The sequence below is a fragment of the Crotalus tigris genome, unplaced genomic scaffold (genome assembly GCF_016545835.1).
Source record: "Crotalus tigris isolate CLP2741 ecotype Arizona unplaced genomic scaffold, ASM1654583v1 scf7180000018124.1459596, whole genome shotgun sequence".
Classification (NCBI taxonomy): Eukaryota; Metazoa; Chordata; class Lepidosauria; order Squamata; family Viperidae; genus Crotalus; species Crotalus tigris.
In genome coordinates this window covers 368,978-475,286 of record NW_024096836.1, presented here as the reverse complement: position 1 = coordinate 475,286, position 106,309 = coordinate 368,978, and the positions used below count along the sequence as shown (strand labels likewise).

The window sequence follows — 106,309 nt, the reverse complement described above, 5'->3', positions numbered from 1 at the left end:
AAAGATAAAATTGAATTAGAAAATCAAGGAGTATACGAAATCCCATGCACCACTTGTCCCACCACATACATCGGACAAACCAACAGAAGAATAAGTGCACGCATTGAAGAACATAAGAACTCAGTCAAAAAAGAGGAACCAACATCTTCCCTGGTCCAACACCTTAAAGCCACAGGACATGAAATTGACTTTAAAAATACCAGAACCATTGCCAAAAGTGAACATTTTAATAACAGAATAATCAGAGAAGCCATCGAGATAGAAAAACGCCCACACAGCATGAACAAGCGAGATGATACCTCCCGCCTACCAGCCATTTGGACACCTGCCCTTATTGACACACGACTCCCCTAACCCCAAATCTTAACCCCTCTGCAACTCATACTAAACCTGAGCACAACAAACAGAACACTACAGCGTGCCCCAGCCAATCAGAGCACAGCCAAGCCCCTAACCAATCAGAACACACCTCCACCCAATTAGAACACAGCCAAGCTCCCACCCAATCAGTTCATACCCCCACTGGCAGTTAAAAGGAAGAAACAGCGAAGACCACACATTGCTGCTCGAAGCACGAAGCTGAAAACACCAGCCTGAAGATGACGAATGGGACTTCGTCGAAACGTCGCCAAGACACTTCCAATTTTACGCGGGAGAAAACCCTAACAACCAAAGACCTACATACAAATACCCGCGAAAACCTCAGAAAACATATATATATATATATATATATATATTAGGCTTTGGTTGTTCGGTTTTTTCCCACGTAAAATTTGGAAGTTTCTTGCGCGTTTTCAGACGAAGGCCCCCATTCGTCATCTTCGGCTTTGGGACAAATCCAAACAACTCGCCGTCTGGAGACCGAAACACAGACCACCCTCAAGACAGATACACACATCAACAAACTCCGAAGACTACAAGAACGCCAGAAACAAACCCCTCCTCCCTCACAGCCACACATGAAACAAACAGTGCATAACATCTCAGATAGGATCCTCACCAAAGCTGAAACCAATGTCCTTTCCAAAGGATTCAACTTTGCAGTCGCTCCCAAACACATCCCCACTGAAACCATTACATGTGGAATTGAAACCAGTCTGACCAAAATCAACCCCGACGACGCTAACAGAATCAGACTCAAAATCACCAACATCCTCTGCACCAGCAAGCCACCCAAAAGCAACTTACCCAAAGAGGAACAGATAGCACTACGTAACCTGAAAGAAGACACCAGCATAATAATCCTACCAGCAGACAAGGGCAACGCCACGGTGGTTATGAACACATCTGACTACCAAACCAAATTAACTCCACATACAAACTCCTAAATACAGATCCCACCACCTACCTAGAAAAAAACACCAGATCCAAAATAAAAGCCTCCCCCATTAGCGAAGAGATCCAGCAAAGAATCATTCCCAGAGAAAATCATTCAGATGCCCGAAACTCTATGGTCTCCCCAAGATACACAAGGGAGGAACCCCACTCAGACCTATAGTCAGCTCCATAGGCTCACCTCTACAAAACCTAGCCAAATTTCTCGCCAAACAACTACAGCCCTATGCAGAATCTATCACCTCACACGTAAAAAACTCATTCCAGTTTATAGAGATCATAAAGAAACAAAACTTACAGCCCAGCGACCTACTAGTGAGCTTCGATGTCATATCCCTCTTCACCCAAGTGCCTATCAAAGAAGCCTTGACAGCTATCAAAACAAATATAACCCCCCCAAACACATCTTAGATCTGACCAACCACTGCCTATCCAACACATACTTCATCTATAATGGACAAAAATACAAACAAACAGAAGGAGCACCCATGGGATCACCCCTCTCACCTGTCATTGCCACCCTCTACATGGAACACTTTGAAACCCAAGCTCTAGAAAAATCGGATCACAAACCCAAACTCTGGCTCAGATACGTAGACGACACCTTCATAATCTGGCCACATGGGAAAGAAACACTGGACAACTTCCTCACACACCTCAACAGCCTACACCCCAAAATACAGTTCACCATGGAAACAGAAGCTAACAACCAACTTCCCTTCCTGGATGTCTTAGTCTACAAGAAATCCAATGGCTCCCTAGGACACACCATCTACCAGAAGAAAACACACACCAACCGCTATCTGCACGCTCTCTCACACCACCCCCCAGCACAGATCAACTCTGTAGCCAAGACACTCATCTCCAGAACAAAACGCTTAGCTGACGAACAACACCTAAAACCCGAACTACACACTCTCACCAATGTACTAACATCCAATGGATTCCATAGAAATAATATTACAAACCTAATCCAAAAAGAAACCCCCACTAAAATCCAAGACAAAGAACAAGAAAACGGCAAAGCCATCCTCCCATACATAAAAGGCATCACAGACAGAATCAGTAAGATCCTCCATAAACACAACATCAAAACAGCATTCTGCACACACAGAAAAATATCCACCATCCTTAGAAACCCCAAAGATAAAATTGAATTAGAAAATCAATGAGTATACGAAATCCCATGCACCACTTGTCCCACCACATACATCGGACAAACCAACAGAAGAATAAGTGCACGCATTGAAGAACATAAGAACTCAATCAAAAATGAGGAACCAACATCTTCCCTGGTCCAACACCTTAAAGCTACAGGACATGAAATTGACTTTAAAAATACCAGAACCATTGCCAAAAGTGAACATTTTAATAACAGAATAATCAGAGAAGCCATCGAGATAGAAAAACGCCCACACAGCATGAACAAGCGAGATGATACCTCCCGCCTACCAGCCATTTGGAAACCCGCCCTCATTGACAAACGACTCCCTAACACAAAAAATGATACCAGACCCACACTCACAAAAACCACACAGGAGGTCACCACCACACATCCACGCAAAAAACAAACCCAAAGCCACACCGATGACGAGGCACGACCACAAACCAGAAGCCAGACCACAGCTGCATCATTAGCCACTTTAAACCCCTCCAATCCATACATGAAGCAAACTGACACCCTCCATGAAGAGGAAGCACGACCACGAACGCGAAGCCAAAAAATAGCAAGGCAGCCCAAAATCTTAAACCCCTCTGCAACTCAGACTAACCTGAGCACAACCAAACAGAACACTCCCCCAGCCAATCAGAGCACAGCCAACCCCCCAGCCAATCAGAGCACAGCCAACCCCCCAGCCAATCAGAGCACAGCCAAGCCCCTAACCAATCAGACACACCTCCACCCAATCAGAACACAGCCAAGCTCCCACCCAATCAGTTCATACCCCCACTGGCAGTTAAAAGGAAGAAACAGCTAAGACCACACATTGCTGCTCGAAACACGAAGCTGAAAACACCAGCCTGAAGATGACAAATGGGACTTCGTCGAAACGTCGCCAAGACACTTCCAATTTTACGCGGGAGAAAACCCGAACAACCAAGACCTACATATATATATATATATATATATATATATATATATATATATATATATATATATATGAGGAAAGGAAGGGGAAACCAGTTAGGTTTGGAGGATTCTGTTACAAAAAAACCCAACTTTGTAAAGTACAGTTCTTATTTTCTTATTGGGTTTGCTTCCTGAACTGATCAACTTTGAAGGGCTGACATCAATAAAAATAACTTGCACCACATGTGATAATAGGTCCCTATTGCTATTTTACATTTCCAACATATAGGTGAAAGATTTGGGCCTATTTTGGCTAACCTCATGGGTGGGAAATGCCATCTGTAAAACATCTTATAAAGATTTTCCTTATAAGAAGTAGCTAAGGTGAGTTTCCTGTTTCTTTCCCACAATTCTTGCCAAATATGTAAATCAATATTAAAGCCGAAATCCTAAAGCCCATGATTATTGGAATAGGATAAGAAAATGGTTGAAAGAAATATTAATGTTGGAGATAGAGCTAAAACCTGAACTCTTTTTATTGGGTATAACCACAGATAAATATGATAAGGGAATAGTCTATTTGATGTTGCACATCTTGACTGCTGCTAGACTGGCTTCTGCACAAAAATGGAAGAACAAAGAAACTCCCACAGATGAAGAGATACTGCATAAAATACTATCTTGTGCTGAAATGGACAGGCTTACGATGGAATTGAAAAATAAAAGCAGATCAGAATATTTTGAAATCTGGGATAAATTGTACCATTGGTGGGAATCGAGGGGGACTGTTGGGGTTATAGATTAGCGATAAGATGGAAATATATGTATTCTTAGATTAGCAAATTAAGAAAATGTATTTAGTATTGTATAAAAAGTTTATATATATTTATAGAGATAAAGAATTGAATTTAAGAGGAGAAATAATTTGATAGAAATGTTCAGACTGGAATGTTACATCATGTCCAATGTTTTCTTTTTTAAAAAATTGTATTATAACTAAAAAAACTTTTTAAAAAATAAAATAAAAATAACTTGCAACCACAACTGGGGCCAGAATTCCCATTTTACCATCTTTTTTTAATTCTTAAGCAAATCACCGCAATTGTTAAGTGAATCACACGGTCATTAAGTGAACCTGGCTCCCCTCCCCCCACTGACTTTGCTTGTCTTGAGCTAGCTGGGAAGGTTGCAAAGGATGAACACGTGTCCCCCCCCCCCCGAACACTGCAACCGTCATAAATACATGCCAGTTGCCAAGATTCCAAATTTTGATCATTTGATCACAAGGATGCAAGTATGAGGACCAGTCATAATCTCTTTTTTTTTCAGTGACTCTGTAACTTTGCTAAATTAATTAAATGGTTGCTAAATTAATAGTTGTAAGTTGAGAACTACCTCTAATCAATGTGTGCCTGAATAATGGCTTACAGAAACAAAGTGACTCCCAAAATATGAACACTCCATATTCTGTCTCACTCTCTAGAACAGGGGTAGGCAACCTTGGCTCTTTTATGACTTGTGGACTTCAACTCCCAGAATTCCTGAGCCAGCACTGCTGGCTCAGGAATTCTGGGAGTTGAAGTCCACGAGTCATAAAAGAGCCAAGGTTGCCTACCCCTGCTCTAGAAATTCAACCAGAAAAAAAATCCTTTCCTGCCTTTTTAGAATCAGCTCTGCAATCCAGCTTCTATGCCTATTCAGACAGTTCTTCTGCATTACTGGACCCGTGGTATTTTTTCATACATTGTACTAATAAAATATTTGCTGCCATATAGAGAGTGCTAAAAAGAAACGGAATGACTCAAAATAGTTTCCTCATACCTGCTCGTGTGTAATCCATTACCGGTTTTGGGGGAAAAAATGAAGCAGCATCACAGCAAGATAGCAAATTCTGTCTTGCAGTATGAGAACAAGAAAAAACAGCGGATGGCTCAAATCACAATGGGGTTCATGGAAAAAGCTGAAATATTAATTATTTTGAACTGTTGTATTTTTAACAGAACTGGCAACAGCAGTAGAAATAATGACTGCAAGGTAGAAATCAATGCTGCTGTATCATTAGTAAACAAAACTGGAGTGGATTTCTATCAAAACCTTGCCTGTAGGATTCTTGACTTTTCCACACTGATAAACTTCATTAGCATTTACAAAGACTGAATTTGTAACCTGATCAAAATTTGATATAAGCATTTCAGTTAATTAAAAAAAGAATACTTAAATCTTTTTAACTTGGGGCTTCATACTACTGCAAGCAGCGGCAGTGGCATGATGTACCATATGGCATGAGGCTGCAATTGACCACAGAAGAACTCAAGCCGCGGTGTGACAGGTGTCAGGGCATGCGAGGCCTGGATGCGGCAGTCCTAAGGTAAGCAGGTAAGACATCCCCCCAAAATAAGACTTGGTGCCTCTTTTGGAGGAAAAAAAAATATATAAGACCGGGTCTTATTTTTGGGGAAACATAGTGGTATGGCTGTATTACTTTTATTCTTCTTATCCGTTCCACTACCTTCTCTTATTGGTATTAAAGTATTATTACTTTAATATTATGGTTATTATTACTTTATTTTGCACGGGATACAAATTCCTTGTGTGTCCAATCATACTTGGCCAATAAAGAATATTCTATGCTATGCTAGGCCACGCCACACCACGCCATGTCATTCCATTCCATTCCATGAGAAGCTAAAAAGAAAGCGCTAGGAGTTTCTTATTTGTCTCGTAGTTTTCAAAAAACTGGGAAAGTTGAGGAAAAAATACAAGATTTCTAAGTTTAAAATCATATATAAGATGGTTACTATGTGAAAGAAATTGGTCATGAATAATAACATAAATGAAGAAATGGACATGAGAAAGTTAAAGATGCTTGTCTCAGTTTTTTGTAAACCAGAACATACCAATTAAAAAATCAAGAGAAATAGAATTTCTGGAAATGAAAATATTTCTGATTCACAAAATAGTATTGTAGGGAGTCAGCATCCCACTCCCAGAGAATGAAATATTTTGGGGAATATTAAAAAGAGGCAGGATAGAATATTCCCCCTGAAGGAGAAGTGGGGAGAAAAAAAAATCTTAGGCAGAAACAGCCCCAGTCTCCCTTTCCTCAGGCAGAAACCTGAGGAGGCCACTCTTCAGAAATGCAGATTTGGTGATCCATTCAGAAAATATGGGGCACAGTAAACAGCTATGGGATTAAGAATTTACTTTCCCCCACTCAGCTCCAAGGAGAGGATATGACCTCCCAGCCACAATGAGAGTCAGGCAACAATAGTTAGAATACCAAAAGGGCACACTCAAGCTCAGATCAAAGTATTACACAGCAACAGGTACCTCAAAATACAAAGCTCAAAGAAGGTATTAAAAACCCATCTACTCTCAACTCCATTTTGTCAGCTGTCCCAGAACCACATGCTTTTGTTGGTTCTGCTCATCAATACACAAAAACCTTCTTTCAAAAGCAGCCTCTATTTTATTCTCAGCTTGGAACTGAACCTGCTTATTCTTTCAACAGTATCATTAAGACATATTTCATGAGGCAAAATGAATATAGTTCCTTCCCTTCTCTCACACATCTCTCTCATTATTTAATCTGAAAAAAAGTGTTTCATCCAGTTAGGAAAAAGTTCAAGTTAATAGTAAGGTTTGATTAATAGGTAAACATTAAAAGTTGCTACAGTCATGGAGTTTAATATACTTTAAAAACAAGTATAATTGTTTGTTCAAATAATTGTTATTTTTTTTCAAACATATGTTTTTGAGCCACCAAGTTACAATAATAGAATATTTCTCTGATGTATTAGAAATCTTAGATAATGTTTTAAAAGGTCTGGCTGTCAATTTTGTTATGCTGGAAGTGTGATGATTTTGGGAATACTTGACATATAATATAGGTCTGTGCAACTATTGTTCATTTTGGTTAGATAACCATAAGTTTGTCAATGCAGATTTGGGAAGAAGAATAGGGTTAAAGATGTAACATGATTTACTTATGTATAATGCAAAAACTGCCTCATAGTAATTTTTGTGGTTAACGTTTAATGCTAGACAGACTTGATTTTGTAGGGCTAAAAATATGTTCTTCCTCTTCCTTTTCTTTTTCTTTCTTTTTAGATTTTGTTTTTATTCTTTTTCTTTTGTATGTTAAAGCAAATAAACAAACTTTTAAAAATTTCAAAAATTAACCTCCATTACAGTTCTGGAGAAATTAATCAGTGCCTATTAAACAGGCATATTAAGCTATCAAAAATACAGAAATGCAGAAATCATATCCTCTTTTTGGTACAGGCTAGTAAATTGAATAGGCATTTTTTCAGCTTCTATTGCTTGTTAAAAGTAACAGCTCCTATGGCACCTGGTATAAACTGAAAATGAAATCTGACATTACTTGTTAGAAAAGGCTGCTTGACCAAGAGCCGTTACAATAGCAACAAGATAAAAATTTCAAAAATAGATCACATTTTGTGAAATATTGGCAAGGGACTGCAAATTTAGCAGGGAGCTATTTTTTTTTTAATTGAAATTTTTTTAAAATTTTACAAAAACAAAACAATTTTCCCCCAAACCTCCCCAACCCTCCCATTCCCTCCCCCGACCTTCCCAGAGCTGAATATAGGCTTAATTAAAGTTTCTTCGAAAAATCTTAAAAAAGATATAAACCATAAATAAATCTAAATACATTACTTAAAAAAATTATAAGATAATTAACAATAGTGTGTATATAAAAAACATAAATACAAAAAATAAATGTTTAGAAAAGAAAAGAATAAAGAAAAGGAAAAAAGAAGAAAGATAAAAAATATTAAATTTTAAATATAAGTTATTAAAAAAACTAAATAATATTTTTATATCCAACTTGTGTTGTATAAAATCTATCCATTTTTTCCATACCGCAACATACTTCTCTTGCGATTGATCCTTCAAGAAAGCCAAAATCTTTGCCATTTCCGCCAAATAAGAAACTTTAAGAAACCACTCTTGCAAAGTAGGCAAAGATTCCCTCTTCCAACATTGCCCTACTAACAACCTTGCGGCTGTAATTAAATTTAACATCAATGTAATCTCTTTGGTATCACAATCAGTAACAATACCTAACAAGAACAATTGTGGGGTAAATTTTACCCTCTTTCTAAAAATTCTTTGAATATTCCACCATATCTTAATCCAAAAGGCTTTTATATTTTTACACGACCACCAGATATGATAGTAAGTAGCATCCAAACATCCACATCTCCAACATTTAGGCTGTAAGTCAGGATACATACGAGACATTTTTTGTGGATCAAGATGCCATCTGTAAAACATTTTATAAAAGTTCTCCCTTAAGTTCTGGGCTTGTGTAAATTTGACATTCCTCACCCAAATAGTTTCCCAGGTATCTAGTAGAACTGGTTCACCAAAGTTTTGTGCCCATTTAATCATACATTCTTTAACTAATTCCACTTCTGAATCCAATTCTACTAACACCCCATAAATTCTCTTAATGTGAGTTCGTCTTTGATCTTTTAGTTGTTTGAAAAAGTTTTCATCTTCTCTAAGCAAACACACGTTACGATCTATCTTCCATCTATCCACTATTTGTCTATACTGAAACCATGAGTATATAATATTTTCTTGTGCTAAATCTTCCAAAGATTTTAACTGCCAATTTTGACCATCCCATCTAAGTAATTGTGCGTAAGAAACACTATCCATCTTAACTCCTCTCCTTATCCCTTCTATTGCATGCCGTGGTATGGCCCATAATGGAATTTTGGAATCACTTCTGTAATATTTCCTCCATACCCGAAGTAAAGAAATCCTTATAATATGAGATTTAAAAACCCTATCAACCTTTTTATTAAAAATTAAATAGGCATGCCATCCAAAAAGTAAATCCCAACCCTCCAAGAGGAGTATTTCTACATTTGTTAAATTAAGCCAATCACTTATTAATGTTAAAACCACAGCCTCATAATACAATTTCAAGTTCGGTACCTTGAGTCCACCTCTCTCGCGAATATCTTGTATGATTTTAAGTTTTACTCTTGGTTTTTTCCCTGCCCAAATGAATTTATTAATGCCTTTCTGCCTACATTCATTCAGAACTATTAAAATATGGGAAAGATAACTCAGAACCTCTTTTTTTCTTGTTTTCAAGTTCAAAAAGGCATTTCTATTCAATGATTTTGCCGATTTGTTGGAATATATGCATTTTAAAATTTAGGCTTTCATTTTGAAAATAATAGGCAGTGATGTCAATCCAGCTTGTGTGATGCCTGTAAGTTTGTACTGAATGCAGTATTTGAGCTGCTGCTGGATATCAACATAAATGCAGACATATATTTTTAAACATACCAAATAAATATCTCTGTGTCTAAAATCGACAGGGCACCGCCGATGTAAATACTGAACTTTGCCACCACACACTACAGTATAAATTAGTAACTGACGTTTCTTTGAAAGATGATTAAGTGTTATTTGGAAACATAAATATATTACTCATTTGTATTTAGATGTGTTTTCTGCCTTAAAACCGTTTCTTAAGTGTGACATGATACAATTGTGAAACAAAGGATGGAATTTTGCTACAAATCACCAGGCAACCAAGGAATCAGATTAAACTTTGATCCAATTAATCATCCAAGATACGTTCATTGTGTATATGTATAAATAAAACAAACAGAATAACTTATATTACCAGATGTTTTTATAGAGGTGAATCCAGGATACAAAGAAGTTAGTTTATACTTTGTCATAACAGCTCCGTCTGTTATTGTGATTCTGAATATGAAATGATTTGTCCTTGAGCTGACTTAGAATTGTCTGGGTAGAATTCAAACTATCATCTGTTTTTAATTTCAGAGCCTATTTTTCTCTTCCAAAAGTCAGAATTCTTGACTTATTTTTATCATTTGCTAATTACAACTTTGAATTATTTTACAGTTCATATTATTATTATTCCTGAGCCTTTAATCACATTGTGGATAGGAAATTGAGGCTACATTCACTCAGTGCTCTAAAAGAAAAATGTTTTCAGGTGATTTTGGTTTAGTATAATGTGCAAATCCAGGTCACCTGTGGTCTATAAAGATGTGTAACATATTACCAAAGTCCCTAGTGCAGTGATGGCGAACCTTTTAGAGACTGAGTGCCCAAAAACTGGCCCTGCCCCTGCTCCACCCCTGCCCCGCCCCCTCTCTGCGCCACCCTGCCTGCCCGCAGGGCCACTCACTGCCTCCAGGGCCTGCCGCAGATTGCCCAGGCAACCCAGCAGCACCATGGCGGCTACGCCCTCTGCCAACGTCCTGCAGCATCAACTGTGCGAGATGGGGCATGAGGGCAGAGTCTTGTCTATGCTGCCTGGCTGCCAAGTCCTTGGCTGCGCTGCTCTGTGTGGGCCACGCTCGGGGGCAACTCTCCTCCAGGGAGGCTGCTGGTGAGGTGGCAAGGCTGGGGCAACAGCACGTGTGCCCACAGAGAGGGCTCCGAGTGCCGCCTCTGCCATAGGTTCGCCACCACTGCCCAAGGAGGTATAAAGCCCTAGTTTTGGGGTGAGGCACATGCCTAAAAATCAAACTAGGATGGGGGGGTAGAGCTGCCCCACACGCCCCATGCCTACTTACTGTTGTAGCCTGCCTCTTCTTGCCAGCCCACTTCTTCTGCAGAGTCCCCAGCCTGCATTTCGCAGTCAGAGGCCTTTCCGGAAAGCCTCTGCAACCAAGAACCAAGCTATGGATTCAATCCGTAGCTCAGTTCTCGGCTACAGAGGCCTACCAGAAAGGCTTCTGACTGCGAAATGCAGGCTGGCGCTCCATTCTCAGCTGCTGGGGCAACAGCATGTCTGCCCACAGAGAGGGCTCTGAGTGCCGCCTCTGGCACCCGTGCCATAGGTTTGCCACCACTGCTCTAGTGATTAGCTGGTAATGTGTTTTTATGAGGGCTTGTAAGAAAGGTAGGAAAGGTTTTACTCTTTTCCCACTGTGACTCTTATTGATTCAGGTGCTGTAGGAACTAAACTAAATCTTGTCTTCTCTAATCCCAAAGCTGAAACATCTCATTGACATATCTTACCTATGCATTTGGTATTCTCTGCAGCTGTCATTACAGCACTTCTGTTGAGTTCACCTGTAAGCAATTTGCATTGTATCAATAATAATCGTGATCTTATAGCTTTGTCATCCATTTTTTTCTAGATTGTGCCATCATATTGGAGAAAAAAAATGTTATGCACCTGAAAATGGCCAATGAAGCACAAATTTTCAGAGAATTCATGAAGAATATACAGCTGATAAAAAGTTGTGGATATGGAACAGATCATTATTTAGCAGTTTTAAATATAGAGTTGAAGGAAGGTTGGTGAGGATGATAAAGGTGGAAGTGAACCATACAAAAGAATAAAGGTTAGGTTGTATAATGCCTCATGCTTATTTACTGTGTTTATAGATAAATATTTCAGGAATGCTTGTGGTGATGGTAGAAATGGGGTCATAAGATAACCAAAATTATTTTTAGTGAATGTCAATTAGAGTGCATGGTAAGGCAAGGACTAGTCCAGGGGTAGGCAACCTTGGCTCTTTCATGACTCATGGACTTCAACTCCCAGAATTCCTGAGCCAGCCAAGCTGGTTCAGGAATTCTGGGAGTTGAAGTCCACGTGTCATAAAAGAGCCAAGGTTGCTTACCTCTGGACTAGGAGCACATTTCCTGAATTTGACTGGGAAAATGAGAGTTTTGCAAGATATATGCAAATATCGACTTACGACCACAAATGAGCCCAACATTTCTGTCGTTAAGTGAGATGTTTGTTAAGTGAATTTTGTCCCATTTTAGGACCTTTCTTACCACAGTTGTTAAATGAATCACTGCAGTTGTTAATTTAGTAGCACAGTTGTAAAGTGAACCTGGCTTCCCCACTGATTTTGCTTGTCAGAAGGCTGCAGAAGGGGATCACGTGATCCTGGGACACTGCGACCGTCATAAATGTGAGTCAGTTGCCAAGCGTCTGAATTTTGGCACTTGGCAATGCTGCAACAGTTGTGTGAAAAATGATCATAAGTCGCTTCTTTTAGTGCAGTGGTAACTTAGAACAGTTCACTAAACAAACTGTTGTAAGTTGAGAACTACCTGTACTGAAAACCTTAAGCAAGCAGATGAATTTATGTATCTCAGCAAAATATTTTTTAAAGATGGGCAAACAGATGGAGAAATTTGTGAGGTGCGTAAATTCTGTTAAAAAGTTAACAGACAATATGTGGTTTACTGCAAGAAATGCAAGTTTGTCAAAATAAAGAAAAATAGCTGCCTCTCAGAATGCCTTTTCACCCGCTTCATTATACTGGCAAAGATTTTGCTTTCCTGAAGTATAAACTAAATTGGAGAATGCACTGGAGAAGTAGTAGAGATAAACCCTAATGGGGACAAATTTCAACCAGATCATAATAAAGATATTTCAAAGGACCCCCCCACACACAAAAAAAATCAAAGCTGTGCTTTTTATGTATTTTCTTGCTGTGCAAGCAGGACACCGAAGGAAAGATAATGGATGCTTTTGAATTATGCAAGCAGAAACTCAGATACTTTGGACACCTGATGTGAAGGGATGATGGACCCAAAAAATGAATATATTTGGCAAGATAAAGGGAAATAGAAGCTATCTTCACAAGACAACTGACAGCATCAAAGAGATTATTGGAATATCCTGGGAAGAAATGATTTATTGCTAAAGATGAGGGTGAGCTTTAATCCATCAGTCACTATGGAACCTGACTCAGTAGCAGATAATAAATAACTATTAAGTATTTATTTCTATTGAAAATCTCCAACCTCCCATACATCTAAACAAATTAAAAACCTATTATATGGAATTTAAAATTTATAATTATATAATTTATGCATTTGGTTTGAAATAAGGCACATTATCAGGGTATTAGAGCATCTAAAAAGATTAATCTGAAGTGCAGTCAAGTCACACTAAATTACTAGCTTTGTAACACCACTGAGATAAAAGCGGTAAATAGCTTCTAGTAACAAGGCAGGGAGAAACTGAAAATGACATACTGTATATAGGGAGAATGCTTTCTGAAAATGATTTCTTACGGACTTTGATTTCTTTTCAACTGGTATTCTATATCTTCTCTCCTTTTAAAGCAAAAGCAAACATTTGCCCAAATTACTAGAAAAATATAGTACAATACAAACTCGTAGCTTTATTCAGTCTTATCTTCTTCCTGAAGCAAAACATTAGGTTTCTTGTGTTTCTAAATACAATTTCCAAGCACAAATAGAAATATGTGTAAGATGTTCCCTATGTAAAGGTCTTCATCAAGATGTAGAAGGCCCTTCTTTACAAAAAATATGTCTTCTTTCCTATCTCCAAAGTAACTACTACATATTTTTCCCCATCTCATTTAATTTGATCAACTGCCTGGACCAGAACTATGCTGGCTTTTGGTGATATCTCACCCTAAATATCACCTGTTTAAGTCTCCTATCCTACTTGTTCCTTGTTTGTCCTGTTAAATGGCTTCACTCTTTACAGTACGGCCTACAGAATCTGAAATTGCTTCTGAGGTTGCATTCGTACATCTACAGTACCTCTTATTTTCTTTAAATTCCACCTTCAGGACTCAATTTCTCCACTGTCTTTAACACAAAGTTTATCAAAACTATGCCACCCTGAAATTAAACTTAAAGAAATGAAGCCAAAAAGTAAAACAGACATAATGCAAGTAATCAAAAATACTTGTTTACATCTAAACAAGTGTACTTAACCCATAACTTTGATTCTGGAGACAAAGAAAGTCCCAATGCAGAATGTATTCTTGGCAACATCTTAATACAGGTTTAATACTGAAAACTTTTTTCTGAGGTGCAAAGTAAAAGCAACATTTGGGGCTGCAAGAAGCATACATATATGTTTCATTATTAAACAAATGGAGAGTTGCTGGAAGGCAGGCAGCCTATAAGTGGTATAAATAATAAATTAATAAATTTGAGACTGTTAAGTCCTTAGGGAGCTATCTTTAGATCCTTTTTGTAAAGCACATTCACATTCAAGTGACCACAAAAATAATATATATTACATGCAGACTATATACAAATAACTATTAGGTTGCATCCTGAATTATAGTTAAAGTAGAAATTGAGTCATGTTGATTTCAATAGGACTGCTCTAAAATAATTTGTCTAGCGACTCTGACCTAAAAATAACTATAAATTTTCCACAGATCTGCAATATTCCTACAAAATTCCTATAAATATACTTTGAAAGTTAGGCACTGCCTCTTAAAAACACTTTTTACTGATTCAAATGAATATGAGTATTCTGAACTTCAAATATTGATTCAAACTCACCAGTGCACAGTAGTCTCGATAACATGCTGTTTGTTTGGACTCTGATAAATTTGCCATCTTAAAAAAGGTAATTTCAGTGAAAATAATTGCTGAGACCAATGTCAGCACAGCTGGTTATCAGCTACTTAGTAGTTAACCAGAAAGCCTGTGATGTATTGGGTCATTGTTTCAAAGATATTTCCTTACCTAAACAGAGAAACAGAATGACCACAGATGGGCAAAATAAACGAGTGGGAAAGGAGGTACTTGTGATTTCCTGCTGGCTTCCCCATTGAGTTTCCTTGTGAGAAGCTGGTAGGGAACATCCTCCTCCTCCTGGGTTGACTCACAGAACTAATCACTACTTTGCTGGGGGGGAGGGAACAAAAAGAGCTATGAACCATGAGGAAAACTGCATTCCCACTTCTCATCCCAGCATCTTCCCAAGGGCCCTCTCCTTCCAGGAAAGACAAAAGCTCATTGATCAACTGCTGGTTTCCTCCAGCCAGACCTATCATGCCAGCAGGCATCTAAGTAGATCCCTCATCTTTCATTCAGAGCCCACTGTTGTTAAGTTGTTTGAAATTTCAGCTTTGGTTCTAAAGCAACCAATTGCTACTTATCCATCAGACCTTACCACAGCCACTTGGGGCAACAGTAATAGCAACAATGATTTCTGTCTTCCTGCAGGCTTCCCCATTGACTTTACTTGTGAGAAGCTGGTAGGAATCATTGGAAATCACCCCTGCTCTTTCTTGACTAACCCACAGAACTGCCGGTCACTTTGCTGTGGGGAAGGGAAACAAAGGGAGCTGCTGACTACAAGGAAAGCTGCATCCCTGTTTTCCAACCTGGTGTGTCCCCAAGGCCCTCTCCCTCCAAGAAGGAAGAAGATCTTCTCATCAACTGCTAGCACCCTTAGCCACCTCCATTTTGCCACCAGGCTTCCAAGTCATCCATTCATCCTTCCCTTGCTGCCCACCACCATTAAAGAGTTTTCAGATTTCAGTTTCAGTTCCAAAGCAGCCAATTGCTGCTCACCTGTCAGGACTTGGCCCAGACAATTGCCTGTGGGGACCAGAGGAGGCAAGAAAAGAGGCAGGGATAAACCCCTCCCATCTTTCCTTGTACCAAATAACCTACAGATTTCTGGGAAGTCCACAACCTAAGATTTCTGGGAAGGCTTGATGGTGCTGACATGGCTACATCTCAGCCAAGTTTCAATCTCATTGGACTAATGGGTCCCAGATTTTGTTTTGTTTTAAGTTGGCCCATTTGAAGTTGAACTTGTTGAGAGGGGGCGTTGTCTTACCTGAACGCCTTTTCTCAGCACCGAGATGGAGAATCCACCAATGGGTTGAGACTGTATTCCTGCCCAATCAGATCAGTCAGCCAAAGTTGCCATGCCGTCCTGGACCATGAGATCCCAGTCTTGACGCGAGCGAAGCCATTGACTGACAGCAAGACGTTGTGGCTCACCATTAACTAACCCTGGACCTATATGACCTACGAGGGTGGGAGTGGATTCTCCATCTCCGTGCTGAGAAAAGGCATTCAGGTAAGACAACGCCCCTTCTCCAGCACTGGAGATGGAGAATCCACCAATGGGACATACCAAAGCCTACTGTCCCTGAGGGTGGGAAATAGACTGGTCCCGTGTGCTACTTTGGTGTATGACCTGCTGGAGAACCCTTCTACCAAAGGAGGCCTCTGCAGAGGAAAATCTATCAATTTTATAGTGACGGATGAAGGGTGATGGCGAGGCCCATGTGGCCGCTCTGCAAACTTCCTCAATGGAAGCTTGAGTGGCTCATGCCGCGGAGGTGGCTGCACTCCATGTGGAGTGTGCTGTAACCTGTCTGGGAATTGGCAATGCCTCAGCCTGATACGCCCCGGCGATGCATGCTCTGATCCACCTACCAATTGTGGAAGAGGAAGCCTTCCAACCCCTGGAGGAGGAGTGGAAGGATACAAAAAGAGTTTCTGAACTGCGGAATTCCGCTGTTCGTGATATATAGTACCTAAGAGCCCTATGGACATCCAATGTATGCCATTGACGCTCCAGGTCGTGCGCTGGATTCAGACAGAAGTCCGGTAGCACTATCTCCTGTGACCTGTGAAATAAGGAATTGACTTTTGGGATGAAAGTGGGGTCTAGTCACAGAACTACTCGATCCCTGTGGAAGAAACAGAGGTCATCCTGTATCGAGAGTGTCGCTAATTCAGAGATATGTCAAGCTGACGTAATTGCCATTAAAAAGGCTACCTTATGGGACAGGTAGTGGATGTCGCATTCCTTCAGTGGTAAGCGCCCATAAGACCCGTGGTAAATCCCACGAAGGGTACCTGTGCACGATGGAAGGCCTGATATTCACGGCCCCTTTAAGAAAGGAACGGAGTAAAGGATGATGGCTCAGTGACTCCACCGAGTTACAAGAGAGAACCGTGGAGAGGGCGGCGATCTGTCTGCGTAGTGTGCTTGGGGCCAGGCCCCTCTCCAGACCGTCTAATAAGTAATCCAAGATGTTGGGAACCATTAGTTCCCTGATGGACAGGTTCCGGCCGGAACACCAAGATTGAAAGTTTTTCCACATGACCTCGTATATGCAATTTGTGGAAGGGCAGCGAGAAGCCTGAATTACCCTGATGACCCCTTGTGAAGAAGTTCCCTTGTTAAGATCGAGCGCTCAAGTGCCAGACGGCTAATTTTAGCCATTAGGGTTCTGGATGGAGAATCACCCCCTGACTGAGAGAGACCCGGTCCGGAGGGATCCGCCACAGGTCTGTGATGGAGAGGCTCCTCAGGTCGGTGAACCAAGGTCTCCTTGGCCAATACGGGGCCACCAGGAGTATCTTGGCTCGCTCCTGAAGGAGTTTGTGTATTACCGCCAGAAGAAGAGGTAAAGGCGTAAAGCAGACCCTGTGGCCATGCACTCCGGAGCGCATCTGCCTGTTCTGCTCCCGTGGATGGGAACCGGGAGAAGAAGCGAGTCAACTGGGCATTGGACGGTAATGCGAAGAGGTCTACTAGTGGCCGGCTGAAGCGGTGACAGATTTCTTTGAAGACTCTCGGATGGAGGCGCCATTCCAAGTGGTCTATTGTTGTCCTGCTCAGTAAGTCGGCCTGAGTGTTTGCTTCCCCTGAAATATGATCGGGCTTGATTGAGGCCAGGTTCTGTTCCGCCCAGGATCCCAGCAGGAGGGACTCGGACCATAGAGAGCAGGATTGAGTGCCCCCTTGGCGATTTATGTGGGCCTTGGCGGACACATTGTCCATGAGGACTAGTACGTGCCTCCATGCTAACAAGTTGTGGAAGTGTCGTAGGGCTAGGTGGATGGCTTGTAGTTCGAGCCAGTTTATGTTGTGTCGAAGGTCTGATGCGGACCAACAGCCCTGCATCCACTTGGTCCGGAGGTGTGCTCCCCAACTGAACAGACTTGCGTCGGTTGTGAGGACTAACCTGTCTGGCTCTCTGAAGTCTGAGCCTCTGAATGTGGCTGGAGACAGCCACCACGCGAGGGAACGCCGCACCCTTTGTGGCAGTCTTACCCTCTTCTGGGACGCGCTGAGATTCTGCCTCTGGAAGGGAAACATGAACCATTGTAGCTCTTGGGAGTGGAATCTGGACCATGGAACAATTGCTATGGTCGAGATCATCTTCCCCAGCAATTGGGAAAGACTGGCCAACGTTACTGACTGGCACTGGCGTATTTGGAGCACTGACTCCCTTATGCTGTTCCGGTGCTCTTGGGATAGGTATACCCGGCACTCCACTGTGTCTATGATGGCCCCAAAGTGCAACAGTCTTGTTGTGGGTATCAAGTGGCTCTTGGGGAAGTTCACCAAGAACCCGTGATCCTGGAGCAGTTTTATCATTAGTTCTAGGTCCGTCAGGGCGGACCGGGTGGACGATGACTGAATTAATATGTCGTCCAGATAACATTGGACACTGACTGGTATTGTCCTTAAATGAGCTGCCAGAACCGCCAGGATTTTGGTGAACACCCTGGGAGCCGATGACAGACCAAATGGGAGTGCCCTGTATTGGAAGTGGTGTCCCTTGTATGTGAACCGTAGAAAATGGTGGTGGGCCAGAGAGATAGGGATATGAAGATATGCCTCGGTGAGGTCGATAGATGTCAATAGATCCCCTTTTCTTACGCTTCCCAAGATGGAGCGAAGCGTTTGCATTTTGAATTTGCGATATGCCAGATGGAAATTCAGGCCTTTGAGATCTAGAATGGCTCTCCATCCCCCCGATGCCTTGGGGACGACAAAGAGTATGGAGTAAAATCCCTAGCCTCTCTGGTCCAGAAGTACCGGTTCTATGGCCTGTATACTTAGTAGATGTTGAATGGCTTTGTTCATGAGTCCTTTCTTTGTTCGGTTTCAGGGTTAGGGGCAAGAGAGGAACTGGTTTGGGGGTTTGGAGAGGAATTCTAGGGATAGGCCGGGACGTATGGTGTTGATCACCCATACGTCCATGGTGGTGACTTCCCACTGGTGGGCAAACAGGGAAAGTCTGCCCCCTATGGGAAGTGCTGATGGGGAGTCATCTGGAGTGGCGGAATGGCCGGCTGCTCCCGCGAAAGGGCCGCTTGCCCTGCACTTGTTGTCTGGGCCTAGTGGTTTGTCTATCTGCCTGTCTCTTCTGCCTATCTTGTCTAGCCTGGAAGGGTTGCGATGGCTGGGAGAAGCTGAACCTAGCTCCCGCATGAAAGGACTGCTTCCTTGAATAGTGGCCGGGACGTCTGTCCGGCCTCTTCAGGAGGTGATTGAGGACCCTGCGCTTGTCCTTGTTTTCTGTTAGATAAGGATTTAGCGCATCCCCAAATAGCTTGCCTCCCTGGTATGGAGCGGCTGCCAGCTTCCATTTGGATTTTGCATCGGCTTGCCAGTGTTTCAGCCAAAGCATGCGCCGGCCGGTGATGCTGGAGGCTATGGCCCTTGCTGAAAATCTGGCAGCCTGGAGTGTTGTGTCTGCCGCATACTCCGTGGCCGCTACCATCTTACTGAGGTCCTGGTGTGTGCAGATGTCCTCCGCCAGGACCTGGGTCTGTAACTGTCGGAGCCAACGAGTGTGGCTCTGCTAAAGAAGGAAGCGGATGTTGCGGCCCTGATTGCCCATGCGGTTGTTTGGTGTGTTCTGCAGTATGTGGACTCACATGTGCGGTCCTCAGCCTTGAGGGCCTCAGAAAAGTCCCCGAATATGGCGGTGGACGATACTAGGGGCCCTAGGGGCTCGTCCACCTTCGGTACTTCCAAAGCCTCTTCGGGCTCTTTGGCTACGTTATACAACTTCTTGTTGGTGTTACCTGGGAGAGGGAGGGAAGCCAGGGAGGACCATTGTTTCCGGACCGCGTTCAGGAACAATGAGGTGCATGGGATGCGGTGCTGGGCCGTTACCGGTTCGAAGAAGTTCGGGTCCGCCTCCACATCAGGGAGAACAGGAATCGGTTCTGTTAAAGTCCCCGATCCAAGATGAGCGGTGGATGTTGCCTTACATAGTAGGTTGACAAAAAAGGAGGGGTTAAAGAGCCCGCTGAATGAAGGTACTTCAGGAGGGAGGTCCTCCTCCTCAGAAATTTGGCCCTCTTGTTCTATGGTGGCCTGGTCGAGATAAGAATCCTCGGAAACATATGACCCCGATGGAGAAGAGGGATATTGATGGGTCTCTGTCCCCTGTTGTTGAACGAGGTGGGACGTGCTCGTTCCCAGCTTGGGAGCCTGAGTCCTAGCCTCGAGGGCCTGGTCTACTGCTTGTGCGATCAGTATGGCTAAGCGATCCTCCAAGGGTAAGGGGACCGTCTCGCTAGGGCATAGCCCTGCTGCCGTGGGTGTGAAGGTGGCCTCGGGAGCCTCCTGAGACACACATGGGGAAGAGGATTGGGAGAGAGAAGAGAACTCACCTGTCCCGCAGCATGCCGGGGACTGCGAGGATTCCCCCATTGACCAAACTCCCAGGAGGGAAGTTGGGGCCCCCAAGAGAAAGTCGGGGGCTATGATTCCAGCTTGAATCTTTTCTAGTCTGGCCCTCTTCTGTGCCAGAAGAGAACTCCTTTTCTAGGGCCTGATGTCTCCTGCTGGCCAGTTTTTCTGTCTTTCTGGAAGATTTCTTGGTAGACCTGGCCTTAGTGGCCACCGTCTTATCAATGCCTTCTGGATCAGGTAAACCTGATGAGGATGGCAAGGCTCCTGTCGAGGGAAGGATAGCTCCTCCATTCTCCGATAGTACAGGGACCACAGTAGGGGGCCCTCTGGTATCTGGAGAATATAACTCTGGGTAAGGACAGATGTACTACAGGGGACGCCTGGAACCCAAGTACAGCCTCCGCGTGGGTAAGGATAGGCGCACTGTTGGGGGCCACCTGAAAACCACAATGGCTGTGCACGGATAAGGATAGACACACTACTGGGGGTGCCTGGAATCCGGCTTAGTAAGCTGTGGATAAGGACAAGCACACGACTGGGGGTGCCTGGAATCCACGCAGTTGTTAACTGGATAAGGACAGACACACTACAGGGGGTGCCTGGAATCCGGATGGAGCCAATCCGTAGATATTGATGGGATAGGAGCCAAGAGACACCAGGGCCTGAAAGATGGAGTACCAGGGAGTACCTCAATCTAATCGCCCTTGGGGGGGGCTAGGGAGGCCTAGAGTCCTTCTTTGACGGTAGGCCTCTGTTTGCCTTGGTTAGCCCTTATAAAATTGTCAGCAGATGAGGTCGCTTCCCCCCCCCCGTGGTGGAGTTTCAAGCCTAATTGCTTAACCTTTTAATTTAGATAATGTTTTCCGGCACTGTCACCTGGTGAGGCCTTAGCCTCAGAGTTCTCCCCCCGCGGTGGTTGGGAAGCGACTCCCTCGCCAGACTTGTCAGCCTATGTAGGCTGCACGGTAGGCTTAGTTAAGTAGGCCATGCGATGAATAGGTGGCTAAACATGTGCAAAATGGCGGCCGTGCATGTGCAGTGGCTCTCTTGTCCGAGCCTGCGTTCTTTGGCCTATCCAGGCCATGTGCGTCTAACAAAGGGGTCGCGCGTGCGCCGCACCGATTTTAAAATGGTGGCCCGTGTGGAGAGAATGCTCTCCCAGCATCCTGGAAGCTAGTTGCTTAAATGGAGAAAAACGGAACAGTCCTGGTTTCTGGCTTCCCCGCGGCCGCCCGACAGCTGATCCGCACTTGTTCCACGTGATAGCCTGTGCGCGCACCCCTCTTCGCCAGCAGATTCCGCCCCTCCAAAAAAAACGCTTGTGGGTCCGGAATGGCCCCCCGAACGGCCGCTGAGTAAGCTGAGGAACCTTCCCTGTGACTAAACTCTTCGGCGGAGCTGCAGCCACAAGCTTCTCTCCCCGAACGCGTTTCCCGACTGGCTGGACTAACGGCCGTTAGTCCAGACTGTTAGATCAGGGGCTTGCTCCCCCCTTTGGGAATGGTGGGGGGGGAATGTGGGGAGGTGGGGGGGAAGGAAGGAGACTCTTCCTTAACGAAGGTCTGATACCTCCTCAATAATGTGGAGAATCTGCTGTCTCTAGTAATTTAGAATTTGGTAAGTAGATCTAATTTAAAGAAAATAATTCATCTAACTCTGCTGCGGAAAAGGAATCCACCAATGGAGATTCTACTTGCCTAGAGCCAAAATTGCACGTCTGCCAAGTGGGTGAGATCAGTCAAGACTGGGATCTCGTGGTCCAGGACGGGCATGGCAACTTTGGCTGACTGATCTGATTGGGCAGGAATACAGTCTCAATCCATTGGTGGATTCTCCATCTCCAGTGCTGGAGAATATCTTGATTTCTAGTGGTTAAAAAAAAGCAAGCCAAATAAATACCATAAATTTTGAAATAGAAAACATTTAAGACAATAGCGAAGGTTCCAAGATTGCAGCATAAAATTATCCAGGAAATCACTAACAGACCAATTAAAGAACCATCTAGGGATGTACAGGTTTTTCTAGTTTTGTCTAAAATCAGTATTTATGACTGTATATTTAGAAAAAAAAATTGAGTAAAAATGGAATCCATGACAAGTAATAAGATGCTCACCAATAGGAACACCAATATTTGCCTCATGTTCACCAAAAAGCTGGCCTTTCAAAGTTCTGGAGGTCTGTTCAATGGAGACCTAAGTCAGAAGTAGAAATTTTGGCATACATGGGCAGCATTATTATGTTTCACAGAAATATAATGCCATATTTATAACATCAGCTGTCAATAGTGGAGATGGAATCATGGTTTGGGAAGGACCTGGTCAATTGTCAAAAACAGATTGTCAAAAAAACAAATTGTCAAAAACAGATCATGCCAGACAAACCTTATTCTTTGACCAAGTGACAAAATTAGTGGATCAGAGGAATGCTGTGGATATAATTTACCTGGACTTCAGTAAGGCATTTGATAAAGTATCAACCTATTACTCGATAAGATAGAAAAATGTGGGTTAGACAGCATCACCACCAGATGGATTCGTAGTTGGCTGACCAGCCGTATTCAGCGTGTGGTCTTCAATGGAACCGCATTTACATGGAGGGAAGTGTATAGTGGGGTGCCCCAGGTCTCTGTTCTAGGCCCAGTCCTCTTCAACATCTTCATCAACAATTTGGACAAGGGGATAGATGGGGAACTCATCAAATTTGTGGATGACACCAAGCTGGCAGGAATAGCCAACACTCCAGAAGACAGGCTTAAGATATAGTAGGACCTGGACAGACTTGAAGACTGGGCGCTATCTAACAAAATGAAAGTCAATGGTGAAAAAAGTAAGGTTCTACATTTAGGCAAGAAAAATCAAATGTACAGGTATAGTATAGGGGGTACCTTGCTCAATAGTAGTAACTGTGAGAGGGACAATCACTTAAATATGAGCCAGCAGTGTGCTGCAATTGGCAAAAAAGCCAACACAGTGCTGGGCTGCATTAACAGAGGGATAGAATCAAGATCACATGAAGTATTAATACCAGCCATTTGTCCGAAATGGTGTAGGGTTTCCTGCCTGAGCAGCAGGTTGGACTCGATGACATCCAAGGTCCCTTCCAACTTTTATTTTATTTTTTTTTTATTGAAAATTTTTTAAAATTTTTTTACAAAAAGCAAAAAAAAAAAAAAAAAACAACCTTAACCCACCCACCCCAATCCTCCCTCTCCATCCCCCCCCGAGCTTCCCAGAGCTGAGTATAGGCTTAATTAAAATCTTTAAGAATCTTAAAAAAAAATTGAAAAAGTATAAATCATAAATATATCTAAATACCTTACATAAACAACTTATAAAGTAATTAAGAATAAAATATATGTAAAAAAGCATAACTATTAAAAAAAAAAGTACTTGAGAGAAAAAAAGATAATAACAAAAAAGAAGAAAGAAAGAAGAAAAGAGATATATAAAAAAAGAATGCAATCTATAAAATATTAAAATTTATATACAAGTTATTGAAAGGCTAAATGATATTTTTATATCCAATTTATATTGTATAAAATTTATCCATTTTTCCCATACCGCAAAGAATTTCTCTTGCGATTGCTCCTTTAAGAAAGCCGAAATCTTTGCCATTTCTGCCAAATAGGAAACTTTAAAAAACCACTCTTGTAAGGTAGGCAAGGATTCCTTCTTCCAATATTGTCCAACTAGCAGCCTTGCGGCTGTAATCAAATTTAACATCAATATAACTTCCTTAGCATCACAATCAGTAACGATACCTAACAAAAACAATTGTGGGGTAAATTTTACCCTCTTTCTAAAAATTCTTTGAATATTCCACCATATCTTAATCCAAAAGACTTTTATATTTTTACACGACCACCAAATATGATAATAAGTGGCATCCAAACAACCACATCTCCAACATTTAGGCTGTAAGTCAGGATACATAAGAGACATTTTTTTTGGATCAAGGTGCCATCTATAAAACATTTTATAAAAATTCTCCCTTAAGTTCTGGGCTTGTGTAAATTTAACATTCCTCACCCAAATAGTTTCCCAGGTATCCAGTAGAACTGGTTCACCAAAATTTTGTGCCCATTTGATCATACAATCTTTAATTAGTTCTGATTCTGAATCCAGTTCCACTAGAGCCCCATAGATTCTCTTGATATGGGTTCGCCTTTGATCTTTTACTTGTTTAACAAGGTTTTCATCTTCTCTAAGCAAGCCCATATTATGGTCCCTCTTCCATCTATCCACTATTTGTCTATATTGAAACCATGAGTAGGTGATATTTTCATGTGCTAAATCTTCCAAAGATTTTAACTGCCAATTTTGACCATCCCATCTAAGTAATTGTGTATAAGAAACCCTATCCATCTTAACTCCTCTCCTTATCCTCTCTATCGCATGCCAAGGTATAGCCCATAATGGTATTTTAAAATCACTTTTATAATATTTCCTCCAAACCCGGAGTAAAGAAATCCTTATAATATGAGATTTAAAAACCCGGTCCACTTTTTTATTAAAAATTAGATAGGCATGCCATCCAAAAAGTAAATCCCAACCCTCCAGATGGAGTATTTCTACATTTGTTAAATTTACCCAATCACTAATTAATGTTAAAGCCACAGCATCATAATATAATTTCAAATTCGGTACCTTGAGTCCTCCTCTCTCACGGAAGTCTTGCATAATTTTAAGCTTTACCCTTGGTTTTTTCCCTGCCCAAATAAATTTATTAATGCCTTTCTGCCATTCATTTAAATTAACCTCATTTTTTAAAACAGGTAGCATTTGAAATAAAAAGAGAAATTTTGGCAGGACATTCATTTTAATCACTGCAATTCTTCCCATAAGAGATAGCTGTAACTTCTCCCAATTTTTCAAATCTTTCTGTACCCTGACCCACAGCCTTTCATAATTATTTTTATACAATTTTACATTAGAAACAGATAAAGTGACCCCCAAATATTTTATCTTATCAACAACTTCAAAATCTGTCAAATTAACCAAAATCTGCTTGTCCAGATTGGTCATGTTTTTAGATAATATTTTAGTCTTATTATTATTAATTTTAAAACCCGAAACCCGCCCATATTGGTAAATCAGTTGTAATAACTTTACTACAGAATAGGTAGGTTGAGACAAAGTAACCACCAAGTCATCTGCGAAAGCTCTTAATTTATATTCTTTTTTGTTAACTTCTATTCCTTTTATTCCAACTTTTATTATTATTATTATTGATCATCGCACAGTCAGCCAGATGTTCAGACTGGATTTGGCATTTTGTCTACCTATCGAGTCCTTACCCAGGACCTGGGATAGGCAGATGTGGATGTTTGATGGTATTACAGATATCGTCGCAGGATGGAAGCAGTTCCTAATAAGGCCGCCTTTTGCAATTGACTAATAGCGAATTTGTCAATGCCAATTGTGTTCAAGTGGTGCTCCAGTTGTTTTGGGATTGCACCCAAGGAGCCTATGACTATTGGTACTACCCTTGCTTGCTTTTGCCACAGTCTTTCTATTTCTATTTGTAGGTCTTTGTATTTTGTGATCTTCTCCAGTTCTTTCTCTTCTATTCTGCTATCTCCAGGCACTGCCACGTCCACTATCCAGACTTTTTTGTCTTTCTTATCGACAATTATTATTATTATTATTATTATTATTATATCTGATATCACTAAAAGAGATATCTCAAGCAATTAATGTTCATCAGATGAAACTGAAGCACAGATACAAGACGCAAGAAAGAAATATCAAGAAAGATATAGGTTGGCTACTCCATTTTGCCTAAAGGTCTTTGTGGATGTCGTTAACATTTTTCTACACTTGTCACGTAATGCCAACCAGACATTTGAGTTATTGGCAACAAGAAGGCAGGTGATAAAAGGGTTCAGAATAGAGAGATCAAAAACTGGATGAAGCAGCTGCTATCTCTTCAGGAATTAATTTGACAATAAATGTCATGGATCAGCTATAAATATTTCTAACTAACGATTAGCCATTTAATAAAGAGAAAGATTTTTAGGAGGAACTTAATAACAGAAAATATACATAGATGTCTTCAGGAGACTCGTATTCAAAATAACAGCATAAATACGTAGATGTCAAGCTGTGCAAAGTTCAGGAAACAAGAACCGAATTTCTTGAACTATATTTATTTTTAATAAATGAAAGATTCATTCTGTTAATGAAACAGAATCTTGAAAGCCTGTCAAAGCAGTTTTCCAGTTCAACTTTATACCTAGCATCATTAAGGCGGAGTTACTCTGAGTTTCTTCCTCATTCCATTCTCTCCTGGACTAAATAATCTTTTCTGTAATAATCTGACATCCTTCTTAACGGTCTTGCTCCTTCCTCTGTATTTCTCTGCAGTTAAGACTTTTCAAGAAATTTTGATTAAACTATTAACTCTAGTAATGAATAAGATTCAACAATGTCAAATACTTCTTTCTACGTGGTAAGAAGCTTTCATTTTTTTTTATTATATAAGAGGTGAATGACTCAACTGTCCAGAGATATGTGGACTATTTATTTATTTATTTATTTCACGGAGGCAACAATATGGTATTCGCAAAGAAATAAAAAGGCCTTTTAACTCAATTCATCTTAATAAGGACTGGATTTGTTCTGAAAAAATACATGAAGACTAGTAAGACATATACCGTATTATTTTTAATCCTATTGAAAATATAAATTTAAAAAGCAAGAAAAAAAGCCATGACTTTTTTTTTTCTTGATGCGAAATATGTCTTTGAAGATTTGGAATGGCCCTTCCAATTTCAGACTCTGAAGAAGTGAATTGTGGATTGAATTTTCTCATACGGTATACCAAATTAGCCTTGTAAATAGTAAGAGATAATACTTAATGCTTTCCCTCTAGGAAAGAAAAGAAAATTAGCTTGTGGGAATATGCTTTGATGTTCATAACTCTGTAAAATATTTGAAAAATTAATTGGATTCAAAATTCAGCTCAAATTGGAATTCCAATCGTCACAACTTGGTTAACTTAATAAAAACAACACAGATTTTTGTATGTATTTCTTGGCTTAGTTTGTAGCAATACGTGTGTGTATGGCTCTGAAAATATTTGATAAGCTAGCTTTATTGCAGGCACCAGAAGAGCTGTTAACCCAGCAGTTGCAAAGTCTAACATATAAGCCAGTGGTCGCAAACCTATGGCACGCATGCCAGAGGTGGCAGTTGGAGCACTCTCTGTGGGCACATTTATTTATTTATTTATTTATGAGACTTATATACCGCTTTAAGTGCAAGCACTCTCTAAGCGGTGTACACCAGTAAGCAATGTATATATATATTTACATTGCCCCCAACAATCTGGGTCCTCATTTTACCTACCCCGGAAGGATGGAAGGCTGAGTCAACCTTGAGCCGGTGAGATTTGAACCGCTGACCTGCTGAACACAGTCAGCTAAAGTGGCCTGCAGTACTACAGCCCCACCTCCTCCCACAGCCCCCTCCTCACCAGCAGCCCTCCCAGAGGAGAGTCGCCCCTGGGTGCGGCCCATGCAAAGCAGCACAGCCAAGGACATGGTAGCCGGGTAGTGGGGAAAAGACTCCGCCCTTGCGCCCCATCGCACGCAGATGATGCTGCAGGGCACGGGTGGAGGGTGTGGCCACCATGGTGCTACTGGGCTGCCTGGGTGATCTGTGGCGGGCCATGGAGGTGGTGGGTGGCCCAGCGGGCAGGGCAGAGCGGGGACAGGGATGGGGAGGCAGTTTTGGGGCACTCGGTCTCTAAAAGGTTCGCCATCACAAATATAAGCCATATAAATAGAAGAAATAAAATTCATCCCTTTCTCACAGAGTTGTAAGCTGAAAAATGTCAATCTGATGCAGGAAGAGAGGGTTGATCTCTCAGTGTCATAATTTCATAATTGGACCAGTCCAGTCTTACACTATTCGTGTCTGATTTTGCCTGACTTACTTTTCAACTTACTAAAGCAAACACCAGGTTCCAGGGCATGTTTTCATTTCCAGAACTAGGTTGATTTATGGAACAAGGGGAGGTTGGTTTCAAGGACATGGCATCACCAACTGGTCAACAAACAAACAGGTCAACCAGTAAGAAGCCTTGCATGGACACAGTGCAATCACTGTGTATCTTTTTAGAGATGATACCCCTAGAAGACTCTAGAAGATGACAAGACCTATTAACAGCTGATCCCTAAAAAGAAGAGTAGAAAAACCAACACCAGCCATCTCTGGGGCAAAACTGAAACCTTCTTTTCACACACCAGCCCTGCAGATGAGCAATGTAAGTAAAATAGGGCTTAGGATAATTTAAATCCATATGAAATTGGCTCTACATTTTGTTTTCTTATCAATAAAAGTTATATAAGAACTGAGTCAACAAAGTTAGTCAATTTCTATTTTGGAGTAACTTTTATGGAACATTATCAGTTAAGCCTCCCAAGAACCACAGTACTCAATCTTTAAATCCAATTTGCTTCCTTCCTTAGAAATCCACTTTTTCACTGAGAAGATTGGATGATGGAACTGCCAAGAAAATCATGACAATGCAGGATATGTCTTTCCAGTTTATACTTCTGGGAAGTTTACACTTCTAGCCTCCTGAGGTAATCCATACAAGAAGCATACCACACTACTTTTATTGTAAGGCTGCTACACTAATAGACTCTTTCAGGTCTCAAGAACATTGCCTCCCCCTTGTCTCCATAGACAGAAGAAGAAAGATAAAAAAAGAGAGAGGACCAGGAGAAAAGTGTGTAGTGGGTTGCCCAGGGCTTTGTTCTGAGCCCAGTGCTCTTCAACACCTTCATCAATGATTTGGACGAGGGGATAGATAAGGAACTCATCAAATTTGCAGATGACACCAAGCTGGCAGGAATAGCCAACACTCCAGAAAACAGGCTTAGGATACAGGAGGATCTGGACAGACTTAAACACTGGGCGCTATCTAACAAAATGAAATTCAGTGGTGAAAAAAGTAAGTTCTACATTTAGGCAAGAAAAACCAAATGCACAGGTATAGTAATAACTGCTCAATAGTAGTAACTGTGAGAGGGATCTCAGACTCCTAGTGGACAATCACTTAAATATGAGCCAGCAGTGTGCTGCAACTGCCAAAAAAGCCAACACAGTGCTAGGCTGCATTAACAGAGGAATAGAATCAAAGTGGTATTAATACATGAAGTATTAATACCACTTTACAATGCCTTGGTAAGGCCACACTTGGAATACTGCCTCCAGTTTTGGTCACCACGATGTAAAAAAGATGTTGAGACTCTAGAAAGAATACAGAGAAGAGCAACAAAGATGTTTAGGGGACTGGAGGCTAAAACATATAAAGAACGGTTGCTGGAATTGGGCATGTCTATTTTAATGAAGAGAAGGACGAGGGGAGACATGATAGCAGTGTTCCAATATCTCAGGGGCTGCCACAAAGAAGAGGGAGTCAAGCTATTTTCCAAAGCGCCTGAAGGCAGGACAAGAATCAATGGATGGAAACTAACCAAGGAGAGAAGCAACCTAGAACTAAGGAGAAACTTCCTGACAGTTAGAATTAACCAGTGGAACAACCTGCCTCAGAAGCGGTGAATGCTCCAACACTGGAAGTTTTTAAGAAGAAACTGGACAGCCATTTGTCCAAAATGGTATAGGGTTACCTGCCTGAGCAGGGGGTTTGACTTGATGACCTCCAAGGTCCCTTCCAACTTTTTATTATTATCGATCATCGCACAGTCAGCCAGATGTTCAGACTGGATTTGGCATTTTGTCTACCTATCGAGTACCCAGGACCTGGGATAGGCAGATGTGGATGTTTGATGGTATTACAGATATCGTCGCAGGATGGAAGCAGTTCCTAATAAGGCTGCCTTTTGCAATTGACTAATAGCGAATTTGTCAATGCCAATGGTGTTCAAGTGGTGCTCCAGTTGTTTTGGAATTGCACCCAAGGAGCCTATGACTATTGGTACTACCCTTGCTTGCTTTTGCCACAGTCCTTCTATTTCTATTTGTAGATCTTTGTATTTTGTGATCTTCTCCAGCTCTTTCTCTTCTATTCTGCTGTCTCCAGGCACTGCCACATCCACTATCCAGACTTTTTTGTCTTTCTTATCGACAATTGTTAAGTCTGGGGTGTTATGTTGCAGGTGCTTGTCTGTTTGAATTCTGAAGTCCCAGAGCAGTTTAATTTTATCATTTTCTATGACTTTCTCTATTTTATGATCCCACCAGTTTTTGCTTACAGGCAAATGATATTTTTTGCAGATCTTCCAATGCACCATTGTTGCTACTTTGTCATGCCGCTGCTTGTAATCAGTTTGTGCAATCTTCTTGCAACAGCTTACCAAGTGGTCCACTGTTTCTTCAGCTTCTTTGCATAGGCGGCACTTACTGTCTGTTGCTGTCTTCTCAATTTTGACTTTGTATGCATTTGTCCTTAAGGCTTGGTCTTGTGCAGCCAGAATTAGTCCCTCGGTCTCTTTCTTCAATTTTCCTGCTCTTAGCCATTGCCAGGTTTTATTATTATCTGCTTTCCCAGCTATTTTTTTCATGTATTGGCCATGTAGTGCTTTGTCTTCCCATGCCTCTATTCTGTTCTTCATTTGGTCTTTCTTGTAGGCCAGTTTGGTCTCTCCAGTAGTTAGTAAGCCTTCCTGATATACTAATTTCAGTGCATCTTCATCATTGTTCTTCAGATATTCTTCCAAAGCCATTTTTTCTTCTTCAACCATCTGATGTACTTGTAGCATTCCACGCCCACCTATTTGCCTTGGTAGATAAAGTCTGTCAATGTCACTGCGTGGATGAAGGGCATGATTCATTGTCATTATTTTTCTGGTCTGCCTATCCATTGCTTTTAGTTCTGCTTGAGTCCAGTCCACTATTCCAGCTGTGTACCTAATGACTGGGATTGCCCAGGTGTTGATTGCCTTTATGGTATTTCCTCCATTGAGTTTGGATTTTAAGATCTTCTTCACTCTCTTGATGTATTCACCTCTAATCTTTTTCTTGACTTCAGTGTGCTTGATGTTGTCAGCTTGAAGGATACCCAAGTATTTGTAGTACTCTTCCTCATCCAGACTCTTAATGTTATTTTCGTGGGGCATCTTGATTCCTTCAGTTTTCATTATTTTTCCTTGTTTGATAGTAAGTGTGGCACATTTGTCCAAGCCAAACTCCATTACAATATCTTGGCTATATATACGGACAGTGTTGAGCAGCGATTCTATTTCAGATGATGTTTTTCCATACAGCTTCAGATCATCCATATAAAGGAGGTGGGATAGTCTGGCAGATGTTTTTGATGTTTGATAGCCATGTCCTGAGTTATTCAGTATTGTTGACAGAGGAAACAGTGCAATAACAAATAGTAATGGTGATAATGAATCTCCTTGAAATATTCCTCTCTTGATATTAACCTCTCCCAGCCTCTCACCATTGATCTGCAACTGTGTCTTCCATTGTGCCATCGATCTTTGCACAAATTTTCTGATGTTTCTACTGACTCCTGTTATTTCTAGGCACTTTATTATCCAATCATGTGGCAGAGAGTCAAATGCCTTTTTGTAGTCAATCCATGCCACATTCAGGTTGGTCTTCCTTCTCTTGCAGTTTTCCAAGATCATTTTGTCTATTAGGAGTTGATCTTTTGTTCCTCTGCTGTTGGGGCGGTTTCCTTTCTGCTCAGGTGGAAAGAGATTGTTTTCAACTAGATGCTGTTGCACTGCATCAGCTACTACACCAGTTAGTAATTTGAAAGTTGTTAGTAAGCAGGTAATTGGCCTGTAGTTACCTGGTGTTGCCCCTTTTGCTGGATTTTTCATTATTAGATAGGTTTTCCCAGTTGTTAGCCACTTTTCAATTTCTCCTCCTTGTAGTATATTGTTGAACTGCTTGGCAATGAGTGGGTGTATAACAGTTAGATGTTTCAACCAAAACCCATGCAGTTCATCTTCACCTGGTGCTGACCAATTTTTGATTTTCTTTGCTCTTTTTTCTACCATTTTTGTTGTTATTACTAGTTCTTTCATTTCAACTTCTGTTTTATTTGCATCCACCTCTTTTAACCAAGCCGCATCCTTGTTGTATTTCTTTGGGTTATCCCATATCTGCTTCCAGAACTGCACTGTTTCTTCCTTGTCAGGTACTGACTGATTCCTTGCAGTTTCTCCATTGATGGATTGGTAGAAACGTTTCTGATTGGATTGAAATTGGAGGTTCTGCCTATAGTTTGCAATTCGAGCTTCATATCTACTGATTTTCCTGGCTATAGCTGTTATTTGTTGCTTTATTATTTCCAGTGCTTCCTTGATCTTCCTTGTTTCTAAGTGGTATTTCTTGATTAGGTATTCTTTGGTCTTCTTGTTCTTCAGCTTCTTTTCTTTCATCTGTTCTAGCTTGCTTGCATGTGATCTTAACTTGCTGATCTTATTTTCTAGTCTAACCTTCCATTTTTCTGGTGCACTGTTTGTTTGTTTTTCTTCTTTGTTGATTTTGCATCCCAGGTATTCTGTTATAACTGCAGCTGTGCTGTACATTAGTTGGTTTGTTTCTTGCAGTGAATTGGTGCTTATACTTGATATTGCAATATTTGCATCTTTTAATGCTTGTGCTAGCTGTTTCTTTGGAACAAGCTTCAATGCAGGTAGCCTTATTCTGTTGTTTTTGTGCTGTTCTAGATGCTCAGTTATTCTTTGTTTCAATTCTTTTATTTCTTTAGTTAGAGGGTTTTGTTCTTCCTGAGGTAGAGGTGCCTGGTTTCCAAATGAGAACAGTTGTATATCTCTGCTGGATTCCTTCACTGCCAACTCCCCCTGGTTTGCCTCTACATTCTGAATTACTTCTGGTAAGGCTTTGATTTCTTTGCCCTGGGTAAACCTTTGCAGTTCGTCCAATTCTGTTTCTGTGAATACTTTATTTCGTGTTATAAATCGGCGTTGATCTGCTAGTCTCTGTTCTGTTATTTCTGATTCTGGATGTTGTTCTTTCCAGAACTGGTGCATTCGTTTTAGATATCCTCTTCTTGTTGGACTTGATCTGTAGTAACAGATCATTATTTCTTTGTTTTCCATCACTGTGTATCTGCGACGGGTAAACACCTTTTCTTCCAGTAGTTCTGCAGCTGCTGGCCCTGGTTGCTCAGCCAACAGTCCTGAGTCCTGTAACCCATTTTTCACCAGATATCCAGGAACTCCAATATCTAGTGTGGACCTTGTTAACCCGGGCGACGTCCGAGCCGGTATGGCATTCTGCAATTTACTAATAATATTTATTATTATTTATTTATTTATAATTTATTAATAATAATAATAAATTATTTATTAATAAATTATTTATTAATAATTTAATTAATTATAAATTATTTATAATTTATTATAAAATTATTATAATTTATTATTTATAAATTATTATAAAAATAATTATAAATTATTTATTAATAATTTATTAATAATAATAATAAATTTACAATTTATTATTATTATTATTATTATTATTATTATTATTATTATTATTATTATTATTATTATTATTATTATTATTATTATGGATCATTGCATAGTCAGCCAGATGTTCATTTGCCTGTAAGCAAAAAATGGTGGGATCATTACTATTATTATTATTATTATTATTATTAAAAACAAGAAAGAGTCCATAGACAAGAAACAAGACAGTTTTCCTTCTGAAATATTTATCAGACCTCCATTCCTTCTATAGTCTCAGCTGCCTTTTATCTGACCGTTGCTTATTCTTCCTCCTGTCCCCAAATGTCATTCCTACATACTGTTACAGTTGCGAAGAGAGAGAGAGATGGAAGCTCTTGGTGGAAAGACATTTTTGAGACTTGCTTAGGAAACTGTCCAGACACATTATATTTGGAGTCAAGGTAAACAAGTATTGACTCACTACAGATACAGTGCAGCAGCATTTGAACCTATTCATAAGCCATTATTTTTAAAAAGTCCAGGTTTTTTTTTTGTCTTAATGTTTAAAAAGCGACTCTGCTGTTCCATATCTTTCCCCAGTTCCCCTTAGCTTATTTCAGTGGCATGCTGAAATAAAGAAGAAAAAGAAGTTTATTTCCATATCAGAAAAGGGAAGTAATAGCAGCAAAGGAAATAAATCCTAGAGATTTATTTATTTATTTATTTATTGATTGATTGATTGATATTTATAAAATTTATTGGCTGGCCATCTTACTATAGCGTAAGTCTGGGCGGCTTAAACTTACATTTACAATTAAAACATAAAAGTTAAAATTAGACATTAAAACCAAGGACAAGTGGGGAGGGCGGGAGTTGAGGTTACTCAATCAGCTCCAAGCCGACTGGCACAGCCACGTCTTTAGGCCCTTAAGAAAAGACAGGAGGGTTGAAACCAACCTCACATTGTGGGACAAGATATTCCAGAGGGCAGGAGCAACAGCAGAGAAGGCCCGCCTCCTGGACCCCGCCAGCCAGAATAATCGGTCTGACGGGACCCACAACATGCCTCCTCTGTCAGCATGAGTGGTAAGGCCAATCCCAGTGGGATAGCCTGGACTTAATAGGATTCCAGTTAGTTTTAAAGACCAAAAGACGGTAAGAAAAAGACATTCACAGCCAGGGTGGTACATAACATGTATGTCACTAGTCTTTTTGTTCACAGCCTAAGAGAATATATCTCCATCGCTGTACATACATACAAGGGAGCTCTGAGTTGGTGCCCCCTCTATAAAGCCTATGACTGCTTATGTTGAGTTTCAGTCCAAAAATACCAGTCCCCAGAATACCAAGTGAGGAAAATTCTTCTATAGCACAGGAGCAATCAAGAGAACTCTACTCTGCTGAAAAGCTACCCACTGAATTCGGGAATGAGATCACAGCTGCATCTATAGGTAGTCCTCGACTCACGAGCACAATTGGCACCAGAATTTCCATTGCTAAGCAAGGCAGTTGTTAACTGGGTTGTGCTGGATTTTGTCATGGTTGTTAAGTGAATCACATGGTCATTAAGTGAATCCGACTTTCCCCATTGGCTTGCTTGTTGAAAGCGGGAAAGGTCACAAATGATAATCATGTGATCCCGGGATGCTGCAGCACTCATAAATGCATGCTCGTAGCCAACAATCCGAATTTTAATGATGTGACCATGGCAATGCTGTGACGGTTGTAAATACAAGGACCAGTCATAAGTTAGTTTTTTCACTGCTTTCGTAACTTTGAATGTTCCTTAAACAAATGGTAAGTTGAGGACTACCTGTACATTGTTGCTTACCCAGCAATCAGAGTAAGAAAATTTGTTTATTGTGCATGCATGCGCTCACTCTCACCTGGAGATATTAAACATGAATATCAACAGACAGCTTGAAATCCTGATCTGTCCAAGTTACTGACAAGTTTCTTTCCCCCTTTTCTATGTGAATTAATTGGTTGTCACTACTGTCTAACTTTCTGAGACTTCAGAAAGTTATGCTTATATTCAGAAAAACGCCAAGTAAACAGAATAGGAAAAATAAGCACAAAACAAACAGCCACACCTTAATATGTTATTAATGAAGAAAACTGTGTTCCTATTAATAGCCTATCAGAATCTTCTTCCAGCTTGTTTTACTGCAAAACAGAGATTAAATTATCACAGAGAATCATGCTTAAAAATAAAAAGCAATGAACGCTTTGGGGGAAGAGAACAATATCAAATCCCAAAAGTGAGTCAACACAGATATAAAATGTACAGGCAGGTTCCTAATATAAAATCTATCAATATTTAATAGGCTATTGCAACACTCAGGAGAAACAGATTTCAAGCAAATTCCCTTGGCCTCTAAAATGTTTGCATAGCAAATTGATTATCACAAGAATGTTCTGTTATGGTAAAATATGTGCAAACATCTCTGTTCTAACTTTAGGCATACTGCTAAAAAAGAAAAAGAAATGCTTGCTTTATTATTTATTAATTTAAAACATTTATATGTTTCAATGTTTATTGGCTTTTAATGTTTGTTAGCCATCCAGTCACCTCAAGGTGAGATGGACTGCAAACAAGATAGATAGATAGATAGATAGATAGATAGATAGATAGATAGATAGATAGATAGATAGATAGATAGATAGATAGATAACTTTTATTGTCATTTTTTTATTGTGGGCACAACGGCACACATCAAAAATGAAATTTAGTTGCCCACTCTCAAAGTGAAACACATACATGACACACACCTAAACGTACTATATACAACGTATGTATAGACCCATACCCCTACATATACATAACAATAAATATTAAATACTGTCCATTTTGAATATATAATGGAAGGAGGAAGCTTGAAAGTTCACAAGGTTAATGCTGTATGGAATGAAACTATGGCTGAATCTGGATGTTCTGCTACGGATACCACGCAGCCTCCTCCCAAAAGGTAACAAGGAAAACAGGTATGAAGAAGATGTGTAGTGTCCCAGATAATCTTATGGACCCTGCTCAAGCAACTGTGCTATGTCCTGGAAGCGAGGAAGTCAACCACCTATCTTACATTGAACTCCAAATGGCTCCAAAACACAATTAAGACAACGTCAATAATAAATTTATTTATTACTTATTTTATTATTTTATTTATTAAATTCTTATGTCATCCATCTCCCCCACGACTCAGGGTGGCTATAAATCAACATAATTCATATATCTATTAAAGCCATAAACATTAAAAACTTTGTATCAAATTAAAAATCTGCTTTGTCATGAACACTGTTTTATCAGCACCAAAAGTTGCAGCATGATTATTTCAACTTATTCAAATCTGGAGAATTTCCTGTTTTTACTCATTTAAATAGGCCAAGTTGCAAACTTTGTTTCAGGGTTGCACTTGTATATATGCATTGTACAATACATTGAATAAAAATGTACTTCCAATTAAAACTTAAGTAATATTTAATATGACCTTTAGGTCATAATAGGATTAACTCATCACCATCAGAATACTAAAAAGGATATACTCAAAAGCTTAGGTCAAAGTTCATGCCACAGAAATAGGAAACAGCTCCAAACACAAAAGCCCAAGAAGGCATAAAAACCCACCATTTCCAGCTACATGTGGTCAGCTTTCCCAGAGCCACATTTCTGTCTGGCTCTGCTCTTCAATAAACTACAACCTTCTTTCTAAAGCAGTCTCCATTTTGTTTATTCCCGGCTTGGACTGGACCCTGATGAAGAATTTTCTTTCAACAGTATAGTTTCCAACCTCGGTCAAGAACAGCCAGATGCAGCACATCAAGGGAGATTGTTCTTTTAAATAGCAATTTAAATCATGGGAGAAATCTATCATGTTACGTGTGAAAACCATAACATTGGCATGACTTCTGGAATCTGCATGATTAACTGAAAGGTCAAACAATACCTGCCTGCAAAGAAAAAACTACAGACGTTATGACAATGTTAGAGCTTGAGGGCAAAAATCTGTCTGAACAAAGAGACACTTGAATGCACAAGCACATTTTTTTTTTTACCTGTAATCTCATTCTCTTCAAGGTTGATCATTTCAAGAGCCTGCAAAGAAGTCAGCTGGTCAGGAAAAATGTGAAATTTGTTCCTGGACAGGTTGATAATTCTCAGATGTAACAGGGTTCGGACCTCTTCTGGCAAGTGATGAATATAATTCCCTTCCAGATTAAGTTCTGCAATTAGACAAGATGGGCAATCAATAAAAACGCAAATTGATTCTTACAATTACTGTTAGAGAATTTTAATTTCTCTATTGGTGAAAAAATAAATCAGAAGCTCTCACAGTTGACTGCATTTAGCTGATTCAAAATAACCTTTAAATTTATATCAAAATATTTATAATACCATACATTCTTCTTTACAGCAACATAGCTCAATGAAAACTTCTTACAGAGAGATACAGAGACAAACCTGAGACTGAAAATTCAGCTCCTAACTCAATACCTTTTGCACAGACTCAGTAGCACTTTCTTCACATTGGCTGACTGAGTTACCACATGACTCTTCCTGCTCATGAATATTCCAACAATTACTCACCTATTTTTTTTTACTTTATATTCCTATTTTTAATTATAGTGGGAGAAAGAAAATACAGAAAAATAAATATCGATATATGTTTTTGATTCATTTTATCCAGTTTTGGGATGTGTGGAGAACAGATCTCATTTTACGTCATATTTTTGCAGAAATATTGAAAATTCAAAAGGCGTCACAAACACAAGCACCATTATAGAGAAGGCTTGATTTAAAAATGCTTAAAAGACAACCTAGTCCCAAAACCTCTTATAGTAAAGTCTTGAAAGATAACACATTCTCTTTTAATATTCTTTCTAATCAGAAATCATTGCAATGTAGGTCATTTTACACAATAAATACATTGCCTATAATACGATGCTTTAAAGCATTCATAATCAGCCATTACTTCAAAGAATGGAATGTACTCTTCTATACTATTATCTGTCAACCATTTCAGTACAGTGCAATTGATGTAATAAAATAATGGGAGTTTCTTCACATCTGCATATTTGGGAAGCTGCATATTTTTAGATAACAGATAGCGTCTGCCTTTTAGGATCAACCACCAACAGTAATGGATCAAGGAGTCATAAAATATAAAATATGCTGCAGAGTAGCACTTGGTAGAGGAATCATAAAGGGCTTGAAAAGATATTCAGATGCCTACAAAGATCAGAAGACTTCAAGCAAATTCCTTATAACACTGTTGAAGTCAGAATGGACCTTTGAAGAAGCAGAATAGGAACAGCATTAATGTTTTTGAACTTTGGTATTGCGAAAAACTTCTGAGAATATCATGAACAGCCGTGAAAACAAATCAATATAACATTGAACAAATCAACAGAGTTCTCACTAGAGGTACAAATGATCAGGCTCAAATAACTCTACTCCAGACACATTATGTGAAAACCTAATTCTCTGAAAAAGCCTTTAATGCTGGGAAAGGTGGAAGGAAAGAGAAGAAGAGGACAAGCAGCAGCATAGTAGATGGTTACCCACATGGGTACATTATTGGAAGTAAAAGAAACATCAGGTAGGGAGCTTTTGTCATGGGCGAAGGCATCATCACCAAGAGTTGGCATTAATTTGATGGTGCATAATCAAAAATAATTCAAATTGGATTGCAGATGTTTTCATTGTTATGGTCCTTCAAGGATGCCCTGAACTCATGGTGGATAAGAGAACAACTCCATGGAATTTTCAACATTTTTTCTAAAATGGCTTGCTAGTATCTTTTTCCCTCAGCCAGATTTGGCACCATAAGAACTCTATTTTTTTTTTAACAACCTTTTAATCCCTTTATTCAGAGTGAAGTTAGGGCAACTGAATGGAACTGAGCGTTTACTGGCTGGATGCCCATCCTGATGCCTATGCGAAGTTCACAGCAGATATTTTCTCTTTGTGCCCTGATAGAGAAACATCTGCCGCTGCTTAGGATTGAACTCTCAAACCTCACAGGTGGGAGGCAAGTTATCTTCAATTCTAGGCCACCACACCACTCCACCATAAGAACTCATAATTTCCTTAATATCAGTCCAGTACCTTTAACCACCACATCTAAATGGTTCCCTGCTTTTCAGATATACTAGCATTTTACTATGTGGATACCATAACCTCTTTGAAAAGCAAGGGATAAAACTGATTTAGATGTAGGCGCAAGTAGTATTCTTTATAAAAGGTAAACTTCATAAATATTCGTCTACTTTTCTCAGCACTAAAAGCGAAATGCATAGCCATAAAAATATCTTAGAAAAAGAATAAATAGCAAGAACAGTATCAAAATTCTGTAATATGATACAGCTAAACAGCAACAGTGATCCTTTATTAATACCAGTAGTTCAAAGCTTTGACCTCAATTGTAAGTTCATTTTCAACAAGAATCATTTTTTTAAAAGAATATATATATATATATATCCAGCTGTTTCCTCTAGAGTGTTCTTTAGATTCAGCACCCGCAGGAGTTTAATTTACCAGCTGGAATGAACAACAATACACTTGAAGAGTAGACTCAGGATTATATAGAAAAAATATATTGGAAACATTGTAGGAAGCCTGAAATGCTAACATTTTTATTTTCACAACAGATGAGTTCCAAATACACTACGGGTATGTCCAGAGAAGGACCAAATTCTCTTGTATCTGTCCAAAAGAGATTTACAACCGGTCATTTAGGGACCATTACAATGGACCCTCCCCCAAAAGCTATTTATAATCCATTTTTGAAATTATGACTGCTGTACACAATCATGTGGTGACACAATCACATGTTGGGCTTTTGGCAATACGTTTATCTTTATGATCGTTTGCAGCACCCCATGGCCACATGATTGCAATTTGTGACATTTTCTTTGGTCAGTTTTTGGAGTTTACTTCCAGTTTCTGACCAAAAACGCACGCTGGAGAAAGTGGATTCACTTAACAATCATGCATTCACTTGACAACCACCACAAAAAATGTCTCCCCCCCCCAAAAAAAAATCTGGTCTGGTTATGTGAACCCTCGATTTGTAACCACAATGACTTAAAACTGTAATTCTGGGCTCATTTACTGTTGTATGTTGAGAACAATGAGAAACAATGGTTGGAAACTGATCAAAAAGAGAAGCAACCTGAAACTAAGGAGAAACTTCCTCACAGTGAGGACAATCAACCAGTGGAACAGCTTGCCTCCAGAAATTGTGGGCGCCCCATCACTGGAGATTTTCAAGAAGAGACTGAAAAATCACCTGTCTGAGATGGTGCAGGTTCTCGTGCTTGAGCAGGGGGCTGGACTAGAAGACCTCCAAGATCCCTTCCAGCTCTATTCTAACTACCTGTATTGGAAAGTCCTGGAAAGTCCCTGAAAGTCAATGGTCTGCCTGCTGGCAGACCGTAGGAAAGAGGTCCAAGCAAGCCCACTTCTATCATACATGTTGGCTACAACACTGAAGCAGACAGATAATAGAAAGATAAGAGGGAAATGTAATCACTCAGTGCCATTTCCTCCAAAATGCTTTAATGGGTATTCAATTCACATTGTTCCTTTTCACATTTGTGGTATCCTTCCTGATGGTATCAAAATGTACCATAAACACTGATATTTATTTGCATTCAACTTTCTGTTGACCATCTACACTCCAGGGTCACAATTCCAGGTCTTAGGCTAAACATCTACACGATTCTCTCAAAAGCCATCATACCATTTCTCTAGACTTCCATATACTTATTATCATGTGGAATGCTCTATACCAGGGCTTTTCAACCAGTGGTACGGGTACCACCTGTGGTACATTGGCACCTGGCAGGTGGTACACGACCATCCTAGAAAAGTGGTAGCGTGGGAAGAGAATGAGCTGAACCGGTGGCAGCACCGCACAAGCCTGAGCGAGAGATGGCTGGGGCTGCAGGGCTGTCAGGGCTCAGCGGAAGCGCCAGGATCAGCACCAGGCTCCAGCTGGAGCTCAGCACTGATCCTGGTGCTTCTGCTGAGACCAGAAGAAGCACCGATCAGCTGGAATGTTGCAGCATCCCCAGGGTCTTGTGATTTACATTCAGATGCCTGGCAACTGATTCATATTTATGACAATTGCAGTGTCCCAGGGTCATGTGAAGTGACCAAAACTTGCTGCAACCACCCAGCAGACGGGGGGAATAAAAACCAAGCACCCCCCCCCATCCCCGCTGCCAATCCTTAACAGAAATGCTCACAACAATGAAAACCTCGGACAGGAGGAAGAGCGCCACTGGGTGGACAGGCAGGTGTCTTGCTCAGCTGTGGCTTGGGGGCACTTTTTTCAGTGCCATTGTAAGTTCGAACAGTCACTAAGCAAACTGTTGTAAGTCGAGGACTACCTGTATTTTATCACTTTTTTCCTTTTTTTTTTTTTTTTTGGTCATCAAGTTTTTGACATCTTGCTAGGCGACTGGTGATACTCGGATATTGCCATATCCTAAAAGTGGTACAATGGGTGGAAAGGTTGAAAAGCCTTGCTCTACACCACCATATAGACCAGAGATTTGACATTATGTCCTAATATAAAGACTTGTTTGGGCAAGTTAATCTCACTTTTTAAATTCTTCATCTGCCATTTTAAACAGATGATCTCACCAACATTCAGTGCTTTATGTATTGCAAAAAAAGGGGCAGAAATTATGAGTGGTGGTCCTTAAATAAAATTACACTTCATCTCTCTTAAATTCCACTCCAATATCATTCTCTGCTCCTGTTCAAGAGAGATGGCATTACCCTCTGTTCTAAAGGTAAAGCTGAGGTAGCACATGGCAATGACTTAGTGCCGGAGGATGGGACCCAATTTATATCCTGGAATTTCATACGTATACTTAAATGTGATCCGAAGGGCTGTACCAAAAATTTGCTGTTCCCAAAATTGCTGCAGGCTTACAATTTTACCAATGTGGTACATAGGAGTAAATGTATTCTACTAAATGTAATACATGAAAGAGTTGGATCAAAGCACTAGATCCATGCAATCATTCAAGAAAGCTCTTGCTGATAACTGCACACTCTTAATACCGAACAAATCCTCAGATGCTGCTATGTTCTTCAACCTATCAGCCTAAACAAGACTTTAGTACTTTACCAATCCCTGTCAAATACCAACCTTAGAGAACCAAAAATAACTGTTGATGAACCCAGATGACAAATGTTAACTGCTTCAAATACTTGCGAAGCATCATCTCTAGTGATGGTTCTTTGGACAAAAAATTGACTCCAGGATCAGCATGGCCAGCCAGGCTTTAGGGCTGTTGCATACCATGGTGTTCTATCAACACAATGCCCACATTTCCACAAAGCTGAAAGTCTACAGACCTATGGTTATTTCTTCTCTTGTTTATGGATGTGAATGATGACTCATCAAAGAATTGGAGAAATTTCATATGCATGCCATCCGCTCCATCCTTGGCATTCACTGGGAAGATTGTATCTCCAATCATGTCTCTTTGGATTATGTGGAATCCATCAGCACTGAGTCTCTGATTATCAAAGCTCAAATGTTGTGGGTGGGACATGTCATTAGAATGGACAACCATCATATGCTTCATCATATGCTTTGTGGTGAACTAGAAATCAGAAAGACCTTGAGATCATCCACCCAAGCACTACAAAGATGCTATGAAGGAAACGCTACATCACTGTGACAGTCAAACAAGGGAATTAGAAGCTGTGGTTGCTGACACAACCCACTGGCAAGCCTTATGCTATGAAGCTGAAATCAGCTTCAAAGATAGGCACACAAAAAATTGATGGAAAACCATGAGCAGTGGCACAGAATATTGCCCAAAGTTACTGTAACAATGGACTTCCAGTGTCCCCATTGTGCTAGTCTCTGCATTTCCAGACTGGGACTGAAGAGTCACTTTGGTGTTCATAGAGGAACTATACAACAATGCGTCTTCTTCAAATCCAAAAGACTACCTATTATTACATGCAATGAAGTGGAATGGAATGAAATGAAATATACTTTAGGCTTTGTGCTTTCTCCTTTTCAGAGTTTAACCCTTGGTTTTAATATAGTTTAGACCAGGGGTGTCAAGCTGCCAGCCCATAGGAAATGAGGAAAAAATTCTAATGTCATGAGGAAAAAATTCTAATACGTCGCGCAACATCACGTGACGTCACGAGTTGACATGTCTGGTTTAGACCAAGAACATCATGGATGCCATCTTGACTTTTTTAACCACTGCCTGCTCCTAGGTATTTTTGTTTCAATACTTTTAGCATTCTTTATTTTTTCTGTTGTCCCTGGACTATCAAGCCTATTTGCTACTTTTGTCTACATGTACCAATTTTCCAACTTTTAAATTCTACTATTACAGGATGCTTGTTTTCCCTTTGGATGCTTTTTGTCAAAAGTAGTTAGGAGCCAAGACTGAGAAAAGAGACAAGAACTCATCCATCTCTTCAATAGCTTCAGAATTAATTGACAGGGATCCCCTAAATTTTGGAAGGAGAGTTTAGGAATAACTGAAGCAGAAAAGAATTTCAGAAAATGGCAACTTCTGAAAAGATAAATACTATATCTTTTAGTCAGAAATATTGCGTAAGATTATTATTATTTTTTTGTCTCATGTTGAATATTTTGTCTCTGGTATTTAAATCCTCTATACAAATTCAGTAATTGTATGGCTTGTACAATCTGGCACTTTTCCACAGCAGAGCTGCCTTTAAATCTTACATTTTCCTTTATATTTTTTCTAGGGAAGATTATTTGAAGTAGTTCTCTGGGATTTGACCCACTCTGTTCTTTATATCCTTTGCTATTAAGTGGTTTCGTGTGATTGCTTAAAACTAAAGAGGGATTTTTACATTCTTTCATTTCTTTTTTTTAAAATACAGCTTGATTGTATTTACCTCTTGGGAGATTAGCCTATCTCCTAAAAAGATGAGAAAGGAAAGGGCTGATTTCCCTAGCCATGTGCCTTAACACTGCAGAGCCAGGAAAGCTCCTATATAATTTATTTCATTTTTTTTAACCTTTACCATTTTTTTTACCAGAGAGTAGCACAGGCCTTTTTCTCTCATATGCCTGGTTCAAAAGAGGACATTAGATGAAGTACTCCCTAATAAGACAGGTGTTTGCAGCAAGAACTAGCAAGACACCTAGGGCAGAAGGTACAGTGAGAAGAAGGTTGACATCTTCAACCTTCTCCCCTCCAGGCACAGCTTTGATGCTGCAGTTCCTGATGCTGCAGGATGCTTGTTGCTGTGGAGGTTATTGACAAACAACAATGTGGATGACATTGGTGCACTTTGGGTGACAAATCATCCAATCTTGATTTAGAACCAGAATAAAGCAGTAAACATTACACAAAGGATGAAAATTGGAAACTTTCTGCCTGGTTATAAAATATATTCTTATCTAGCTTTAAATACGAAGAATCATTCTGGGTTATATAAAAGGCAAAAGGATTTTACAGAAGCCAACCAGATGCCTTTAGAAAACTGATCATCAGAGCATCAGCCCTTTTTCATATTGTGGCTTTATATATCGCTATTCAAAGCACGGGCCTCTAATTCAAGAGGTAACATTTAATTATTAACCATTACTGTCTTCCTCTTCCTTTCATCTAATGTCTTCTTCTAATCCAGGGGTGTCAAACTGCCGGCCCGCTGGCCAGTTTCATCATACCGAAGCCCACCCCATTGCCAGCAATGCAAAAAGAATCGCGATATATCGCGACACGTCACGTAACATGGCGAGTTTGACACCCGTTTTCTAATCCAAAGTAATCTGAACTGGTGGCCTCCACCACTTCTTTAACTTGTGCTCTGTGAAGAAATAATTCCTTTTCTTTAACTTGGATCTTTTACCCTTCGGCTTTCATCTGAGCTGAACTTATTTCTACTTCTTTCACCGTACATACTTTTACACACCCCTATTATATTTCCCTGAGTCATTTTTTTTCCTAAGATAAAACATCCTGATCCTTCCATCAGCTCTTTCATTATCTGAGTTGCTTCTTTTTGCATTTTATTCTAGTTCCATGATATCTTACATTAAGCCAGTGGTTCTCAACCTGTGGGTCAGGACCCCATTTGGGGTCAAACGACCATTTCACGGGGGTCGCCAAACAAGGCTGTCCGCCATTTTTCCCCCTTTTCTTTGGCCATGCCCCTGGCACCCGGTGATGTATAAGTGGTTGGGGGGTCACACAACATGGGGAACTGTATTATGGGGTCGCGGCATTAGAAAGGTTGAGAACCACTGGATTAAGCAAATACACAACTACTGTTTCTTTCCTCTGCATAAAACTACGTGCAGCAATTTGCTCATTCTTCCGATGAAGAAAAACTTTCTGTGCTTGCTTCCTACAATAGGGATTGACACAGCTACAAATTGGAAGATTCTAAAAATGGCTTTTTGAAGGGCCACACAGCCAGAAGTATCTAACAGAATCCTGGGCTACATTTACCAACATGAGCCATGCTTTAAACAGGTAAGGTGATAAATCCATACACTCAGCTATTTTCGACAAAATGTACATTAACCATCACTACTTCATCAGAACTCAAGATTATTTCATTTTCATTTTATTTATTTGTATCTCACCTTTATTTTTTACAAATAATTCAAGGCAGTGAACATATCCAACACATCGTCTCCTATTTTTCCCACAACAACAACCTTGCAAGTTGAATTGTGCTGAAAGAAGGAATGGCTCAAGGTCACCCAGCTTGCTTTCGGGCCTAAGGTGGGACTAGAACTCATAGCTTTCTGCTTTCTGGCTTGGTACCTTAACCACAAGACCAAAATGGTTCATGGTAGAACTTTACCAGATGAAACATTTACCAGATGAAGCAGGACACGAAGCAGCGGATGGAAACTAACCAAGGAGAGAAGCAACCTAGAACTAAGGAGAAACCTCCTGACAGTTAGAACAATTAATCAGTGAATAACCTGCCTCCAGAAGCTGTGAATGCTCCAACACTGGAAGTCTTTAAGAAGAGACTGGACAGCCATTTGTCTGAAATGGTATAGGGTTTCCTGCCTGAGCAGGGGGTTGGACTAGATGACCTCCAAGGTCCCTTCCAACTATTATTATTGTTGTTGTTGTTGTTGATCATTGCACAGTCAGCCAGATGTTCAAACTGGATTTGGCATTTTTGTCTACCTATTGAGTCCTTACCAAGGACCTGGGATAGGCAGATGTACTACTACTACTACTACTACTACTACTACTACTACTACTACTACTATTATTATTATTGAGCATCGCACAGTCAGCCAGATGTTCAGACTGGATTTGGCATTTTGTCTACCTATCGGGTCCTTACCCAGGACCTGGGATAGGCAGATGTGGATGTTTGATGGTATTACAGATATCGTCGCAGGATGGAAGCAGTTCCTAGTAAGGCCGCCTTTTGCAATTGACTAATAGCGAATTTGTCAATGCCAATGATGTTCATATTATTATTATTATTATTATTATTATTATTATTATTATTATTATTTTAATAGTGATAGTGATGTTAAGGTTCCTGGGGCTTCACAACAATATTTCCCTTCTCATTTTAAATAGGCAAAATCTCTATATCCCACAAAACCAGAAAGAGGAAACTGTCACCTTGTTGTTCACGAGAAAGTACCTACAAAACCAACTTTTGCTTCTTAGTTCTAAAAATCTATCACACAAATAATGAAGAAACAGTATTTGATTGAATTTAAATAGGAGCGCTGGTGACACAGTGGTTAAAGTGTAGTACTGAAAGCTAACTCTGCCCATGGCCTGGAGTTTGATCCTGACGGAGCTCAAGGTTGATTTAACCTTCCATCCTTCTGAGGTCAATAAAATGAGGATCCAGATTGTTGGGGGCAATATGCAAATGCTTACATTGTAAACCATCAGAGAGCACTGTAAAGCACTATGGGGCAGTAGTTAACAGCAAAGTCAATACTGGTAGTTGACAGTGAATGTAAGTGCCTGTTTTGTCTTAAAGCATCTGGCTACAAACCAGAACTATGGTATTGGAGAAGACTCCTGCAAGTCCCCTGGACTGCAAGGCGATCAACCCTGACTGCTCTTTAGAAGGCCAGATCCTGAAGTTGAAACTCAAGTACTTTGGCCACCTAATGAGAAGGAAGGACTCACTGGAGAAAAGCCTAACGCTGGGAAAGATTGAGGGCAATAGAAGAAGGGGACGACAGAGAATGAGGTGGCTGGATGGAGTCACTGAAGCAGTAGGTGTGAGCTTAAATGGACTCCAGAAGATGGTAGAGGACAGGAAGACCTGGAGGAACGTTGTCCATGGGGTCGCAATGGGTCGAACATGACTTTGCAACTAACAACAACAAGAAACCAGAAGGCCATGAATTCTAATTCTGACTTAGACACAAACCAGCTGGGACACCTTGGACTAGTCACTTTCTCTCAGCCCTAAGAAAAGAGTCAACAGTAAATCCAGTAGAAGAAAGTATATGTAGTTCAGGGTTGATCTGTAGAATCCTTGGGTGCTTTCTGAGCTTGGTTGTTTTCTTGCAGATATTTTATTACTCAACTAGATAACATCAATAGCCCTGATGTTGTTATCTAGTTGGGTAGTGAAAACAACCAAGCTCAGAGAGCATCAAAGACTCCCACAATGGCAAATTATTTCTGAAAAAAACCTTGCCAAGAATACCAAAAGGTCTCATCCAGGCAGTCCTAAACTGACTCAAAGGTATTGTAGTCTGGATTCCCAGGAGGGAAGGGCTGCATTCCAGAGGAACAAGAGATAGAAAAGTTTAGATAGTTTGGCTGGGAGGAAGAGGGCCAAGACAGCTCCTCTCTAGAGGTTCTTACAGCACACTCAAGTAGTTTGCTTTAGTTTGGCAAGATTTCTGTCGATGGATGAGGGACAATAAAAGATAAATAATTCAGCTTGCCTTTCATGGTTTTTGGAGCCTGCGGGTACACACACAAAGGATTTCTTCTTCAGCTTGGCAGGCTGACTAAACAGAAGGAAGGGCCAGGTGTGTTGGCAAAATACCTTTTTTGTTATCCTGAAATAATAGCAGTGATTGTCATAGTCAAGGCATATTGTAATTTTAGAATCTGCATGATCAATAAATTCTAGGTTTTGAGCCAGAGACAAAGAGGCGATAGAACAAGAATTTTATGGCTCTTACATGTAGTCACTTCCTCTCTCTGAATATTTAATAATAATAATAATAATAATAATAATAATAATAATAATAATAATAATAATAATAATAATAATAGTAAAGTTGGAAGGTACCTTGGAGGTCATCTAGTCCAACCCCCTGCTCAGGCAGGAAGGCAGTCTGAAATAAATGAAATCCCCTGTCTTGATAATAATGATTCATCTATAAAATGTGTAATAGATGCCCACTCCAGTAAACCCCGTGTGGCTTACAAAGTCCAAAGGCAATAAAAACAGTTAAAACATGCAACACTGCAGAAAGCTAGAACAACCGTATCAATAACAAAAACCACATCAGATCCGGCTAAGGAATTCTGGGAGTTGAAGTCCATAAATCTTGGAAATCCCTGATGTAACAAACTGAAATGACAACAAAGACTTTGCATCCATTTGATCCTCATCAATATAAAAACCACCTATCACCTTCTTCTTATAAACATTTGAGAAGAGAAAGTTACATTTATTTTTACGGTATGATCATAATCATTTTATCTCCTTTCTCAATTACTGGGCTCCAAATCTACTGAGCATGGCTGGCTCAGGAATTCTGAGAGTTGAAGTCCATGAGTCATAAAAGAGCTAAGGTTGCCTATCCCTGGACTAGGGCATCCTCATGTGTGTCATTTTGGGAAAGGTAGTAGTGTTGGGGCAGGGCAGGCGGGAGAGAGAACACTCCAAAAAGCAAAACTGGCCGTCACACTTACATTGTACAAGTGTTACCATCCTAAGCATGTAAAAAGAGGTGGGGCTTTGATTGCACAGTTGCAACTGCAACTTTTCTGTTTCCTCCCTCTCACAGTTGCTGTTGTCTTTCCCAAAATGAATGATGCCCTACAGTGTATAGCAGTGCACCACAAAGCTAACACCACTTGCACTTCAATGATATTCTGGACAAAATCCACACCCAGCTCAATTGTTACACAGGACTTTATTGCGCACATTTTCATTCTGCAAGCTGTTTTATTCCCATTTTGGAGAAGAAAAATAGGGCTGATGGATTTTAATCTTTGGGTTGTTAAAACATAAGGCCCCAAAATATTACTAAATGGGACAATGGTAATCTTCAACTTACATCCATTCGTTTAGTCACCATTTAAAGTTACGATAGTGCTGAAAAGTGACTTATGAGTTATAACTGTCATAGTATCCTCATGGTTACCAGCATGTATTTATGATGGATGCAGCATCCTGGGATCATATGATTTGTGATCTTCTCAGCCAGCTTTCTACAAACAAAAACAATGGTAAAAGGTGGATTTGCTGAAAGACCTTGTGATTCACTTAAAGACTGTAGTGATTCATTTAAACCATAGCAAATTGGGTTGTAAAACTAGGCATGCCTCACCTAACAACTGCCTTGCTTAGTGAAAGAATTTGTAGCTGCAGTTGTTGTGGTAAGACCCACCAAATGTACAACAGCACCATAGTTCTAGTGAACAGAATCAACCTTGCTTAAAATATGCTATATCACAGTAAAAGTAAGGGCACAAATGTCTCTGTCCATGAGTATTTGCACAGTTAGTCCTTGATTACAACCATTTGTTCAGCAACTGTTCAAAATTACAACAGTGCTGTACAAAGGGACTTATGACTAGTTCCTGAAAGTACAGCCATTGCAGTGCACTCACAGTCACATCACTGTAATCTGGGCTTTCCATTTGCATTTCCACCTGGTTGCCAAGTGCCCCGGGATCATGTTATTACCATTTGCAATCTTTCCTGCTGGCTTCCCCAGAAAGTCAGTGGGGAAGCCAGCAGGGAACGGTCACATGGCTTTGCCACCTGCCAAGAGGACTGCCTCTCATCTCTGTGGGCTAAGAAAGCCCCAGAATGAGGAGCCTTCAGAAATTCTAAGGCTTTTGTGCACCCTCCCACACACCTCCACACCTCCACCAGCTCTATCCCCCACGCTGCAGGGTCTGGAGCTTGCAACTTCCATCTCAATTAATTTGATTGTGGGAAGCCAGCAGGAAGTTGCCTAACAACTGGGGCACTCACAAAACACCAGCCATCAGGACTGCCTGGATTGCCGTTGCTAAACAAAGTGGTCACACTTTATATCCGCCTCACTTAGAGATGACAATCCCAGTCCTAACTGCCACTGTAGGTTAAGGATTACCTGTACATTCATAGCCCAAAGGCTTAAAATATATAAAGTTGGTGGACACTAAGCTATTAAGCTAAGCTTTTTTGTAATTCCTGCAACAATTTTATCAAACTAATGCCCTTTAGATATGTTCCCATCATTCCTAGCAGGGCTTCCAAAACTTATTTAGGCTTGGAATGATGGTAGATGGATTGGGTTAAAAGTAGAGTATTCTGAGAGCTCATCCATCCTTGCTCCTTTGGTAGATTATTACAGTATGAAGGTTAATGGCTTTCATAACATTACAGCTTTTCCATCCCATTTGCTATAATGTTTCCAGGCACTGACTAAAAATCTCTATTATGTCTGCAGAATGAAGTCTCAAAGATTAGTGCACTTCTATAATGTAAAATTTTGGAAGAGCTACATTATTTTAATTGCAGAAGCTTCCCCCCAAAAAATTCTGAGAAGTGTCAGTTAACTATTAATGACTGTAATTGTTCAAACAGTAAGTCATGAAATTGATTCAAGAAAGGATAAGGAAGTTATTGGTTTGATGGTTCTGTACTCCACCTCATGCCTTTGAATGCCAGGATGTATGTCTGTGGATCCCCTAACTTTAAAACACACACATACACACACACACAAGCTAAGTATCCACATTGTTGTTCAACAGCACACAATGGCTTCTAAAAATTGCTCTTTTCTGCTAAATGCCCTTTGCCCTGAAGAAGTAATATAGACAATTAGATAAAACAAGGAGCATGTCAAGTTGTAATGTATTACTAAGATCTGGCTGGGCCCAGGGGCTCTGTGTGTGTGTGTGTGTGTGTGTGTGTGTGTGTGTGTGTGTGTGTGTGTGCCAAGCTTAGGGTTTAGCACCAAACAAAACCCTATGGCAAGGGAGGAAGGGATAGCAGTTATCATTCGGGAATTTCTGGTAGCCCTCAGAGGGGTGCTGTTCCACAAGTTGCCAGTTATGCCGGGGTCCTCAACCTTGCCAACTTTAAGACTTGTGGACTTCAACTCCCAGAATTCCTCAGCCTCAAAGCTGGCTGAGGAATTCTGGGAGTTGAAGTCCACAAGTCTTAAAGTTGTCAAGGTTGAGGACACCTGAGTTATGCAACTCTGTTCCTGAAGTTAAGCCCATAGGGACAATTGCAATTGTTGCTACTGTACCAGCTTCCCTGCTGTGTAGCAACTTCCCTGCCTGAGCTGCAGGAGGCCATCTCAGGGTTGGCTGTGGACATGTATGGTTCTGAGGGACACTTCAATTTGCCATCCCTGGAGAGGACCTCTGAGGAAGCTCAGGAGTTTATGACTTCCATGACAGCCCCAGGCCTCTCCCAAGCCATTCATGGCCCAAGTCAGGACTGTGGCCTCACCCTGGAGATGTTTTTCTGGTAGAAGTGGCAATGTGATCTGAGAGAACTGGTTTTGAGCTCTTTTCTTTCTTGGTCAGATCACACACTGATGACCATGAAATTCTCTTATTCTATGTCCTCCACAGGGAGGTTGGACCCATTTGATTGGCCTACCCCTGGGATTGATGGACCCAATTGGGTTCCAAAGGGAGCTGGGAGAAATACCCGATTCACTCCATGATCCTGTGGAAGTCTTAATGGCTGCCAGGAATAGGAAAATGGTCAGGGCCTTGGAAGGATCATGTCTGTGTGGCCTCTCTTGGCCCATCAGTCCCGTTACTTCTTGTCTTTCACAGGTGAATTGACAGAACTGAAAAGGATCAAGAGACGCTTATAGCGCTGCTGGAGGAAAACAATGAATTTCATCAAACATGAGTTAGAGACACTATTAAGATCTACCTTGTGGTGATAAGAGTGGCAAAGAGTCCATACTTCTCCATTCTTACTGCATCCACAGAGGCCCAGTAGCCCTGTTTAGGGTCACTCGGACTCTCCTTGGGAACAGGAGCCTGGATGCCTATTTGCAGAGCCAAGCAGAGGAATTTTCTATTCATCTAAAGCAGGGGTAGGCAACCTCGGCTCTTTTATGACTCGTGGACTTCAACTCCCAGAATTCATGAGCCAGCTATGCTGGCTCATAGCTGGCTCATGAATTCTGGGAGTTGAAGTCCACGAGTCATAAAAGAGCCGAGGTTGCCTACCCCTGATCTAAAGGATAAAATCACCTAGATCAGTGGTTCTCAACCTGTGGGTCGGGACCCCATTTGGGGTCGAACAACCATTTCACGGGGGTCGCCAAACAACGTAGTCTGCCATTTTTTTCCCCTTTTCCTTAGCTGTGCTACTCCCTTTTATTCTATTGGCTTTTTTTTTTATTGAAAATTTTTTACATTTTACAAAAACAAATCCCCTTCCCATACCCCCCCAACCCTACCTCACCCCCCCCTTCCCAACCTCCCAAACCCTCCCCTGGACTTCCCAGAGCTGAGTACAGGCTTAATTAAAAAAAAAAAAAACTTAAAACACTTTTAAAACCTAAACAAATTTAAATACAATCATCATTCTATATAAACTCCCTCCAAAAACACAAATTTAAACATTACTTTCTTTGAATATCTATATCTATAGTGTAAAATCTAATTTCTCCCTCTTTCTTTATCCTAAAACGAAAAAATAAACATATAAACCTTTGTTATACCATTAAAACTAAATACTCTTAAAAAACTTAAAGTAAATACATATTTCCTTCAATCTTCATAATCTTCTCTCCTATCCAAAAAGAAAAAACTTAAAAAACCTATAAGTCCTAAACAAATCTAAGCACATTTAATTAAACAAATTATTTTCTCTTAAAAATATTAATAATAATATTTAAAAACTAGAAACACTTTTAAATCCTAAAAAAATCTAAATACAATCATCATTCTATATAAACTCCCTCCAAAAACACAAATTTAAACATTACTTTCTTTCCTAAACAAATCTAGACATTTAATTAAACAAATTATTTTCTCTTAAAAATATTAATAATATTTAAAAACCAAATTTAAGCATACTTAAAACTTGAACAAGTTATACTCCCTTCAAAACACAAATTTAAACATTACTTAAAATTTAAAACATTAGAATCCCCTCACTAAAATAAGCAAATTATAATCCCTTCAAAACACAAATTTAAACAATATTATCATTAAAGGTTCAAAACTTAAAACAACATTCCCTTATACGCCTATCCATAATAAACACATTAAACATTTCAATCTTCACCAATAACAAATTCCATCCGTAAGAAACTGCATCCTTATCAGTCTCAATTATATTAGTATTATTATTAATTATTCACATTCCAGTTTTTTCCATTCTCCATTCTTCCATTCTTCCATTTCCCTTCTCCATTCTTGTATCAAACTCGTAAGAAATGCTGCAAGTTCTGCCTTAGGAGACTGCTCCAAAATTCCTGAATCTCCCATCGACTCCGAAGCCAATACAGGTAAGGGTTCCTTGAATTCCTCCTTGTATTGGTCTTTACAATTGTAAGTTGTACAAGTTATCCTCTGCCCATTCCTCTCTTGTTGATGCCCCTCAAACTGAGATTTCCCAATTTCCATTTCAGGCAGCAATTCCACCCTTGAAGATTGCTCCAAAGACTTTGTAGGTCTAACATCTCCCAGAGATTCAGAGACCACTGAATATGAAACTTCCTCAACCTTCTTCTGTTGCTGCTTTTCTTTGGAATTGTATACTGCACAAGTTGTCTTCTGCTCCTCAACCTGGACTTGTTGAGGCCTCTCACACAAAGATTCGCCAGTTTTCATAAATATAGGCTCTTCAAACTGTAATTCTACATTCTTTTCTTCCAAAGCTTTAAACTTAGTAGATGGCGATGCACATACCCCCAGGACCGAAGTATAAAAATCTTTTGCTTGAGAAACAGTATTAAGTCTATAACATGTCCCCAGGTAATTCACCACCATTCCAGTCGGAACATCCCATCTGAATAAAATTTTTCTCTTTTTAAGTTCATTTGCTAGAAAAGCAAACTCCTTTCTTCTTCTTAAAATTTTAGATGGGATCTCCTTAAAAATTATAACATCTTGTGAAGCAATTTGAAATCTCTTCTTATAATAGGCTTGCACAATTTCATTGCGTAAAGATCTTTTACCAAAGTAAATTACCACATCTCTTGGCAGATTCTTCTGTGCTGCCACCACAGAGTTAACCCTAAATAATTTTTCAATTTCACTAAGTATTCCCTCTTTTTCTTTATTCAAAATCAATGCAAAGTCCTTTGCAACCATCTCTTTCAGATCTCCTTGCAAAGACTCTCCCAGGCCTCTAATTCTTAAGGCATATTCCATTTGTCCATATTGAAGCATAAGAATCTCATTTTCCATTTCTTTTTCCATACTTTCAATTTTCCCCTCCATTATGTCCACTTTTTCAGCTACCTCTTCCACATGGGAGTTCACCTTTTCAAGAACAGAAGCAACTCCTTCTAAAGCCAAAACAAAATCTTGTCTCAAGATCTTATTATTTTCCTCTAAAATCTTTTTCATTTCTGCCCTAATTTGAATTATAACATCTCCCATCATGTCTTGCAAATCCTTCATAGTTATTAGCTGACCCCCAGAAGAGGGTGAAACTGTTGATTTAGAAGCTGTAGAAATCCCTGGACGCTTTGGAGCCATCTTAAAGAAAAACCTTTAGTCCTTCTTAAAAAATTATAAAAATTCCTTCAAAAATCATAACTCCCTCCAAAGAAGGTCATTATAATAAAAAGAAAAAAGGGAAAAAAAAAGAAGAGAAAAGGAATTTAAAAAAAGCTTTACTCCTTCTTAAAAATTGCAAAAATTAAACAGAAAAAAGTCCTTCAAAAAAGGGTCATTACAATAAAAAGAAGGGAGTTCAAAGAAAAGAAGAAAAAAAAAGGGAGAAGAAAAAAAAATAATTAAATAGAAAAAGTCCGTTCCAAAAAAATACTTAGAAATACCAAAAACAACCATTCCAATCATAAGAAAATAAAAAGGGAAAGGGAAAGGAAAGAAAGAGAAACACCAAAAAGCCTGCCGGTCAGCATTCTAACTTCCAGAAAAAAAACACAGAGAGATTTGCCGATCGCCATTTTACTTTCCCTTTCAACAAAGAAAGAAAAATAAAAAGAGAGAATAAAAATAGAAACAAGTCTTAAAACTTAAAATCCAAATAAGTCAAAGAAAGCAAAAACTAAATCCTCTACTCAGCTCTGTCCGTTTAAAAAAAAAAAACTCACCAGTTCTCTTTAAGCACGGAGGTGTTTGCAGCGGCTCGTTTTGTCCCTGAGGACAAAAACAGCTGGGAAGCGGAGACAAGTCTGAACTCCGTGGGAGCACTCCTTTCACCCCCCCCAAAAAAACTTGGGGGGTGCAAAAGAGGCTCTACCACTATTCAGACACTCTACCCCCCCCCTTTGCCCGGGAGGGGGATTTTGAACCGCTGAACAGCTGATGTCTGCTGTTCATAGCGGTTCTTACACTTACCCAGGAGGACGGCTACAAAGTAGCCGCCATCGCGCGCGCAAAATCCACCGGAAGTCCATTCTATTGGCTTTTGAAAGCCAATAGAATAGACTCTCTTCAATAGAGTCTAATTCTATTGGCTTTCAAAATAGGAATTGTCCAGGCTGTCTCTGCCCTGCTGAGCCCACCAAAAGTCCCATTCTGCAAACGGTGCTGCACCAGTTGAGTAGTCCTTGACTTATGACCAGTTGAGTAGTTCTCGACTTACGACCGGTTGGGGGTCGTGGCATTAAAAAGGATGAGAACCACTGACCTAGATCTATTCCCAGTTGGATGCCAAGTGTGAGGGAAGTCCTGTGGAGATGCCCAGGGAGCGGACTTTGAATCTGTTGGAACTGAAGAACTGGGCAGGGTCCACCTGTGTGCTAGATCCATGCCCCTCCTGGCTGGCAAAGACTACCCAGGAGGGATCAGGAAGCTGGGCCCAAATGATGGTGAATTCATCCTTGTTACAGGGGATGTTCCTGGATGGATTTAAAGAGGCTCTGGTACATCGCCTCCTCAAGAAGCCATCAGTGGACCACATCATTTTGGACAATTTTCATCCAGCCTTTCAACTTTCCTTTTTAGGGAAGGTGGTTCACAAAGTGGTGATGTTACAACGTCCAAAGATTCTGGAGGGAACAGATTATCTGAACCCTTTTCAGTCAGGTTTCAGGCCAAATATGGGACAGAAACAGTATTGGTATTACTATGGATGATCTCTGATGGGAGCAGGATGGAAGTGGCAGTTTTTAAATAAAATAAATAATAATAATAATAAAATATTTTATTTACTTAGCTGTTTAATTTCTCAATAAAAATACACTTGTTGAATTCCAATGTCTCTAAAACATCTATGCTATAAAATAATCAAATCTAAAGAAAGAATCTTAAAAATAACACAACTACCATCTAATAAAAAATCTGTAAAAAAAAATCACAAAAATTAAGCAAAATATACAATTGATACATTGATATTGACATTCATACTTCAAAACCTCTCCTAACTGGCTGTGTTTTCAATAATTTCTGATAACCGGGTAAGTCAGAAGCTTATTGTGAAGGTCAGAAAGGAAGAGCAGCTCTTGTGAGCATCCATTTTTCTTTCTTCTCTAAGTAAGGAACTATCGACAGATTCTTCTGGGACCTTCATGTCAGTGGGTTGATAATGGATGGAGAAGATGATTGATGAGAAGAGCTTTTATATAACATATTTTGTTTCTTCTCATCTTTAGATCCAAGCATCTCACGGAACTGACAAAATAGATAATTAGAACTTTTTCTCTAGGAATATCATTATGTTTTCAGATTTCACAGCCTTCTTGTTTCTTTCATCAGTTGAACAGGGACACTAATAATGCCTGTTGTTGTTCTGTTTCTTGCATTGATAGGCACTGAAAAGGCAGGACTCACAAGCAGGTACTTCTTTATTTGCAGCTAAACAGAACTCAGAACAAAATGGCTCCGCCCCTTTTTATACATTCGGCTTAGGGCACTGTCAGCCAATCAATGCAACGTATTCTCCCGCTCAAATGCATACTAATGATCAGCCAGACAGTAAGTCTGGCTAGCAGGCCACGTGGTCCACTAACGGTTTCCTTGCATCTGTTCCTAGTTTAAGCTCAATACATAATACCTGTGGTAGAAACTGGGCACATAGTTTGCTCAATTCTCAAGTCTTTTTAGACTCTTTCCCTCAGGACCAGCATAAAAAGGTTTGGGAAAGAAAAATGTATTTATCATATGTTAGACACACAATTTGGTTTCTGACTTTTGCTTGAAAGCTCCAAGGTTCTCTATATTTATATATTGTGTATTTGGGAGGGGGGGAGATTGATTGATTGCAATGTTATAAGTTATTATTGGTTAATGATTATGTTGTTGTATCATGAACCTGAAAGCTGCTTAGACTGACTCAGCTGAAGCATTATAGGAATACACATACACAAAAAAATCATACTAACAGCATGTGTGATTATGCCTCATATCTCTATACCTGCTGTGTGGAACGGTCACATCCAAAGAAGTCTTAAGGCATTCATCTTTTAGTTCTGAATAACTTAGTTGCACTCATTTTATTTATTACATTTATTAAATTTAATAATTGTATTTATTAAATTTTATTTATTTATTAAATTTACATGCTGCCTATCTCACAGGTCATTGAGAAAGCCAGGAGCATGGGAGCCAACCTCACATTCCAGAGGGCAGGGCCCACAGCAGAAAAGTCTCATCTCCCAGACACCAACCAGTCAACTTCTTTGACAGACAGGATTCAAAGTAGGTCTCTTCCGCTGCAGCAAGTGGGACAAGGCCAATCCATTAGCTCCTGAGATACCCTGGACCCATGCCATATTTATTACACTTGCCACTGTAATAGTACTTTTAGACTATGCCATAGTTTCAGTACTTCTGTTATCCTGTACCACGTCATTGTTATAATACTTCTAAAACAGGGGTCCCCAACCCCCAGTCCGTGGACCGGTACTGGGCTGCAGAATGCCAGCAACCGGTCCGCACAAACAAGCAAAGCCCCATCCGCAGGATGCAGGCAGCATACAAAACCACACACTCTCCGGTCAGCGGAAAAAGCTCTCTCCATGTAACCGATCCCTAGTGCCCAACAGGTTGGGGACTTCTGTTCTAGAAGAGTTCCCCCCTTAGAATTATAACCTGCCCTACAAAGTAGTCCTCTATTTCAAGTTTGCCTCCTACACATTTTCACACAGCAGGATCCAACTTTGAAAATATTGGCCTTCGTGAAATGAATGGTAGTATTTTCAAAAGAAGGCTGTTTTTGTTCACTGTTCAACTCCTCTGAGTTGAAAGCAACTTTCACTGATGTATTGACCAAGGATTCTATATTCGTTTCCCCAACTGCTCTTGGACAGGTTCAAAGGAGCCAAATAGGCAAGTGAAAACCTTAGGCTGCTCCAGCTAAAATTCCTCTTCCCTTCTCTTCATCAGATCAATCCTTTGAGGGAACATTCTGAAAACGTCTTTAAAGACATCATTTATGATGACTTTAATTATGACTGTTGATATTCCCTGGAAACCTATTTTACAAAGTTGTAGATCTCCAAAGGGCAGCTATAGAAAACAAATAAATAATTAAAACACTGTAGGAGATTATGCACATCAACCTTTATAAAGCTGGTCTTGGCAGGAGGAATTAATGGCAGACTAATACCTCAACAGAGGAAAACAACATAGCAGATGATAGTAAGATGCCAACTTGTTCCTTGTTTCAGGAGAAAAAAGAACATCTGGGGAACATTGTTTTTACATGTCCTGAACTCCCATTGAATTCCGAACTTAATTTGGAAAATGATCTGTAAGTAAAAGAACTGGCCTTAGCAGGATACACTGGAAGACCACAGAATCTCTTTAATACAGATAAATCTCAACCTACAACCATTTGTTTACCAAACGTTCAAAGTTACAATGGCATTGAAAAAAGTGATTGCCAGTTCTTGCACTTACAACTAACAGAGCATTCCCACGGTAACATGATCAAAATTCAGGCACTTGGCAACCAACCTGATTTATGACTTGATTGTTTTAATGATGGTTGCAGCATCCCAGGGATACATGCTCACCATATGCAACCTTCCCAACTGATTTCCAACAAGAAAAGTCAACGGGGGAAGATGGCTTTGCTTAATGACCTCATGATTCATTTAACAACTGTACTGACTCACTTAATATAAGATGGAATCTATCTGTAAGGATATCACTAGAGGGAAAAAAAAGGATTTTGACAAGTTATCTGAAGTAGCCCACTCTTCATAAATTATTGAAGGGAACTGAGATCAGAAAAAAAGATTACAACAGAATCCTGATTGTGAAGAAATAAAATATTTAACTGACATATGCAAGACATTTCTTTAAGCAATGAAACAGAATTAATTTACAAAGAGAACATTGTTCTAAAGTAATTATTTCAGAGTGAACTGTGAAATCATTTGGTGAAGTAGAAAATGTGCTGACGATTATGTGCCGTCAAATCATTGTCGACTCTTAGTAATTGCATCTTGGGTGGGGAACTATGGCTGGCCCAGGAATTCTGGGAATTAAAGGCTACAGGTCATAAGGGGGCCATAGTTCCCCACCTCTGAACTATATAAATAGATTTTCTCCATAATGATCTGTCCCTCTTCTATCCTTTAGCACAGTGTTTCTCAACCTTGACAATTTTAAGGCATGTGGACTTCAACTACCAGAATTCCACAGCCAGCATTGCTGGCTGTGGAATTCTGGGAGTTGAAGTCCACATGCCTTAAAATTGTCAAGGTTGAGAAACACTGCTTTAGCACTTCCGAACATGCACTCATTGCTACTGTAATTGAGTCTATCCGCCTTATTGCTGGTCATCCTCTTCTCTTTCTAGTCATCTTCCTCTCTTTCTTTCCCAGCTTTAGAGCCTTCTCTAGAGAGCTAGATCTTCACCTTATGTGTTCAAAGTAGGATAATCGGAGACTGGTTAGATGAGCCTCGAGTGAGAACTGTGGGTTGATTTGATCAATGTTTTTAATATGTATGCTTTAACTTCAATAATTTACAGTGGTACTTTGGTACTCAACTGCTTTGAAACTCATCAGATTTGGTACTCAATGCATTTTGATATGAAATTTTTGTCCAGTACTCATCATTTGTTTGGTACTCAATGCACAAGTTAGAATTTGTTAATGTTAGCTGCCTTGCGACTCAGTACATTATTTCTTATGAGAAAATTTGTTTGGTACTCATAATTTTCGGTACTCACCATTGGAACCAATTAATCATGAGTACCGAGGTACCACTGCATATGCTTAGTTACACACAGAGAGGGAGAGAGAAAGAGAGAGAAAGAGAGAGAGAGAGAGAGAGAGAGAGAGAGAGAGAGAGAGAGAGAGAGAGAGAGAGAGAGAGAGAGAGAGAAATGTCTATGATTGATTATAGTTGATTTCTTTTTCTAATCTTTTGTTTTTAAGATTATAAGCTACTCTCCAGACATGAAATGACATAAGTTTCAATAAATAAATAGAAAGAAGTATCCACTTACAGGTAGTCCATGACTTACAATCATTTGTTTAATAACTGTTCAAAGTTACAACAGCACTGAAAAAAGTAACTGATGATCATTTTTCACACGACCATCACGTGATCAAAATTCAAATGCTTGGCAATCCATGTTTATGACCGTTGCAGTATCCCAAGGTCATGTTATCCCCTTTTGTGACCTTCTGAGAAGCAAAGTCAATGGGGAAGCCAGATTCACTTAAAAACCAACTTAACAACCACAGCGATTCACTTAGCAATTGTGGCAAGAAACGTCATAAAACTGGGCAAAACTCACTTAACAACTGTCTTGCCCAACAACCAAAATGTTGAGCTCAACTGTGGTCATACGTCGAGGACTACCTTTATTCAAGGGGGCTGCAATATATACAGATGTGTAAGCGGTCTTCTTCAAAAGGTTTTAAATAGAGGCAGAAGGAATCTACCAAAACAGCCCCTCAGGACTTAACTTATTCAGAGAGTTTCAACAAAGATGGGATGACTGATAGAAAATTAGAAATGGATGGGTGATATGAATGGAGGCATTCCACATTGCAATATTTTGAGAAAAGTTTAAAATTTCTAAAACATCACAGATGAAGATGACAGAGAGAGAGAGAGAGAGATTCACAATACTTAATAAAATGACTAAAGTCTAGAATGTAGAATATTATTATACAGATCAATGTGGTAATCCTTCATTTTATTTGCCTAAGCTCCCAACTAAGGTATTTCAGCCTTCTTGATTAAGAACTGTGTCCTGTATAAAGTTATGCATCTCAAAAATGCTTTTGCTAGCATCATATATTGTACATAAGGAAACTTGAGAGAGTACATTGATTTGAAAGAAGCTGTTTATTCCAGTTGGAACCCTCTTGTAAGAGCAAAAATTAATCGAATCCTACTTTTCAATCTGAAAATGTTTCTGTTTAGCCTTAAAATTATCCGATTATCATCTGCATAGGGAGGAGCTGCCACCTCCATATGTACAAGGTTAATTAAGAGTAAATTCAGTGGTGGGATTCAGCTGGTTCACACCACTTCGGCAGAACCGGTAGCTAATTTTTTTTGTTGCCCAGGCCCAGAATGGACTTCCGAAAGCGGCATCCACACAGAGAACCGGTTGTTCACATATTTGAATCCCACCACTGAGTAAATTAGAAACCTAATATAAATCCCTCCTCGAACAAGTTATATTAAGTTGGAGAACATAAATTATACTCTTTCCCTTTGAGGGATGTTTAGATCTCCACGCATCCAGGAGAGATAGTAGCGAAATATAGAATAAGACATTTTGGGGAAATTTACCATTATTTCTATTAGATAAAACTGCTTTATTCATGTATGGTAAAAAAACAGCCCTCTAGATTAGATCTCCAAAAATTAGGAGAGCACCTTTTGCATTTTCAAGAAGTACTTCATATAAAATAATCCTTCATGTTGTCCACATTTCAATATAAATTTGAATTATCATTTTTTTCTCTTTTTCTTTCCACAGTTTATATGTCAACTATTTATTTTCCTAGCCTATTTGCAAATTCAAAATTCTTTTGTTTTATGTAGTTCATTTTTACCTCCATTTCTTGTGCTGTTAACAGACAACTGCTGTTATAATTGCTGTGGTAAAAGTTTAATTTCTTGTCAAATGGAGTTTAATGGAGATTTTTTTAATACTTCTTTCATTTTTATCTCATCTAAAATTGCTCTCTCTTTTTTAAAGCCTATTATAGAATAGTTCCTCATAAAAGCTTTATTTGTGTCCTAAATCATCCTTATGTCTATACCTTTATTAAGAAGAAAAAATATTTCAATTTCTTTTTACAAATTTCTGTTACCTGTTTCTTTTGGAAACATTTCATTTACCTTCCATCTTAAGGAACTGATTTTTTTGTTTAAAGGCTAAAGTCATTTGGTTGTGGTCTGAAAAGATCTTTGGCTGTATCTGTATTTTCTGAACACTGTTAGCTAAATTCTTAGATATCCAAAACATGTTGATTCTTGAGAAATGTGTATGTCTTTTGGAAAAATAAGAGAGGGGTCGTTGATGCTCTCTGAGTTTATTTTCTTGCAGACATTTCATTGCCCAAACATCATCAGAAAGCTCATCAGAAAGATAAGTGTATTTTTTGCATCACCAGTTTTATATCTCCATGCATCTCCAAGCTCTAAATTGTCCATCATATTAAAAAAAAAGCAATTTACATCTTGTGTTGTTTGAATGTTTTTCTCAAAATTCCATCTTTTTATAATTTAATGAATGACTGGTATGAAGGGAGATGACACAAATAAATTTACTTAAGCTATACCAAACATTAAATAGTAGTTAAAATATTTTCAAATGAATATTGTAATTTCATTTCAGATACACATTCATTACGATGGAGCTCCCTCTTCAGGACAAAAGAGAAAATTAAATTAATTGAAGAGAGCAGAAGGAAATTAGCATAACGGAGAATTTACAGGTAGTCCTTGACTTATGACCAGTTGCTTAGTAGCAACCGTAACCAAATGAAAAATGGGTGTTACGACAGTCAGGCCCTTCCATAGTCACAAGCCTGAACTTCAGATGCTCGGCAAACATGGCTGCATTTGCAGCGTTCCATAATTAAATGATTATGTTTTATAATGGTTTTGTGGAAAACCAGCACTTATCTCTGATTTTTGGCAAAACAACACCCATAGAAAACCACTGATTCTCTTAATGACCACTGAGTTGATTTAACAACTGCTGTAAAAAAAGGAGCTGTTTTACAAACATTTATAACATACAGTATAATGGACTGACTCCATTACGGCTGTATATTAAGGAGGAGGAGGAGGAGGAGGAGTAATAATAATAATAATAATAATAATAATAAAGAAGTAGGAAGGGACCTTGGAGGTCATCTAGTCCAACCCCCTGCTCAGGCAGGAAACCCTATACCATTTCAGACAAATGGCTGTCCAGTCTCTTCTTAAAAACTTCCAGTGTTGGAGCATTCACCGCTTCTGGAGGCAGGTTGTTCCACTGGTTAATTCTAACTGTCAGGAAGTTTCTCCTTAGTTCTAGGTTGCTTCTCTCCTTGACTAGTTTCCATCCGTTGCTTCTTGTCCTGCCTTCAGGCGCTTTGGGGAATAGCTTGACTCCCTCTTCTTTGTGGCAGCCCCTGAGATATTGGAACACTGTTATCATGTCCCCCCTCATCCTTCTCTTCATTAAACTAGACATACCCAATTCCAGCAGCCGTTTCTTATATGTTTTAGCCTCCAGTCTCCTAATTATCTTTGTTGCTCTTCTCTGTACTCTTTCTTGAGTCTCAACATCTTTTTTACATCGTGGTGACCAAAACTGGATGCAGTATTCCAAGTGTGGCCTTACCAGGGCATTGTAAAGTGGTATTAACACTTAACATGCTCTTGATTCTATCCCTCTGTTAATTCAGCCTAGTACTGTGTTGGCTTTTTGGCAGCTGTAGCACTCTACTGGCTCATATTTAAGTGATTGTCCACTAAGACTCCGAGATCCCTCTCACAGTTGCTACTATTGAGCAAGGTACCCCCTATACCAGTGGTGGCGAACCTATGGCACGTGTGCCAGAGGAGGCACTCGGAGCCCTCTCTGTGGGCACGCACACCATGCCCTGGAGATGGCAACCATCCTCTTCAACCAGCTGCCCGCTAACTCGCTGAGGTACCACGTGGCCGGATGCATCCAAGCACCCATGCGCTTGCTGGCCTCTGTGTGCGGGGGCCGATGATGTCAGATAGCAGCCACCCTGGCCCCTGCCTTGCCTTGCCCTGCAACATGGCACCTCCACCCTGCTTTGCCTTGCCTCGCCTCACCCCACAGAACCAGCCTCCTGCCCACCGCCCCACCCACCAGAGACCCCTGGATCTCCTACAACCCTGCCCGGGCCCACAGGCATCCCTCCCCACAAACAACATCGGGATGGCCACGCCCAGCCATCTGGCATGACCACTGTAGCCACGCCCACCCAGCGGGCCATGCCCTCCCGGCACCCGGCAATACATAAGTGGGTTTTGGATTGAAGTTTGGGCACTCGGTCTCTAAAAGGTTCGCCATCACTGCCCTATACCATACCTGTACATTTGGTTTTTCTTGCCTAAGTGTAGAACCTTGCTTTTTTCACCACTGAATTTCATTTTGTTAGATAGAGCCCAGTGTTCAAGTCTGTCCAGATCCTCCTGTATCTTAAGCCTGTCTTCTGGAGTGTTGGCTATTCCTGCCAGCTTGGTGTCGCCTGCAAATTTGATGAGTTCCCCATCTATCCCCTCGTCCAAATCATTGATGAAGATGTTGAAGAGGACTGGGCCTAGAACAGAGACCTGGGGCACCCCACTATACATTTCCCTCCATGTAGATGCTGTTCCATTGAGGACCACACGCTGAGAACGGCCGGTCAGCCAGCTACGAATCCATCTGGTGGTGATGCTGTCTAACCCACATTTTTCTATCTTATCGAGTAATAGGTTGTGATCTACTTTATCAAATGCCTTACTGAAGTCCAAGTAAATTATATCCACAACATTCCTCTGATCCACTAATTTTGTCACTTGGTCAAAGAATAAGGTTTGTCTGGCATGATCTGTTTTTGACAATTTGTTTTTTTGACAATCTGTTTTTGACAATTGACCAGGTCCTTCCCAAACCATGATTCCATCTCCACTATTGACAGCTGATGTTATAAATATGGCATTATATTTCTGTGAAACATAATAATGCTGCCCATGTATGCCAAAATTTGTACTTCTGACTTAGGTCTCCATTGAACAGACCTCCAGAACTTTGAAAGGCCAGCTTTTTAGTGAACATGAGGCAAATATTGGTGTTCCTGTTGGTGAGCATCTTATTACTTGTCATGGATTCCATTTTTACTCAATGTTTTTTTCTAAATATGCAGTCATAAATACTGATTTTAGACAAAACTAGAAAGACCTGTACATCCTTAGATGGTTGTGATCTACTTTATCAAATGCCTTACTGAAGCCCAAGTAAACTACCTGTATGTAGTTCAGAGTTGACTTAAAACATTATTCCCATGCATTGATCATGTTATCTAGTTGAAATGAAATGTCTCCAGGAAGAGAAACAAGTTCAGAAAACACCAAGAATCCAATAAAAAGAAAAAGAAAAGAAAAGAAAAGAAAAGAAAAGAAAAGAAAAGAAAAGAAAGCAGGGACAAACAAAATGGTCATATCCTAGAAGCAAATAATTCTGAATTAATAACATTCTTAACTTCTTTTTAAGCAACTGAACAATTATGTATCTCATGACAGACTGCTTTTTCAATTTCTGGAAAGGAGAAAGAAAAACAGAACGAGACAAAAAAAATGATCTTTATCTGATCTCTCCAGATACAGAAAAAGGTTGTTGACAACTTTGAAGGGTTTTTCATTTTTGCAGTTTTACAGTTTTGCAAAAGATGAATTTTTCATATGGACAAAGAATTTTGAAAGAATAAAAAAGCAGATGTCACAGTTGGTGGTCCTTTATCACAACAATGCACCAAACTGGAGGAGAAAAGGCAAGATTGTCCACTTTTCTTTTCTTTATTTTTACTGGAATTAGAACCACTGAACCCAGAAATTTTGCTACATTTTCAAGGAAATAGGCTTTTCTTTTTTAAAAAAAATATCTAATTTATAGTACCTTTCAGTTTTCAAAATGTTGGGATCCAGATGATATTTTATATATATATAATTGTGCAGGAAAATTCAGTGCCATAGTCACGGGAGGCCCTGCCAGCCACTAAAAAGAGAATTGGATGTAACGGTGAAGGTTCGTTCTCCAAGCTTGTGGATTGGTTTCTGAACATTTCGTTACCAGGCTAGGTAACCTCTTCTGCTCAGAGAACAAACCTTCACCCCCATCCTACATCAGGGGTCTTCAAACTTGGCCCTTTTATGACTTGTGGATTTCAACTCCCAGAATTCCTCAGCCAGCATGCCTGGCTGAAGAATTCTGGGAGTTGTAGTCCACAAGTCATAAAAGGGCCAAGTTTGAAGACCCCTGTCCTACACCTTAGCTGCAGATATTCGTCACTATTGCAAAGAATTGGGTGTCTTCCAAATTGCCCCCCTATTATAGCATGGCATGTCAGTGCAGTCAATTGCTTCTCTTCCAGTGCTGGTTAGTATTAATCTCCAGGGAGAAAGGTCGATTACTTCTTTCAAAAATACTGGCTTTCCTATATGATGTCGCATACATATTTTTTATTTTAGGTAATAAAATTTTGCTCTCCTCACTCCATCCTCTGCACCATCTGGCTGGCTGCTGCCCTCCAAAATATCCTTCTGTTTTGGTCTTCCTATAACAAGCTCATGCAGCTCTCCTTTGGAAAAATTCTTCCTATCTTGAGTGTCTGCTTCCAGAGAAAGTAAGGAAGGTGATGACCTTGACACAGAGATGCAGGTCCTGTTGCCTAGGCAAAAGGGGCTAAAAAAATTTAAGTCCAGAAGAGCGAGACAACTTTTGGAAGGGACTCAGCCAGTCACCTTCTTAATTCACTAAACAACAACAAGAAGGAGGACTTATCTGACTTGTAAGATTCTGTCATTATACCGATCTCAATAAAAGTATGTTAGCCTTCCTGTGGAGTTAATTTTATGGTCTGGTTTACCTAGTGGGGCTGACACTGCTGAAACATAAGTATAGAGTTGCATACATCTAGTGCCAAGATTCAGAAAGCCTACTTCTTCCTATAGATCAGGGGTGTCAAATTGCCATCCCGCGGGCTGGATGCGTCATGACGAAACCGCTCCCACCCCATTGCCGGCAATCAAAAAAAAGTCATGATATGTCGTGACATGTCATGTGACGTTGCGAGTTTGACACCATTGTTTCACGTTCTGCCTAGTTTTACAAATTCTAAAACATCATTTCCTAATCTTATCCATTAGTTCTCCAAGCTCACACTCAAAGAGCAACCAATGTAGGAGTAACATCGGCTCCTGTGTGAATAAGAACTGAAAGGCTAGTCTAAGTTAGCCTGATCACAGAGTGATTAAAATTCATTAACTTTTTCAATAATGGAATTGCCAGTGCTTTGGTAAGCCGGTAAGAATGCTCTCTGTTCTTCATTGCCCCTGTAAAAAGTCTTTTCTTCTACAGGTAGTCATTGACTTACAACAATTCATTTAGTGACCATTCAAAGTTACATTGGCACTGAAAAAAATGCTTAGGTCCATTTTTCATACTTACAAGCATTGCAGTATCCCCATGATCATGTGATCAAAATTTGGATGCTTGGCAACGGACTCATATTTATGACAGTTGCAGTGTCCCGGGGTCATGGGATCACCTTTTGTGACCTTCTTACAAGCCAAGTCAATGGGGAAGTCAGATTTACTTAACAACCATGTCACTAACTTAACAACTGCCATGATTCACTTAACACCTGTTTCACTTAGCAATCAAAATTTTGGGTTCAATTGTGGTCGTAAGACAAGGACTACCTATACCAAATAGATACCGAGTTGGTCTTCTATCACCCCATTTCATTCAGCTAGTTTAAAACCTTTAATTGAAATTTAATTAATCAGGAAATAAAATCCAACCAAACAGGGTTTTTGTCTTGCTTACTTGTCTGCCTCACAAAATCTCCTTTTCTGAGTAATAGTTTACAGTGTGGAAGAAGCCCCCAACTCTATAAGGTTTCCTAATTTATATTCTTGGCCTTCCAGCTAAATTGTTAGGTAAAGACAATGCTAGAGATGATTTATTTGAACAATATAAGACAGACACAGCTAAGATACTTGATAAATGCTCGTCTGGGATCTCATTTTGTATCTCCTGCCCCTGGGAAAAAAGGGGGTGTGGTTATTTACGTTAAGCAAAGTCTACCAGTTTGTCTGGTAGAATCAGATCCTCAAGGAAGATATGTTATGATTGAACTTGGTTTATATGGTAAGAAAATACTTATAGTGGGACTGTACGCACCAAACCAGCAACAGGAACAATTTTATAGATTGTTACATCAGAAAATAACTTCACTGGACTATAGATCTGTGATATTAATGGGAGATTGGAATGGTGTCTTAGATACACAAAGGGACAAAAAAGGTTCTTCTACCTTTTTTAAACAGGCCAAATTACCTAAAGCCTTTTTTGATCTGAAAGAGGATTGGGAGCTGAGGGATTATTGGCGTGAACGTAATCAAGAGGAGAGAGACTTTACCTTTTTCTCAGATAGACATCAATCTTTTTCAAGAATTGACTTTTTCTTGATTACAACTGACTTATATAATAGGGTAAAGAATGTAAAAATTTTTCCTAGGTCATTGACGGATCATAGTCCAGTTTGGATGGAAATGGCTGATGAAAAAGAGGAGAGGAGATCCTGGAGGGTGAATGAGAACTTATTTAGACAAGAAAGGAATGTTCAAAAATTAAAGGAGTGCTTAAAGGATTATTTTGCTTTAAATATGCATAAAGGAACATCAATATCAATGGTATGGGACGCAGGTAAAGCTTTCATGCGTGGGATTCTGATAAAAATGAACAATGTCCATAGACAAAAGCAGATCCAGAAACGTAAGGAACTGGAAGATGAGATTAAATTAAAAGAAAAGTCTTTGATTCTAAATCCTTCAGATGAAAAGGTTAAAGAATCTATAAAGTTGCTAAAAACACAATTTAATATGTTGATGGCTGATCAAACCGCAACTAACTTATTGTTTATGAAACAAAATACATTTTGTAATGCTAATAAACCAGGGAGATGGTTGGACTATCAATTAAGAAAGAAACAGAGACAGAGAATTATAGATAAAATAAATTATAATGGTAAATTAGTTTATCAGAAGGAGTTGATTAAGAAATCTTTTTTAGATTATTATCAAAAATTATATAAGAGTACCAATGTACAAATTTTAGATATAAATAATTATCTAAGTGAGGCTAATTTTCCTAAACTAACAGAAGATCAGAAACAAGAAATTAATGGTTTAATTACCAATGAGGAAATTGTGACAGTTATTAAGCAATTAAAATTAGGTAAAGCGCCGGGTACGGATGGTTTGACATCCATTTATTATAAAACCTTAGTAGAAGAGATGATTCAGCCTTTATGTGAGCTTTTTAATAATATATTACAGGGCTCAGAGATTCCTCCGTCATGGCGCAGTGCTTTTATATCCTTGATTCCAAAAGAGGATCAAGATCTTACTTTACCAAAGAATTATAGGCCTATATCTCTCTTAAATGTAGATTATAAGATCTTTGCAAAAATTTTAGCTAATAGGCTTATGAGGGTTATGCATCAGCTTATACATAAGGATCAATCGGGTTTTATAACTGGTAGGTATATGAAAAATAATGCTAGACAAATTATTCATTTATTAGAATATTTAGATAAGAATAACCAAATCTCTGCAGGGCTGATATTTTTAGATGCTGAAAAAGCTTTTGATCAATTGAATTGGCAGTTTATGTTAAGAGTAGTTGAGGAGATGAATTTTGGAGAAAAAATATTACAAGCTTTTGGTGCTATATATCAAAAACAAACGGCACAACTTAGTTAATGGGGGTTTGTCAGAGGTTTTTACAATAGAAAAAGGTACAAGACAGGGATGTCCATTGTCACCGTTACTGTTTGTTTTAACATTGGAAATTTTGTTGATTAAAATTCGAGAGTCGCAGGAAATAAAAGGAATAGAAGTTAACAAAAAAGAATATAAGTTAAGAGCTTTTGCAGATGACTTGGTGGTTACTTTGTCTCAACCTACCTATTCTGTAGTAAAGTTACTACAACTGATTTACCAATATGGATAGGTTTCGGGTTTTAAAATTAATAATAAGACTAAAATATTATCTAAAAACATGACTAATCGGGATAAGCAGATTTTGGTTAATTTGACTGATTTTGAAGTTGTTGATAAGATAAAATATTTGGGGTTTAATTTATCTGTTTCTAATGTAAAATTGTATAAGAATAATTATGAAAGGCTGTGGGTCAGGGTACAGAAAGACTTGAAGAATTGGGAGAAGTTACAGTTATCTCTTATGGGAAGAACTGCTTTTCTTCTTTTTTAAGCACTTTTTCTTTTTAATGCTTATGTTTTTTTGTTATATATATCTTATTGTTAATTATTTTATAAGTTGTTTAACTTTTTTTTAGGATTTTTTAAATTTTAATTAAGCCTATATTCAGCTCTGGGAAGCTCGGGGGGGGATGGAGGGGTGGTTTGGGAGGGGTTGGGTGAGGGTTATTTTGTTTTTTTGTTGTTGTCTTTTTTGTTTTTTGTAAAAACTCTTAAAAATTTTCAATTAAAAAAAAAATATTGTTGGGAGGGACACTTAAATTTTCCTTCCATGAATTCTTTCATCATTTCATATTTTTGCATCAAAACTTAATCGATGATTAAATGATTTGTAGGGCCACACAAAGTACTCCAGCACCTATGAATGGCTAGCAGTACATAAAGCTTAAAAAAAAAAAACCATAAGCAACAGTATAAATCTTTCCTCTATAAATATTTTCTCAGTCAAACATTTTGTCTATTGGAATTGGTTTATCAAAATACAGTATGCAGTTTTGTTCTGTGCCTCTGTTGAATCTTATTACAACCACATATTGTTGCTTCCTCAGTATATATTTCATCAAAGCTCACATTATTTATACATAGCAATTTGGTTATAGTTTCACTCTAGATATTCCTCAAATGCCCTCTGACTTTTACAACTTTTCAACCATCTTAATAAAATGCAAAAAAAAGAAAACCCCAACCTTTCAGTCTTTGGAGGAGATAATTAAATCTGTCAGGGAATCTTTTATTCATCTTAGAAAATATTATGCTAGTTTTTCTTCTCATTTATTAAACATCATTCTTATCTTCTGTGTACAAAATCACTATTTTAACACACACACAACCAGTTCCCTGAACTGTTGGCAACAGACATCAACACTATAAACTACTTTACTGGCAACAGAGTTGTTGTGCCACTATTCTGCTTTCCACAAATGGATACTAGCTCATTCTCAAGCTTTGTGATAAAAGATTTTGAGTGACTTCCTTCCAAATGCAACTAATGGAGCTGGCATGAGATAATATACCCCTTGCTTTTAAAAATTAAATTTCAATTTATCAAGAGATTCTCACAATTGCCTGCAGCTGGCTTGTACAGAGAAAGGGAAGGCTAGTGAGTTTTGAAAGTGGTTCCATTTTCCCCGTGTAAGTTTGTTCATTTGTTTGAAAAATAATGCCCTAAGCTGTTCAGACATTCATGGGAATGAAACCTGTTTGAGAACCTCTGGCTTAAATGAAAACAATAAAAGTGGTAGGTTACTGAGGGACATAGGAGTATTCTACATTGCAAAGAACTCTATAGAAAAGGAAAAATATACAGTAAACCTCAACTTGGCTGCAAGGCAAAGTAACAATGTGATTCCAACAGCAAGAAAGTTCAATCTAAAATTCAAAAAATAAACATCTTACAGAAGTCTCCCCCATGTAATTTTTTTTTTGCTAGCATTCAGATCTTAACCTGTCATACATTTGTGAGGCTGTGAGAAGCTAAGATTATCACATTGCTGATAACGTTTGATATTGGGGTAATTTTATTTATCTATTATTAATTTACTTGCCACCCATCTTTCCCCAAAGAGACTCTTTTATAGGTAGTCCTTGACTTACGATCACAATTAAGCCCAACATTTATTTTGCTAAGTGAGGCGTTCGTTAGGTGAGTTTTGCCCCGTTTTACCACCTCTCTTGCTACATTTGTTAAGTGAATCACTACAGTTGTTAAATTAGTAAAACAGTTGTTAAATGAATCTGGCTTCCCCACTGACTTTGTCTGAAGGTTGCAGAAGGTGATCACATGAACCCAGGAATCTGCAATCATCATAAATATGAACCAGTTGTCAAGCATCTGAATTCTGGTTACATGACCATGGGGATGCTACAATAGTCGTGTGAAAATCGGTCATAAGTCACTTTTTTCGGTGCCGTTGTAACTTCAAGTGGTCACTAAACGAACCGTTGTATGTTAAGAACTATCTATATTTTGATAATTACTGATCTACTGTCAATCTATAACATTATATTCATGGTCACTGAGAAAAAATATGTAACACACGGAATAAATACATTTTTAAAATGAAGAAGTCCAAACATTTGGAAAAGGAATAGCAACCACGAAGTCAGCTCCTCGTTCTTGTTAGAGATGCACACCTACCTCTCAGCTGGCTAAAAGTGATAATGAATTTGCCGGTTACAGACTTCAGCTCATTGTTGGCCAACGTGATGAGATGTATGCCTTCAGCCACATGCCTCATGACTTTATAAAGAGCGATGGGAAATGTCATCAATTTGCAGTCTGCCAAATCTAAAGAAAAACAGCAAAGGAGGAAAGGAAGGGTGAGAGAAGAAATATTGAGTTTTCCAGAACAAAATAAGTTGCATTCTGATGCATCCAATTTTTATCAGTTGTCTGTCCTGAGGATTAGATACTTGCAGTAGAAGAATCAGGAGCAGATACACTTAAGGTAACTTTGAAATAAAGTCTATCTTGATAAGACAGGATGGAGTGTTGCAACAGACCAGAATATCAAAATAATAGTGCTGCCAGGAGGTTATAATGCTGCAAAAATCCTATCACTTAATTATGTTTTTCTTATCACTTAATTATGAATCCTATTCACTGACAAACATAGCATGCAGGCAAGAAATGAAAAATGAATTATTGACAAGATAAACGCAAGTAGCTATTGTCTCCACTTCGTTTCAGAAATCAGTAAAAAGTCCACCCTGTCTCTGCTCTGTATTCTTCTATCTCATAACTTCTCTCTGAAGGCCTTGCCCTTCAAAAATACTTAAAGTTTGGTAATGTAGGAATAATATTCCTTCAGCAAAGGAATATAATGAGCACATTTTCTTCCTCCTCTTGGTAAAAGTGGTTTTTGCTCTTTTGAAGTGATCTGACGGAGAACCTGCTCTCATCCTGTACGTGAGAAGAACACTCAAGTAACTCCTCCCTATTCTATGCTAATCTAGCCAGCATGTAGAACAGTGATGGCGAACCTTTTAGAGACCGAGTGCCCCAAAACCACCCCCTGCCCCTGCTCTGCCTCCTTCCCTGCCTGCTCCACCCCCCTGCCCCCTGCCCCACCTGCCCGCAGGCCACGCACAGTCTCCATGGCCCGCTGCAGATCACCCAGGTAGCCCTGCAGCACCATGGAAGCCACGCCATCTGCCCACACCCCGCAGCACTATGGGGCTCAAGGGGAGAGTCTTGTCCCCACTGCCCAGCTATGTCCTTGGCTGTGCTGCTCTGTGCGGGCCGTGCCGAGGGGTGACTCTCCTCCAGGGGGGCTGCTGGTGAGGAGGGGGTCACGGGGGGAGGTGCGGCTGGGATGACGGCACGTGTGCCCATAGAGAGGGCTCCGAGTGCCGCCTCTGGCACACGTGCCATAGGTTCGCCACTACTGATGTAGAAGAAACACAGGGGAAAAGCTATGGAATTGACTCAGCCTTCCATCCTTCCAAGGCTGGTAATATGAGGACCCGCGATTGTTGGGGGCAATATGCTGACATTGTAAACCGCTCGTGCCAACCTGGCACTCAGATAAATCAGCCACTAACAGGGTATACAGAGATAAACAACATCTACACACTATTCAAAAGAGACAGTCAAAATGCCCAAAAGGAAACCAAAAGACCACAGAAATCTCCTCGCCAGCAATAAACATCCATATGAGTAGAAATTAACACTAAGACCAACACTAGACTGACAATCAAAAAGTAAATAATGTCGCAATCAAGGAACTACCAATACCGACAAACAAGCCAACTGTAAAGAGTAGTGTAATCAAGGAACCACCGATACTTACAAGGCAAGTCACTGGTACAGTATATAAAAATAAAAGCAAATCCTTTTAGCACTGAGAAAGTTTGGTAATGAAATGTATGCAAGAAAACACCAAGCTCACAGAGCACGGAGGATCCCACAGTGATTTCCTGTTTCTACAATACTTAGTACTGTACTATTTCACCACCAAGAAGTAGAATTCAGAATTCTTCTTAGAGCCATCTTAAAAAACAGAGGTTGGTTACATAGTCTTAGTAGAAGATAGCAGAAACATAGAAACATCAATTCAAAGTCAAATTGTTCATGTGCCAAATAAATAAATAAAAAAGAAGTATCATTTCATTAAAAGTGAATTAGATGAGTCTAAACAAACTAGTGGAGCACTTTTTATTGTGAGAATAATCTTCTGAAGATGCTAACAAATTGAGCAGTATGAAAGGCAGGGAATAGTTTTTATAGTCTCAAACCTGACTTCTCTAGCAACACTACGCCCTTCAGAAAAGCTGCATTAATCACAATGTAAGATCACAGGTTTTTATTTACTTATTAGTAAATGGCCCTTCATACGCCATGTAACATGGGATAAATATATATTTAATGTTTAAATAAATTAATGTTGTTATTATTAATAGAACATACGCACTGCTAAAATGAAGAAAAAACTTGTACAAAATATACAACATAAAACACAATGCATACCCACATACATAAAATATCAGTCATTTTTGAAGTCTCATCATGAGCAGAAGCTACCTGGGATATCTGATGAATGAACTTCACAGGGACTTAGATGAGGGCAAGTACTCTTCTGAGACCCACAGATTCTCAGCAGCTTTTAATATCATCAACCGTGGTACCCTTCTGGGTCATCCACAATAGGGTTTCCCAACCTTGCCAATTTTAAGAGGTGTGGACTTCAATTCTCAGAATTCCCCAAACAGCCATGCTTCTGGGAATTGAAAAAGACACCTCTTAAAGTTGCCAAGATTGGGAAATCCTGACTTATAACAATTAGAAGTTGGAGTTCATCCATGGCAATTTCAGTCCAGAATCACTAGCTCAGTGCTTTCTCCCCTGCCATGTTCTTCAGTCCCTTTATGAACCTGAAAATATGTGCATCTTTATGACTAAAAACATATTTGATTCCTTTTCAAGCAGAAAATATTTTGCTTTTGCACTAAATGATCATGATCACAGCCTCTACCCCCCCTAAACATCTGAGTAAGGTCCATTTTCATTCTTACGTTGCTTGTCTTTGCAAGCATATCTCTAGATCAGTGATTCTCAACCTTTTTAATGCCGCGACCCCCAACCGGTCGTAAGTCGAGGACTACTCGACCGGTCGTAAGTCGAGGACTACTCAACTGGTGCAGCACCATTTGCAGAATGGGTCTTTTGGCGGGCTCAGCAGGGCAGAGACAGCCTGGACAATTCCTATTGGCTTTTGAAAGCCAATAGAATTAGACTCTGTTCAAGAGAGTCTATTCTATTGGCTTTCAAAAGCCAATAGAATAAAAGAGAGTAGCACAGCTAAGGAAAAGGGGGGAAAAATGGCGGACTGCGTTGTTTGGCGACCCCCATGAAATGGTCATTCGACCCCAAATGGGGTCCCGACCCACAGGTTGAGAACCACTGCTCTAGATCTTGTTTGATCTCAAAAAAAATGAGAAGGGCTGGATCTCATTAGTATTTGGATGGAAAAACCAAGAGGAAACCCACATCACAAGTCATAAAATGGCCAAGTTTGAAGACCCCTGACCTGTACTATAGTCAAGACAATGAAATGGAACATGCATGAAGTCAGAAGAATCAAGGGAATCTTTCCACCAATCTCTCATTTCTTTTTAAGACAAGTAAATTTTAGACTTTACTAGATGGATAAAGTGTCAGAAGGCAAAAGGCTTATTACTTTGGAATGTTTATTAAGCACATGACATGGTCTTTGCAGTTTGCTAGCTAACATAGTTACTTTATATTTTACTTTGTATTTTAAACATAGTTACTTTATATTTTACTTTGTCTTTTAAACATAATTACTTTATATTTTGATTTGACTTGTTTTCTCTCTTTTAAAATGATGTTTAGGCTCATCGATGTTCAGACTGGAACGTAGGAATAGCTTTTAACAAACCGAAAAGATAAACAGGCTGGAGACGCTCTCCAGATAAGAGAAAGTTTGTTAGCACAAATTTGGGTTTGGTTTATCTCTTTCATGAACACTAAACAACCTTTTCCCTTACTATTCACGCCCCTTCTCAGGTCAGATCTCATTTTTTTTTTTAATTGAAAAATTTTTAAAAGTTTTACAAGTCAACCCTCACCCAATCCCTCCCAAACCCCCCTTCCCCCCTCCCCAAACTTCCCAGAACTGAATATAGGCTTATTTAAAATTTTAAAAAACCTTTTACAACTTATGAGATAATTAATAATAAGATATACATAACATAAACATTAAAAAAGTACTTAAAAAAGAAATAAAAAAAGGAAAGAGAGAGAAAGAAAAAGAAAAAAAAAGAAAGAGAAAAAAATAAAAGAAAGAGAAAAGAAAACAAAAGACAGAAAAAGAAAAGAGAAAACAATCTATACAAACTATGAAAAAGCTAAATGATATTTTTCCATATCCAAATTATGTTGTATAAAATTTATCCATTTTTTCCATATAACAAAAAATTTCTCTTGAGATTGCTCCTTTAAGAAAGCCGAAATCTTTGCCATTTCCGCCAAGTAAGAAACTTTATAAAACCACTCTTGTAAAGTAGGCAAAGATTCCTTCTTCCAATATTGTCCTACTAACAGCCTTGCGGCTGTAATCAAATTTAACATCAATATGACTTCCTTAGCATCACAATCAGTAACAATACCTAATAAAAATAATTGTGGGGTGAATTTAACCCTCCTTCTAAAGATTCTTTGGATATTCCACCATATCTTAATCCAAAAAGCTTTTATATTTTTACACGACCACCAAATATGGTAATAAGTAGCATCCAAACAACCACATCTCCCACATTTAGGCTGTAGATCAGGGTACATAATAGACATTTTTTGTGGATCAAGGTGCCATCTATAAAACATTTTGTAAAAATTCTCTCTTAAATTCTGCTCTTGTGTGAATTTAACATTCCTCATCCAGATAAGTTCCCAGGTATCCAATGGGATTGGTTCACCAATATTTTGTGCCCATTTAATCATACAATCTTTGATTAATTCAGATTCTGAATCCATTTCAACTAAAACCCCATAAACCCTCTTAATATGAGTTGGTCTTTGATCCCTTACTTGTTTAAAAAGATTTTCATCTTCTCTAAGCCAACCCATATTACGATCCGTCTTCCATCTATCCACTATTTGTCTGTATTGAAACCATGAGTAAGTAATGTTTACATCTACTAAGTCTTCCAAAGATTTTAACTGCCAATTTTGACCATCCCATCTAAGTAGTTGTGTATAGGAAACCGTATCCATCTTGACTCCTCTCTTTATCCCCTCTATCGCATGCCAAGGTATAGCCCATAATGGTATTTTAAAATCACTTTTATAATATTTCCTCCACACCCTAAGCAAAGAAATCCTTATAATATGAGATTTAAAAACCCGATCCACTTTTTTATTAAAAATTAAATAGGCATGCCATCCAAAAAGTAAATCCCAACCCTCCAAATGGAGAATTTCTACATTTGTTAAATTCGTCCAATCGCTAATCAATGTTAGAACCTCAGCGTCATAATATAGTTTCAAATTCGGTACCTTGAGTCCACTTCTCTCACGAAAATCTTGCATAATTTTAAGTTTTACCCTTGTTTTTTTCCCTGCCCAAATAAATTTGTTAATACCTTTCTGCCATTCATTTAAATTAAGTTCATTCTTTAAGATAGGTAACATTTGAAACAAAAAAAGAAATTTTGGTAGAACATTCATTTTAATAACTGCAATTCTACCCATAAGAGATAACTGTAAGTTATCCCAATTCTTTAAATCCTTCTGTACCCCAATCCACAACTTTTCATAATTGTTTTTATACAATTTTACATTAGAAACGGATAATATGACGCCCAAATATTTTATTCCATCTGTCTATACTGAAACATAAGAATATCATCTTGTGAGGTTTCCACCTTTTTTTCCATATCATGAAATTTATACTCAAGAAAATCTACTTTTTCTGCAACTTCTTCCACTCTGGAGTCCAGCTTCACAACCACAGAAGCCAATCTAGATAAAGCTGAGACTATATCTTGCCTCAAAATAGTATTATTCAAAAAGCTCTTTCATTTCTTTCTTCATTTCCTCCTTACTTTCAGACTTGCTCTGTTCCAAAAGTTGCTTCACTTCCTCCCTAAATTGAGACACAGTATTTTCCATTATATCTTTGATGTCTTGTACAAACGAGCCTGATGGGGGAGGAGAAGGTGGAGATATAGCCTTAGGTTGTGGACGGGTGGTGTAACTTTAAGTTGTTGTTGAACAGTTGCAATAACAGGAGAAGAAATCACCTTAGAAACTATAGAAGCTGGTTGTCTCTTTGAAGCCATTTTTTTTAAATTAGTCCCTCTTTCTTTCTTCTTAAAAAAAAATGCTTAAATCTTTACAAATAAAAAAACCCAGAAAAAATGCAATAAAAATTAGAACCTCCAAAGCACTTTAAAAGGAAAAAGAAAAAAAACTTAAAAAAGAAAAAGAGAGCAATGCTAAGCATACATTTCATTCAGTCCGTCTTTTCTTTCCGGAGATAAGAAAAAAAAAACTTTCAAAGCGCCATTTTACTTTCACTCTCACTTTCCGCCCGAAGAAAAAAAAATCAAAAAAAAGAAATCAGCATAAGCTAAAAAAAATTAAGAAAAATAAATCTTTAACTCTAAATAAAATCCTTTAAACAGTTCTGTCCGTTTTAAAAATCACTCACCAGAAAGCTTTAAATGCGGAAATGGTAGCGGCGTTTCGCTTTGCTTCCGAAGAAACAAAGACAGCTGAGAGGCGGAGAAGGCACGAACTCCGAGGGAGCACTCTTTCTCCCCCCCCTAAAAAAAATCCAGGGAAGGTTAAGAGGTTCTACCTCTATTCATGCAGTCTCTACCCCTTCCCTTCGCCCGGGAAGGGGATTTCGAACCGCGGGCCAGCTGATGAACGCTGTGCTCTGCAGTTCTGACACCATCTCAGGAGGACGGCTACAAAGTAGCCGCCATCACCGTCGCTTGACCACCGGAAGTCCAGGTCAGATCTCATTTTAATGAACGTGTGTGCTATTATGGGATGCAAATATGTAACATGTTCAACTGCATGTAACTGATTTCCTATGCAAAGGGAAGGTTACATTTATCCTGTCCAATCAACTTTCCTCTTGGATTTTTCTTTTCTTTTGTTAACTATAAAAGGGGATATAAACTAAGGATCGGGGTTCCCTCTTTGACTGAGAGGAATCCCTTTTGTCTGAATATTCTGATAAATTGTAATAAAATGATCTTTTTGTCTCGGTCTGTGTCTCATTGGGAAATACGCATGCCGAGGCACAATTCTGAAAAAGCCATATTTGGCCTTCAACACCTATAATATATAGAAGGTTCAATTTTAGGTAGTCCTCAACTTACAACCACTATCGGAATCAGAATTTTCGCTATTAAGCAAGGTGATTGATAAGTGAGTCTTGCCCGGTTTTATGACCTTTACTGCCATGGCTGTTAAGTGAAACACTGTTAAGTGATTGTTAAGCAGGCCTGGCTTCCCCCATTGACTTTGCTTGTCAGAAGTTGGCTGGGAAGGTTATCAATGGCGATCCCATGATCCCAGAACACGGCAACCATCATATATACACGCCAGTTGCCAAGCGCCCAAATTATAAGCATGCGATCGTGGGAATATTGCAATGGCTGTAAGTCATTTTTTCCTACACTGTTGTAATTATTAACGGTTGCTAAAAAAATGGTTGTAAGTTGAGGACTACCTGTATACAAATTCTAAAGCTGCCAATTAGGTGATCAGAAATCCATGCTTCTTTTGCTGTTAATGGGCTTTTCTTTCTACTTCAATTAGGCAGCACTTGAAAAGATCATAAATCCATTACACACAATCCAACGAGATCATGGAAGTTTATAAACACAGTCAACATGTTCCACCTTTAAAATTCTTCCCTGTATTACTAAAACGATACAGATTAACAGCAGAGCTCCTGCATCATACTTAGTCAACATTTAATTGTGATCAATTAAACAAACTACAATTGGCTGATTACTCAATACACTAAGCCATGAACTCTGGTTTGCAAGCCAGGGTATTCCAACTCACACAATAAACATAGCTGGGAATTCTTGAAATTTGTTATATCCATATGACACCCTAGAATGATAAATGAGATTGTGTTCCTCCTTATGAATAAAAACTAATGAACGGGTGCTCAGTTATCCTCACAGTGCCAGCTATCATTTTAGCATCAATGGGCTCAATACAGTATCTTTTATCCTCTCTGCACACCACCAAGTTGACTCCCAGTCACAATTTGGTTCTACTCCCAGCAATTTCAGGAAAAGTACATAGAGTTTTGGGTTCCTGATCTTAAGAGCCAGATCTTAGAAGAGGATTGTTGGCTGTACAGCTAAAGAAATGAAATCAAAGAACAGATTAGAAAGAGAATTCCTAAAAACCCAGATGGGCTTTTGGAGAAACAAATGTAGGAACACTTGGAAACCTATGATGTTTGATCATGATCCACAGTTGGACAATCCCTGTAGTAAGCCATAACAAATAAACATTGATGGAATATCACTGGGATAAGTAAACCCAGTTAGCTACTATTTCCTATACAATAGCTTTACTCTTCAAATATCTATATTTATATCTATATAATTTCTAGATACGATTTTTTTAAATTCACATACTGTGATTTAGTATACTATAAACACTAACAAAGTTATCGGTGTGATAAGTAAATCCACTTAGCTTTTATTTTAGTCACCTGTAAATGTATAGGTCTAGTAAATGAACTAGACCTGAAAAACAGTACTGTTTAAAATATTTCCTACAAAATAGCTTTAACATTCAACCATACAGTACTCATAGAAGTATAATATTTAGTGATTCTTATCTACATTTTTAATTCAGAACACTTGTGATTATTAGTGCATAGCTCTCCTCTGCTAATATATGGAACCCTATGTCATATTATAAATTATTACATGATCTTCTGTTTATATCTCTTAATTTTCTGTTTGAATAGGCAGGGCTGGCTGAGGAATTCTGGGAGTTGAAGTCCACAAGTCTTAAAGTTGCCAAGTTTGAAGACCCCTGGCATAGTGGCTTTGGGTTACACAGAGATGGCGTGTATCTCTTGGTATCTGTTGATAGCCAATTTGTCAAAATGTCAAATTCCTTAGCAACTTTGGTTTTGTTTTGCTCTAAATAGACATACTTTCCCAGATGAAATTGGGAAATTTATGCTGTATAATCTGGAGACTTCAACTGAATTAACACTGACTGCTGATCACGCAGCACCAGAAATCAGCCAGCTGAATACAATTATTTTCAAAATCTAATGGAAAAGTGCATCTAACTCTGTCCAGATCCATTCTCACCGAGCGCTGCAGTTAATAATTTTGAGTAGAACAATGGAAGAAGTGTTATGAGAGAAAGAGGTGTTATGAGAGAGGTGTTATGAGAGAAAGGGCTTAAATAAGAATTTAATTTGCAAAGCTCAGTTTCCAGGTGTTTCTCCTTTTCTGATGCCCAATTCTTTGCAAAACAATTATCTATTATTTAATGTTGGAGTCATGAGTCACCACATTATGCTGTAGTGACCTGGCAGGGTGAGGGAACTGTGGTTTCTGTTCTTGCTGGTTAGGTACATTAGAACAGATTGCGTACTTCTTTTAAGCTAAATGGATTCTGCTTGCCTTCGTAGATATGTTTCAACTCTTTGAGGTAGACCAGGTCAAGAAACTGACTCCACAATAAATATTGGAAAATTACTTTATTGATGAAGACTACAGTAATAGACTCTTGAAAGCCTGATAGAGTTTCTCTTCCTTCCTTCTCTTATATCAGAGAGTCAAGCAAGGTGAGGTCACTTTAAGTTTCTTTCAGTTTCTTTGTAAATTTCTTCTTCCATTCCCAGGGTTAATCCATGCTTTACTAACACTCTCTGCATGCCTTCTCCAGAATCACCTCTCTGACTCTCTTCTTGAGAAAATCAAGGAGGTGATAAAAGAGTTAGACTGGCAAGTTAGGAACCAGAGAGTCACAGGCTAGAGCAGAGGTCCCCAACCTTTTGGGTACCAGGGACCGGTTCCGTGGAGAGGTTTTTCTGTGGACCGGAGGGTGCATGGTTTTGTGTGCTGCCTGCATCTCACAGATGGGGCTTTGCTTGTTTGTGTGGCCTGGTTGCTGGCATGCCGCGGCCCAGTACCAGTCCACGGACCAGGGGTTGGGGACTCCTGCACTAGAGAGAATATTTCGTAGACAGCGTTCAGCTGCTTCCCAATACCAGCAAGAGATGGGTGCAGTAACTCAGTAACTCTAGGGAAAGGCCCAGATTTTAAATTCTGGAGCACATACATAAGTTGCCTTGTGTTGGAACTTGAAAAAGGGACAGAAACTAATCCTGACAAGCCCGGTGTTCTTCTACCACAGTGGTTCTCAACCTTTTTAATGCTGCGACCCCCAACCGGTCGTAAGTCGAGGACTATCCAACCGGTCGTAAGTCGAGGACTATCCCTGCCCAGGAGCGCTGAGCATGCGTGGTGCCGCCCCCTGCGCCGGCTGAGGCATAGCTGGCAAGCGGCAGAGATGGCGCAGGCCGACCACCGGCTAGGCCACCAGCTGGCCCAGCCCAAGGGAGGTAAGGCACCCGCCGGGCCCCACACACGCCAGCAACCTCCCTGCACCCGCCAGCCTCCCACCTCCCACCCCTGGCCCTCTTTTACTTACATTTTTAGTAGTTGCTCAGCAGGGAGGGGTAGAAACTTCCAGACAGCTCGCCTTCGCTGCAGACAACTTGCAGCACCGTTTGCAGAATGGGACTTTTGGCAGGCTCAGCAGGGCAGAGCAGCCTGGACAATTCCTATTGGCTTTTGAAAGTCAATAGAATTAGACTCTATTCAAGAGAGTCTATTCTATTGGCTTTCAAAAGCCAATAGAATAAAAGGGAGTAGCACAGCTAAGGAAAAGGGGGAAAAATGGCGGACTGCGTTGTTTGGCGACCCCTGTGGAAATGGTCGTTCGACCCCAAATGGGGTCCTGACCCACAGGTTGAGAACCACTGCATTAGAGCATCAGACAGCACCAGCAGATCAAAGCCCTGTTTAATCTGGGATCAATCAGATGTCTGTGATCCTACTAGAGCAGGGGTAGGCAACCTTAAATACTCAAAGAGCCAAGGAAAAGGGGAAAAAATGGCGGTCCTGACCCACAAGAACTGTTCTACCAATACTACTACATTATAGCTTTACTGTTACAATGCAAAACAAGAAAATAATTTTTGCTTATACTTCCACTATACAGTAATTTTATGTCCTCTATGGTTGTGTACCTAATTACAAGCCTAACTTTAAAAAAGTACATATTTATTTACAGAGCTTCCTTGAGGCTCCTTAATTATTTTAATCTCTTTTATGGCTCTTATACATATAGTTGCTAAACATAATAACTGGGCTCTGTTAATTCCTTCTCTGGGAAGCTTTGCTTTACTTTTTGTTTTTGCTTTTCTTTTATTTAGAATAAGGTGTGATATTGGAAGACGTGCCCTCTGCCCTGTATCAGTGGGGATGGAAAGATTCCTCTTGTTGTGAGTGTGGGGCTGGTAAGCAAACTATTAAATATATTGTGCAAGATTGCCCCCAAAGTGCATTTTCTGGTTCCCTACCCTAGAAGATCTGCACAAAGCAACATCAGAGGCAATCTCCTGGATAGTTAAACTGGACATTCAGTTCTGTGATACCCCCATAGAAGTTTAACTTAGCATTACATAGACTGTACATTTGTTTACTTCTTTTCTGTCATATTCTCATCATACCACTAAATAATAATAATAATAATAATTTACTTTATCTAGGCTTCCTGTACCTAGCCTTTCCTATATTAAAGGGAAGAGGAGAAGGAGGAGGAGAAGGAAGAGAGACAAAAAATCTGTTTTTCTAAGCCTTCTTGGAAAGCAAGCAGCTGAATTGATCCACTGCACTCTGCTGCCTCGTTACTTATCCATCCTCAATAGCATCTTTCTCCCACTGTTCAATCTTTCACCGGCTAATGTGTGTGGCTCTGCTGGAGTTATCAATAACACATATGTCATCAATAACAACTCCGCTGCCTGTTTTCTTTCAGTAACATCAGTCACTTAGCTCCCTGTACTGTACGCAGAATCAATCTGTCGTTCTCTTGGCTGTTTGTGTATTCTTAGGAATCTTCTTCAACACCAAAGTTCAAAGCATCAATACTCTTTTCTATCATGTTTCTCCCAAGTTCAACTTTCAGTGTCAAGTTTTAACCTATATGCGCACACACGCTTAATTTGGTGCACTTGCCTTGGTCATCATAAGCACTCGTTCTATTACCGTGTTTCTTCTTTTCCCTTCCAGTCTGAGTCTTCATCTGATGATCATTCTCTTCTTGCTTGTTACATATTTGCTAGGGCCCTCCAAAGTGGCAGCTCAGGCAAAGAAACTTGTGCAATTATTTATGATTTTGCAAATGCTTCAGCGTTGCTATTGGAAGTTTTCCCATAACATGATCTGAGCAGTTCATTGGCAGAGACATTCACTGAACCACCTTCACGGGATTACTCTGGCATTTATCTTCCTACATATCAGTTTTATTCCAGAGCTTCCTACATATCAGTTTTATTCCAGAGCTACAGTGATTTCCTTTCTTTTTCAACCTTTCATGGGAAAGAATAGGAAGGAAATGTATTTGGATATCAGAACTTTACGAAATCTCCACTTTAACTCCAACATTCATCACAAATATAAACAGATTTGATAACTCTTCACCCCTTATAAGTTAAGCATTACACATCCCATCCTTTATCTATAAAAAAAATCCATAAAACATTTTTATCATGTCAAGTTACTATAAAACTTCATTGTACAAATAAGCCCATTGTCCAACCCATTCTAATATCAATTTCCTGCAAGGAGCCTCTGTGAATTTTACTCCACTAGTTGTTGCTGACTATCGGGGGTGGTGCTCATCTCCATTTTAAGGCCATTGAATCAGTGCTGTCCAAAGACATTTTCACGGTCACGTGGCCAGCATGATGCAACAGAGTGCTGTTACCTTCCCACTAAAGTGGTACCTATTTATCTACTTGCATTTGCAGGAGATAGGCGGACAAGGGGAGCTCACCCTGTCGCACGGCGCTCGGTTCTCAAATGCGGGCTGCTGGGTTTCCAGCCAACAAGCCCAGCATCTTAACTACCAAGTCACCGTGCCATCCCTATCAATTACTGTAGTCCCCTGTATAATTACAATATGGAGTCAGAAGCCTTTTTCTTCTCTCTACCATCTCAGAAAGGCTTCTGATATTTTTATGATTCCATGGACAAAGTACATGAATTAAGCTAGCTAATGAATTATGTAGCGATCCACGCTGCCTGAATTCCATGAGGGGAATTCAGTATCTCTAGGAGTGCCTTGTGTCATTGGAGTAACTTTGGCTGCCCTTTCAATGGTAAACACTGAATGCTTAAGGATACAGGTAATCCCCGACTTGCAACCATTCATTTAGCAAAGCTGCAACGGCAGTGGAAAAAAAGTGATTTATGAACGGTCCTTGCACGTACACCCGTTGCAGCATCCCCACAGTCATGCGATCAAAATTTGGGCGCTTGACAACTGGCATGTATTTAGAACAGTTGCAGCATCCTGGGATCACATGGTTGCCATTTACAATCTTCCCAAATGGCTTCTGACAAGGAAACTCAGTGGAGGAAGCCAGATTTGCTTAATTACCGCATGAGTCAATTAATAACCATGGCAAAAAAAAAGGTCATAAAACTGAGCCCGCCTCACTTAATAACCACCTTGCTTAGCAATAGAAATTGTAGTCCGAATTATGGTCATAAGTCAAGGACTACTCTACTTAAGGATACTTTTAGTGGTACTCCTACAAGGGTTTTGCTTCCCTTTGGTGTTAGTTTTGGGTGGTGGGCTCACCAGCTGTTTCTCAAGAGTAAAAGTGAGAAGTGACTTTGAATAATTTTGACTGGCTCCTCAACTAAATCTAAGATTTGTGTGTGTCTGTGTATCTGTGTGTCTATGTGTGTGTGTGTGTGTGTGTGAGAGAGAGAGAGAGAGAGAGAGAGAGAAAGAGAGAGAGAGAGAGAGAGGGAGGGAGAGAGCAGGAGGGAGGGAGGGAGGGAGGGAGAGAGAAGGAGGGAGGAAAGTGAGCGACAGAGGGAGATGAGAGAGAGAGAAAGAGAGCGAAGGAGAGGAAAGAGAGATAGAAAGAGGAAAGAGAGAGAGGGGAGAGGATAGAGAGAGAGGGAGAGGAAAGAGAGAGAAAGAGAGAGGAAAGAGAAAGAGAGAGGGGGAGAGGAAAGAGAGAGAGAGAGAGAGAGGATCTATTATATTATGCAATGAAGAAAACTTTGAAGGTGCTCATAATCCTTACATGAAATATTCAATAGAAAAATATCAAAAAGCAGAGACAGAGAGACTAGGATATAATTACTTCTTCAAGCCAGCTTCAATTTTGATATTTTTCTTGCCGAAGTTTACAATATGCTTCCTGATTTACTGGGAAACTACTCCACCTTCTGGAGTTCCAAGCAGACTAACCTCTGTTTGCTTTCAATGAATTCTGAGAGCAACTGATGCTGTGGCACTTTTGAGGCTTACAAAGGAGGGGATCTAAAGAGTTGTTCTGAAAGTATTGGCCATCTCTCAATCAGCTCATTCAGCACGGGTAGTCCTCAACTTACAACTGTTCATTTAATGAGCATTTGAAATTATGATAGCATTGGATGAAGGGACTTGCGAATGGTGCCCAAAGTTACGAATGTTGCAGCACCTCTGCAGTCATGTGATTGTGATCAGAGCTCTTGGCAACCAATTCACACTTACAACAGGCTGACAAGCTCTTCGTGATCGTGTGGTTGCCATTTGCAATTTTAACTGCTGGCTTCCTCAGAAAATCAACAAGGAAACGGAGAGCGGCAGAGGTTGAAGACCTGGCTCACATCCTATTTCACTGCTGCCTGTATAAGAGGATGAGCGTCAGGTACCTGGGCCTATACATTAAACAAAAGACCCACTGGAACCCCCATATCAAAATAACTTACCTTATGTATGGCCAGAATTTGAAAATTACATTTAACACAGCACAGTACCTGAGCAAAATGGTTCGGCTGAGATCGGCATATGTGAGACTGATTGGGGTAGATGGTAGGGGTGATAGTGAAATATAATTTCATCATATTTTATCTATCTACATCTTAAATTGCCATATTTGAGTCTAATTTCATTTTAAAAATGTATTTTATCCCAATTTCATTTTAAATTGTATTTTATTTCTATTTTATCCTAAGTTTAACCAATTTCATTCTAAATTGTTTTTACTGCATTTTAGTATAATGTGTGTTTGGAACTATGCACCTTGATATGGCCCACAGGCTAATTAATAAGGATGATGGTGATGATGATGATGATGATGATGATGATCAACAGGGAAATGGGCAGGGAAGGTCACAATGATTTTGTTTTTCTGGTGCCCTGCCCTGCTCTCCTTGGGAGACTTCTCCACAGTGTGCACCATCTTCCTTTCACATTGTGGACTAGAAAGATTTCCTAACCTTCTGTCACATAAAGGGGAGGGGATCCGGCATGACAAACCAGAGAAAGAAGCATGGCGGTCATCAGGATCCGGGACTTCCTTTCTCCAGCCGGTTCTGTGCCCAGAGAGGAACTGCCTGCCCTTTTTCAGCAAGCAACTCTTTCACTTCATTCAACAATGAGGGTCATATGGCTGCCAGCCTTAATAACTGCAATGACTACGTGGGACAATTCTACGTGGGACAAATGTCACGTCAATTAAAAACCAGGATCCACAAACACTGGCTGGCAGTCAAACACCACGATCCCAAATCCTTAATCTCTACCCACACTGACACCAAACAAGACCAGTTCGAAAGGAGCAACACTAAAATCATCGGTCACGCTACCACCCACCAAGCTCATGAAGTTCATCGAAGGCTGGCACTCCACAAGCAGTTCCATCAACAGACACATCGACCTACAACCAAGCCTACGAACCCCACAGAATCCAAATCAACTGCCCAGCCAACCAGAGACAGCACTGACCCTCAACTTCCCACGCAAGCCCCTGCAACCAGTGGTTCATCTCCCAATGACCCTCACCTGATTTAACCTCCCCATCGCAAGACCCAGCACAAGACTCCCACTGATGACTCACACCTGACCCATCACAAAACCCTCACTTGACACACCCACACCTGACCCATCACAAGACCTGCTGACCCCCTACTGACCATAAACAGAAGAAAACTGACACTGACATCCCCCTAAACTCCGCTGAAGATGTCACCTAGCCTGGTAACCCACAAGCTTGGAGGACGAACCTTCACCCTCATTCTGCACCCGAGCAACAGGTATTTGCCACTGTTGCAATGACTTAGCATTGTAATAAGTAGACTCCAATATAGTCATAAGTCAAGGACTACCCATCACAAATCTGAAATACAGGTAGTCCTCAACCTAGGAGCACAATTGGGACTGAAGCTTTGGTCACTAAGCGATGCAATCATAAAGCAAGGCGTCATGAGACTGCCTCACTTAGTGAGCACAATGCCAGCACTCATTAATCCCATTGTTAAACGAGAATTGTAGATTGTGAAGCAGAGGATGTCCCAGATAGGGCGTGCAGGGGTGCCTGTGGGGTGGGCGGGGGCAGTCCAGGCTGTACACAATTTGGAGGGAGGGCTGCTGCAGCCACTCCTGGAAACCTCAGCTGGCCCAGCAACGCAGCACAAAGCTACCACACCCAGGAAACCTCACACACACACACACACACACACACACACACACACACACACACACCATCTGACCAAGGGAGTTCCCTGCATTGTCTATCTCTCCCCACCCCTTCTAACCCATTTTGGTTGCCCTACACAGTGGCACTCATCAGTGGCAGTGCTGGCACTGGGGCTGAAATAAAAGTTTCCAATGCACTGCCCCACCTCTACTTCAACCCCAGAGCCTCTGTTGCTGCCAAGCGCTGCTGTGCAGGGGGGGGGTGTCAAAAGGGCATAGATGGGGGGGAAGATGGGGGGGAGAGTTGCAGCGTGGGCAGGCTGCCAAACCCCCAAATTTTGATCAAGTGTCTTTGAGGGCCCTGCAACAGCCATAACTTCAGGTACAGAGGAACAATTGGTTATAAATTGAGGACAACAGTATAACCAAGTGAACATATTAGACATATTAATTTATATTTGTAGACAATCATACCCGATTAAAAATAGCACTCGGTTGGCTATACTCCCAGCAATTAGTATTCAGAGATACACTGCCAAATGGGAGACTATCCAAACTGTATATTACTTTGAATTCAATTTCAAGATGCTTTAGAACATTTGGGGGGGTGAAAACATAGTACTTGCCTACAATTCTTTAAAAACAGATGTGCTTTTTCCCCAGATTGCATGTCAGCTATGATCATTTAGAAGCCATAAAATTGATAAAACATTCACAACTTAATGGTTAATTTCTTTCAGTAGTTTAGGATCATCTTTTAAAGCCTGCAGAATCTATTGGTAAAAAATATTATGGTAGGTTGCACAGTCAGCCAGACATTTAGACTGGATTTGGCATTTTAATCCACCTATCAAATCCTCATTATTTATCACTCAATAAACGTGCATGTTGCTTGATTCTCAATGACTCTGGGTAGCTCAGTCAAATAAGTTACAATAAAATCAATACAAATTAAAAATAAAAATAAAGATTACAGATTCTCACAGCCCATCCTACCTCTAAAATAAATTGTGGAGATAAAAGAGATATCCATGGAAGTGTCAGCGAAAGCACCATATAAAATAAATAAGCACATAAGAAAAATACTACTGAATTGGGCCAAGGAAACATTCTAGGCATTAGCCAAATATATTAATTTAAAAAGCTCACAAACATGGATAGGAGAGTGATGGTCCATCACAATTTTGAGTGGTCATAGTCATATAAATAACTATAGGACTACCTATATAGTTATTTATAATTACTGGTTTGTTTAACCAAAATTGGGTTAAAGGTTGTTTATTCGCTATACCACCTACATTGGTCTACAAATCATGAGAAATAAATTTACCACCCATATTAAGCCAAAGTATAACAAAAGTCATTATAGCTTAGCATCCTCTCAGATTTAATCAACAGTAAACTTAATGTATCTGGACTTTTAGTTTAAAATCTCCATTTTCTATTAGTTGGTGCATTAAATTCTCAGCTATTCCTATACCCCAATGATGTAGAAGTCCTGGGCCAGTGTCTGAAATTAATAAGGACCTGGTGCAGATGTGAATAAAACAAGCTCAGATCAATACCCACAATGAAGGAGTTCCTAGCGGTGAGTAGACTTCTGCACACCCCAATAACACTATCCTCAGGACTCAGAAAATGGCTGTGCTCCTCTCAGAGGTGGTCTGTGACATCAGTACTTATGCCTTGACCACCAATTAGACCAGGGGTCTCCAAACTTGGCGGTTTTAAGACTTGTGGACTTCAAGTGCACAAGTCTGAGGCTGGCTGAGGAATTCTGGGAATTGAAGTCCACAAGTCTTAAAGCGGCCAAGTTTAAAGACCCCTGAATTAGACAATTTTGACATATTTTATATGGGCTGCCTTTGGAGACAACCTGGAAGTTATATAGATGGTGCAAAATGTAGCAACAGGATTATTTACAAGACAACCCTGCCAAAATTCATTTGTAATATAAGTAGCTATATTCATTGCTATTAGGCTTCTGGGCCCCGTTCAAAGCATTTTAATTTTCTTTTAAAAATTATTTTCAATGGTGAAATACAAAAAAAAAACCCTACACCAATAACAGAGATAATGGTTATACAGTGATTATATAATGATTATGATTCTATGTTGAAGAAAATACAGGTAGTCCTCAACTTACAACAGTTCATTGAGTGACCATTCAAAGTTACAGCAGCACTGAAAAAAGTGGCTTATGACCGTTTTTCACACTCACGACCGTTGCAGCATCCCTATGGTCACATGATCAAAATTCAGATGCTTGAAAACTGGCTCATATTCATGATGGTTGCCGTGTCCCGAGGGGTCATGTGATCCCCTTTTGCAACCTTCTGACAAGCAAAATCAATGGGGAACAGAAATTGCACGCTCAGTTATGGTCATAAGTCAAAGACTACCTGTAATAGCATCCTACATTCTAGAAAAAACAACAACAGTGGTTAACTTACCAAGAGAATCTGCTTGATTTTCAACTGTTTCATTCACCTTCTTAGCTACTCTGGCAACAGCTTCACCCATTTTTTTCTCCATGCAGGTATATCCAATCAGGAAAATCCTTTCAGAAAGGTCCTACAGCTAAGCAAACAAATACAAAAAATCAAACAGGTTCCACAGTGCTAATACTTCACAAAGGGTTAAAAAGCAGCTTTTCTGAAAGAAAAAAATATCAGTGTGTACAGTATTTAAAATTTACTGAGTTCTGCTAACGTTTAACAGATTAACATACCTGAAGGAGCAACAAGTTGTTTCTTCCTATAAGCTGGACATTTACAAAGAAAGAAATTCAGTAAGCAGATACATCGTGGAATGCAGCTCTCCATCAGGATGGGTACGTGTATGCAAACATGAATGTTCAAAAGGAAGTAAATTTGGAAAAAAGCTTATCTACTAAAGCAGAGGTCTTCAAACTTGGCCCTTTTATGACTCGTGGACTTCAACTCCCAGAATTCCTCAGCCAGCGTGCCTGGCTGAGGAATTCTGGGAGTTGAAGTCCATAAGTCATAAAAGGGCCAAGTTTGAAGACCCTTGTGCTAAAGCCTCTGTTTATGGAAGTTATTGTAGTTTATCAGGAACATTCATTAATAGGAAATCCCTTTTTTTCTGGACTGCTTATTAAAGTGCCTCTTCACTTTAGAAAAGGCACTTTAATAAGCAATTCCATCTACACTGCTACCTCAGTACTCGTCCTTAATTGGTTCTAGGAGACACAACGAGTACTAAAAAGGATGAGTACCAAACAAACCATATGACTTACCACGTGACCTTTTGTTTCAACCAGGAACGGCTTCCTATCTGTACCTTTTTCTATGTCACCAACCTTCCCAGCATGACAAACTCGTTGTCCGCCCTCTGCAACTGTCACCCACTTCATTTTGCAGCAACTTTCTCAGTCTGGCTGACTTCCATGAGTATTGGTACAACAATTTCACATCAAAATGCATCGAGTACGAAATTCAATGCGTTTTGAAGCAATCAAGTACCGAGGTACCACTGTATATGGTAAGAATTCAGAAAATGACAAGCAGGAAGATTCTAGCAGATATAGAAAACTCTAACATTGAATTTCCACCAAACATTCATTCAAATTTTTAGCTTCTGGAGGAAGAAATGGAGGATTGAAGACAGCTCTGAGAAAAGTGGAGATGATGGTGGTGACAGAATGAAGAAACAGCAAGCAGACTGGCTCTGTGAAACTCTCCAGACAAGAAGAAAACTTGAGATCACCCATAACGGCTCCAGACAGTTGCTCCTCATGAGTAGACCATAAGATAGCAATCTCCAGTGGACTTTGATAGCGGTGGGATTCAAATATGTGAACAACCAGTTTTCTGTGTGGATGCCGCTTCCAGAAGTCCATTCTGGGCCTGGGCAACAAAAAATTAGCTACCGGTTCTACTGAACTGGTGCGAACTGGCTGAATCCCAGCACTGGACTTAGACCTATGGAAGATGAGTAAATATCAGAGGTTTTTGAAAGGATACTAAAGTTGCATACTTCCTTTTCTAATCACTTTCAGAAATTTCTTGCTGGATCAACAGATTTGACAGCACCAGGTGAGTTTCTTCCAATCCTTAATGCACAAAGTTTTAAATACAAGTCTAAGAATGAAGGCGAATATAAGTGTCCCAGGAAAACTTTGCAGGATCCAGCCTGGATCAATCACACACACTCTGTCACAGAGAAGTTCCCTGAAGATGGGCTCCAGCATGATCCAAAAACTCAGAAGACAAAACTTCTGGTCCAGGTGACCAACTCAGAATGGATCCTGCAACAAGTTTCAGGATTTTTTTTTTAATAAACAGCAAAATGGTGATTAAAAGATCGATATTAGAAAGTTACAAATGGATTAAAGGTCTGTAAAGGTATGTGGGAAAGATCCTGAGAGACTGGGCCAACAGTACAAATGGTCAGATAGCAATAGCACTTAGACCAGTGTTTCTCAACCTTGACAATTTTAAGGCATGTGGACTTCAACTCCCAGAATTCCACAGCCAGCATTGCTGGCTGTGGAATTCTGGGAGTTGAAGTCCACATGCCTTAAAATTGTCAAGGTTGAGAAACACTGACTTAGACTTATATGCTGTTATGTCCCGAGCCTTGCAAACGGCTCGGGCGTTTGCAGGCAGTCCCGGGCAGGTGCAAAGCTGCCCGGGACCAGACAGGCTGTCGCCAGCGCCGTGCGCATGCGCGGGTGCTGGCGCGGGAAAAGTAACCCATTTACCCGGGAGTTGCCTATATAAGAGGCTGCGAGGCGTTTGGGCGAGGCTGAAGCCATCTTCCTGTAAGCTGAACGCTGAATAAATGAAACTGAGAACTCCAGCTGCTTCTCGTGTCTGTTTTCCCGCCACGGACTCAACACTGGCGACGAGGATGGGATGCCTTGCACTACCTGGAAAGGAAGAAGTGTAAGCTTACCCAAGGAGTCCTGAGCGGCGAAAGAGGAACGGCGTCGACTCGGCAGCTGCCCGCCAATCCGGTGCGCATTCGGGGGTAGGCTGGCTGATAGACCCGTCTCCTGAAGATCCGAAGATGGCGAAAATCGGAAGGCTTTCGGAATTCGACGTCTCACATCCAGAGCGGTGGGAGTCCTACGTATCCAGAATGGAGAACTACTTCAAGGCAAACCAAGTGAGGGAAGATAGCTTGAAGGCGGCCACCCTGCTTTGCGTTTGCGGCCAAGACGCCTTCGAAATCGCAGAAAACCTTGCAGCACCTGTCCCAGTAGAGTCTGTAAGCTACGCAGACCTGAAGAAGCTGCTGAAGGAGCACTTCCACCCCAAGGTGTCCGTTATCTCATGGCGCCACACCTTCGAACAAAGGGATCAACGGTCCGGTGAGTCAGCCAAGGAATACATCGCCGCGTTACGGAAGGCCGCCAAGCCCTGCGAGTTCAAGGACCTCGAGGAACGACTGAGGGACCGATTCGTGTGCGGGTTAAGGCATCGCGAGCTACAACAGAGACTTTTCGCAAAGGAAGAATTATCCTTCCAAGACGCCTTAAGGGAAGTCACCGCAGAAGAAGCAGCAGGCGGCGCCGTCAAAAACATGCGGCCGATCAGAAACAGTGCAGAGGGTGCGTCCGTGCACCAGGAAGACGTCCGACGAAACTCCGAGGAGGATCCGGACGAGGAAGTCGACCGTCTACACCCCGCGAGGGAAGAGAACCAGAAGGGAAGCTCTTCGGCTCCGCTCAAGTGCATCGGCTGTGGAGGTCGCCACAGGAGAACCGACTGCAAGTTCCGCTCCGCTACCTGCCGGGCATGCGGTAAACAAGGGCACATTGCAGCTGTGTGCCTGGGCCGACGAAAGGCACAACCCCAAGAAGAACGCCTGAAGGGTACCAGATTCCCCAGCCAGAATAGGGTAGGTTTTTGCGCTTCGCGAAGAAGCATCTGTAGAACAGGCACACACAAGCCCATGAAGAAAAAGCTGTCACTCAACGTGAAGCTACAAGGGGTTCCATTATCTATGGAACTAGACACAGGGTCTGCCCTGTCCATCATTTCATTGCATACATTTAGGAAGATTTGTTCCAGAAGTGGGTCTAAGGCCAAGTTAAGGCCTTCTGATATTGTATTAACAGATTTTCAGAACTCAAGAGTGTGTGTTAAGGGGGAGGCCACCCTTAACGTGCAATACAAGAGTTTTGAAGGTCCACTAGACTTATTAGTAGTAGGGGGTGAACGAACGAGTCTCATAGGACTCGATTGGTTTGAGGCCCTGGGGATACACGTCACAGGACTCAATAGCTTACAAACACTCGACCTACAGGAAGTCTGCAAAGAATTTGCAGATGTTTTCAGCCCCCAGCTGGGCACATTCAAAGGACCACCTGTGTCCTTAAAGCTAGACCCCACTGTCACTCCCATTAGGATTAAAGCAAGAAGGGTCCCTTTTGCTTTAAAAAGTAAGATTGACACTGAATTAGACAAACTAATCCAACAGGGAATCCTAGAACCTGTTGATTCCAGCCCGTGGGAGACCCCCATTGTCACGCCTCTAAAGGCAAATGGGGACATTCGCATTTGTGCTGATTACAAATGCACACTCAATAAGGCATTGCAGCAACATGCCTATCCTGTTCCTGTGGTCAGTCACATCCTGGCCTCTCTCAAGGGGGGGGGTGTTTTTGCAAAGCTTGACCTAGCTCAAGCATATCAACAGCTGCCTGTTGATGATGATGCTGCCATAGCTCAGACCATTGTGACCCACAGGGGAGCCTTTAAAGGTAAAAAGGCTACAGTTTGGAGTGAATGTCGCTCCTGGGATTTTCCAAAGCGTTATGGAAAACACACTACGAGGTATACCAGGGGTCTGCCCCTACTTTGACGATGTCTTGATTGCAGGAGACTCCACACACATTCTAGCTGAAAGGCTTAGGGCTGTCCTGTTAAGATTCAGGAAATCAGGCCTCAAGCTCAGAAAAGACAAATGCCAGATTGGGGTGCCTTCTACTGAATTTCTGGGATTCAAAATTGATGCTGCTGGGATTCATCCTGCTGAATCCAAACTAACTGCTATTTTAGATGCACCCAGGCCAAAGTCTAAGGCCGAACTTCAGGCCTTCCTAGGCCTCCTGAATTTCTACAATTCTTTTCTTCCACATAAAGCTAGTGTAGCTGAGCCTCTTCACAGGCTACTAGACAAACAGGCTGTGTGGCTGTGGTCACAAGCGCATGAGGCTTGCTTTAAAGAAGTCAAGGCCTTGCTCACTTCTAACAGTGTTCTTGCACATTTCAACGAGTCTCTCCCTGTGTGCATCGCTTGTGATGCGTCCCCCTACGGGGTTGGAGCTGTCCTGAGTCACCTCAGGTCTGATGGAACTCAGGTTCCTATTGCATACTACTCCAGAACACTGTCTTCTGCCGAGCGCAACTACGCTCAGATAGACAGGGAGGCTCTGGCTGTTGTTGCTGGAATTAAAAAATTCCACGATTTTCTATATGGCAGGCATTTCACGGTCTTCACTGACCATAAGCCTCTGCTGGGACTGTTTACCACACGTAAGCAGACTCCCCACATCATTTCCCCTCGAATGCTTAGGTGGTCTATTTTTTGTCTGCATATGATTTTTCATTACTCCACAAGCCTGGGAAAGAAATGGGCCATGCTGATGGCCTCAGTAGATTGCCTCTGCCAGTAGTAGAAGCTGACCCCGCGCCAGCTGTCAACATTCTATCAATCCAAGCCTTGCCCGAGCTCCCTCTTAGTGCCAGGGATGTTACCACTGAAACAGGTACAGATCACACACTTTCACGTGTCCGCTCCTGGGTCCTGTCCGGGTGGCCTGAGCACTGCCCTAGTCCTGAGTTTCAGAGTTTCTGGTCCAAAAGAAACGAACTGTCCCTTTCTCAGGGTTGTCTGCTTTGGGGAAACAGAGTTGTCATTCCCACCTCAATGAGGACTAGGGTCTTAGAATCCCTCCACGAGGGTCATCCTGGCATTGTTCGTATGAAGGCTCTTGCACGCAGCCACTTGTGGTGGCCTGCTTTAGATAAAGATATTGAGGCTAAGGTACACGCATGCCACCTGTGCCAACGATCTCGCCCAGAGATGCCCCAAGCTCCTGTGCATAGATGGGAGGAAACACAGTCCCCATGGTCTAGGGTGCACATTGACTACGCTGGGCCCTTTCAGGGCCAGTTCTTCTTGGTCCTTGTTGACAGCCATTCAAAATGGCTTGAGGTTGTGCCTGTCTCATCCACCACCACTGCAAAGACTATTCAGGTACTGAGGGGGATTTTTGCTGCACACGGGCTGCCAGATGTCATTGTGTCCGACAACGGCCCTCAATTCACCTCCTCCGAATTCCAAGCTTTCTTACAGGCAAACCTGATTCGTCATGCCACGTCTGCGCCTTTTCACCCGTCCACCAACGGTATGGCTGAACGCATGGTGCGCATCGCAAAGGACGCCTTGAAGAGACTCACCTACGGGGACTGGCATCACAGGTTGGCTGACTTTCTCCTTTCTTATCGCACCACACCGTCCACTTCTACAGGGAGAAGTCCAGCTGAACTTCGTTGGGGGCGCCAACTTACTACTAGACTTGACCGGTTGCATCCGGACAGACTGCCTTCATCTACCTCACATCCTAGGGCACCTAGACAACTACTTGTGGGTGCCCCGTTTTGGGCTCGCAATTACGGGCCTGGTCATACATGGGTCCCCGCTTCTGTGTCCAGGATCACAGGTCCTCTCTCCTACGAGGTTGCCCTGGACAACGGTCGTGTCCTGCGTCGGCACATCGACCAACTTCGCTCTAGGTGAGACTTTTCTGCTGAGACTCCTGGGTCTTTTCCAGGGGGGGAGGGGACCCTTTGGAGCAAAGGGAAGGGCAAGAGCTACTGCCCATCTCCACTGAGGGAGCCACAAACGGCTCGTCCCAAGGTTCTGCAATTGCTCCGAAAAGAAAGTCATGGAGCTTACCCACACAACAGGCACTCACGCCTACTCCAGCCAGGGAGTCACCCCGGGGGCATACTCACTTTCCACACATCACACAGCACTCCAGCAACGGAGGATACCCGGGGGCATCCCAACAAATCATTCCCCGCAAGAGACTGGCACACAATCCCCAAGGTTGGCCTGACCTTACCCCAAATCCTACAGGGGGTCAAACATACACAGAGTTAGTCGAGGAACCAAGTCCCGACTACAACACCCTAGCACAAATCAGGGAACACCTGAGTTTTGGGAAAGTACAGAAACCCACACGAGCCCGAACACAGACTGGGGTTCAGGGAATGGACAGCCTCCTGACAGGTCTTGGACTGACCTAGGGGGTTCTACAGAGACGCCCAGCAGTGGCTATCACTTCAAGGGGCCTGAGGGTCTACAGCTAGGTAGGACAACCAGGTCACAAAGCAACAGAAGCCCTGGCCTGACGAGCCCGGTGGGCAAGCAAGCAGGCCAGGCATCGGGGCACAGTCCTTGGAAGACACCAGGGCACAATAGAGAGAACAGGCTCACGCCTCCCTCCAGTCAGGGGACTTATGCCAGTAACCCAGAGCTAAGAAGGTCACAGAGAGCAAAGAAATCTCCTAAGTATCTAGAAGATTACATAACATTGCTGGCAAGGCAAAAGCCAGTAATCAGTGGGAGCACTGGGGAGCAAAATGTCATATAAAATAAATGTTGTATGTTGGTAGTAGTTTTAGCCCGGGGGAAAGGGGTGTTATGTCCCGAGCCTTTGCAAACGGCTCGGGCGTTTGCAGGCAGTCCCGGGCAGGTGCAAAGCTGCCCGGGACCAGACAGGCTGTCGCCAGCGCCGTGCGCATGCGCGGGTGCTGGCGCGGGAAAAGTAACCCATTTACCCGGGAGTTGCCTATATAAGAGGCTGCGAGGCGTTTGGGCGAGGCTGAAGCCATCTTCCTGTAAGCTGAACGCTGAATAAATGAAACTGAGAACTCCAGCTGCTTCTCGTGTCTGTTTTCCCGCCACGGACTCAACATATACTGCTTCCACATACTGCTTTATAGCCCTCTCTAAGCCGTTTACAGAGTCAGCATATTTGCCCCCAACAATCTGGGTCCTCATTTTACCCACCCTGGAAGGATGGAAGGCTGAGTCAACCTTGAGCCAATGAGACTTGAACTGCTAGCAGTCAGCAGAATTAGATTAGTCTAATCACTGCGCCACCATGGCTCAAATAACAGATAGCTCAACTGCACTTGTGTGTGGCAAGACTTCCAGAAGAGACTCCCTCCCTAATATTTTGGGCTATAAAGGAGACTGGAGGACAATTGTACTTTCAGATTTGCAAGATTCTGTTAGTATATGTGTCAGTTGTAAACATAAGTCAAGGATTAACTGTATGGTTCATTTTAGAGCAGTGTTTCTCACCCTTGACAATTTTAAGGCATGTGGACTTCAACTCCCAGAATTCCACAGCCAGCATTGCTGGCTGTGGAATTCTGGGAGTTGAAGTCCACATGCCTTAAAATTGTCAAGGGTGAGAAACACTGTTTTCGAGGACAAGATTAATCTATTTTATAGTGGTATCTGTACTGAAGTTATAGGAGGGAAGTTATTCTTTTTCTAGATTTTTCTTTTGTTAAACAATCTCTTGAAATTTAATAAAGTCTTAGAAAATAAAAGGCATTCATCCAGATTTTATGAAGGCCAGGCTAAAGTAGCCTAATCTTTAATGTCTTTAATTCTGTCTCCTAACCCTAACCACTTAAACATTTATAGATGTGGGAAGTAAAATATGATCCAATCACAATGGCTGTGGAAAGAAATGACATTAGACAACACTAGCCATGGTGATATATGATTCAGCATTTCTGGCTGTTTTTTTTTTTTTAATGAACAAGCCAGAATCAAAAACCAAGGCCAAAGCTCCTTTTATAAACAGATAAAATCAATAAATTACCTTCCACATACTTGTGGCACTCCAGATCCACAGAACAGAAGCTACTATTTCATTTCAGAATGGAAGCTGAGTCATTTCCAAAGATTCTGGCAGATTTTTCTAAGATGGAAGCCAAAACCCTTCAGTATATATTGCTGCCTGTTCAAAGCCGTCAAATCTGAATTCTCCCAAACATGTCCCTGATTGGAGGTCTTCTAGTCCAGCCCCCTGCTCGAGCAGGAGAACCTATACCATTTCAGACAAGTGACTGTCTAATCTCTTCTTAAAAACCTCCAGTGATGGAGCGCCCATGATTCATTGGAGCAAGCTTTGAGTACATACTCACCACAAAGTTAGCAGCCTAAGCACTTGCCCAGATCATCAGCTACATGATTGTAGGTCTGAATCTGAGACAACCAACATCAGGGGTCTTCAAACTTGGCCCTTTTATGACTTGTGGACTTCAACTTCCAGAATTCCTCAGCCAGGCACACTGGCTGAGGAATTCTGGGAGTTGAAGTCCACAAGTCATGAAAGGACCAAGTTTGAAGACCCCTGACCAACATAGTACCAAGGAACCAATTTGTGCATGTACATATATATGAGAGAAAAAAGCAGAGTATATTGTACCACTTCACAAGATGCATTTTAGTTGATTAGGATAATACAGAAAAAACATACAGGCAGTCCTCAAGCTATGTCCATAATTAAGACTATTTCTGTTGCTAAGCGAGAAAGTTACATGGGTTTTGACCCATTTTAGGATCTTTCTGACCATAGTTGTTAAGTAAATCACTGCAGTTGTAAAGCTAGTAACAGGGTTAAGTGAACCTGACTTCCCCATTGACTTTGCTTGGTCAGAAGGTCGCAAAAGGAGATCACGTGACCCTGGGACACTGCAACCGCCATAAATATGAGTCAGTTGACCAGTGTCTGAATTTTGATCATGTGATCATGGGGAAGCTGCAATGGTCATAAGTGTGAAAAACGGTCATAAGTCACGTTTTTCAGCACCGTTGTAACTTTGACCACTAAACAAACTGTTGTAAGTTGACGACTACATAATTACACATTACTCGTAATTATTTTATTGCATTAATTTGGAGGCCGCCAATGATTTAACATGGAGACCTGGAAAAGTTGCAGCAGTGATCAATGCAAAGATCAAGAGACAGGAGAAAACTACTACTAAGGCAAGATTACAATATCTGGAGTTTCTTAATAGGAAAAAAGGAAGGGAGATGTAAGATGTGTAAAATGGTTTGGAGAAAAAAATAAACAGGTAGTCCTTGACTTACAACCAGGCACCTCAAAGTTACAACGGAGCCTTAAAAAAGCTAATTTGACCCAGATTTAACATTCCAACAGCAAACTCTCCTCCCCCACCCCGGATAATCACAAAACCGCATTTGGGGCAGTTGGCAACTAGCCCATACTTATGACTGGTTTGCAGCACCTTATGGTCATTGACTACAATTTATGGTGTTTTTGCTAGAAAGTGTTGTTTCCTTCTGGTTTCCGGCAAATAATGGATTCGTTTAACAGTGAAGTTTTTTAACAACTGTTGCAAAAAAGGTCAAAGTCAGGCACGCGGTTATGTGGTGATCCACTTAAATGTCATGACTTACCATTGAAATTGCCGGTTCAGTTATGGTTGTAAGTCAAGGACTACCTCTACAGTATTTCTCCCTCTCATCCATACAAGTAATATGATGATGAAGCCCTAGACTTTACGGCCAGATTAAATAAACAATTTCCCCTAGCTACAGTAGTATCCACTAGAGCAGGGGTGTCAAACTCGCGATGTCACATGACATGTCGCGATGTATCGTGACTTTTTTCCCATTGCCGGCAATGGGGTAGGCGCAGTTTTATCGTGACGCATCCGGCCTGTGGACCGGCAGTTTGACACCCCTGCACTAGAGCAGGGGTCTCCAACCTTGGCAAGTTTAAGACTTGTGGACTTCAATTCCCAGAATTCCTCAGCCACCCAAGGAATTTTGGGAATTGAAGTCCACAAGTCTTAAGGTTGCCAAGGTTGGGGACCTCTACACTAGAGGCTTCCTAACAAATGTGTAATTACTGATCTTCTATCTAAACTCTGTAATCTTGTTCTAATATTGTCATCTATTTTTCAATATTTATACAAAGGCCAATCTAACTTCATATTTTTGCATGTGAAAGGACTGAGGCAGGGCACAGAAAGTTCAGAACAATTTAACATTTAATCTGAATATATTGGGAAAGGAATAATAGAGTGGGTTTTCTGGAAAAAGAATCACTATTCAAAGCTACTGTTCCTACAGACATTATAAACATCACTTTTCAAACCCCATTTGACAAAGTTCATCCCCAAAGCTGCCCGAGAGAACAGGAGCTAAACTCTGTCATGCTCTGCAAAATGCATGAGAAAAAAAATCAAAGCAGTCAATGAAAATAAATGTACCCAGTTTTGTACAGGTGTCCCATGGACCAGTATTATTTAATTAGTGTGTATATGGCCAGGAATTAGAGGTGACAAAAGTGAAGCGGATTAATTCATGGACATAGGTACAAATAATAACTGAGCTGAATTATGCCCAGATGACCACTTGATGGCACAAAGCAGCTAAAGTTTTTTTTTTGTATATCATTACTGCCACCTAGTGGTTGGAAAAGGCAAATGTATACAGTATTTAGGATTGGGGGGGGAAAGCAACTAGTGCTAACAGCTGTGCTATATTCTGAATCAACCTTCTTCAAGGAACCATAACACACATCTATAATTGTGTATTCTCCAAATATATCTGGAAAGTCATAACAGTTGAATTTAGTATGGCATCAATCAGTGTTTCTTAACCTTCCAACTTGAACAACTGTGAACTTCAACTCCCAAAATCCTCCAGCTGGCTGAGAAATTTTGGGAGTTGAAGTCCACACATTTTCAAGTTGCCAAGGTTGGGAAACCCTGCCACAAGTAGACAGTATCATTGCTCATGATAACTGAGTTTGTTGGGAAAAACATCTCAACAGCTGTGATGTCATAGTTGGTATCCTATGCTAGACTAGTCTAGGATGTACAAATAGTCATAATCAAGCCCCAAATTTCTGTTGCTGAGACATTTGTTAAATGAATTTTGCCCCATTTTACAACCACAGTTGTTAAGTGAATCACTGAGTTAAGTTAGTACATGGTTGCTAAGTAAATCTGTCTTCCCCATTTACTGCTTATTAGAAGGTCGCAAAAAGTGATCACGTGACCCTGGGACACTGTAACCATCATGAGTCAGCTGCCAAGGAGCCAAATTTTAATCACATGACCAAGGAGATGCTGCAATGGTCTTAAGTGTGAAAAACACTCATATGAACTCTTGTAAGCTAAGGACTACCTGTTATTAATAAACCATGTTTTATAGCATTCTGTATAATACAGTTCAGGTCAAATGTGATTATTCAGCAAATTTATAGCTAACAAACCATTTTTTTAGAATCCTGCATAAATCCAGTGGAATACTAGAAGTCTCAGCACCTGTGTTTGCATGGTGCACTGAAATAAACTTAGCCAATCACCATTTCGCCTACAGTAAGGGTTCAGCTTTTGCAATTCAGTGTTTTGAGAGAGAGGAAGAAAAGGGATTGAGTAAAACGCAGCTAACCACAATAAATAGAACGTCCTCGCTCAACATAGCCAGCCTGAGTAGAAGACAAGCCATCCCCAGAGAAATCCAGACTGAGCTATCCACCGTGCAAAGGAGCACACCATAGCCACTCTATTGTACGTGCGGGAACTCACAGAGCTTCACACCACTACCGGAAGTGTCAGTTGTGCGTCACCTTTCTCTTTCCCTATCTCCGGGAAAGCTGATACATTGTGCTCTCCAGAACGTTTTATCTTGTGGCAACGAGCGGCTTTTGCGCAGGGAGAGGGGCAGCCTCCATCCTCTGCGCCCCCCCCCGTTCCCCTCCCCAGACAAGGCTTTCTGAAGTGCAATTGCAGGTCTTTGCTTTTTCACGCTTACCGCAAATGCACAGCAGAGTTTTCTTCCGCCCTCGGCAGCTGGAGCGTGGCGCACCTGCGACCGCCGCGCTCTTGGCTCGCCTCCCCCAGCCATGGGGAAGGACGGGAGCAGCTGGGCCTCCGTTTAAATCCTCTAGCCAGACCGAGGGGGGTGGGGAATTGGAAAGCTCTCCCGACGAGTCGGACGGAGAACAGCCCCGAAGCCGGGACCAATCATCAGCGCTGAAGCCGCGGCCTGGGAAGCGAAGCGAAGCCAGGCAGAACGAGCGCCCTCTCTCGTGGGCCACCGTGGGCCTCTGCGCGGTTCCGCGAGGGGATTTAAAAGCAAAGCTCGCCCTTAACCTCCAAATGGGGAGTCGCTTTACTGAACTTCTGCCTTGACAGATCACCAGCGGTTCGTTTGGCATTCCACTGGGAGACCACGAGGATGACCATGGTCGGTGGGGAGGGGCGGGAGAGCATATTTGAAGAAAATAACAACAAACAACCCCCCCCTTTTTTTTTTTTTTAATCTCTGCCAAGGCAATAAGGATGTGCTTAAGAAGTGACCAGGAGCTGAGCTCGATTTGGTGGTTTTTCCCCTTTTACGGTATAGTTACAACAAAACTTTCTGCCAGTAAATTTAGGCACTTGAGGAGATCGGTTTCACTTCCAGGACAAGATAAACAGAAGAACGATTCAGTGAAGCAGTCCTGTCTCCGTGGGCTTACTTCCCCTTTCCAGAGGGCAGCCAATAGTCTGTAAATACAGAGCGTGCTTAATTATCAGAATAAGAGACTTGGAGGTCTTCTAGTCCAAACCCCTGCTCCAACAGAAAACCCTACTA

At 40.5% G+C, this 106,309-nt stretch overlaps 1 protein-coding gene across 4 annotated transcripts; it reads right to left on the bottom strand.

Annotated features, from left to right (window-relative positions):
• Positions 1-5,230: 5,230 nt before the first annotated feature.
• LRRC20 (leucine rich repeat containing 20) lies at positions 5,231-105,806 on the bottom strand. Of its 4 annotated transcripts, none has more exons than XM_039348173.1 (5): positions 105,485-105,805; positions 93,079-93,205; positions 74,024-74,173; positions 38,107-38,274; positions 5,231-5,301 (listed from the first exon to the last, which is right to left on the bottom strand). In XM_039348173.1, exons 2-5 carry the CDS (start codon positions 93,158-93,160, stop codon positions 5,246-5,248), a joined length of 456 nt encoding a protein of 151 aa, XP_039204107.1. In that variant the 5' UTR covers positions 93,161-93,205; positions 105,485-105,805; the 3' UTR covers positions 5,231-5,245. The 4 variants fall into 4 exon arrangements, with proteins under 4 accessions (XP_039204107.1, XP_039204106.1, XP_039204108.1 ...); XM_039348172.1 differs by lacking the exon at positions 5,231-5,301 and adding an exon at positions 11,424-11,509 and having other exon boundaries at positions 105,485-105,806; XM_039348174.1 differs by lacking the exon at positions 5,231-5,301 and adding an exon at positions 13,494-13,522 and having other exon boundaries at positions 105,485-105,799.
• Between the last annotated feature and the right edge of the window lie 503 nt (positions 105,807-106,309).

What these genes read in the sequence shown, in the direction of transcription:
- LRRC20 (XM_039348172.1), bottom strand. Translation starts at nt 93,160, where the DNA reads ATGGAGAAAAAAATGGGTGAAGCTGTTGCCAGAGTAGCTAAGAAGGTG. An exon ending in AAATCAAGCAGATTCTCTTG is followed by an intron (nt 74,174 to 93,078) that starts GTAAGTTAACCA and finishes GTTTTTCTTTAG; the next exon opens with ATTTGGCAGACTGCAAATTG. An exon ending in CACTTTTAGCCAGCTGAGAG is followed by an intron (nt 38,275 to 74,023) that starts GTAGGTGTGCAT and finishes GTCTAATTGCAG; the next exon opens with AACTTAATCTGGAAGGGAAT.